At 39.5% G+C, this 144,179-nt stretch overlaps 1 protein-coding gene and 8 pseudogenes across 1 annotated transcript; 7 read left to right on the top strand and 2 right to left on the bottom strand.

Annotated features, from left to right (window-relative positions):
* The first annotated feature begins 15,305 nt into the window (after positions 1–15,305).
* On the top strand, positions 15,306–16,266 carry LOC123786831 (olfactory receptor 4E1-like; annotated as a pseudogene).
* Positions 16,267–19,402: 3,136 nt separating this feature from the next.
* On the bottom strand, positions 19,403–20,448 carry LOC123786784 (olfactory receptor 4E2-like; annotated as a pseudogene).
* Positions 20,449–28,919: 8,471 nt separating this feature from the next.
* On the top strand, positions 28,920–30,930 carry LOC123786785 (forkhead box protein K2 pseudogene; annotated as a pseudogene).
* An 8,143-nt stretch (positions 30,931–39,073) lies between these two features.
* LOC123786832 (olfactory receptor 4F21-like) lies at positions 39,074–40,023 on the top strand (annotated as a pseudogene).
* An 11,162-nt stretch (positions 40,024–51,185) lies between these two features.
* LOC123786786 (olfactory receptor 4F6-like) lies at positions 51,186–51,902 on the top strand (annotated as a pseudogene).
* A 1,410-nt stretch (positions 51,903–53,312) lies between these two features.
* LOC123786787 (uncharacterized) lies at positions 53,313–61,619 on the top strand. The gene is made up of 2 exons (XM_045789147.2): positions 53,313–53,382; positions 60,686–61,619. Exons 1-2 carry the CDS (start codon positions 53,313–53,315, stop codon positions 61,567–61,569), a joined length of 954 nt encoding a protein of 317 aa, XP_045645103.1. The 3' UTR covers positions 61,570–61,619.
* Positions 61,620–84,292: 22,673 nt separating this feature from the next.
* LOC123786833 (olfactory receptor 4F3/4F16/4F29-like) lies at positions 84,293–85,229 on the top strand (annotated as a pseudogene).
* A 10,754-nt stretch (positions 85,230–95,983) lies between these two features.
* On the top strand, positions 95,984–97,111 carry LOC123786835 (glyceraldehyde-3-phosphate dehydrogenase-like; annotated as a pseudogene).
* Positions 97,112–140,312: 43,201 nt separating this feature from the next.
* LOC123786789 (olfactory receptor 4F6-like) lies at positions 140,313–141,323 on the bottom strand (annotated as a pseudogene).
* Positions 141,324–144,179: the final 2,856 nt, after the last annotated feature.

Genomic DNA, 144,179 nt, shown 5'->3' on the forward strand with positions numbered 1-144,179 from the left:
TATAAAAATATTCTTTATTGCATTATGTTAGTCACCATAGAGTACATCCCTGGTTTTTCATGTAAAGTTCCATGATTCATTAGTTGCGTATAACACCCAGTGCACCATGCAATATGTGCCCTCCTTACTACCCATCACCAGCCTATCTCATTCCCCCACCCCCCTCCGCTCTGAAGCCCTCAGTTTGCTTCTCAGAGTCCATAGTCTCTCATGCTTCATTCCCCCTTCTGATTACCCCCCCTTCTTTATCCCTTTCTTCTCCGACCAATCTTCCTACTTCTTATGTTCCATAAATGAGTGAAACCATATGATAATCGTCTTTCTCTGCTTGACTTATTTCACTTAGCATTATCTCCTCCAGTGCCGTCCATATTGCAGCAAATGTTGAGAAATCATTCTTTTTGATAGTTGAGTAAAATTCCATTGTATATATGGACCACATCTTCTTAATGCAGTCATCTGTTGAAAGGCATCTTGGCTCCTTCCACAATTTAGCTATTGTGGACAATGCAGCTATGAACATTGGAGTGCAATGTATCTTTGGGGTACATACTCAGTAGTGCAATGGCTGGATCATAGGGTAGCTCAATTTTTAACTTTTTAAGGGACCACCACACTGTTTTTCAAAGTGGCTGTACCTACTTGCATTCCCAGCAACAATGTAGGAGGGATCCCCTTTCTCCACATCCTCTCCAAAAAGAGGATGCCTTGTCAATTTTTGCCATTCTAACTGGCGTAAGGTGGTATCTCAGCATGGTTTTGATTTGAATTTCCCTGATGGCTAATGATTTTGAACATTTTTTCATGTGTCTGTTAGCCATTTGTATGTCTTCATTGGAAAAGTGTCTATTCATATCTTCTGCCCATTTTATGATTTGTTTATTTGTTTTTTGTGTATTGAGTCTGAGAAGTTCTTTGTAGATCTTGGATACCAGTCTTTTATCTGTAGTGTCATTTGCAAATATATTCTCCCATTCCGTGGGCTGCCTCTTAGTTTTTTTGACTGTTTCCTTGGCTATGCAGAAGCTTTTTATCTTGATGAAGTCCACCAAGTTCATTTTTTCTTTTTGTTTTTCTTGACTTTGGAGACGTGTCAAGAAAAAGGTTGCTGCGGCCGATGTCATAGATGTTGCTGCCTATGCTCTCCTCTAGGATTTTGATGGATTCCTATCTCACATCGAGGTCTTTCAACCATTTGGAGTATATCTTTGTGTATGGTGTGAGAGAGTGGTCAAGTTTCATTCTTTTGCATGTAGCTGTCCAATTTTCCGAGCACCTTTTATTGAAGAGACTGTCTTTTTTCCACTGGATGTTTTTTTCCTGCTTTGTCAAAGATTAGTTGCCCAAAGAGCCGAGGGTCCATTTCTGTGTTCTCTATTATGTTCCATTGGTCTATGTGTCTGTTTTTGTGCCAGTACCATGCTGTCTTTGTGATCACAGCTTTGTAGTACAGCTCGAAATCCGGCATTGTGATGCCCCCAGCTTTGTTTTTCCTTTTCAACAGTTCCTTGGGGATTCGGGGCCTTTTCTGGTTCCACACAAATTTAAGGGCTGTTTGTTCCAGTTCTTTGAAAAATGTCATTGGTATTTAGGTCGGGATAGCATTGAAAGTGGAGATTGCTCTGGGTAGCATGGACATTTTAACTATGTTAATTCTTCCGATCCATGAGCATGGAATATTTTGCCATCTTTTTGTGTCTTCTTCAATGTCTTTCAAGAGTGATTTGTAGTTTCTAGAATATAGATCCTTTACATCTCTGGTTAAGTTAATTCTGAGATAACGTATGATTTTTGGTGCTATTGTAAATGGGATGGATTCCCTAATTTCTCTTTCTTCAGTCTCATTGTTCATGTATAGAAATGCAACTGATTTCTGAGCATTGATTTTGTATCCTGCCACATTACTGAATTGTTCTATAACTTCTAGTAGTTTGAGCGTGGATTCCTTTGGGTTTTCCATATAGAGTATCATGTCATCTGCAAAGAGAGACAGTTTGACTTCTTCTTTGCCGATTTGGAAATCTTTTATCCCTTTTTGTTGTCTGATTGCTGTTGCAAGGACTTCTAGTACTATGTTGAATAATAATGGCAAGAGTGGGCATCCTTGTCGTGTTCCTGATCTTAAGGGAAAGGCTTCCAGCTTTTCCCCATTGAGAATGATATTTGCTGTAGGCTTTTCACAGAGGTTTTTATGAGATTGAGGAATGTACCCTCTATCCCTACACTCCAAAGGGTTTTAATTGGGAAAGGATGCTGTATTTTGTCAAATGCTTTTTCTGCATCTATTGAGAGGATCATATGATTCTTGGCTTTTTTCTTGTTGATATGATCTATCACACTGATACATTTGCGAATGTTGAACCACCCTTGCATCCCAGGGATGAATCCCACTTGGTCATGATGGATAATCCTTTTAATGTACTGTTGGATCCTATTAGCTAGGATCTTGTTGAGAATTTTGGCATCTATATTCATCAGGGATATCGGTCTGTAATTCTCCTTTTTGATGGGGTCTTTGTCTGGTTTGGGGATCAAGGTAATATTGGCCTCATAGCATGAGTTTGGTGATTTTCCTTCTGTTTCTATTTTTTGAAAGAGCTTTAGGAGAATAGGTATTATTTCTTCTTTGTTTTTTTGTTTTGTTTTGTTTTGTTTTGTTTTGTTTTGTTTTGTTTTGTTTTGTTAGAATTCCCTGGGGAATCCATCAGGCCCTGGAGTTTTGTTTTTTGGGAGGTTTTTGATCACTGCTTCAATCTCTTCATAATTAATTGGTTTGTTTAAAAAATCAATTTCTTCTTGTTTCAGTCTTGGTATTTTATAGGTTTCCAGGAAGGCCTCCATTTCTTCCAGGTTGCTTAATTTACTGGCACAAAGCTGTTGATAAAAGTTTCTAATGATCTTTCCTATTTCATTGGTGTTGGTTAGGACCTCTCCCTTTTCAATCATAATTTTATTAATTTTGGTCCTTTCTCTATTCTTTTGGATAAGTCTTGCCAGTGGCCAGGGTAAATGATGCAGAAGAACAAATCAGCGAATTGGAGGATGGGTTGGTAGAAGAGAAAGCTAAAACAGAAACTTGGCTCAAAAAAATCCAATCTTAAGAATGTAGATTATGGGAAATTACTGACTCAATGAAATGTTCCAATGTCAGCATCCCCGAGGGGATGGAGAAAGAGAGAGGTCTAGAAGAGCTATTGAATAAATTGTAGCTGAAAACTTCCCTAATCTATAAAGGAAGCAAGAATTTGTGTCCAAGAGGCAGAGAGGACCCCTCCCAAATTCAACCACGACAAACCTATGCCACACCACATCATAGTGCAATTCACAAATATTATATCCAAGGATACAGTATTGAAAGTGGCCAGGGCAAAAAAATTTCTCACGTACAGAGGCAAAGGTGTCAGTACTATCTGTACACATCAGCAGATCCGAGAACCAAGGCACATGATATTGAAAGCAAAACTGAATGCTTTAATATAAGTCAAAAGCAGGATTGAACACTGCAATAAATCAGAAGTCCCTCATGTACATACTGAACTATTTACAGCTAAAAACAGGCATTACAAGACCAATCTAACTATACTCATTGATATATAAAAAACACAAATTTCATACATCACATAAAGCTTCCATTAGAACGAAGTGATATTACCAGACAAGCATCAGTGAAGTATAATGCCTCTTCTAGTTGTCATTGCACAATGCTGTAGATAATGCAGCCCACACAATACACCCAACAACACCAGAGTCCTATACCCAAGTACAATTAATATGTTCAAGAAGCCCTTTGCAAGTGGTACTGGATACCACTAAGAAATCTACTGCAGCCATGCTGGTTAGGATTTTCAAGGCAGAAGGGTAGAGTTACATTAAGAATCGAAGTATTTTAAAAAGCTTTAAATATTCTTTCTTGAACCAAAACATTCAACAATAAGTACACACGAAAAATTAACTTTTCAGATATCTTTGCAATTTAAAAGTCAGATGCATTTTATTCAGCAGAGCTGCTGTATGTAAAAACCAAATGTAGTTTTAGTCTCTTCTTATAAACAAACTAATCTGAGTGCAGTCCTATGCTACACAACATTTTCAGCAATAAGAGTAATGTAGACACAGTCTGGTACAGGCCAGCAAAATAAGCTTCAAAGATATCTCAAGACCCTGTTGGCTTCATGGTTTTACTTACGATAACCAGTTGTGATGTTTACCTGTCACAGAATGTCTTATTTTACAGCTTGTAGAAGACCAATTAACCACACTTCCATATGGCACCAAATACCAGTTTCATGGAAACATATGATTCCATTATAGCTTTCCTCCAAATTCCAAATAACATGCTGCAGAAATTAACAGGGTGATATTTAACTATGGTACAACTAGAATCCCAGTCCTTTTCCAGTATACCATTTAAAAAAAAGTACAGGCATATAACACTAGCCAAAGATTATACCTTGATTACATTCCCAAAAGGCAGACAGCGACACTAGACATGATGAGAAGGAGGGTTCACAGGGCATTTCATGCGATTCCCCCAACGACCCCCCCCCCCGTCGCCTCTAGCTACAGATGCGTCCTCTCTTCCTGGGATGAGATCGGCGGAGCCCAGGAGCAGCAGGGCATATGAGTGAGCTTTGGCTAATGCAGAGGGCCCTTCCTTCTTCGAGAGGGCAGAGAGGGGACTGTGATGTGGGGGCTGCTGCACCCTCATGCCACACATCTGCAATTCCTGAGAGGGTCCAGGTCTGAGGGCTTCTTCTGCAGAAGGGGGTCCTGGAGAGCCCTGGGTGGGGTGTGAGCACTGTGGGAGAGCAGAGGGGACTGGAGGGCAGCCTCAGCCCCTAACAGAGTCATTCCCCATCCCTGCCACCTCCCAGCCCTGTCTCTACCCCAATCCTGGGACCCAGAACAAAGGGCATGGCTTCCACACATCTGGTGGAACGTTGACACTGGGTGCTCAGCAGGTACTCAGAAGACCCAGGGAGGGCTTGGGGACTGGACGTCCCCCACCCAGTGGGAGATTAATGTCCACGGAAGGACACCCTCTCCTGGCACCTACTGAACAAGGCAGCACGTAGGCACGGGAGGGGAAGTGGGAGGTATCGGGAGGGTCCTGGGAAGGCCAGGGATGGGACAGAGTCCCTTTGTTCCCTCCTTGGTTGGATAGTCACAGAGCACTAGTGTGCACTGAGGGCAATGACCATGCGAGACATGCCACCCCTCCCTGCCCACATGCAGTGGAAGTTACGCAGCAAGTGGGCAGGGAGACTGAGCAGGGTGTCCAGCTTCCGCTTGGAGGACAGAAATGGTCACACCAGGGGTCAGGGGCTCCCACTCACAGAGGCTTTGGGCCAGCCCCTCCTCAGTGACCAGGCCCGCCTCAGGCAGGACTGCCACATCACAGGTGGACATGGAGTAGGAATGGGCTCTGACAGCCAGGAGCTGGGGACCCAGGGGCCCAGGTTCCCACAGGGGTTCCCTGGGGCATCCGTGTGGGAGGTGCCCTGTCCTCTGACTCCTCTGCCCACCTGTCTGTCCCCAGGGCCATCTCCTCCATCCTGGGCACCTGGCTGGGCCACTACCCTGAAGATTTCTTCCAGCCCCCAGAATTTCCCTGCCTGAAGACACTACTGGCATACGTAGGTCTCAACATGCCGGGCTCAGACCTGGAGCACCGTGCCTGGCTCCTCCTCTCTTGGCTGCGACACCTCGAGCCCGCTGAGCCACAGGCTGGGGGTGAGGAGGACTGGGGGTGACTGATGGAGGCCTGTGGAGGGGAGAGAGTGGGCCACACAGAGCAAGCCTCTGCAGACTGCAGTGTGGCTGGGAGCAAGGAGTGGTCTCAGATCACTGTCCCCATGGGCTACAGTCTGGGGAGACCACCCAGGGACGGGTTCTTAGACTCAGACAATATTGAGTGGTGAGCAAAGTTGCCTTCATTTGGAAAGGACATGGAAAGACAATCATGATGACCATACTTTCTCTTCTTGGAGCGACAGCAGCAGCCAGAGCGAGATCCAGAACCACCCCGAAAGCTAGTCCCAGCTCCCACTGTGGTGCCTGCTGCAGCTTCAGAGCCTGAACTGGAAAATCCCATCACTGCTGCTGGAGCTCAGCAACTCAAAAGATCAGGGACATTACCTGCTGTGTCAGGCCCAATGCAGCTGGTGGTCAGAGCTCTGATCCACTAGCTGAGGACACCTGCGCCCTTGGCAGCCCCGGAGCCCATGTAGGCCCCAGTCCCAGCTATGGAGGTCTGTGAAGAGGCCCTTAGGCCACGTGCCATGTCAGAGCCAGCGGAGGAAACACTCACAGCTCTGACTCAGTGTCAGGAGCTCCAAGAGCCACCTGCACCTTTGGCATCCCCGGAGTCTGAACAGCCTAAAACACCGGCTATGGAGGTCTCTGAAGAGCTCCTTAGGCCACGTCCCATGTCAGAGCCAGCTGAGGATATACTCATGGCTCTGACCCTCTGTCAGATGCGAGAAGAGTCACCTGCACCTTTTACAGCGCGGGAGCCTGAGCAGACTCCGGCACCAGCCATGGAGGTCCCTGAAGAGCCTGTTTCAGAGCCATGGCAGGATATACTCACAGCTCTGACTCTCTGTCAGGAGCTTGAAGACCCACCTGCACCTTTGGCAGCCCCGGAGCCCGACCAGGCTCTAGCACCAGCTATGGAGGTCCCTGAAGGGCCCCTGATGCCACTTGCCCTGTCAGAGCCAGCACAGGATATACACAGAGCTCTGATCCCCTGTCAGCAGCTACAAGAGCCACCTGCACCTTTGGCAGCCCCAGAGCCCAAGCAGGCTGCAGCACCAGTTATCAGGGTTGCCGAAGGGCGCCGGCAACCACCTCTCTCAGTGGAGCAACCGGCCTCAGCCCCAGAGCAACAGTTCCTGCTCGCTGAATCCCCAAAGGATGGCTTCCCCTCCCCGGTCATTCCAGTGTTTCTAATTTTTGCGTTGTTCATGCACCTATTTCATAGCTTAATATATTCTGGTCTATAAATAAAGGATAAATTGAGTTTTCATGGAATTTTACTCTGATTCTTTTAAATTGTACATCCAGGTGTCATTGGATACAGAGTGTTTCACAACCTTGTCCTTCTACAATATTTCCCTCCCAGAGACTCCCGTGCCACTCATCAGATACTGCTCATTCCCTCAGCCCAGTCCCTGCAGCTACGGCTCCCCTCTCCGCCTCTGTGAGTTACTTCTTCTGGGTTTTCATGTGTATGGGATCAGACAGTGTGGCCTTTTTGTATCTAGCTACATAACCTATGAGTGATTCATTTTTTTCAGGTTTTTTTCTCTTAAAAAACAAACAAAAACAAAAACAGAAACAAAAAAAAAAACATTTTACTACAAAGGAATATTCCTGATACATTACTGCACATGTGAAGCCCCAAAATGAAATATTTTCATGAACTGGGATAGGCTTCCCTTTTGTAAGTGTGACCCAAGAGCCAGAAATATCTGGGTCCATGAGACACCTTCAAAATCTTTCATTTTCCTGGATAGGCCAGGTTTCAATGATTCTAATGTGCATATTAGAAAAATATTAAGACTGCATATTAAATCTTCCTCTTTATTACAAATATATCAGGTAATTAAAAAGTTCTCTAAGGTTTTAGCCAGATTGCTTTTTTTAGTAAAATAGTGATGTAAATATGAAGAAAGGAAGACACATTCCTTCTACCTTCTACCATGATAGCCCATAACACATGGTGTCCCTCTTCCAGTCCTTTCCCTTGGAGTGTATGGGTGAGAGTGTGCGGGGGAGGGGGTTTGCCTGTGTGTGGGACAGGGTGGGGCAGGGAGGGTTCCACATCTGGGCTCTTGTTCTGCCTGAGGTCCCCACAGTGGACAGGCACTGCTATTCCTGTCCCCTTCTGCATTTTCAGGGGCCACACATCATTTACTCAGCAGCACCACCTGCCGAACAACTAAGACATCTCCAATTCTTTGAGTCTCATCCTTAAAGTGAAGAGTACAATGTGCTGTAAATCTCTTTTGCTTTAGGACTGTTTCCTAAAAGCACAATTTCTGGAACACACTTTAGTCCCATTGTTGGAGTATTGGCTGCAGGGTCCTCTATCTGTACTCTCTTTCTTTCCATGGAGCCTTGCTCAGGAAAGGAGGGTCCCCGGAGACTAGAGACAAACCCTGAAATCATGAGGAAGACAAGCCAGCAGTGAGGCCATCAGGCTACTTGGGCGGGACCCTTGGAGCAGGGAAGAGCTGCCCATACCACCCTCATGGATCCTCCCTCCACAAGCATCACTGCCCCCTTTCCTGGAACACCCCTCATCCAGACCCTGTCCCGAGACACACCCCAGCCACTTCAGCCCCTCCTGCTCTAGAACTCAGCTTCTAAGTAGAGCAACTGGGTCCTGATTCCAGGCCAGCAGAGGGGCGTCGGCCGGGCCACACTTGTCTGCTTGCTCCATGTCCATCCTTGTTGGGCCCTCTCCTTGCAGGAAGGAACCTCTCATGGCAGCTCAGGTCAGTGAGTCACAGACATGACCTGAATGTGTTCATCCCTATGTCCACTAGGTGGCAACAGCAAGAACTGCTTGAACCTCTGTGAACAGGAGGGACCTTTACTGAGGAGGGAAGAGAAGGCTAGCTGAGGACAAAGCCGGAATTGACACCCCCCCCACACACACACCATGGGGTGTATGTGACATTCCTCAGGAACTCCTGGCTGCCCTAAAGGGCAAAGAAATAGTTAACTTATAGACACCACAATCCTGCAAGACTTAAGTCTCCCTCAGTTTCCCAATGTCTTAGCAGTTTACAAGAACCAAGCATTTCTATCAATAACTTAGCTTCCTGAAGGGAAAGTAGATACAATGAAATGTCCTTATAATCTGCAGCCTCCAGGAAGTTCCCAACCATCTTAATGTTCATGCCTTGCTAGAGGGCAAAACCACCTTCCCTTGACAATGGCAAGGCCTCTGTACCTTGTGAGTCTTCTTTAACATATGCAAGTATTATCTCAACCTCCCTTTTTCCTTACCTTCCCCCAACCCCATAGTCTATCATCAGCCACCCCTCACAAGCCGGGGCAGCAGCTCTTTCTGCCACGGGTCCTGCCATAAACCACCAATTTTGCACCAAAGACGTCTCAAGAATTCTTTCCTGGTCGTCGGCTCCGGATTCCACCCCACTGAACCTCACCTATATTCCACAACCTCCTCATTTCCAAAGCACACTGGGTGCTCATGGAAGCTGCAGGATGGACAGAGCCTCAACAGGCAGCTTTGGCACTGGGCATAACCCCTCCACACCCCTCAGGCTCCTCCAGCAGTGACCCCCTGCCCCTGCCAGCCCCAATTCTTGATAACCCTCAAGTTCAATTGTTGTGAGAGCGGTGCCTACGCTTCCTGCTCGAGACACAAGTGAGGAGAAGGGAGAGATCCCTCTCCTCTCACAGAAGTCAGTTGATGGGGAGTCCACTTGATCAGAAGCTCTCCAGCTGGGAGCCCTGCAAAGGACAGAAACGCTGTGACCCTCCGCCTTCCCCAAGGAGCTTTGCTGTGGGGAGCACCACAGAAGTCTACAGAACTTGGCGCACAACAGCATCACACCTCCGCGCCTACAGATGCGGGCGGCCATTTTTATTCTCACCCTCTCAAGAGGCTGGGAAAGCCCTCTGGGAACACAAGGCACACAGAGCAACCAGCTGACCCTGAGCCCCACCGGGCTCCCTGGCAGGGGGCAGTGCATCCCCGTCCAGGCAAAAACACCTGAGAATCTGCGCACTAAGCCCCTGCCCCCCGAAAACGAGGTGAAAGAACAAGTGAACAGCAAGTTTACAGACCAAAGAGGATGGCCAAACTTCAGCGCTAGGGGAAAATAGCACCTAGAGCTCGAGGCTTTTTCTCATGATTCATTTCTCTTTCCATTCAAAATTTTCCATTTCTTTTTTTTTTTCTTTTTTCCCTTTCCAACTACTTTTATTTTATTTTAGCAACTCTTCATTTTTCAATCTTAACTTTCATTTTTTACATTGACATTTTATAATATATTCTTCATTTTTTGTTTCCTTTCGCTATATTCAATTTGATTTCTGTATATATGTTTGGCTTTCTTTACAATTTTGGGATTTAGTGACTTCCAACACACAGACCAAAAGACACTCGGGACCAAGTGGATCACCCTGTTTTGTCCACCCTGTGAGATCCTAATCTCTCTGTCCCCCATCCATTCTTCTCTGGGAAAAGAGACTAGAGGGTGGGATTCACAACAAAAGAAAGAGCCAGAGGTAACACTCCCTGCCACCGATCTAATGCATACGGTTTTAAGTAAGATGTCAGATCTGGAACTCAGGATGACAATTACAAAGTTGCTAGCTGGGCTTGAAAAAAGTATAAATGACACGAGAGACTCTCATAGCACAGAAATGAAATCGAATCAGGCCCAAATTCAAAAGGCTCTAACTGAGATGCAGTCTACATTGGATGTGGATGCTCTAACGGCTAGGGTCAATGAGGCAGAAGACAGAGTCAGTGACACCAAAGACAAGCTGATGGAAAGGAAGGAAGGTGAGAAAAAGAGAGAAAGCCAATGAATGGACCATGGGTGGAGGAATCGAAAAATCAGTGATGCCACAACAGGAAACAATATTGGAATACTTCTGGCCCCGAGGGAGAAGACACAGAGGGACAGAAGATCTATCTGTGTAGATTGTAGCTGAGAACTTCCCTAATCTGGGAGGGAAACAGGCATTCAAGTCCAAGAGGTAGAGAGGACTCTTCCCCAAATCCATAAGAATAGAGGAACACCCTAACATATACTAGTGATGTTTGCAATTTCAGACAGAAAGAGAAAATCCTGAAAGCAGCTTGAGACAAGAGGGTCTTCACCGACAGGGGTAAGCACATTAGACTAGCCACATACCTATCCACAGAGACCTGGCACAACAGAAAGGGCTGGCGTGATCGAGTCAGGGTACTAATTGAGAAAAACATGCAGCCAAGAATACTTTACCCAGCAAGGAATCATTCCGAATAGGAGCAGAGGTAAAGAGCTTCCAGGACAGAAAGAAACTCAAAGGATTTGGCCGCTAAACCACCCTGCAAGAATAGGAAGGGGGATCCTGTAAGTGAAGAGAGACTCCAAGAGTAACACAGACCAGAAAGAAACAGAGACCATCTACAGAATTAGGGACGTGACAGGTAATGCAATGGACTCATCTCCATCTGCTTTTTAGATTTTTTCTTTATCATTGGTCTTAAGCAATTTTATTGGGATATAGGTTGATAAGGAGGGTTTTTTTTTTCATGATCCTTATATTTGGGGGTTTTGTTGACTGGATTCCTGAATTCTTGAATCTATGGGTGTAGAGGGTACATACAATTCAGATAACAATCAGACAGTACTTCTTCAAACGGTTTTTTTCTGTACCTCAGCCAATTTCTTATCTACCAGGCCACTTGAAATTGCTACAAAGCTCACACATACTCTAGTGTTTGTGTGCAGGGTGTGGTTTGCACCCTTCCTTTTCTCTGCTTTATTCTGGACAACTGCTATGATCATACATTCAAGTTCTCTCCCTCTCTCTCTCTCTCTCTCTCTCTCTCTCTCTCTCTGCTATTTAGTGTCTAACATGAAAGAAAGCCCATCTACTACATTTTTCATCTTAGACGTGCTACTGTTCAGCTCCAGAAGTTGGGTTTTCCTTGTTTTCATATTTTCTATATCTCTGTTTCACTTCATCCTTTGTGTACATTCTTATGTATATAAAACCTCTTTCTGGGGCGCCTGGGTGGCACAGCGGTTAAGCGTCTGCCTTCGGCTCAGGGCATGATCCCGGCGTTGTGGGATCGAGCCCCACATCGGGCTCCTCTGCTATGAGCCTGCTTCTTCCTCTCCCACTCCCCCTACTTGTGTTCCCTCTCTCGCTGGCTGTCTCTATCTCTGTCAAATAAATAAATAAAATCTTAAAAAAAATAAAATAAAATAAAACCTCTTTCTAACAGTTGTTTGTCCATGTGCAATACTTCCATCGTCTTTTTCATTTCTGGGTAGGTTTCTATTGTTTAATCTTTCTCCTCAGTACGAGGTGAACTTTTCTCCTTCTTTGCATCCTGGTAATCTTTTGTTGGAAGGCAGGTATTGTGAATTTTAATTGTTAGATATTAATTATGGCTTATATTTCTACACATACTCTTGAGGATTGTTCTGATGGTGAGGTAGGTTCCTGGAAAACTATTTTATCCTTCCAGACTAGCTTTCCAAAGGTTTGTTAGGTGGTATCACAGTAGTCTTCAATGTATTTTGCTATTGTTCTGTTGGTATTCTGAGCTCTCTTTGCAATGTCCCACGGATTACGAGGTTTTCCACTCTGCCTGCTGCTGGTAGCACAGACTTTTCCTGATTGTGTGTGAAGGCTAGTGACATTTTCCTCTCTGCTTCCCCTGGGCTATTATTTTCCCCACACCACATACGTTCCTCACACACGTGCCCTATTGAGGAATTCTATGAAAACTCAAAAGTGATCCTAGATGGTTTTCTGAGGTCCTCTTTCTCTGTGCAGCTCTCCTCAGTATTCTGTACTTACTGTAAACCACAGCCATATTGACTTTGCCAAACTTCCATCTTTCTGTCTCAAAGTCATGAAAATGGCTGAGCTTCGCCTGTAGTCTTCATCCCTGACCCGTAGACTGGAAACTAAATCTCTTTAGGCAGTAAGTTAGGGAAATGCAATGTCCCCCATGTTTGTTTTCCCTCGTGCACTAGTCACTTCCCTGCATTGCCTGGAAATATATCGAAAGTGTTCTTTTGCCAGGGCGCCTGGGTGCCTCAGTTGCTTAAGCCTCCGACTCGTATTCTGGACTCAGGTCATGAACTCAGGTTTTTTGGATCAAGACCAGCATTGGGCATCACACTCGGCAAAGAGTAGGCTTGAGATTCTCTTTCCCCTCTCCTTCTGCCCCCCTTTCTCTCAAACCAACACAGAAAATCTTTCAAATAAAATAAAATAAAATACTTAAGAGGCAGGTTATGTAAGAAGGACATTCGTACCCTTCTCTTTTCCTGTGAAAGCAGGAAATAAACCTCCCATGTGAAAGACATCCTTCCTGTTCCAGGAGGCAAAGAAATATCCTTATCACAAGAGATAGGAAATTAAGAGCCAAGAAAGCTGCGTAAAAAACCTTATTCCTTTTTACTAATTTACTACACTAGCCCAAATTCTGTTCGAATTCCTTACGAATTGAAGCTCCTAATGTTAAGTTTCCTATATCCTGCCAATTCCTCTCTGATTTACTGTCTTTTTGTCTAAAAAGTATAAAAACTGCCTGCTTTGGTTATTTCTTTTGGTCTCAATTAGCCATGCACCTGTAATAAAACTTTGATTTTTTTTTTCTTAATCTGACTCACGTAAATTTAATTCTTGGTCCAGCCAGAAGACCATGGGGTAGAGGGAGAATTTTTCCTTCCCTTCTACACATAATCTCTTCTAAGTTTCTGACAATTTCCATAATGTGTTAGTTTCTGATTGCTCCTATAACAAATTACCTCAAATTCAGTGGCTTAAAGCAACACAAATGTATTATCTTACCATTCTGCAGATCAGAAGTCTAAATCAGTTTCATGAGGCTAAAACCAATATGTCAATAGGGCTACAGTCCTTCTGAAGACTCTAGGAGAAAATCTGTTTGTTTGAATTTCCCAGCTTCTAGAATGAATGTAGCCTACATTCCTTGGCTTCTCCCCCCCCCCCCCCAACCGGCAATCTCATCATTCCTACCTCTGCTTCTGTGGTCACATCTAATTCTTGAACTCTGCTTCTCCTGCCTCCCTCTTTCACTCAGGAAGACCCTTCTGATTATTTTGGATCCATCCAGATATTCCAGGAGAAGCTCCCCACCTCAAGGTCCATAACCTAATCACATTTGCAAAGTCCCATTTCACAGATTCCCCAGATTCCAACAGCAACATCTTTGGGGGTATTATTCTGCCCACCACACGACATTAACAAATTCTTTCTTATCAATCAGAATGAAGCCCACAGTAACAGTATTCTTCACTGTCTCCAATGCATTCTTTGCAATAACATTGTCCAGTGAGTCAAAATTGATCAAATGTTTTCTCAGTCAGGATGGTTTCAGTTATGGGGAACAGAAATCTCAACTCAAATTCCTAAAATACAAGTCACCTTAATTCACTGTATTGTAAATTCCATATAGCATATTTTTATCTCATTTTACAATAAGTGTGATATTGCACACACCCTAGATTATAAACCCCTTATTGTCTGCTTTTAGCAGAGAGTCAGTGACCTTTCAGAAGGGAGGAGTATGGCACTTTGATCTTTTGGAGTGGACAGAATGGAATGGGAAGAAGGAAAGAGTCAGTCAGGAGGATTAAAAATACCAAAATGTGGGGCACCTGGGTGTTTCAGTCAATTAAGCATCGGATTTCATTCAGGCCATGATCTCAGGGTTCCAGGATCCAGCCCCCTGACAAGACCAGAGTGGGGGCTCCCTGCTCTGTGAGGAGTCTCCTTGTCCCTCTCCATCTCCCTCCCCCCACCATGCTATCTCCAAAAAATAAATAAATAATCTTTAAAAAAAAAATACCAAGAAGTTACCTATCCCGAAACCAATGAAACATTTCTATGCGATTCAACAAGCAACTCTTTTAAGTGTGGCTCCTCTCAGAAATACAGCATCCAAGTGATGTAATGGAGTAAATATCAGAAGCAGCAGCAGAAGACCTGGTTCAGCTGCTTCCCTGATATATAAACTCTGAAAATCACTTAATGCCAAGTCTAATTTTTCTATAATGCTCCCCACAATATCACAGGGATATTGTGAAGATCAAGTAAATTAATGAGTTTGAAAGAGCTTTACAAGCTCTCAAGTACTATGCCAGTGTCCACAATTCTTCTCATTTATTCTGCAGAGGAAATGGGAACACACAATTTTTGGAGCATGAGGGACTTCTTAGGAGAAAAAGCCTGAGTGGGACATTCAGTATACAGTCAGAGAGGGAAGTAGTGGGCCAGGGGAGAGGGCTACCCAGAAGAAATGGGAAATACAGACACTGTAGGTTAGGCCAAAAATTAATTTCTCAACCTTGTATGTTATCAGTGACAGTGGTGATAGTAATTGCCCTATAATCAACTGAACATCATTTTCTATATTATCCTTGGTGTACTATGCCTATGATAAAGGATCTCAATTCCAAAACTACTTGAGAATGAGTACGGGCAGTATACCCCTCTTCCTTAGGCATACCCTAATTGCCAACATCACAATATAATACAAGCCCCACATGGATCAAGTAGCAGACTGTCCAACAAAGAGAATGGAAGAGGCAGACCTACTCAATCAAACCACTTCCGTGACATACATTCAGCTTAGAGGCTTATCTGTCAATCAGAAGGTGCAGATGACTGTGTTTGCCCCGTTCCTCACTTCCTATGTCCTGACACTGATTGGGAACATCCTCATTGTCGTAACTATTATCTATGACCACTGGCTCCATACCCCTATGTATTTCTTCCTCAGTAACCTATCTTTTATTGATGTCTGCCACTCCACGGTCACTGTCCCCAAGATGCTCAGAGATATGTGGTCAGAAGAGAAGCTCATCTCCTTTGAGGCCTGTGTCACCCAGATGTTCTTCCTGCACCTCTTTGCCTGCACTGAGATCTTTCTCCTCACAGTCATGGCCTACGATTGGTACGTGGCCATTTGCAAACCCCTGCAGTACAGGACAGTGATGAACTGGAAAGTATGTGTGCTGCTGGCTGTGGCCCTCTGGACGGGGGGACACCATCCACTCCATATCGCTGACCTCCCTCACCATCAAGCTGCCCCACTGTGGTCCTGATGAGATTGACAGCTTCTTCTCGGATGTGCCTCAGGTGATCAAACTGGCCTGCATGGACACCCACATCATTGAAATCCTCATTGTCTCCAACAGCGGGCTGATCTCTGTGGTCTGTTTCGTGGTCCTCGTGGTGTCCTATGCGGTCATCCTGGTGAGCCTGAGGCAACAGATCTCTGAAGGCAGGTGGAAGGCCTTATCCACCTGTGCAGCACACCTCACTGTCGTCACACTCTTCCTGGGGCACTGCATCTTCATCTATTCCCGTCCATCCACCAGCCTCCTGGAGGACAAGGTGGTGTCTGTGTTCTTCACCACAGTGACCCCTCTGCAGAACCCCATCACCTATACTCTCAGGAATGAAGACACGAAGAATGCCTTGAACAAGTTCATGGGAAGGTTGGAGGGGAGAGGGAAAAAATGACAATGTCTAGGCTCTTAAGAGGCCTGGTGCTCCACATCCAAGAAATGCCTTGCAAAGAATAAGTCACCTAACATTTATCGGGCTTTACGACTTATGAATTCTCTTCGGTCCAATATTTGACAATCATACCAGCAGCTGTGATTTTCAGGATCTTCCATATGCTGGAAATTGTTCTAGGCACTCTATATTTACTCCATGCCCACAGCCACTTGAGAGGTAGGTTTTATGTTTGTTTACAATGATGGAACGAAAGCTCAGAGAGAGCCAACGGTATGCCCAAGGTCACCCATCTAGGAAATGCTGGAAGCAGACTATTAAGCCAAGTGCATCAACACAAACTCATGCTATTTTCACTACACCATGTCGCCTCTCCGGGCTGTTGTCTTAGGGTGGTAACTAATGTTGAAATGAACCTTTAGATTGCTGGGCAGCACTTGACTACATCATTCACTCAGATGCTTGCCTAAACGGCTCAGCAAACACCGGTGACTCAGACCAAGTGAGTTTGCTTACGACTTCAGTGATGTAGAAAGAAGACTTTGAGTCACTGAAGGTACTGATATCCTCAAGTGGCCAGGAAAAATCTGCCATCAGAGCAATGAAATGGGGATATCTTACTATTCATTCATTTGACAAATTTTTACCAAGCACCTGTTATGTGCTAAGGACCAGGCTTACAATAACACACACACACACACACACACACACACACACACACACACACACTAGTCCCTCCTTTATGTAGTTTAGAGTCTAGTGAAAATAGGAAACAAAAATATAAACAAATACATTTAATTACAGATCATAACAAATCCTGTAAAAAAAAACACACTGAATGTTGATAGAGAGTTTCAGAAAAGACTGTCTTCAGAGTGGTGAGGCAAAGAAGGTCTCTTTGACAAATGACATAGAAGCTAAGATCGGAAAGATAAAGAGGAGGCCTGCATGAAAAAAGACAGGTGATGAACATTCTAGGCAGAGGAAATGGCAGGTGTTGGGAAAGACCCTGGCTTGGTCCAAGCAAAGAAAGGGTAGTGTGGTTACAGCTTAGACCCTAAGGCAGAGAATGGTGAGAGATGATGGTGAAGAGGTCAAAAGAATACTTTCATGTCTTCTCAAGGGTCAACCAACTTTCAAAATGGTGCCAAGACAAGGCAAGGGGGAAGAAAGTATTTTTAAATGGTACTGGATCATCTAGGTAGATGGGAAAAATTAATCTCAACCCTCATCTCACGCCATGTATCAAAGGAAACTTAAAATGGATCACAAACCTAAAATTTAAAGCTGAACTGTAAAATTTCTAAAAGAAACTAGGAGAAAATCTTCGAGACTTTGGGGGAGGTGAAGATTTCTTAGGACACAAAAGGCATCAATCTTAAAAGTAAAAGAATGATAAATAAGACAATCCAAATATAAACTTCTGCTCTTCAAAATATATCATTCAGAAAATAAAACTGCAAGCCACAGCATGAGAAAAAATATTACCAAGACATATATCCAACAAAGATCTTGCATCCAGAATATACAAAGAATACTTTGTTTACTCTTATAACATAGTGACAAGAAGAAAAAACTAATCATAATAAATTAGCAAAATATTTGAACAGACACATCACAACACAAGATATAGGAAAGGATAATAAGCAGATTAAAAGATTCTCAGCATCATCAGTAATTAGGAAAATGCAGAGTAAACCACAGGAATTTCAGGCCTAAAATTAAATATTGACAATAACAGTTATTGGATGTTAAACTCTTCGACTTCTGATGAGAACATAAAATCATACAACCACTTTGGGGGCACCTGGCTGGCTCAGTCAGTGGAGCGTGAGACTCTTCATCTCAGGGTCATGAGTTCGAGCCCCACAGCAGGGGTAGAGTTTATTTAAAGATAAACAACTTCAAAAAATCATACAACCACTTGGAAAAACAGCCTTCTAGTTTCTTACGAGCTGAACATACACTTACTATATGATCCAAGAATTCTACTCCTAGGTATTTACCCAGGAGAAATGAAGACCTGTGGCCAAAATAACCTGTAAGTAAACATTTATATCTACTTTATTCACAACTGCCAAAAACTGAAAACACCCAAATGTCCATCAGTAAATGACTGAATAAACAACTGTGGCATACCCATACCATGAGATATTATTCAACAATAAGAAGAAACAAACTGCTAATACCCACAAAAGATGTAGGTTAATCTCAGAAACAGCATGCAGAGCTAAAGAAGTCAGGAACAGGGAAGTTCGTACTGTATGATTCAATGTATATGAAGCTCTAGGAAAGACACATCTAATTCATAGCGACAAAAATCAGATGCTTGCATGCTTGGGTGGAGATAGAGGGATTGGCTGGGAAGGGACTGAAGAAACTCTCTGGGTGATGGAAATGCCCTATATCTTGACTGGAGACATGGTTACGTGGGTGTATATATACCTTTGTCAAAATTTCTCAAACTGCCCAATTAAAATGCATGCATTTTATGGAACTAAATTCTACACCAATAAACTTTATTTTACAGTAAGTTCTTTATACATTTCCACCTTGATTTTATCAAAGTATTATGAAAAATACAAAATAGTTGCAGGAATGAGGAATCACGTTCAAAGTAAGTTTAATTCACTACAAATCATTGATGGCTTAAATAAACACCTTGAATCTACATTGAAAGGTAAAATTAAAACCACTTCAATTTATAGAACCTAAGTGTGATATCACTTCCCAGAGGCAATAACCCACAGAATCCACAAATCAAGAAAATAAGTTATCTCACAAGTGTACCTGTTCCTGAAACTCAGTCCATGCCCCAAATTGTGATCTTTTACTAGTGAAACCAGAAGCCTTCTTTCAAGTTTTCCAGATTCTTTTTTTTTTTCAGATTTTATTTATTTATTTGAGAGGGAGAGAGAGTGAGAGAGCACGAGTGGGGTGAGAGGCAGAGGGAGAAGCAGAGTCCCGTCTGAGCAGGGAGCTGCACTCCAGGCTCCATCCTAGGACTCCGGGATCATGACCTGAACCGAAGGCAGACACTTAACCGAGTGAGCCACTGAGGAAGCCCCAGATTCTTTTTCCTTTAGGTTCCACCATGATCGTTTCCTTTATGTAAGTAAAAGTTAATAAATCCTTCCCTTTAAAAAAGAAGTTCTGCTCTGTGCCATTTGATCTGATTCTGTTTTTTTACTTCCACTGTCTTGTTAAAGATATGGCCATAATTATACTTGTGACTCCAAATCCATTGTGTGCCTGACTTCATGAAAAAAACCTGTTCCTGTCTGAGATGTTTGATGGCACTTTTTACCTCCTCATTCCTCAAGGTGTAAATGAGGGGATTTAGCTGAGGGGTGACCACCGTGTAGAAGACGGACACCACCTTGTCCATGGAGAAGCTGGTGTCTGCCCAAGGGTAGAGGAAGATACATGGTCCGAAGAAGAAGCCAACCACCATGAAGTGGGCTGAGCAGGTAGGCAGGGCTTTCCGGCGCCCCTCAGCTGACTGTTTTCGAAGAGAAACCAGGATGACCGTGTAAGAGGTGACCAAAGCCGGGAAACAGGTGAGGGAGACGGTTCCACTGTTAGACACAATGAGCATTCCCGTGAGGTACGCATCTGTGCATGCCAGCTTGATGACAGGGGGCACGTCGCAGAAGTAGCTATCAATAATGTTGTGGCTGCAGTAAGGTAGACGAATGGTCAGGAAGGTCTGCACCAGAGAGTGAACAGAACCCCCCAACCAGAGAGCAAACACAAGCTGTACACAGACCTGATGTTCATCACATTGGGATAGTGCAGCAGAGCACAGATGGCTCCATAACGATCATAAGCCATGATGGTCAGCAGAAAGATCTCAGCACAAGCAAACAGATGTAGAAAGAACAGCTGTGCGATGCAATTATCAAAGGAAATCATCTTTCTCTCCAAAAGCAAGCCCTCTAGCATCTTGGGCACAGTGACAGATGAGTGGCAGATGTCAATAAAGGACAGATTGCTCAGGAAGAAGTACATGGGGGTATGGATATGCAGACTAAAAACTATAGTAACTATGATGAGAGTGTTCCCCAAAAGGGTCAGTACATATGTGATGGAAAATGCTACAGAAAATAGTGCCTCCAGCACCCAGCTCTCAGTGAGTCCCAAGGAGACAAATTCAATCACTCTTGTTTGATTTAGAGCATCCATCCAATGAATTGTCAAAGGACCTTGTGGCGGGGGGGACCATGAAAGCTAATTTAGCTTTAATATTACAGGACTAGAACTCACTGAAGTGATTCTACATTCCATTATGAATTGCTTATTTATTATCAGGGCATATAAAATAGAAGAGCAACCTAATAGCGACTGTTACAATACACCCATTGTGTACCAGGAGCTGTTCCCAACATTTTATATACACATTTCTAGTAACCACAACTGCACCATGGCATAGGCATTACTATTCCTGGCTTGCAGATGAGATACATGAATCTGACAAGAATAAGTCAAGTTGCCAAAACTCTTAGCCACTAGTTGGCTGCCTTTTTTCATTTCGGTCTAACCCACAGATAACACCAAATTAATCTTCCAAAATATGACTCCCAACTAAAGTCTTTCACCATTTCACTCTTCCTATCAAATTAAATGTACATCCAAAGCCTGCAACAGACTAATACCTGTTTATTTTTCCAGTCTGGAATCCTCCTTTTTCCCCTATGTACTCCTCTCTCCAAGCAGGTTGGTTACTGCTTCTGCCATGTTACCCCCACCTTCAAGAAAACTTTGCTGGGGGCGCCTGGGTGGCACAGTCCTTAAGCCTCTGCCTTTGGCTCAGGGCGTGATCCCGGCATTCTGGGATCGAGCCCCACATCAGGCTCCTCCGCTAGGAGCCTGCTTCTTCCTCTCCCACTCCCCCTGCTTGTGTGACCTCTCTCGCTGGCTGGCTCCATCAAATAAATAAATAAACTCTTTTAAAAAAAAAAAGAAAAAGAAAAGAAAACTTTGCTGATACAATCAAATCCTATGTCTACTCTTTCATGCCTATTTTATGGTACTGAAATATTAAAAACAAAAAAAACACTTCTTTCTGTCCATTACATTGAAATTTTCCTAAAAAGCAATAACTACTGGGGCACCTGGGTAGCTCAGTTGGTCATGTGTGTGAGTCTTGGTTTTGGCTCAGGTCATGATGTCAGGGTTGTGATATCAAACACAATCCCATGTCTCTCTCTCTCTCTCTCTCACATGAGTAACTAAATCTTTTCTTTAAAAAAGATCTTATTCTTCATAGTATATTATGATATTATTTACCTAGCTGCCAACCAGAACAAGTGGAGAAAGAAAACTTCTCTGAGGCTCTTAAGTTGTTGTTGTTGTTGTTGTTGTTGTTGTTGCTTTCTAAGGGTGGTGGGACAGAGGGGCAGAGGGGGAGCGAGAGTGAGAATCTTAAGCAGACTCCACACCAGGGCAGAGCCTGATGTGGGGCTCAATCTCACAACCCTGAGCTCAAGACCTGAGCTGAGATCAAGAGTCAGATGCTTAACCCACTGAATCACCCAGGTGCCCCTTCTCTGAGGATTTTAAAGGTGAGGATGCTTTAAGGTAAGAACCAAATAGTGTCCTCTTCTCTCTGTCCAGAGAAAGACTCAAAAGCACCTCCCTCAGATATTCCAAGGATGCGGTCCTGGTGAGTTATGTCTCAGAGAGTGACACTGGATCAGGAAGCCCAGGGGAGCAGAACTCTCATGCTTCAGCTGTACTCTGCCATTTCTTCTCCAGAACAGCCCAAATCGAATCTGTATGCTGACTTTCAGAGCTCAGGAAAGACAGGCTTTCTCTGGTGGTAGTAAAGACTCCCTTGCTTCCACAAACAAGCAAAGACTGAATGACCATCTGCCAGTAGAAGAGACTCCTTCTCTCTTTGAAAGAGTGTATCTCATTCGACATTCATTCCACAAACATTTGTGAATGCCTAGCAGGCACTGTGCTAGTGATGGTATTGATCCCTTCCAACCTCAAAACTCCATAATTCTATGACTTTTTTGATGACTAGAGAGAAGGAACAGGTGCTGTGGCAAAATCTAAAAGGTGGCAAGGCATAATCCTAGACATTTTGAGGAATCATAGAGGGTGTGTGTATTTGTGGTATCTTAGGGGTGCAGGGGTGCCTGTGCAGAAAGCAACACATTGAAAAAGTATACTGAGTCCTGAGACAGCAAAGAGGTTAAAATAATTCTCGTAAGTTAAAAGGCCTTCTACTAAATGTATAAATACTACACACTTGCGCAACATAACAGACAAGTGTTTGAGAATGGGTCTTGCTCAGTACCATGAACACACATGCATACGGGTACATACCCCACAGAAGGCATGTCAGGCAATGCAAGTGAAGAGGTGGTAAAACTCACCAATGTTCTTCAGTGACACAGGGGTGATGTAGCTAACTGTTATCATGTTCTTTCTTCCACTACTTCCATAATCCCTTCTGAAATGAAACAGAGAGAAAGCAAAATGTTTTAAAACACTATGACATTAGTACCTGGTTTTCTGTTAAAATAATTTCACTCTTAGGGCAGACGCCTGGGTGGCTCAATCAGCTGAGCATCTGCCTTCAGCTCAGGTCGTGGTCCCTGGGTCCTGGGATGGGGCCCCAAGTCAGGCTCCCTGCTCAGCGGGGTGCCTGCTTCTCCCTCTGCAGTTCCCTCTTTTTGTGTTCTCTCTCTTTCTCTCTCTCTCTGTCAAATGAACAAATAAAGTCTTTAGAAAAAAGTAGTTTCACCCTTTTAATTTGGTCTCTGGATTTTTTTCAAACTCCTTCCTTCTCTGTTAATTTTTCGTTTGTCCTTTTCAATATTTCTGCCTTCTTCTAGCCAGGTAAGGTAGAGTACTAAGCCTACTTGCCCTTTCCGCTTTGATCAGTAATTATTATGCGCACTATTAGAACTATCTTTGAACAGGTTCCAAAATCTGTTCATCAAAAGCCATTCATTTACTCAACAAATATTTTGTATATAAGGAAAATACTCATTTTTAATTAATACAAATAAATAGCATACATTAAGAGATATAAGCAAATACTAACTTGAAGCTTAAAATTTTGCATCAAGAAAAGTAGAAAAGTGTGTTGATCATGGTAATCATGTCACAATGTACATCTTTATCAAATCACATGGCCACCTTAAATACATTCAATCTTTATTTGTCTGTTGATTACACCTCAAGAAAGATGGAGGAAAAAAGAAAATATAAAATTTTTTGAGAAGCTGTGCCAAGTAAAGCCAGTCTTCGGTTCTATTGTTGTTCTGTTGAACTAATGAACATTACTGAGTGAGGACCTATTTTGTCAGGCAATGTATCTGAAAATTTGGATTCTGGGGCACCTGGCTGGCTCAGTCAGTAGAGCATGCCACTCTTGATCTCAGAGTCCCGACTTCAAGCCCCACCTTGGGCGTGAAGCCAAATAAGTAAGTATGTAAGTAAGTAAGTAAGCACATAAGGAAAGAAAGAAAGAAAGAAAGAAAGAAAGAAAGAAAGAAAGAAAGAAAGAAAGAGAGAAAGAAAGAAAAGAAAGAAAGAAAGAAAGAAAGAAAGAAAGAAAGAAAGAGAAAGAAAAGAAAGAAAGAAAGAAAGAAAGAAAGAAAGAAAGAAAGAAAGAAAGAAAGAGGTCTAGTACTAATCTTAAAAACATTTGGATCCTGCTCTTTTTTATCCCTTTAACCAACTGATCTATCATAACTGTGGGTACATTTTGTGCAGATCACTTGACTTTATTTTCACAATCTGGAAAGCAGGTAAGAATTTGATCTGGTGATAGGTATTAAGGAGGGCACGTATTGCATGGTGCACTGGGTGTTATACGCAAGTAATGAATCATGGAACTTTACATCAAAAGCTAGGGATGTACTGTATAGTGACCAACATAATATAATAAAAAAATTATTTTAAAAACTTTGATCCCAGGTTTTTAAGGAAATCAGCAGAAATCTTATCTACTAAGGAGTAATTGAATTAAAAGGACCAGAATCCCCACTAGATACCCATATCGGGTATATTAGTGTGTGTTTTGTATACTGAAATCCTTCATAAAGCACTGAAAGACCCTGAAACCCATCCCTTTCTGCCCTTTGCCTTTTCCTTTCACCTTTCACCTTTCACCCAAGCTCTCTGCAATCCCCACAATAGCTTCACAGAGGAGACAGTAACAATTGTCTGGAATCCTGTTTCCAGACTCAAGACTGCAAGACTGACTCTGGCCAACATCCAGCCTGCTGGCCTGCTCTGCAGACATCAGATTGGCCAGGCCCCAAATCTCATGAGCCAATTCCTTCAAGTACTCTCTCTCCCTCCCTCAATATCTACCTTAAATAAGCAACAGTAGTCATTATTACTTTATAAAGGGGAGGCAGGAAGAGGATAGGAAAACTCAGTGTCATCAAACCAAATCGATCAACCCGCTAACTCTATTAAACTCTGATTCTCTTTTAAAGGCCAAAGCAATATTCTCCAATGTAAAATCAGTCACATTACCTCACAGACTTATCTTGCTTGTTTAAAAGAGACTTCCCACTGACATCAAACACTTACTCTTGTACCTCCTCCTGATTCAACTGTCCTCTTATACCCTGTTACAGAAGCCCAGGATGGAAAATCCTAGAGCACACAATTTACACAGGGTAAATTGCAGTCTTGAAAGCTTTGGGATTTTTATCTGCCTCTGCCTGACACAGGATTTTGAAGTGATCACTGGATGACTAGAATGGAATTTGTCATCAATGAATACTCAGGGGTACTATTATGAGTTTTCCATTTAAATGAATTTCCTGTTATTAATCTCTGTCATTTAGCAATTTAATAAGTAGACAATAAAACCAGCAGCCTCCAAATATAGATAGATTTCCAAACCTTTGGCAATTAGCAGGACATCAGTTTGTTCTGCCACTGTACTAACCACTGCAACATCCACCAGAGAGCCGAAGTCCACTTACAAATGAAACCTCACCCATGAATCCTAAATGAATTGCTATCAATCCACAGGCTCCCAAAATGCCCAACAGGCAGCCTGAAACTCAATAAGTTTCCAGAAATATCTGACTCAACACCTCCTCATTTGTCTTTTCTACTGTTTCAGGAAAATTCAAAGCCAGAAATTACAATCCGTTCTTAACAGATTGTCCACATAAGATAACCTCTTTACATAAGGCAAAAATATCAAGATGTTTGTACCAGTGGGTTTTCAATCTCCCAAAAGCAGCTGTGACTACCTAAATCAAAAACAATAGTAATGTATTGTGGAACTAACAACATGCAGGAATAAAACATATGAAAATAACAACCAAAAGACTGGAAAGAAGAAGACGGAAGTTGGAAAGATTCCTATATTATGCAGGCAGTGGTATCAACATTATTTGACGATGTACTGCATTAAAGATGTATTCTCTAAATGCTTGACAAACAGTTAAAATAAAGTGACATGGCTAATAAGGTAATACTGGAGATGAAATAAAACATTTTCTTTAAAAGCTCAGTGACAGGCCAGTCAGTGATGGGTATTAAGGATGGCACGTATTGCATGGTGCGCTGGGTGTTATACGCAAGTAATGAATCATAGAACAGTACATCAAAAACTAGGGAGGTACTGTATGGTGACTAACATAACATAATAAAAAATATTATAAAAAATAATTTAAAAAAAGCCCAGTGAATCCAAATGATAAATAGAAACATAAAAGAAAATGAGAATAGAAAACAAATAGCAAAATGGTAGTTTTAAACCAAACCCCATCGATAATCACATTAAATGTATATGGTCTACCTTGTTCCCAAAATAGATAAAGAACACTTACAACTCAATAAAAAGACAACCCAACTTAAGAATAGGCAAAGGACTCTAATAGACATTGTTCTGAAGAAGATAGACAAATGGCCAGTAAACCCATGAAAAACTTTTCAACATTAGTAGCCTTCAGGGAAATGCAAAGCAAAGCCACAAGATACCACTTCACATGCTCTAGGATAACTGTAATAAAAAAGACAGAAAATGACAAGTGTCAGAAAAGATGTGGAGAAATTAGAACCCTCAATAATTATTGGTAGGAAGATAAAATGATGCAGGCATTTTGGCAAAAAAAAAAAAAGGCAGCTCTTCAAAATGTTAAAGACACAAGTTATCGTAATCCAGCAGAGCCACTCCTATACTGAAGAGAGCTGAAAACATATGTTCAGACCGCCTGGGTGGCTCAGTCTGTTCAGCATCAAACTCTTGATTTTGGCTCAGGTCCTGACCTCAGGGTTTTGAGATCCAGCCCCACATCAGGCTCTGCACTGAGAATGGAGCATGCTTAAGATTCTTTCCCATACAGCCGCTCTGGAAAACAATATGGAGGTTCCTCAAAAAGTTAAAAATAGACCTACCCTACAACCCAGCAATTGCACTACTAGATATTTACCCAGAGGATACAAATATACTGATCCGAAGGAGCACCTGCACCCCAATGTTTATAGCAGCAATGTCCACAACAGCCAAACTATGGAGAGAGCCCAGATGTCCATTAACAAATGAATGCATAAAGATGTGGTACTGGGTGCTTGGGTGGCTCAGTCGGTTAGGTGTCTGCCTTGGGTTCAGGTCATGATCCCAGGGTCCAGGGTGGGGATGAAGCCCCACATCAGGCTCCCTGCTCAGCAGTGAGTCTGCTTCTCCTTCTCCTTCTGCCCCTCCCTCCACTCGTTCTCTCTCTCTTTTAAATAAATGAAATCTTCAGAAAATAAAATTTAAAAAAATATGTGGTGTAGATATGCAATGGAATGTTATTCAGTCGTGAAAGAAAACAAAATTGCACCATTTGCAATGACATGGATGGAACTAGAGGGTATTAGGCTAAGTGAAATAAGTCAATCACAGAAAGACAATTCTATGATTTCACTCATATGTGGAATTCAAGAAACAAAACAGAAGATCATAGAGGAAGGAAAGGAAAAATAAAATAACATGAAATCAGAGAGGGAGACAAACCAAAGAAACTTTTAACTATAGGAAGCAAACCGAGGGTCAGTGGGGGGATGGGGTAACTGGTGATGGGCATTAAGGAGGGTACTTGATGGAATGAGCACTGGGTGTTGTATGCAACTGATGAATCACTAAACTCTACCTCTGAAACTAATATTACACTATATGTTCATTAATTGATAAACTATAAATATAATAGAAATTTATTTATAAAATAAAATAAAATTTAAAAATAAAAATAATTAAAAAAAGATTCTTCCTTACCCTCTCTGCCTCTCCCCCCCCCACTCATACTCTCTCTCTCAAAGAAAAAGGAAAGTATATGTCCACACAAAAATTTGTACATATTCATGGCAGCATAATTCATACGATCCAAAAAGTGGAAAAAACCAACATGTCTATCCATTGACAAATGGTTAAACCAAAGTGGTATGTCCATAAAGTGGAATATTGTTCAGTAACAAAAAGGAATGACATAGCGATACATGATACAACATGTATCCACCTCTGCAGTGAAGATGAAGAGACCGTGAGGTTTGATGATATTGAGGAGAAAAAGATATGGAGGCAGCAAATGTCCCAGGCCCTGGCGGAGTTCCATCCTTGCAGGAGAGTAAACATATGGCAGACTATAGCCATGATAGATGCTACAGGCTCCAAATCATGAAAAACAGTCTCGCATTTATGAATGGAGAAAAAGGAATTCAGATATGGAGGGGAAGGAAAAAGAAAGGAGGAAGAGGGAGATGTTGTTGATTTCATGGGTAGTAGCCAGCCAGAATGCCTTGGAATACACTCAACAGACTCTATGAAATGGTCTATGTACATCTCATCAAATTTCTCTCTGTAAACAAACACCATAGTGTTTATAGTTACCGATGTGTTTATATAGTTACAGATGTATTAAAAAAAATCTCCAGTCAAGAACCTAACTTTCCAGTATAAGAAGAGTAAAGTAAAAAGAGCAAACTAGGGGTGCCTGGGTAGCGCAGTCATTAAGCATCTGTCTTCGGCTCAGGGCGTGATCCCAGCGTTCCGGGATCCAGACCCACATCAGGCTCCTTCACGGGGAGCCTGCTTCTTCCTCTCCCACTCCCCCTGCTTGTGTTCCCTCTCTCGCTGGCTGTCTATCTCTGTCAAACAAATAAATAAAAAATCTAAAAAAAAAAAAGAGCAAACTAATGTTAAAACAAGCATAAGGGGGAGAAAACAAGCATAAGGAAGGAAATAACAGAGTAAACATAAATGAAATAGTATAAAACAAGAGAGATGAGCAAACAAAACCAAAAGTTGGTTCTTTGTAAAAATCAACAAAAATGACAAACCTTTCACTAGACTGACCAAGAAGGAAGAGAGAGAACATTAAAATGATTAAATTTTGGAATGGGAGCATTACTACCCACCTTACAAAAATAAAAAGGATTATAAGGGAATGTTATGAACAGCCAGCAAAGTAGGTCACCTATATGAAATGGACATATTTCTAAGAAGACACAAACTACCAAACCTGACTCAAGTGGAAACAGATAATATGAACAGACCTGTAACAAGGGAAAAGATCAAGTGAGCAATAAAAAGAGTATATCCCAGGCTTGGAGCTCCCTGGCCAGTGGCCTCACCTGACCCTCAGCACCATGGCTGCGGTGGGGGCGTCAGGGATGGCCTGGCTCTCATGGGCCTAGGGCACCAGGCCCCGCGCTCCAGGGCACTAGCTTGGCCTCCCGCAGGCGGTGGCACCAGGAGGCGGCCCAGGCGCAGGTGGCGGGTCCCCACGGGGCGGCTGGGCCACGGCGCGCCTGGAGGGCCGGGAGGTCTTGGAGTACCTGAGGAAGACGCGCTGGGTGACCAGCCGCTGCAACTCCTGCAGGCCTTGGTTGACGTGAGCACCTGCCCTTGAGCTTCATCTCACGGGGCACCTCGAGATCTTCACGCCCTCCCTCCCCCCACCCCTGCTGGGCAGCGGCAGCAGCGGCCATGGCTGGGTGCCCCAGAGCATTCCAGGCCAACCCAGGCCCGACGCCAGCAGCGACTTCTACCTGCGCTGCCCCGGCGAGAACGGATGTTTGCCCTGTCGGTGGACGCCGTGTTCCCAAGGCGCAGGGCACCACCGGATAACGGCCGCGCGTGTGCACCTCCAGGTTCCCGAGCACAAATCTCAGGATCCCGTTCACTACCCTGTCCAGTGAGAAGACGGAGAAGTAGGAGGCTCCCGGTCCCGGGTAAAGCCTGTGCAGGCCCACATCTCAGCCCTGACCATCCACATTCCAAATGCCATGGCCCCCTTCCCTCATAACCCCCCTCCCTCTCCCACTGGAACCCAGTGCTGCGAACTCCTGCCTATCCAGCCCCCGGGGAGCAGGGCGATACCAGCTGACCTCAAGTGAATGGCTGACAACTGGTAGCCAGAAAATGAAAAGGAAGCTTCTGGTGCAGACAGCCCCAAGAATGATTTAAAGCCACCTTATTCCTATGCAGAATTCATAGGACAGAAAACTATGATGGCTCCTGAGAAGCAACTTACCCTAAATGGAATTTATACTCACATCACTAAAAATTACCACTACAAGACAGTGGACAAGAGCTGGCCGAATCCAATTCGCCACAATCTCTCTCTGAATCCTTATTTCATCATAGTACCACGTTCCCTGGAAGAACCAGGCAAAAGGGCTTATTCTGGAGGATAGATCCTGCCTCTGAAAGCAAATTCATAGGGCAGGCTTTTAGGAAAAGATGGTCCATGGGCATGCCTTGCTTTAGAAACCCTCTGGGACCCCTCTTCTCCAGAAGTGGCCCAGCCTCTCCCAATCACGCTGGAATGCTGTCTGCACTCGTCAGTGGTGCCCAGACCCCCAAGAGCCTGTCAAGGGAAGTTTCACTGGCCCCCCTGGAGCCTGAGCCCAGTGCCTCACAGCCCAAACTGGCCATCATCCAGAAGGCACAGTTTGCCCAGTGTGCACCAGGCTCCCCTCTGTCTTGTCAGCCCATTTTAATGGCCGGGCAGTGGCAGCTGCCACCGACGATCGATCGATCCCATCACCTACACGGTCGCTGCTCCTGTGACCACCTCAACCTCCCAGCAGCCTGTAGTGCAGACGGCGCACGTCGCCCACCAGATCCCCGCAGTGTCTGTCACCAGCATGGCAGGCCTGGCCCCGGGAAGCACGTACACTGTTGCCATCCAGGCTCGGGTCACTCAGGCGGCCGTGCTGGCCCCTCCTAAGGCAGAGCTGCAAGACAATGGCGATCACAAAGAAGTAAAAGTGAAAGGGGAAACTATTCCTGCCATTACCCATGCCACAGCGGGCGCTGCCGGCTGGATCATTCAGGAGCCACAGACCACCCCTGTCCACATGGTCACCACAGTGCAGCAGGCACCTCTAAGTCAGCACCAGCAACCAACAAAAACTGTCCCACGAAACGGGACTTGCCTGATGCCAATCCCTGCCACTGGCCGTAACCAGGTGAACAATGTGGAGAGTCCTCTGGACACAATGGCAAGACGTGCATCGGTGTTGACCTCCCTGCCCACAAAGCGCCAGAATGGTGACAAGACGGAACAGCAGGAGTTGAAGCAGGTCCAGAGGGAAGACGGCGGTGACAACATCATCATCACCCTGCGTGTGGCAGCCGGCAGGGAGAAAGGTGTCCAAAACCAGCCACTGGGACAGCTTTTCTTACTTTAATATTCAACTCCGTGGTGCCAAAAGGAGACAGCACCTCCCACTGACACTCGGAGCACGTTGTCTCGGTGGGTAGAGGGTCCTTCCATTGAACTTCACCTCAGCACTGAAAACACACAACTGAGGTGGCCTCAAAACTCCTAAAAGACAGAAGTCACACCTGAACAAAACCTCAGACAACAAAACCTGGTTTGGCAGTGTCTTCCCATCCCCAGCTCAGCTTGTCACTCCACAGCAAGATGCTGGGACAGGCAGGGACAGTCCCTACCACCCTCCCAGGACCCTTGGGATGAGACACTAGTTCATGGTTCACACGTGCAATTAGAATATTTTGAGGTGTACTTTCTTTACAAAATAACGGGGTCTTTGACATTTCAGATCGCTCCATTTCTACCCTGGAGATTTTGGAATTACACAGGACTTTCCCTATTTATTTCATTTGGGGAAAAGAAACTATGTAGTTCTGTTTTTGTTGTTTGTTCTCAGCCATGGAATGATTTCCTTTTGTCTTCCCTGTTACCGTTCAGATGGAGCTACTTGATGACATCTGTAGGTTTTCTGTGTTAGAGCAGATACCAGATGCATCTAGGATGGACAGACAGGCTGGACAGATGGACCCCCACGCTGGGCCCCATGTTAACCATGACTGAAAGAACTGCTGGACTCAGGAAGCTGCTCTTAACTGGTTCTCTTTCCTGCTACATTTTGCTGGTTGTTCCTCTGTGTTGACTTTGTTCCTTTGTGTTGACTTCATAAAATAAAACAAGCCTCCTAAATAATACTACTAATAATATATTTTTAAAGTATATCCCAGAAAGAAAAACACAGACCCAGATGCCTTCACAGTACATTATACTAAACACTTAAAGAATCAATTCCAATCCCACACAAACTCTTCTAAAAAGCAAAACAGAAGGTAATGCTTTCCATCTTAATGATTATGAATCCCGAGGACACTCATGATACTGCCCAAAACTAATTCTCCTAAAACTTCACAGGCTCTTCCTCTTTATTCTCCTTCCCCGACTTTCTCTCTTTGCATGGGCATCTCATAAGGTCCCATTTCCAGACCTTTCCCTCTTGCCTTGATCTCTTAGCAGTACCTGTATCTCTGGTAGTCATTTCAAAGATAAAACTCTGGGGAAGTAGGTAAGCCATTTCTTTTTAAATCACTATCTCCTCTGACAGGGCTCTGTACATGATCATACAGGTGTGCACTGCCCAACCCCAGGAGAACTATTCACATCACACACCTACAGATGTGGATCCCCGTTCCGATTTTTCACCTTATGGTAGTAAAGCAACATTATTTCCCAAAAATCAGTAATTGCAACCACATCATAACTAATTGTAATTCATATAAAAGTGCCACAATGACCCTGATTTTGATATTCCTTGTGAGTTAGGGCTAAAAAGGAAACTAATGATCTCTTAACGGAAAAAAAAATTGATGCTCTATACTCAAGACATATGATTATTATGAAACAAGCCAAATCTAACTTATCCTTTTCACATGAAATCTCTTTCTGACTTTCCCCTCTATAATTGTTTCCAACAATCACGTAGATTTTAAATCTCAGGCTAACTCACTCACCCCTCCGATCTATTATTCTACATCACAGAGTAAAATTCATCTGCCCCTGGGACATAACAACTGGCACAAGAAAGGGGTTGCTGACATTTGCTGACTGCAGATAGGATGGGTACCAGGTACACAGTGGAAGCTTGAGGACAGCCTCTTGAGCTGACCAGCTTCCCATAAACGCAAGGATTTTTTACTTTTGCTCCAGGAATCTATGCAAAAGCAACATGTACAAATTCTAGAACCATCTTTCAACTGTCTGTCATTTCATGTTGAGCCTTTTTCAATCAAAGGCATTCTTAGGGTTCTTTTTTTCATTTTTCTTCTGGAATTCACCTTTAAATACTACACATTGCTCTCCTGAGTGTGGCTAAGCTTTGGGATTCTCCGCCTCCTGGACATGTTCTGTGTGCATAGCTTGGTTCATTGGCCACATTGATTCATTTACATAAGTTAATAACTTTGTAACCACAACAGTTTTCAGAAGGTTCACTGGAATATCCAACATGCCTTTATTAACTACTTATCCTTACCACAGAGAAACATTTAGCAATAGAGTAATCAGTGAGACAAGAGTTATCATGGCTCTCTCGAGGCAACCTCTGGTCTTTATGTGATATTGGCATAAGCAAGAGGGCCATTAAAAAGTTGAATTCTCCTCTGGGTCATCTTAAGAAGTGGTCCCTATGGACCCGTAATTTGTCCAAAGTAACCAAACTCTAGGCTTCTTCCTTTCCTGAACTTTGTGCATGTTTGGATTACAAACACCTAACCTCTTGAGTGCCATTTGACCCAGCAGAGCAGAAGCAAATTAATACCCTACAACCCTATTCCTTTGTGCACAGCTCCCTTCATTATGAAGAGAAAACACAGTGTGCACAGAGAATTTTTAATCTACATTACAGCTGAATACTTCACCAGGGCCCTGGAAGGGTAGTTTGTCCATACAATTCACTTACTCTCTTCATTTCCAGCTGAAATGGTCTGTCATCTGAGGTCTAATTAGGGAGGAGATTCAAGATAATAAATTCTTATCATCTCAGAAAGTTGGAGCTAGAAGAACCCATAGTACCTGCTTTGTCCATTCATTTTGCAGGAGAGAAAGCAGATGCTGCAGAAAGATATACAACTTGTTTATGGTCACACAGAAAGTGTGTGACTGATCCAGGTCTAGACTCTGGTCTCCTGGAACAGTGTTCTCCCAACGAAAATTGGAAGAGCATCTGCTACCTGAAGACACGTCGGGAAAAGAATTGAGATTGCTTTCATTTAGCATAATCTCCTCCAGTCCTGTCCATGTTGCTGCAAATGTTGGGTAATCATTCTTTCTGATGGCTGAGTAATATTCCACTGTATATATGGACCACATCTTCTTAAGTGAAATAAGTCAAGCAGAGAAGGACAATTATCATACGGTTTCACTCATTTATGGAACATAAGAAGTAGGAAGATTGGTAGAAGAAGAAAGGGAAGAAGAAAGGCGGGTAAACAGAAGGGGGAATGAACCATGAGAGACTATGGACTCTGGGAAACAAACTGAGGGTTTCAGAGGGGAGAGGAGTGGGGGAATGGGATAGGCTGGTGATGGGTATTAAGGAGGGCACGTACTGCATGGTGCACTGGGTATTATTTGCAAGTAATGAATCATGGAACTCTACATAAAAAACCAGGGATGTACTGTACGGTGACTGACATAATATAATAAAAAATATTATTATTTAAAAATGGATGACACTGGAGGAGATAATGCTAAGTGAAATAAGTCAAGCAGAGAAAGACAATTATCATATGGTTTCTCTCATCTATGGAACATAAGAACTAGGAAGAGCGGTAGGAGAAGAAAGGGATAAAGAAAGGGGGGGTAATCAGAAGGGGGAATGAAGCATGAGAGACTATGGACTCTGAGAAACAAACTGAGGGCTTCAGAGGGGAGGGGGTAGGGAATGGGATAGGCTGGTGATGGGTAATAAGGAGGGCCCGTATTGCATGGTGCACTGGGTGTTATAAGAAACTAATGAATCATCTAACTTTACATAAAAAACCAGGGATTTACTGCATGGTGACTAACATAATATAATAAAAAATATTATTATAAAAAAAGTATAGCATGTGTTTACTTTGAGTTATGTATTATACTCTTCCAGAAAGAAGAGAAATGGGTGGAAAGGGTGGAAGGGGAGTTGAAGAAGAAGTACCAGTATATTTAAAGGCATGGAGGCATGTGTATTATGTGGCATTATCAGATAATAAATAGATATTGCTGGATCACGGGGTGCAAGAAATGATGTAATAAAATGAGATAGGAAATGAGGTTGGAAAGGCCCGGACTCCAGATGGGTCTGAATGCTTTATTATGAGGTTGTATTCATCTGGAGGCAAAAGAGGAATCATGAAACCATTAATACTATGACTGGGTTTATTCTGAGAGCAGATAGATTTTTGTTGGAGCAGCAGAAACACTTGAAGGAGAGAATCTTGATGAGGCTTTGTGGTAGATTTAGTGATAACTGTTGAAAGGAGGGGAGTTAGAAGAGAAAGAAGCAAATACATGGAAGATGTGTTAAATTAGAAAGAAATTGTGAAACATACTTCAATCCTTTGAAAAGTACTCAAAACCATATGATTGGCACTGTGTATTTAACTTCAAGATTTAACAATAAACAACTGCCATTTTATCAGACTTTCTTGAGTAGTAAATCATTACAAAAAAATCGAAATCACTCATGTTGTCAGATTCCTCCATTTTCCTCCACAGGGAAAAACACTATTCTGAAGTTGTGGGATAGATATCCTTCTTATTCAAACTTTCATACTCCTACTACCTATATATTTATTTATATTTAATAATATGTAATACTTATTGAGTGTTCCAGAATTTACAAAAATTATTTCAGTTTACATGTATGATTTTACAATTTGATTTTTTTCATTCAACATTATATTTTTTGAGATTTTTCCATGGTGATAAATATATATCTTGTTCATTCATTTACTTCTCAAATAATTCAACCCATTGTATTAATTTACAAAAATTTACTTATATATGACCTCACTATGGACACACAGGTTATTTCTGTTACCAACTAGCATTAAAGAGAATTAACTAGATTTGGTGACATGCATTTTCTCAATTTTCAGTTCTGTAAGACACTATTTTCTCCATTTTGCAGATGGGAAAAGGACCCAGAGATGAAATGTATGTTACTCAAGGTCACCAAGTTACTAGCTGACAGAATATGAAATACGGTTTTTCAGGTATTGAAGACTATAGTCATTTCATTATTCCATTGTAGCTTCTTTAAAAAATATAGAAATGATTGTTATAAGATGTAAGAGTTAAAAGAGATGAACTCAAAGAACAATGCAATCATAAATAGAGCCTATATTTAATATGAAGTCCTAGATAAAGTCTGGAGTCCCTGCATCCACGCTGAGATTGATGATCAACCTCAGTACACTTGTACTCAAATGGGAAACTCAGGCTTTTTACTGAAGACCTGTTATGTTCTCCAGCATTATTCTAGGCACTGCGGAGGTTATGGAGACATATTATAGATAGAGTAGTCCTATAATTCATTTGGGGGGTTAAAATGAAACTCTAGAGGGGCGCCTGGGTGGCACAGTGGTTAAGCGTCTGCCTTCGGCTCAGGGCGTGATCCCGGCAATCCGGGATCAAGCCCCACATCAGGCTCTTCCGCTAGGAGCCTGCTTCTTCCTCTCCCACTCCCCGTGCTTGTGTTCCCTCTCTCGCTGGCTGTCTCTATCTCTGTCGAATAAATAAATAAAATCTTAAAAAAAAAATGAAACTCTAGAAACTGAAAACTACTCAGGCTGATGGAGTCAAGAATGATTTCACGAAGGAGGTAGAACTTGAGTGCAGGCAACATAATGGCAGCTTCTAGGTGGTTAGCTCATGCTGGACCCTCTTCAGGGGTCTCAGTCCCTCCAGGGAGGAAAAGATTGAGCAGAACAGATTAAACTAGCGTTTTATATTGAGTTCATCCAAAAAACCATCTGTTCTAAATGAGAGCATTTGCCTGAACAAGTAGAATAAGAACAAATGCTTTTGAGAACACCCATGTTTTCCAGGACACTGAAGTACATTAATTTGTTGATGGACAGTTGTCAGGGATGATTAATCATGGAGGCCAAGACATCAGCTACCAGCATGTCGATAAAGAGCTGTCATCAGCTACAAGGGGCTCATCTTTCCTCCAACAATTTTCTACCATCACCCTGCCACATGTTTTTGTTCAGGCTGTATCCTCAGTAAGTCACAGATAAATGAAAGAAAGTAGGGAATTGGAAAGAGGACTGATCTTGGAGTCTGTAGACCTGGGTTCTAATACAAGCTCTAACACTAAGTAAATTTATGGTTTTGGTCAAGTTATTTAACATATTTGCATATTTATTTTCTGATCTATAATGACTAGAGATTTTCCTGAATTTCCTAAAGTTCATCAGTAGGTCCCGAAGTTGACCTCATTAATTTCAGTCTCTTTGACTAGATTGAAGACTTCCTTTTAGTTCTATTCCTACTTTTGGCTTTCCTTCAGGCAAAATTTTCACTTTCCTGGATTTCTGTCTTTCCTCACATGGTCATTCTCTAAACCAAGCAAATATATTTTATTCACCCTTTCAGCTAATATTTATTTGTCCTTGTTATGTTTCTGAAGTGATTACAAATTTCTTTTCTTTTCCTTTCCTTTCTTTTCTTTTCTTTTCTTTTCTTTTCTTTTCTTTTCTTTTCTTTTCTTTCTTTCTTTCTTTCTTTCTTTCTTTCTTTCTTTCTTTCTTTCTTTCTTTCTTCCTTTCTTTCTTTTTCTTTTTGAGAGGGACAGGGCAGCGGGGTTGGGAGAGAGAGAACCTTAAGCAGGCTCCATGCGCAGTGTGGAGCCTGATGCTGAGCTCTATCTCATAATCCTGAGATCATGACCTGAGCCAAAATCAGGAGTCAGTTGCTTAACTGACTGAGCAACTAAGGTGCCCCATGGAGTGATTCTAAATTTTTGATACCCTGGGTTGAACAAGACAGATGTGGTCCACAACTTAATGGGGCTTAAGCCAAGTTGGGAACGATATATGGAACAAATAATAATAAATTACCTTTGTGGTAAGTACTAATAAGAAATAGTGTTTTTTGAGAGCAAATCAATCGAACTTATGGAAGATAGTTTAATTTCTTCTACTAAGAGAATGTGACCACTATATTAATAATTATTTATTGAAATATATTTTATGATATGGAAGTTTGATGATCCCTATTGGTTAACCTATTTTGTTTTCTTATTCATTCATTAATTATGTCTTGTGTAGAGTGCTATTATGGGCAAGTGAAATAAAAAGAAGTAAACTTAACATTTACTGAATACTTAATATAGCCATATGACTAAGATACATTAATTATTAATTACAGTTTCATAAATAAATTAACTGAGGCTCGAGACTTTAAGTAACTTTTCCAAGATCAACCTATCAGTGGTTGAACATTTGCATAAATTGTGGAAATCAAAATCCAAAACCCATATTCTTCCTACTAAGCTATGCTGTTTCTGTGATTCTTTTTTAGAGATTTTCATAATATCATTTCCACTACATTATGATACCTTTCATAGTTTTAAGCTTTTCACATCAGGTGTTAAGTATCTTAAGGCAATGTTGCTCAATTTACTTGTGTTGAAGTTTAAGGTTTTACTTTTTTTCTTTTAAAAAATAATTATTTATATAAGTAATCTCTATACCCAATTTAGAGCTTGAACTCACAACCTTGAGATCAAGAGTTGTATGCTTTTCTGACTGAGCCAGCCAGGCACCCCTAAGCCTTTTACTTCAATAGACTAATACTTTTGTAAATGCAAAATCAGAAACTTGGACATCACTGTAATGTTAAATTTCTAGAGAGATTTCTAAACACTCACAAATTTTATACCTAATATGATATGAACTGATAATGTGCATGGACCTGCACCACTCTGCAGACCACAGTTTCCACTGCTTCAGGGAGTCCAACTATGAGTAAGTCATAATTCCTTCTTCCAAAAAGCTCATAGTTGAGTTGGTGAGTTAGGACTATACTCCATTATAAACAAGGGACAGTAAAAAAAGTGGTAGTAATAATAAAGCAAGACTTTGTAGACATTGTAAATATTTAAGTAATATTAAAGATGAATATACTCCCAGAGGTGGGGACTGGGATGGAAGAGAAGAAGGGTCTGTCTTCCAGATAAAGGCTTACGGACTTGGAAAGGGTTGCAATAGTGATTAGTTCTACGGGACTGGGGCTTATGTTGACTATTGTTACACCTCAAGAGTAATCACGGCATCAAACCTGAGAGGAAGCAGAGGGTATCAAATGCAGAGACAACCTGGTGGTAGAGAGCAGCTCCACCTGACAGCCACCAATTTTTCTGGGTAATCACGTTTGAGAGGCCATGAGCATATCAGGTCGGTTCTAATTCTACAGTAGAAGCAGGCTTTCATAATTTTGACCTCTCTCCCAGTTTATTAACATAATTATCATAATTTACATTTTCTCCTATTGTCCTTCCTCAGGTAGCAGTGCCAATGAAGCCAATGGATGGAATGAATCACTCCATGGTGTCAGAGTTTGTGTTCCTGGGACTCACCAACTCCTAGGAGATCCAACTTCTCCTCTTTGTGTTCTCCTCCACGTTTTATGTGGCAAACATGATGGGAAACTCCTTCATCATGCTCAGTGTGACTTCTGACCCTCACTTGCACTCTCCCATGTACTTCCTGTTGGCCAACCTTTCCTTCATTGACCTGGGAGTTTTTTCAGTCACTTCTCCCAAGATGATTTATGACCTTTTCAGAAAGCATAAAGTCATCTCCTCTGGTGGCTGCATCACTGAAATCTTCTTTATCCACGTCATTGGTGGTGTGGAGATGGTGCTGCTCATTGCCATGGCCTTTGACAGATATGTTGCCATATGTAAGCCTCTGCACTATCTGACCATCATGAGCCCAAGAACATGCATCTTCTTTTTAGTGGCTGCCTGGATGACTGGCCTTATCCACTCTGTGGTTCAACTGGCTTTTGTGGTAGGCTTACCCTTCTGTGGTCCTAATGTATTGGACAGCTTTTACTGTGACCTTCCTCGGTTCATCAAACTTGCCTGCACAGACACCTACCGACTAGAGTTTATGGTCACAGCCAATTGTGGACTCATCTCTGTTGGCTCCTTCTTCATACTGATCATTTCCTACATCACCATCATTCTCACTGTTCAGAAACACTCTTCAGCTGGTTCATCCAAGGCTCTGTCCACACTGTCAGCTCACATCACTGTGGTATTCTTGCTCTTTGGTCCTTTGATTTTTTTTTTTATACATGGCCAAGTCCCACTATACACCTGGATAAGTTTCTGGCCATCTTTGATGCTGTTCTCACTCCTTTCCTGAATCCGGTCATCTCTACATTCAGGAATCAAGAAATGAAGGTGGCAATGAGGAGGCTATGCAGACAGCTAGTAAATTACAGGACGATCTCTTAAGTGATGCCTGTACTGTGAAGAGCCCTTGTTAATTACTGATGTTCATTACTGATGGTCAAACTTAGAAAAATGCTCTTATTTGTCTTTTCTTGATTTGAATATACAACTGATACTGGGTCTATTTTGTTTTTCACTCAGGGGGGAGGGACATTCACTTTTGAAAAGAGAGAGTTACACAGGAAGTATTTTTAAACCAATGATTATAGTAATCTCAAGACTAAATTCCTAAGGAGCAGTATTTATATGAACTAATTTTAGAAATATAAGATGGCATACTTCTTTGAGGCCTTCAGAACATGAAGTATCTCCCAGTCTACGTTAATACAGTATGACTTCATCTTTACTTGACTATGTCTGCAAAGACTATTTCCAAACATGGTCACATTCACAGGTATTGGGGATTAGGATTTCGGCTCATATATTTGGTAGACACAAAACACCCCGCAACAGTGGTGCAGGTAGTACAGGTTCTTAGAAAGGGAATGGTTATAGTATATCTATCTATTAATCAGAGTGAAATATATTCAAAATAAACTGAAGGAACTTCAGCTCTTTCATAGGCAATTAACCACATTTTAAAAATAATAGAGCACACAAAGTCAGCATAAGACAAAAAAAAGTTATTCTGGGGAGCTAAAGAATCTCTGCTAACTTGGATGATTACACAGAAGGTAAAGAATAACATTTACTGTCTTTAGTCAACAGGAGAATGAATATACCAAGGTAATATTTCAGGTTATTGTAAATGAGAGGAAACCAAATTCTGGTCTTGCTTCAATATAGTATTTGGTCATAAAGCATTTCTGTTTTTAAAAATAAAGTAATTAAAACTGGGCTTTGCAAACTGCCAAAATATTAACATATATCATTGTTTATTTTCACTCTCATTATTTAAAAAAAAACATATACACATATATGAAACCAAGGCAAGTAGAATTTACTTCCTGAATCTTCTACAGTTTTCTATCTACATTGGAGTTTGTCTTCCTCTTTCAGATTCTGGAATAACCAGACATTTTATGTCAGAATAAATCTGTCCATTATCCCACTGAATAAACAAAACCAGATCCTATTACCTTGCAATTACCTCTCTTACCAGTCTTAATCATCCATTTTATGACTTTAACCAAAGAAACTTAACTTTTGTTTCACAGACAGCACTCTATTAAAAAAAGAAAAAAAAAAAACCCAGAATCTGACAGCAGTAGTTTAAGTGAGAAAAACTGGCTTTAATTGAGAATTATTACAATAGGGGAAAAGGAACCTCTGTATAGAATCGAGCTTCATATCCAATACAGCAGAACAAGTGTGGATTTACAGCCAAAAAGCAGATGGGAGGTGGTTGGTGGATAGAAATTACTAAGGGGAGACTTCTGGCTAAACCGACCTAATAGGATTCTTGCTAAAGGCAGGCCAGAATGATCAGATATTGAGAGTAGGTGTTTAAGAACCAGATATCAAACGCGAGGGGTTTTCTTTAAACTGACTTAATAGGATTCTAGTTATAATTGGTCTATGCAAGCCCAGCAAGGATGGGGCTTAGTGGAGTTGAGGGCTAGTGGAAAAGAGAGCTCAGAGGAGCCTGACTAAAGTCTGGTCAAGAAGATGGATCTGTTCAGGCTGCACAGGCAGCCTCTGCCAGCTGGCCTTCTCTTTAGATCTCAGATTGATTTATGGATGCCTGGGGCAGGCTTGGTGACCCTTTCTGGTTTTCTGTCTGGACAAAATAGATTCCCTGCTGTGAGGAGCTTGATGAAATCAAGACTCAGCTAACACTAGCTGTTCCTTTGGCTTTCCCATCCCTGTAGGATGCAGGTTCTGTCTGGTCAAGAAAAATCTCGAGTAAACTAGCTAAGCTGTTGCAAAATGAAGGAATGGATTTATTGAAACAAAATTGTAGCTTTTTTTTGTCCTTTTGAAGGGTCATAATATGTAATTATTTTAACAGAGGAAGTCAAGTCAGATGGCTAATAACTCCAATGTGATTATTCATTGGTACTTGGCCTGGTGGCACTTTCAGGGAGCAATGTTAATTTAATAACTATTACATTTTGCTTCTTAAAAGTTTATTTCCTTTACTGGTTGGGACACAGCTGTGGGGCATTCTGAGGTGATGCTCATTTGGCACACACTGGTTTATGCTGTTGTTGGCTATCCTGGCTTTTCAAACCCTGGTGTTGGGTTTGACTCTATCCATTTGGAGTGGTTTTGGGGCCCCAAAGCCTTAGCTCCTGGTGGTTTGTCCCTGACAGCAGACAAAGCCTCACATTGCCTTCAGTTTTGTCCCTTTATTTCTTTTGAAGGACCTATTTTTCATGGTACTTGTCCTGCCTGTTTTCATAGTGTTCAAATCTGTATTTTTGTATGTAGAGGGAAATAATTTTCTCAACACTAATCGCTAATAAATACTGTTTAAATTGTCACGACGGAGTTCTTGTTTAATAAATGGACATGTAAAAGTGAAAAAAAAAGATGGATCTGTTAACTTAAAGGTGGGTAATTAAGAATTGCCTCTCATATATTATTGTGTTAATAGACTAAGGCAGCTCAGGAATGTTTAAAATATATTCCTCTGTTGTCACAAACATCCTAATTACACCTTCCTAATGGCATTAAACATTATTATTATTATTATTTAACAATTTTTTTATTTAAATTCAATTTAGTTAACATATAGTGCATTATTAGTTTCAGGAGTGGAATTTAGTGATTCATCAGTTGCATATAACACCCAGTGCTCATTACATCAAGAGCCCTCCTTAATGCCCACCATCCAGTCATCCCATTGCCTCATCCACCTCCCCTCCAGCAACCCTCAGTTTGTTTCCTATAATTAAGAGTCTCTTATTCTTGGAGCAGTAAAAACAAACAAATTTATTAACATGATCCAAAGATACACCCTATAAAGGTATGAGTAAAGTGATATACACACACACACACAATGTTTTAATACTCGATCTCATTTAAAAATTATCCAGTGAATATCTACTAATTCCTTTATTAACACTAAATCAAAATCTTAAAACAAGTCAGGATCTTAGAAATTATATTTCAGTAGACTCACTATAAAACTGAATTGTATTTCCAAATGACTGAACACCTGATTTTACATTTTCCATAATTTTAAATTTCCTTTATACTCCATTCTGATAAAATCACAAACAGACCTATAGCTATTTTATAAAACATGCTACCAAACCAGTCTGTGTTCAAACTTTTATTTCAATTATTTGTATTTGGATTCTCACATAAAAGTGTTCTGAGCCATAGAAAAACATCCTGAGCCATAATTTCTATGAGATTTTTTTTTTGTGAAAAACATCACATATGTAAAACAGTAGAAATCTGGCTTTATTTTTTCGAAACTTGGGGAATAGTAGATTTAAGTCAGCACTTATAAATCTCCACAAGGCAAGACTAAAAGAACTCCTTTAGGAGGGTTTATATTTATTAATATATCCTAGAAGTAGGAAAATATTTCACATTCGTAGAATGAGAGGAAAAGGTTCCTCAATTACAGAAACACAGTCACACATAAAACTACTAGGTCAGTTCTAGAATTTCAGCTACTGATCAAGACTTGGGTTTACCAAAAAATTAAAAGTATAGATTGATTGGTACACAAAATCTCACACTAGATCTCTAAAGAAATTTTATTCTGTTTCCAATGGAAACAAGACAAATTCTACATCCAATGGAAATAAGACAAACTGAAAAAATGGAGACAGATTTTAAAAAAAAAGTCACCCAACAAACCAAATTTTATCTTTCATCTCTCATCTGGTAGAGAATAGGTCCTTACCATCCCAGTAGAGATTACCAAATAATCAGATCATGAAACCAAATTCATATTCTCTGTTGCAACCAATGAGAAATAATCTATCAGTCCTGTGCAAACCAGAATTGGAACCAAACTTGGCCAAGAACCAAAAATAAACAAAAAACTATCAAAGCAGAAAAACAACACAAAGATCAGATTGTCAGTGAAAGTAATGTTTTACTGCTGGTTGTGATTCATTATGTGAACCAAGAAGAGACATGCTTGGCTTAAATATCCTATGAGGAGCATTCCTTAGGAAACAGTTGATTGGCTCCAGAAAGTGAGTCCACTTGGATATATTGATGGGACCTTCAGAGCAGTCAAAGAACAATTTTCAAAAAGTTAATAATATAACTCATATAAAGTGAACACTGTCAGTTCTTATATAACATACCAATGAGGGAACCAACAGGGTGGTAAACTGGTTCCAATCAGGTTTTGATAGAATCTATTTCTAAGACAGACTGGATCTCACTGTAAATGATCCTTAAGATCTTGATTTTATCAATTCCATGATTCTAATGCCCGTGTTTTATAAATGAGCTGAGGCACAGTGACCACTTCAGATCTTTTAAGAGACAAACCCGAGGGAAAAAGCTAGAGTCAGATTACCTCTTATTTACAAAACATTTTTAAATTAGATTTTCCTCATTTATTCCATTTTAATATGGCATTTTCTCCTGGTGGGACCCTGATACAAGCATTCAATATATAAGACATATAAACAGTTCATATTTTAAGATATTTAAAAAATTTAAAATAAAAAAGTATGAATAATGCTGAACTTCACTATTAATTAGGGAAATTCAAATTAAATAAATTCTCTGGGCTGAAAGCCCATACATAGTGTGGGACAAATGTAGAAATTTCCTCAGCTTTGTGGCATAAAGATACCAGTCTCAAAATCTGGAAACAAGGTCCAAGTTAGAATGTAGGTTTATTGGCTAAGATGTTGACACATTTTTTCTGGGTTTATAAGGGATCCAAGCCCTATCATGATAACACCCAGGGCTCCTCTGATCCGGTAGTTCCACTCTTTATGGGTCATGAGTCCACCAACACAGTAGAAAGGAAGTCATCAATAAGCTCTGTCCATTGCTAATGTAATTATCCTTTGTCCTAACTGATGTGTCTCTCATATGACTACAAATCTGAATGTATTCTTTCTGTTCATTAATTGAACAGTTGTGGTCATGGGGCTTCCATGTGGTCAAGGGACTATTTAACAATATATATTAAAAATGAAACTGCATAAAATATTTCCTAGAAATTCCACTTCTCATTATATATCCTTTGGAAGCACTCAGACATATGTATAACAACACATATAACAATTTTTAAAGCAACATTGGGAAAACCCAGATGTTCACTTATGGGAGAACGTTAAACTGTTCTGATGGCTATTCTCTAATTGTCTTTCCATATCTATTTTTCACTGTGCCTACTCTCCTCTGTGCCCTGTAAACTGAACTTTATAGACTAAATCAACCAGTTGCTATGCCCTTTGACTTCTGCTTGGGTGGAGTTAATGGAGGCTATTGTAGAGATTTGGAGGACATGAAGAGTGAAACCTGGGTATTAAGACCCTCAGCATCCTCCCTTCCGAACTTTGTGTTGACAATACTGCATTCCTCCACTAAAGCCCTCAGATCTTGTTGGTGGCCTTATACTATTACTATAGCTCTTTCTCTGGTTTATGGTAGTGTTCCCTCCCATTGTTTATCAGCTTTAGGGATAGTAATAGCACCCTGTGGTTACAAATCCCGGATACTTTTAACATTCCTTGCTGATTTCCTTTATTACTGCCTATCCCTTGTTGATTATAGTTTCCCCATTTACTCTACTTGAATGAGACATTTTTTTTTCCTGGTGGAACCCTAAAATAACTATTTGCATAAAGAGAAGTCCCAGGAAACAGCCTCTCACCATGGGATTCTGGGAATGGAAAGTTTACATAGAGGAGTAACTGTCTATCTTCCTTGTCTGGGGCACATTGGACTTTGATCCTATGTGGCACATATCCCCCAGACAAGAAGATATATACTTTTACTTAAATTATCACTTGTGCTTGTATGGAGTAAAGTTCAAGTGAAAGGCAAGGCTATAAACCATATACAAGCAAATGTCACAGTCACTTGATCTCCCAACTCCTTACCCTTTTTTTCTGGCAGAGCAATACCTTCATTGAAGTCTGAATGAACCAGTCTTTCCTTGAATAAAAATATATTTTTGGTTTTATCTGGAACTGTTGTGTTTAGAACCATTACAAGAGATAGGTCCCAACATATTCTGAAGAGAGAAGTACAAGGACTGTTCTGATAATACATAGTGTTGTAGTAGAATAATGTAGGATCTTGCCAATATTGGCTAAAGTCTGATGAACATATATGTGAGTGAATTCTAAGATTATTAGGCTGCAAAAGACAAAATATGAGACTAAGTCAGGTAGGGTTTATTTATGCACGTACTCACCTGATATTCAGAAATTAATGTATTGACATGAGTACTTGGAGTGCTAAAAATGGCCTGCTAGATTTGGTTAATTAAATCCTGTGCTCAATGAAGATAATTTCATGTAAATGCAAAGTAGAGGGCATCCATTTTAGAGAAGGCTCTTAATTATGTGGATTAGATACCCATTCACTAAATTTCAGTCAGCCTCTGCCCCTAACCACTCCAGTGCTTGCTCACTGGACTCATGTGCAAAGTGGTTATGGTAACAGGGATGGAAACCATGCGTGGGCTCACTACCAAGGACTTTCCTTCAATAAAGTGAATCTGTTCACTACCATTGCTGAGTCCCAAACTGTCAATGGCTGAAACCAATTTGGCACCATTCCCTGGGGGAATTAGCTAGCTCACTGATTACACTGGATGTCTTTTTATCAGGCAGTGATTTATCCTAGCAGGAGTATATATATATGTGTATGTATATATATATATATATATATATATATATATATATATATATATACACACACAGACACACACACACACAGACACACACATATGGATACACACATGTATACGTATGCACCCATATGTATATATATTTTTTTTTTCCAGAGAGGAAGGAGAGTGGGGGAGGGGCAGATGGAGAGGGAGAAAGACAAGCTTAAGCAGGCTCCACGCCCAACGCAGAGTCAGATGCGGGGCTCAATCTCACAACCCTGAGATCATGACCTGAGCTGAAATCGAGGGTTGGATGCTTATCCAACTGAGTCACCCAGGCGCCCCAAGAAATAGATATGTATTTCACAATGGATTTGCCTTGCTAGTCTGTTCTCATGGCTTCATCCTCTGTCAATTTAGCTAAACCAGAGCTACGTTTCCAGAATTCCCTTCCATGCATGTTTCCATGTTAGAGTTTGCCACAAGAAATGTTTATGTGAGATTTGAAAGATGGAAGTGAAGCAGTAGACATCTTTGGTCTGAAGGACAGTATAGGGCAAGTACCATTATAGCTCATACCTGTGGCTGGCTCACCTTGCTGATATGGGACAACGGCTTGGGCTTCTAGCTCCTTTAGCTCCTACTGGATCTCCATCTTCAGTTCCTCTAAGTCCTGGGCCAGATGCAAGTGCAGCTTTATAATGAAGGGTATCAGTCTATTCAGTAGGCCACCTGCATCATCAAAATTAGAAACAGTGGGAGACACAGTTCAAGTCTGTCATTGGTCATCTTCACTTCCTGTCCATTTTCCCTTGTAGACTGCTGGGCTTCAGGCCCAGCATGACATTCAGTGGTAACATACTTACCTAGACTGCTTAATGAATTCCACATTGCATAAAGTCTAATCCCTATGAGAAATTCCTTCTTTTAAATCACTCATAGTAGTTCTACTTCTCTGATCAAACTCTTGAGTGATATATCCTCAATGTATCTGCCAGCCCAGTCATTTGCAGATTTATAGAATGTCTTGGCATTACTCTGATATCTATACAACATTGCATCTTACCAGGGGATATGTTTTATAGCAAATGAAGTACACTCACACACATATGGAGCTCATTAGTCTTGCATGCTCCATCAGTGACAGATTAGTGGAATGACCTGCTGAGTGCAGTGACAGTGCTAGTTGGGGCACTACTCCTTGGAACGATAAGATCCTACACTACAATATGTATTATAGGCCTGTGATAAGTTACGGAAGCAATTGTGTTATTTTCACAGCTCCTATTGGGTCACCTTCTTCTCCACCTACAGATTTTACTTGTGGTCTTAGAAACCATTCCTTCCTCACCTTCTGTACCCCCAGAAATGATAAAAGGTCACTTTTCTTGCCAGCCCTAGGTGACTTTACAGTCTTTTGTTGGCTCCTATAACCAACAAAAGTTGGCTTTGTTGGCTGCCTAAACTCCTATATACGATTTCTGTAGTCAACTCTCTTCAATCACCCATTTGAATGTGACATCTCTTCCTGTCTGGACTTTGATCAATACCCTGAAATATCTATAAAAATATCTAAAAAAGAAATTAACTCAAGTCATATGTATTTACACAGGTGAATAGATATAAATGTAAAAAGTCTGGAAGAATACATACCACATGTCATTTACCCCTAGAGAAGAGGGCAGGGGTCCTGGATTAAGGGTTATGAACAAAAGGCTTGTCTGTGGTGTTCTAACTTTTAAAATGAGAATAGACTCATGTGCTTTCTATACAATTAAAACTTATTTAAAATTAAAAATATTAGTTGATAATTTTTCTTCTATCGAGTCATTCTGTAAGATTTTGAGTTTTCAAATATCATTTGTTTATTTTAAAAATTAAGATTTTATTAACTAATATACATTTTTTTCCCACCTAAAATCAAATAGATGATTACATGGTTTGCAATTGTTCTGCTTCAGACAACGGCTTAAGGATAATGTATCAGGCAGCTGACTGATTATAGGCGTATTTCATAAAGCATATGCTATCTGTCATCACAGGTGAAGGAAAGGGAGTTTGTGGGTCATGGATATGAATGGGCTTTGGGGAGACGCTGAGAGAGGTTAATATTTGAGCTTTGGTCTAATTTTATCCTTTATATTTTAGTTTTGCTCAGTTTAACAATACTTACGAGTATTTACTAAGTGCCAGAAAGTGTTCAAGGCACTGGAGATAAAGAGAAAAATAAGAAAGCATCCCTGCCATTGAGGAACCTCTTTTCTGTGAGATACAGAGGAATAGTTTCCATGTTATGAGGTAAGTATAGTGATAAAGGGATGCACAAAGGGGGCACTTGGGTGGCTCAGTGGGTTGAGCGTCCGACTCTTGATTTTGGCTCAGGTCACGATCTCAGGGTTGTCAGCTTGAGCTCCACATGGACTCTGTGCTGGAACCTGCTTGGGATTCCCTCTCTCCCTTTCTCCCACTACCCCTGTGCCCCCTTCCTCTCTAAAAGGAAGAAAGAAAGAAAGAAAGAAAGAAAGAAAGAAAGAAAGAAAGAAAGAAAGAAAGAAAGAGAGAGAGAGAAAGAGAGAGAGAGAGAAAGAAAAAGAAAGAAAGAAAGAAAGAAAGAAAGAAAGAAAGAAAGAAAGAAAAGAAAGAGAAAGAAAGAAAGAAAGAAAGAAAAGAAAGAAAGAAAGAAAGAAAAGAAAGAGAAAGAAAGAAAGAAAGAAAGAAAAAGAAAGAAGGAAAGAAAGAAAGAAAGAAGGAAAGAAAGAAAGAAAGAAAGAAAGAAAGAAAGAAAGAAAGAAAGAAAGAAAGAAAGAAAAAAGAAAAAGATGCACAAGATTCTATGGGAGTACAAAGAGAAGCATAGGGTAGAGTGGTGGTTTTCCACAGCAGCCGTGGCTTAGAATGACCTGATGTACCTTCAAAAAATACTTAGACTCTTGGACCATCTCTCAAAGATTCTGAATTAATTGGTCTGGGGTGGGCACAATATTTTTTAAAAGCTCTCTGTCTCTTCTCCTACCACTCTCCACCCTGTATGTAATGTTCCATTAGTACTAAATGCCTATAGTTTCTCAAACACACCAAACATGCCACGACACATGCTGCATTCCTCCTGGAATTCTTCCTGGAATGTCTTCCCAGGCACCCTAAACTCTCACCTCCCATTCATTCCTCTCTCAAACTCTTTAAGTCTCTACTCAAATGCTACTTTCCCTGGGAAATCTGCCCAGATTTCTCCAGGTAGATTTAGGGCTTCTTTCTTCTATGTTACTACCCACTGCATAGAACATGAATTATAGTATTGCTGTTATCCAGATTGGATTAAATTGCTTTGTTTGCATGTGTGTGTCTCTTCTTTGGGCTCCAAACTCCTTGTCTAGGAATTAGCACATGGGTAATAGACAAAAAATAGGTTGAATGAATAAATTCCATGTTTAGATCCTGGCTTTTAAGAGATTTACAATCTAATGGACTCCCCCTCACCCCAAATGGCTTTAGGAGATTTTGCAGATTGTACTTTGCATGCCATTTTTTGGTAGAACATCATCATTTTATTAGATATGTTCCTCCCTTCCTTCTGCAATATTTTATTTTGAAAGTATTTCAAACATACTGCAAAGATGAAACAATTTTACGGTGAATACCTGCCTACCCACCACTTAGGTTCTACCACTAACATTTTACTCACTGGAGATGATATTCTTTTCAATAAATAGTGCTGGATAGTTGGATATTCACATGCAAAAGAATGAAACTAGGCCTCTGTCTTACACCATTCACAGAAATTAACTTGAAATGGATTTAGATAAATCACTGATTTTATTTTTATGCACATTTTCTTTCTGGGTTGCTTGGATCAGTACCTGAAAATGCCAAAAATATATGGAATCATCAATATATGCTGGGGATCAATACTGAGAGGCTTCTGGAAAAGGAAATCTTTGAGCAGGTTTTGAAGGGTAAAAGACATGGCTCTCTCCTGCTTCCAGGTCTTTTCTCTATTGAGCAATTTCCTTGTCCAATTCTTCTTTCTGATGTACCTCATTGAGGCTCATTATATTTGGACAGGATGGGATGTTCCAAATTTATTTGGCTTTTTATACTACCAAAACTCCCATTTGCTTAAATACCTAAATTTGAGTTATCTGCTACTCCCAAAAAGTGATCAGAAAAAATAATTTACATGGGATGTGAAAGACTTGTCACTTAAATAAATTTTCCTAGGCACCATTCTTTGTGTTAGCAAGGCACTTGGCAACTCAGTTACCATCATATGTAACTACAGTAATAGTGGCCAAAAGGATGTTATTTGATTTTTGTGAAATGCTCAGGTAATATTTGACTTCCAAATTTTATATACTTTTTCCATAGAGGGTATTAATGTAATAGTATTAATTTGAATTCTATCACTTTTTTTTCTTTAGGTATCAGGAACATGAACCTACCAAATGAGCCAATGGATGGGGCCAATCACCCCGGGGTATCTGAGTTTGTGTTCCTGGGACCCTCCAATTCCTGGGAGATCCAGCTCCTTCTTTTTTGCTTTTCTTATCTTTTATATATGTCTAGGATGATGGGAAACCTTTTAGTATGGGTCACTGTGACTTCTGACCCTTATACCACCCCCCCGCCCCCGCATATTTTCTGTTAGCCAATTTCTCCATCATTGACCTGATATTTTGCTCCACTGCAGCACCCAAGATGCTTTGTGATCTTTTCAGGAAGCAGAAAGTCCTCTCCTTTGGGGGCTATCTAGCTCAGATCTTCTTTTGCTATGCTGTTGGAAACAATGAGATGTACTATCATTGCCATGGCCTTTGACAGATATATGGCCATATGGAAGCCTCTCTACTACCTGACCATCATGAGCCCATGAATATGCATTTTGATTTTAGTGGTTGTCTGGACCATTGTTCTCATTCACATATTGGCCCAATTGGCTTTTGTGGTAAGCTTGCCCCTCTGTAGCTGTAATGTATTATTAGATAGCTTTTACTGTGACATACCTTGGCTAATCAAATTTGCCGGTGCAGATACTTATAAACTGGTGTTCACAGTCACTGCTAATAGTGGGCTCATTTCCTTGGCTGCTTTCTCCTTGCTCATCCTCTCCTATACCTTCATCCTAGCCACTCCCCACTGCAATCAGTCTTTGGATGAGGACATGCTCTGACAACAATCCTGCAGGAGCTGACAGCTGGGGCAACAAGTATTTCTTCTTCTTTCTTCTTTCTCCTTCTCCTTCTCCTTCTCCTTCTTCTTCCTTCTTCAAGAGTTATTTATTTATTTGAGAGAGAGAGAGAGAGAGAGACCATGAGCAGATGCTGTGTGCCAGCAGGGGGGAGGGACAGAGGGGGAGAAATCCTCAAGCCAACTCCCTGCCCAGCCTGGGCCCCAACACAGGGCTGGATCCCAGGACCCTGAGATCATGAGCTGAGCTGAAATCAAGAGTCAGTCACTGAACCAACTGAGCCACCCAGGAGCCACCCCCTAATCTTTTTTTAAGTGGGCTCCATGCCCATGATGGAACACAATTCAGGGTTTGAACTCACAACCCTGAGATCAACACCTGAGCTGAGATTTGAAGTGGGTGCTTAACCAGGGAGCCATGCAGCCTCGCAGCCACCCCAACAAGTTTTTCTTTTAAGGGGCATCTGAGCAGCTCACATCTGTGTTCACTGCTATGGCATGAAGGTGAAAGACATCTTATCCTCATTAACAGGAGAGAAAATGGAGCCTATCATATATATTTAAATATTTTATCTATTCATTTGAGAGAGAGAGAATCAGCAGGGAGAAAGACAGAAGGAGAGGGAGAAGCAGGGCCCCTACAGAACCGGGAGTCAGACTTGGGGCTCCATCCCAGGACCCAGGGATCACAGCCCCAGCCGAAGGCAGCCAATTAACCTACTGAGCCACCCAGGCACTCTGAATTTAATACAACCATGTCAGTAATAGTGTCACACATAATAGATAATGATGTAAATAAATTTGTTTCTCAGGATAAGCATATTACTGTTTTCAGGCTATCCTGCCCTATAATTGATACATTTGTTAACATCATGCTTTATTATCTGTATCTCATGTCTCATATCTCCCTTTCACTTGTTCTGCTTTGTTATTTTAGCTTTTTGGATATGGGTGAGAAGCAGTAATCTTTAAGATCTGAGGTTACTCACACATTCTAATGTACAATTCTTGCTTTCATGCTGTGTTCCATATATTAATGTTCTCGACTCTATATTCAGTCAAATAGATCAGGTGCTGGCAAACTTTCTATAAACGGTGATGAAAGAAAGAACGCTCTAAAGGCCTGAGATTTTAGATTTCTTTCTAAGTCAGTATGACTGTACATTAATTTTTTTTGTGGGAATTCATAATGCCTGGCTAGATAAGATTTAATAAACATATGCCTCTCTGGATGAGACTAATTGAAAAGCAAAGGAGTGTCCAGAAACCTGGGCCTCCTTTGAAGTTTCTGGGCTGAAAACAGCCAGATCCTTGTTGCAGCTTAATGCACTCAACACTCATCCAGGGAGTAAATGCTTAGGAGAAACATTTATTGTTGGTGGTCACGTACTCCATGTACTCCCTACCAGCACGCAGGTCACTCCTCAAGCCGGAGAAGGGGGAAGGGACGTCTGCTCATGCAGGTAGGAATTACAGGCACTCGATGCCTGCGGTGGAGTGACCATTGAGCTCACTTTTTTCTTTCTTTTGGGCGTGCGGTATTTACTTTCAATTTCTCTCTGATCTATTTTTCTGTCTGTTATAAACTTGTTAGTTATGGGAATATCTTTAAGTAAGCAGTAGGTTATCCATAAAGACCAGCTTCGTGTGCTGCTACTCTCCTTGCAGAGGCAGCCCTGCACAACCGCTCAGATTGGTGTCTGAGAGCTTTATTTCAGTGCCTGATGACACTTTTTTTAAACCAAAAGCCTAACTTATGGCCCACCAAGCATACTTTGTACACCTGCTTTGTACATGAGTAGCCTAAAGGAAAACCATCTTGTCCTTAAAGATATTGGTCAGTGCTCCTACTCCCTGCATTCCTTGATATTAAAACTTGTGATTCCAGCCTATATGGTAATCTGTAACCTTTTGAGCTTTTATAAGATGTAAAAAAGTATAGAACTCTGTGAAAACTGTTTAGTTTGTAGACACTTTCTTCCCTGTGAAGAGCATGTTTCCTGGGCAGCTGTCCTAACTTGGACTTGAATAAAAGTCTTTTTCTTACTTTGTCTTAAAACAAGTCTAAAATGAAAGGCATAAAAGGATAAAGAAAGGGGGGTAATCAGAAGGGGGAATGAAGCATGAGAGACTATGGACTCTGAGAAACAAACTGAGGGCTTCAGAGGGGAGGGGGGTAGGGGAATGGGATAGACTGGTGATGGGTAGTAAGGAGGGCACATATTGCATGGTGCACTGGGTGTTATATGCAACTAATGAATCACCGAACTTTACATCAAAAACAAGGGATGTACTGTATGGTGACTAACATAATATAATTAAAAATATTATAAATAAATAAATAAATAAATAAATAAATAAATAAATAAATAAATAAAATGAAAGGCAGTATAGCATCACACAAAATTTGCGGTTACAATTCAGAGCTTTTGGTACCAACAGCACCAACTCACTTGCTGCATTACCTTACCTAAGTCACTTAACCTCTCTGAATTTCAGTTTCTTCCAACACTGCACTAGAACTCACAGGTTTATGGTTATGACTAATTGAGATGATATTTGAAAAGGCTTTATCAATTTAAAAATTAACCTGCGTTCCTTTCCTGAACTGTAGCCATTTGCTTGGAGTCTGTCATCTTAAAAATAAAATCTTCTAATTTCTCTTCTAATTCACATTAAACTTACCTTCTAATTCTCTCTCTCTCTTCTTTCTCTAACACACACACACACACACACACACACATCTTTGATGCATTTTCATTAACCTAGTTTTTTCATAGTGTTGTATGTACTTTCACTGCTTTGTGTTAACTGTGAAATGGAAGATGTAATAGTTTAATTCCTCCTTCAGTTCAATGGTAAAAATAATAACGGTGAATATTTACAAAGTATATACTATGTGTCAGGCACTGCATTAACTCATTTAATCCTCACAGCAGTCCTTGAGGTAGATACTATTGTCATCCCTGTTTGGCTAAATGACTTATCTAATGTTAGTAAATGATAGATTTGAGTTTAAATCCAAGCAGTGTGGTTCTGAGTCTGGATTTTTAATCATTATACGTTTTTTGCTTTTTCTAAAGTTGGTTTAACATTGATCCCTGGGAAGCCCTAGTTTACCTTTCTTCATTTTGGACCAATTTGCCTATTTTTTTCTCCCTAAATTTATGTCAGTTCCTTGTTGATGATACAAAAATGAATTAAATAATGTTATGAACACAGAAGTATGTTATATGCATATGGCTCAGCTACACTATATTTAATATTTATATAACATGGAAATATATTAATATATTTAATAACATGGAAAATTGCCCAGGATAGATTGATAAATGAAAAAGGAGGTGACAAAACAAGGTTTAAAATTCAATCTATTTTTAAAATTAATGTGTGTGTGTGTGTGTGTGTGTGTATATATATATATATATATATATATATATATATATATCACCCAAAATGTTAATAGTGATCATTTCTTTGGGGGGGTAGATAGAGATGGTTTTTAAATTATCTTCTTGTAATTATCTGTAATTTTTATATTTTTATAACAAATGTTGCAATAATGAAAAAACTAAAATAGTCAAATACACACAAAAATCCCTTAAGCTCTCGTATTTTTCACAGATTTTTGTTGTTGAACCTTGACAAAGACATTTTGCTGGCCTATGTGTAAATCATAATCACTGGTGGTAATTTGTCTTCATACTTGACCTCTAAAAGAATACTAACAGCCATGATTTTTAGTCTCAAAACTTGCATTGCCCTTCTCCTAGTATGTCTTTGGTGAACTTATAGGTCATTATACATTTTATTATTCTCCCTGAAAGGAAATTATATCTTAGTGGTCTGCAGATTCTTTATTCATTGAGTGAGTTTGAGTCAATCTCTGAGTTGGTATCACTGTGGATACCAGCATACTTTCACATGCAGTTGCTATTCCCTTTAGAAATGGAGGTTACACTGGCAAGTCCTAATGCGCTGCAGAGTCCAAGAGGAAATACTTTGGTGTTTCAATTTTAACCCTGGGTAGTCATTGTTGAAAATAAAAGTGAGACTAACTGGAGTTGTCACCAGTAATGAATGTCTCATACGTTGACTTAGAGGCAAGTACTGAAAGCCAGTCATACAAAAGACAGTTAAAATCCTCTTAGCATTTCCATAGAGTTGCCAAAAATGATGTTATTTATTGGAAAAACATGGCAGATATAGCATAGATTTGGTCTATGTGCCTCCTAATGATAACTGATTGTCTACTCTCTATATAGTAGTGTTGTAGGAGTTATGGATAGATGGTGTATAAATATTGCAAACTGCCCTTTTCCAAGGGAATTGGGTTGCTGGGGAAAGAAAGGTCGTCTATTTTCATTGCAAATTACTGAAAGACAAAGAATGAAGTGAGAAAAAGACTTCATGTGGATTTAGCCACAGTTGGGGTTAAGGGCAAAGTGACCTTATGCTCTTTGATGAATCTATATGGTGCCAATTGATTAGGTTAATATGCTTTCAAGCAGAGATATAGGTCAGGGGAGGTGCTCATTAATGAGAATTGTGGAATAATGTGAAAAATCCCTAGATTTGGAGTCCTAGGTACCTATATTTTTATCCCTTAGTAGTAATTTAGTTAAAATGACTGCTTGCAACCAGGAAATATGAGTCTCTGATGTATAGTATTTAGTAGTGCTATTCTTAGGCTGGTATGTGCTAACATTTTTTAGGAGCCCTAAATCATCTATTCTGATCAAGGATTTGCAAATGCCCTTCTTACTTGTCTCCACAGCAGATAAAATTTAAAGGAGCATGTAAATTAAGAAGCATTGCAATTAGTTATCTTATAAGGCAAGTTTGACTAATTTTAATTTGAGAATTACATTTGTGTTTCCTACTGAGCGAGAAGATTGGAGATAACAGGGACAATGGAATTGTTGTGTGAGAATGCCCCATTGCTGGGAGTCAGTATAAAGCCCTTACAAAGGTGCTTGCTCCTTTGATACTTCCCCTAAATAGGAGTTTGGAGTAGTTCAAAGAGGTCACAAAATGCCAAAATTGATTTCCAACAGTAAAGAAAGAATATTGGAAATGATATGGATATAAATTATATGAATATAATCTCTGGCATTTCCAGGATACTTGTCTTGTAGTTGCAGATGATTTCAGGTAGAAAACTGGCAAAAGTTTCCCAGTTTCCCATGTGGGGAGTTATGAGGCTCTAATTAAAGAGCTCTGCAAGGCATTCTCACTTACACAAAAACTCCACTATCCATACCATCTTCCATCTTCTGGTCTAGTAGAAAACATTCGGAAATATTTGAGATTCCCTAGCTCATAGTCTCTCTCCTTATGGCTTAGTAACAGGAATCTGTGCATTTTAGAGTATCATCTGATCTTAGACACCATTCTGTTGCAAGCAGATATGGCCCAATACTACAGGGAACTCATGTAACACACTCGGCTTTATCATTAGCAGATACTACCATCTTCTCTTCATCCTCTCAAGGAAACCTTTCATGACTTAACAGCTGGAGAATTTCCTAGAGGAATCACTGATTCACTTTTTCTGATTCCATCCAAATGGAGATTTTTATAAGTGATCATTAATTGGAAAACATGGCCAGAAATGGTGTAATTAACCTTAGTGAAAGGTATAATTGACTCTGACAGCTTTTGAGGCTCAATAGGCAACTCTAAGCATTTTAGCCGGTGCGATAGTGGACAACCAAATAGCCTCAGACTTTTTATTAGCGAGCCAAGTGAGTTATGTCTGTGCTATTGCCAACACTTTTTGTTGCACTTGGATGTGAGCCAGAAGAAACAATTAATCTCTAAACTGAAGAAGATGGTTTATCTGGCTTGCCAAGTAGGTAAAAAATTCAGGGGCACATTGTTTTAGCTTGAGTCTGGTAATTTTAAGTTACGTCTCTGAAACATTCTGCAGTGTTTAATCATTGTTTTGCTCTTGAATTTCTGTGCATTGTGATTGCAGTGATTTCCAAAGTTTTAAAGGCAGCTCCGCAACCACTGTCATACCACATGATCCAACAACTCATCATTTGACAAAAGAAGCATGGAGATCAGTTCCTAATTGGACTCCAGACTGTTGTTTCCGTGACATCAATGCCATCTAGAAATCCTGACAATGATGTATGCAAGAGTGAGGCTACTTTTTTCTGACCCTCTGGATGGGACAAAACACAGTCATCAGTTATCCTTGATTAAGAACTAGAACAACTATCTCCATCAATTGTGTAATTATAATCAGGGAATAACTTGTGATTCACACTGCACTTTTTTTTTTTTTGCCTAAAACCTCACCTTGCCTGCATCAGCTCTTGCCTTAAGACATCAACCAATCCAAATATTTGCCCAGTTTTTGATAGCCTGATTTAATAACTGTGAGATCAACCCATATGCCATAGAAACCATGTTCTCACTTACCCTAATTAAGTGCTGTTTTGGAATTGTGTTATTCCTTGATGCAGTAAGTCAGTAAAAAAAGTTTAGTAATATCATAGCAGATTTTTTTTTATTTGAGAAGGAGATTTCCATATAAAAATCCTTAAATTCACTAACACTTTAAGATATTTAGGAAATTCCTAAACTGAGACTATAAAAAAATTATACCATATTTTTTCTGGTCTTATAAACAAAAACACTTCATGTAAAAAGGGCCCAAATGTGGAAATCTTTAATGCTTGTAATGTGAATTTTAAAATTCACTTGACTTTAGAAAATAGTTGAAGGATGTGTTGTGATTTCTTTGACTTTCTCAGATCAGAAACCATAGTATCAGTAGCTTCAAATCAAGATTCAAAGGACACCAAATACTTTTTCAGACCTGTGTCTGCATTTTAGTTACTTTGTCTCTTATCTTTATTTGATCTTTAATCCTAAAGAATCAACTTGAGTCTGTCTTTTAGATAAAAGAGTTCTTTCATTGAAATTAGTTGCCACTCAATAATTTTTTTTAATACAGTAAACCTGAACTCTTTGACTTAATGCTCTTATGAATAACTCAGTTTGTGATAACACAATTCAATTACTTGTAAGACCTTTACAATCTAGGGTACTCAGAATCCATCAACTATCTTAGAATGACAAAAGGCATCCAGTGTTTTTGAAAAAACCAAAAAAACTTCTCACAAATTCACGGAAACTTTCTGTCTACCTGCATTGTTTTCATACAATTATCTTTCAAACAGAAGTTAAGATGCAGTCCTCATCCAAAAAAAGGAAAAATATAATCAAAACGGAGCATTTTTTAATGTTTTTTATTATATTATGTTAGTCACCATACAGTACATCCCTGGTTTTTGATGTAAAGTTCGATGATTCATTAGTTGTGTATAACACCCAGTGCACCATATAATACGTGCCCTCCTTACTACCCATCACCAGCCTATCCCATTCCCCCACCCCCTCCTCTCTGAAGCCCTCAGTTTGTTTCTCAGAGTCCATAGTCTCTCATGCTTCATTCCCCCTTCTGATTACCCCCCTTTCTTTATCCCTTTCTTCCCCTACTGATCTTCCTAGTTCTTATGTTCCAAAAATGAGAGAAATCTTATAATTATCTTTCTCTGCTTGACTTATTTCACTTAGCATTATCTCCTCCAGTGCCGTCCATGGTGCAGCAAATGTTGAGAACTCGTTCTTTCTGATAGCTGAGTAATATTCCATTGTATATATGGACCACAACTTCTTAATCCAGTCATCTGTTGAAGGGCATCTCGCTTCCTTCCACGATTTAGCTATTGTGGACAATGCTGCTATGAACATTGGGGTGCATATGGCCCTTCTCTTCACTACATCAAAACAGAGCATTTTTAAGTTACATCCTTACCACTTCCCATCAATAGTCTTGGCATTTAACCAACTTCCTTTGCCAGAAGAGGATTTTTGTTGATTTTTAAAGCTAAAATGAGAAAGATCTTATCAATTAGTTTATGTTGTAAGTCAGTCTTTTCTGGTTAGAGGCTAAATGATGACTTACTGGTTAGTTTTACTCTCTTTGTTCTCCCTCATGTCAGTTATTACTTTCTATATTTTCAATATATTGAAATACAGACTTGTCTTTAGTATCTGGCTTTTTAGCTTATTTCTGTGTTTTGTCTGTATGAGCAATACATACTGGCAACACCCCAACTCGTTTTAAATTTTCTATAGGTCATTAGTTACAAATGGGAAGAAGAAGTAATCCTCAAATAAGATAGTCATGACCTGTAAATTGCTAGGCTAGTGGGAAAGAAAAAGTGATTATAAGCAATTATTCCCATAGCTGCACCAAGCTCCAAAGGCAGGGAGTTCAATTATTTCTTCCAGCAAGAAAAAGAGCCACAGAGGAAAATATAAAGATACTTTTCCCACATTTTTATAATTTGTGCTGCAGTTTTTCTGATAGGATTCTTGTATTCTCTGTATATGCAGTTTCTTTATGACTTTTAATTTGATTGTTTTCTCTTGATAATCTGGCAATTTATTTAAGTGTATTGTTTTATGAATAATGATATACATGTCTGGAGCAAAATAATTCCACCTCAAGAATTTGTGACTTGGCAAATTCTTCATAGAGATATCTCTTCCTAGACCACCTCCTCCCCTTATTTCAGAATCAACTTCTGTTTGTGCAGAAAGAGTATTTGAGATGAAGGCATTGTAAATACATGACGACATTTCTATTTATCTCTATTATGTCAGGGTCAAACAGAGAAACCTGATTCATATCAGGTCAGCTTCAGAACTCAAACTGAGTATTCATGACTTAATTTCATGAAGAACACACTCAAACTCTTATTGAGAAGAAACCCCATGCATATAGCAAATATGGGAAGTTCCTCTGCAGAAAGTCTATTTTTATTGTGCATCAGAGATCTCAAACAGGAGAGAAACCCTTTCAGTGTCCTTACTGTGGGAATAGCTTTAGAAGGAAGTCACATCTCATTGAACATCAACGAATTCACACAGGTGAGAAACCTTATGTTTGCAATCAATGTGGAAAAGCTTTCCATCAAAAGACAGCCCTCACTCTTCATGAGAAAACACATATAGAGGGGAAGCCCTACATCTGTATAGATTGTGGAAAGTCCTTCCGCCAGAAGGCAACTCTCACTAGACATCACAAAACACATACAGGGGAGAAAGCCTATGAATGTACTCAGTGTGGAAGTGCTTTTAGAAAGAAGTCATACTTCATTGATCATCAGAGAACTCACACAGGAGAGAAACCATATCAATGTAATGAATGTGGGAAGGCATTTATCCAGAAGATAACCCTCACTGTACATCAGAGAACTCACACAGGAGAGAAACCCTGTATTTGTGGTGAATGTGGAAAGTCCTTCTGCCAAAAGACAACCCTCACTCTCCATCAAAGAATTCATACTGGGGAAAAACCATATATTTGTAATGAATGTGGAAAGTCCTTCCGCCAGAAGGCAATCCTCAGTGTTCATCAGAGAATACATACAGGAGAGAAATCCAATGGATGTCCTCAGTGTGGGAAAGCCTTTAGTAGGAAATCAAACCTCATTCACCACCAGAAAACTCACACAGGAGAGAAACCATATGAATGTAGAGAATGTAGGAAGTTCTTCAGTTGTAAGTCAAACCTCATAGTACATCAAAAAACTCACAAGGTAGAAACCATGGGAATTCAGTAAAGGATATGACTTTTTTGGTAAAAGCTTTTGAAGTCATAGTAAACCCTGTACATGATATAGCTTGTAAATATAATAATATTCAACCGTTTAAGGTACTATCCCACAAATTTACCTACTGTTTGTGAGCCTATATAACACACAAAGAATAACTGGACAAATGACAATAGTCATTGAAAATACAACCCTAAATTCTTTATTATTAGATTCAGTAGGCATAAACTTCCTCTGTCAAGTTTCTACGAACATTTAAAATTGCTTATTTTTAATTTCAATACATACCTTGTTGTGACCCAGTAATAAGCAGTTGACCAACTGGTAGTTGTCCATGGACCACATTGTGAGCAGAAGCATTTTAAAAGAAAGGAAGTGTGAACTGTATTTCTCATTGCACATATGAAACAAAAATTAGTTGTTACCTCCTCAAAATTTACCACAGTTCTGACTTCTAACATTATAAATTAGGTTTTGCATATTATGAACCTTTATATAAATTGGATTATACATCATGTATTCTTTTATATATGGCTTGTTTCATTCATCATTATGTCTGTAAAACTCATCATCAGTGCATGCGGCAGAAATTCATTTATTTCTATTCTATATAGAATTCCATCATATGATTAAATTGCAATTTATAAAAAAAAAAGAAGTAAATAAGTTGAATAGTCTTATATTAAGGAAATGGAATTTCTAGTTAAAAATCTTCCAATAAAGAGAACTCTAGATCCAGATGATTTCACTGGCGAATTCCATCAGATATTTAGGAAAGATATAATATCCATTTTATACAATCTTTTTTTCAGAAAATAGTAAAGGAGGGAACACTTTGCAACTCAATATATGGGATCAACATTATTCCTATATCAAAACTTTACAAATACATTACAAGAAAAGAAACTATAGACCAATATCCACCATGTGCACAGACACAAAAATGCTCAAAAACTATTAGAAAGTTAAAATCACACATGTATAAAAAGGATAAATACATCATAACTAATTAGGGTTTATCCAAGGCATGAAAGGCTAGCTCAACACTTAATTATCAATTGAGAGACTAAAGAAGTAAGACCACATGATTGTCTTAATGGATGCAGAGAAAACATTTGACAAAATTAAATATCCATGCATGATAAAAACTTTCAGCAAACAAAAATAGAAGGGAATTTCCTTAGCCTGATTAAAGGCACCAATAAGGGTAACATTAAACTGGTAAAAGACTGAATGCTTTCATCCTAAGATTGAGAGCAAGGCAAAGATGGACATTCTCATGACTATCATTACATTAGAAGTCCCAGACAGTGAAAAAGGCAAGAGAAAGAAGAGACCTGTATTTTTAAAAGGAAGAAATAAAAAACTGCCTCCACGTGCTAAATACATGGCTTTCTATAAAGTAAATTCTAAAGAATCTATAAAACAAGCTCCAAAAACTGATAAGTGAAGGCCACAGGCTTCAAGTCAATATATAAATTCAGTTGTATTTCTATGTACTAGAAATGTATGGTTAGAAATAAAACATTTAAATATGCTCTTCATGATAACACTTACAAACATGAAACACGTAGGTATGAATATAACAGAATATATATACTTCTATAATTATAAAACTGATGAAATAAAAGGTATAAATAAATCATAAATTGGAACACTTAATATTGTTAATATGTCAGTTCTTTCCATACTGATACACAGAGTCAACAAAACCATGGTGAAAATACCATCAAATTTTTGAAAATATCAACAGACTGATTCTAAAATTTGCATGGAAATGCAAAGGAACTAGAACAGCCAAAAACAATTTTTAAAAAGTCAAGTTGAATTTTACAAAATACACGTAGATCAGTATAACAGAAAAATGACTCAGGGAATAGACCCACATATGAACAAACACAACTAAGTGGAGAACAAGTAGTCTTTTCAATATATTGTGCTGAAACAAACATTTACATGCAAACATTGAACCTCAACCCATTTTGTACATCTTACACAAAATTAACTCACAGTGGATTGTAGATCTAAATGTAAAATCTAAAACTATGAAACTTCTAGAAGAAAATATTGGAAAAATTTATGTACTGTATGGTGACTAACATAATATAATAAAAAATATTATTATAATAAAAAATTTTGTGACCTTAGCTTAGTAAAGATTTCTAAGATATGACATCAAAAACATAAAACAAAAAACTGATATATCGTACTTAATCAAAATTAAAAATTTCTACTCTGCTAATGAAGTGACAAGCCACATAATGGGGGAAGAATGTTTGCAATTATATATCTGAGAAATGACTTGTATTTTAAATTTATGAAGAGTTCTCAATACTAAGAAAAAAATGACCCCATTTAAATTAGCAAAAGATTTGAACAGATACTTTCCCAAAGAAAATATGTGGATACCAAACACATGAAAAGATGCTCAACACTGTTAGTTATTAATGGAAATAAATGAATACATAAATGAATGAATGAAAGAAAGAAAGAAAGAAAGAAAGAAAGAAAGAAAGAAAGAAAGAAAAAGAAAGAAAGAAAGAAAAGAATAGGAAAAAAACCTGACAATTTCAAGGGCTCTTGAGGTTGTGGAACATTGGAACTGTCATGCATTACTGATGGTAATGTAAAATGTACAGCTACTTTGCAAGACCATTTGGCAGTTTCTTTTATAAAAGTTAAACTCACACTTATCTTATGAGCCGGAAATCCCAGGTCTAGAATCACTTATGCTTCAGTCTGTTAGTCAATCAAATAACTGAGGTCAGCTCAGGATCAAAAGGAGGGAGGGAATAGATCTTGTCTCTTGATGGGGGAGTGGTCTGTGTATTCAGGGTGATTGGGAAGGAATCAATGGTGTTCATGTCATAGAACAGCTACCACCATCTGCTCTCTGGCTTGAACTGTAAGTCCCTCCCATGTACAAAATACCCACCTCTTCCCAAAAGCCCCCAAATCTCATCTCTTTATGGCCTTAGCTGAAAGTCCAAGATCTTGCCTTTTAAATCAAGTTCCAATGATAATCCCCAGGTATGGTTCTTTAGATACAGCTGTTGGAGTATGATTCTTCTTGATCCGAAAATAAGTTATTAGTTCTCTGTCCCCATGTAATACATACAATGGCAAGACTTCCACAGGGTAGCTACAATAGACCCTTTCATTCAATAGGTAGAAGTAGGAGAAACAGCAGTCAGTGCTGTTTTAGCAGGTTTGGCTAAGTGAATACAACAAAATAAAAGGGAGCAAGAAAATTGACCATGGAATTTAAGCTGGGAAAGGAGAGAGGTAAGACATCAAGGGAGTAAGGGACATTAAAAATATTGGTAGGATCATTGGATTGGAGATCCTATTGGAGTTGAGTAATTCTTAAACTTGAAGCATTAGTTAAAGTGAGTGCATCTCCAGCTAAACCTGTCATCAAGCCCTGTTGATTGTCTCTCCTAAATATAGGGCAAATCTACCTACTTCCCAAATTCTTATCCTAGTCTAAATAACATTTTTGCCTTGACAAGAATATTGCTTTCTAAGTGGCTCACCTGCATCCAGTCTGAACTCCTTCAAATCCAATCTGTACACTGTAGCGAGAGTAATATTCATAAATGTCAAGTCTGGTCAAATCACCCTTCTGCTTTAAAATCTTCCTTTTCATTCTCTTAGGAGTGGTCTCTCATTACTTAATTCAGTCATATCCTGTATAGTTTTCACCTCATTTTCTTGGCATTGTGGCTCCAGACACAACTCCCAATGCCACCTCTGGCCTCAAGGGAGAGCACAAATGTTCCGTCTGCAGGGAATCCTTTTTCCTCCACTCCTAGTTAACTTCTGTTTACCTTCGGATCTTCGTTCCCAGTGTCACTTCCTCAGGGAAACCTCCCCTGATTTTCCTGTTTACATCAAATTCTCCTATTAATGTGGTAGTCACTCTTTTGCAGAGTAATTTTTATGGTTGCAATTTTGACGTTTGTGTGATTGTTTGATTAATATATACCTCCCCCACTATTCTGTAAAACTCCAAGATTCAGGAGCTCTACATCACTGGCACTCAGCACAATACTGGCATATGAGTGCTCAATAAATATTAGTAGAATAAATGAATGAATACATTTTATGCATCCATTTAATCCTTTCATTAAGATTTCTGTATATGTTGTTTTCTTTTGTGTGTGAATGGGTTAATAATATTGAAGGTTTATAGATCATTTTAATTATTCACTGTTTATAATTCTTTAATTTTGTGTTACCTCCAAAGACACTATCCATTGACTATGAGACAGAAAGAAATTATTATACTTTAACCCTTTACCCCACTTCCCTTTCTCCCTTCACTCAATTTTATTTGATTCTAGTATTCTTAGCTCTTCTAATCATTACCTTTATACTTTAATATAATGCTTAATTACCCTTAAAATGACTTGTTGATTCTCTCCCACTGTGAAAGTGAAGAAACCAGAGTTTTTCAGTAGAAATTTTTTTTTTTACTAAGATAACTATTCTTTAATACTATCATGGTTTGTAACATTTGTATTCTGTTCTTCAATCATAATCCCCAGAATTATTTAATATCAGGCTTCATAATTCAGTATGTTATCTCTACTCACTTTTGATTAGTGAAGTTTATTCTTTAATGGTTTTCTTTAATAAGACCTCATGGGAACTCTATTTCCTAAGGTTTTTGTTTGTTGTTTGTTTTTGTTATTTTGTAGGCTGTCTATTTTGTGGACGTGGAATCTGGGAATTTCAACTGGATTGGCCTTGATGTGGCCCATGCAATAACATTTTATCCCCCCTGGGTCATGACAGTCTCTTTAGACTGTAGTTTCAGTGCTGCTTTCATTTCAGAAAAGTTTTCTTTTGAATTTTTTTCGTTACCAAGTATAATGAATTCTTAAGGAACACTATTTTTTTTGTTTCTTAGATTTTATTTTAATCTATATTTTTTCTAACTCTTTCAAGCTTTTTGATTTTTTATATCTCCTCCAAGATATTGTGGGTTTAGACTGCCTTAGTAAAGCAAATTTTGCAATTAAGTGGGTCAAATGAATTTTTTTGGTTTCCTGGTGCATATAAAAGTTATGTTTAAGCTATACATAGCCTATTAAGTGTACAATACATTACATCTAAAAACCCATCAAAAAATATACTTTGATTAAAAAATACTTTTTTGCTAAATCATACTAACCATTATCTGAGCTTTTAATGAGTCATAATCTTTTTGCCAGTGGAGGGTCTTACCTCAATATTGATGGCTGCTGACTGATCAGGGTGGTGGTCAATGAAGGTTGGGGTTGCTGTGGCAATTTCTTACAGTAAGATGAAATGAAGTTTGCTACAACCATTGACTCTTCATTTCATGAATGATGTCTCTAGCATGTGATGCTGTTTGATAGCATTTTATCTACAGTACAACTTCTTTCAAAATTAGAGTCAGACCTGTCAAACTCTCACTGCTTTATCAACTAAGTTTGTAGAATATTCTAAATCTTTTGTTGTCATTTTAACAGTCCTCATAGTATCTTCACCAGGAGTAGTTTCCATCTCAAGAAATGATTTTCTTTGGTCATCTCTAGGGAGCAACTCCTCATCTATTAAAGTTTTATCACAAGATTGTGGCAATTCAGTCACATCTTCAGACTCCATATATAATTATGGTTTTGTTGCTCTTTCTACCACATCTGCTTTCTCCATGGAAGCCTCCTCAAAGTCATCCATGAGAGTTGGAGTCAGCTTCTTCCAAAGTCTTGTTCATGTTGATGTTTTTGACCTCTACCCATGAATCATGAATATTCTTAATGGCACCTAGAATGGTGGATCTTTTCCAGGAGGTTTTCAGTTGTCTTTGCCCAGATTCATCAGAGAAATCACTATTTATGGCAGCTATAGCCTTATGAAATGTATTTATTGAGTAATATGACTTGAAAGTCAGAAGGACTTGCCGATCCATTAGCTGCAGAATGGATGAAAATATTTCATCGTACATCTCCATCAGAGTTCTTGGTGAACAGGTGCATTGTCAGCGAGTGGTTATATTTTGAAAGGAATCTTTTTCTGGGCAGTCGGTCTCAACCATGGGGTTAAAATATTTAGTAAATCATGTTGTCAACAAATGTGCTGTCCTCCAAGGTTTGTCGATCCATTATAGAGTACAGGCAGAGTAGATTTAGCATAATTCTTGAGGGCCCTAGGATTTTTAGAATGGTAAATGAACAGTGGCTTCAACTTCAAGTCACCAGCTGCGTTAGGCCCTAACAAGAGAGTCTCTCCTTTGAAGCTTTGAAGCCAGACACAGACTTCTCCTCTCTAGCTTTGAAAATCCTGGATGGTATCTTCTTTCAGAGAAGACTGTTTTTTGTTGTTTAGTGTAGCCATCCTCATTATTTTAGCTAGCTCTTCTGGATAACTTGCTGCAGGTTCTACGTCAGGACTTGCTGCTTGTGAGTCACATGTGAGAGACATGTGACTCTTCCCTTTATTTGAACACTTAGAGGATATTGTAAGGTTATCATTGGCCTAATTCAATATTGTGTCTCAAGGAATAGGGAGGTCCAAGGAGAGGATGAGAGATGGGGAATAGCCAGTTGGTGGAGCAGTGAGAACATACACATTTATTGATTAAATTTGCTGTCTTTTGTAGGTGTAGTTTGTGATACCCAAAACAATTACAGTTGTAAGAGCAAAGATAACTGATCAGAGATCTCCTTAACAAACATAATAATAATGAAAGTTTCAAGTATTGTGAGCATACCAAAATGTGACATAGAGGCATGAAGTAAGCAAATACTGTTAGAAAAATGGCACTAAGAGACTTGATCAAGGCAGGGTTACCACAAAACTTCAATTTGTGAAAAATACAGTTTCTGAAAAGTACAATAAAACAAAGTGCAATAAAATGAGTTCTCCTTGTATTTCTTGAATTTCTCCAATTTATTTTTCACCGCTTCATATTTTCTGTCATTTATTTCTTTGCATAACATATATATTTTCTGTCATTTTACAAAGAAGTTATATCTTTAAAAATTCATAGAAAATTTTGCTCACACTTTCACTACTTGATGGTATATAACCTATTATGTATATGATATATACCTTGTGTCATTTCCCTTTTCTTTCTTTTTGAAGTATTTTCATATAGGTCATCTCCTGCTTTATTTTAAAACAAAATTATTATATATTATTACTATTATAAGATTTTATTTTTAAGTAATCTGTACACCTAATGTGGAGCTTGAATTTACAACCCCGAGATCAAGAGTCACATTCTCTATCGACTGAGCCAGCCAAGCACCCCAATTATTAATCTAATATACTAATTGAATATGCTAGAAATTTGAAAGGATACTGTGGAGGAGGAACTAAGGGTTTTAGTGAGGTATGATAGAAGCTGAGTTTGAAATGTTGTCTCCGAATCACCTCTCACCTGTTGGGATGACTCTCCTGGATTCCTGGGCTAACTACTGGCTCAGAGCAGCCATATTTATTAATTTTGGTCATTTGTCTTATGATTTATCCTTTTCTTTTCATTACATAATGGGAATAGTCAAGTGTTTCGCTGCTTCCCACCTCCTCTTGCCTTGATTTTTCTTTCACTCCACCAAACATGGCCTACTTATTCCAGAGGTGCTATATCTGTGTATTTCCCTTTAAGTTCCTTTCCTTGATCATTCTGTGGAGTGAGTGTTCACACACTCCCATGTTTCTGTTCAAAGTAAAGATCACTAGTTTTGTTCTAAGTGTATCTACGTCTTTTTGACACTGCTGAGCTTAGTGACTAGCTTAAGATCTTAGGAGGCATGATTTTTATTTTGGTGTTCACTCTTGTCCTGTTTCCATTTTTATTGTACATGAGGGTTTTTTTTTTTTATGTGTCATGGTTTGGAATTGTAGATATATTTCTGAGCCTTTCTGAGGATGGCGTTTACATTTTTGTTTCTTCTGCTGTAAAGGAAGGAAAGAAGCAGCATCTCAAGTTTGGACTCTTAGTCTGGAAGTCTGAATTTATTTACATAATTGAAGTTAACATAATTTTATTTTTGCTGTCATGCTTGTCTGAAATTTGGATTCAAGATTATACATGCTTCATGAATATGTTGCGTAATAGTGACTTCAATAATTTCAGGAAGTTAGCTGTAGGAGAAAGAAGAAAATTTTGGGACTGTCTTAAATTCATATGTAGACCAAACTTTTAATATCTGTATAATCTTAGAGGAAAAATAATTTGAGATTAGGTGGCAACATGTGCTTCACAGTGTGGTTGTGAGGATTCAGTAGAGTATGAATAAAAGCATTGTATTTGAAGTCAATTTAAATCTCATTTTCTTATATATTCTACTTTTTTCATGCAATATAATTTGGTTTTATCTCCATGTATTATTCTTCATACTTTTTAATATATTCTTGTTTAAGTTGAATATTACTGAGGTAATCGACATAGAAATGATAAAAAGATTAAAAATTGTCAAGGATAGTTTTTTAATGTTGCTCTGGAATTCAACTTTAGTCATCATAAAATAAAGATTTAGGAACATCCACGGAATCAGCCTGAGACGCAGATAGATACATCTGGATCTCTACAAATAAACATCTCCAGCACTGAGTATTGAGGCATGAAGCGGGGAGCCGTGAAACTGCGCACAGATATCGGAAGATAAACGGAAGGGGTAGGGAGCCGCCATGTCCGGGCCCCGGGAAGCGGTAGCCACCTGCATGGGGGAGCGGGCGGACTCGCTGACCGGCACCCTCGAGACAGCTGACTGAGACCCTGAGCCAGGAGCGCGTGCCACCAGGCCTCTCACGGAACTCCAGAATCCCGGTGTGCTCACTGGAAATAGACTGAGACCGGGAGCTCCAGGAGCGCGGGCGGGGTGGCTGGCGGCATTAGAAACAAAAAGGACAGAGACGCGCTGGCCTTGGAAGTGAGGGCTGGGATGTCGGGTGTGAGGCGCACATCCCGGGACGCTGCAGGGTTGAGCAGCACCAACAGTAGCAGAGTTAAAGTGGCCAGAACATCAGTGGAGAACGGTCCTCAATCCCTCTGTTCTGAGACAGAGGCTGAGATTTGACCGCTGCTTCTCTGAGTCTCAGAAGAGGCACAGCAGACCGCCAGGGAAAGCCACCGGAGAACAAAAGCCTGGAAATACGGACTCACAGCCTGCCCATCCCCATCCCCCTCACAGGGGATACGGAGACTCTACCCAAACAGGGTTGCCTGAGTGTCGGCGCAGCAGGTCCCTCCACCAGAAGGCAGGCTGAAAAATCAAGAAGCCCATAACCCAGGGCGCCTGGGTGGTGCAGTCATTAAGCACCTGTCTTTGGCTTAGGGCGTGATCCCAGCGTTCCGGAAAGGAGTCCCTCATCAGGCTCCTCTGCTGGGAGCCTGCTTCTTCCTCTCCCACTCACCTGCTTGTGTTCCCTTTCTTGCTGACTGTCTGTCTCTCTCTCTCAAATAAATAAATAAATAAAATCTTTAAAGAAGAAGCCCACATCCCGAAGATCCCTATAAAACAAGGGCGCACAGCCTGGGTCCCAGTCGATAATTTGGGCTCTGGACAACCCCACAACCTCTCCTCATCAGAATGACGAGGAGGAGAAGTCCCCCCCAGCAAAGAAAAGACAATGAGTCTGTGACCTCTGCCACAAAAATAATGGATATGGATGTAACCAAATTATCAGAAATGGAATTCAGAGCAACAATGGTCAAGATGATGAGTAGACTTGAAAAAAGTATTAACGAAAATGTTACTGAGAATATAGAGTCCCTAAGGGCGGAAATGAGAGCGAATCTGACAGATTAAAAATTCTATGAGCCAAATGCAATCAAAACTAGAGGCTCTGACGGCCAGGGTCACGGAGGGAGAGGAACGTATTAGCGAATTGGAGGATGAGTTACTAGAAGAAAAAACGAAAATAGAAGCTGGACTTAAAAAAATCCACGCCCATGAATGTAGGTCACGGTAGATTACTGACTCAATGAAACGATCCAATGTCAGAATCATCGGCATCCCCGAGGGGGTGGAGAAAAACAGAGGTCTAGAAGAGATATTTGAAGAAATTGTAGCTGAAAACTTCCCTAATCTAGCAAGGGAAACAAACATTCGTGTCCAAGAGGCAGAGAGGACCCCACCCAAGCTCAACCATGACAAACCTACACCACGTCACGTCATAGTGCATTTCGCAAATATTAGATCCAAGGATACAGTATTGAAAGTGCCAGGGCAAAGAAATTTCTCACATCCCAAGGCAAAGGTATCAGAATTACATCAGACCTGTCTACACAGACCTGGAATGAGAGAAAGGGTTGGGGGGGCATTTTTAAAGCTCTTTCAGAGAAAAACATGCAGCCAAGTGTCCTTTATCCAGCAAGGCTGTCATTCAGAATTGATGGAGAAATAAAGACATTCCAGAATCGCCAGTCATTAACCAATTTCGTAACCACAAAACCAGCCCTACAGGAGATATTAAGGGGGGTTCTATAAAGGTAAAAAGGCCCCAAGAGTGATACAGAGCAGAAAGTCACAACCGATACAAACAAAAACTTTACTGGCAACATGGCATCATTAAAATCATATCTCTCAATAATCACTATCAATGTAAATGGCTTGAATGCTCCCATAATGCTACAGGGTTGCAGATTGGATAAAAAGAAATGACCCATCCATTTGATGCCTACAAGAGACTCATTTTGAACCCAAAGATACACTCAGACTGTCAGTAAAGGGATGGAGTACCATCTTTCACACAAATGGACCTCAAAAGAAAGCTGGGGTAACAATTCTCATATCAGATAGATTGGATTTGAAAATAAGGACTACAGTTAGAGACACAGAAGGTCACTATATTATTCTTAAAGAATGTATCCAACAAGTAGATATAACAATTATAAATATATATGCCCCCAACAGGGGAGCAGCAAGATTCACAAGCCAACTCTTAACCAGAATAAAGAAACATATAGATAAAAATACATTAGTAGTAGGGGACCTCAACACCCCACTATCAGAAATAGACAGAACACCCTGGCAAAAACTAAGGAAAGAATCAAAAGCTTTGAATGCCATATTCGACGAGTTGGACCTCATGGATAGATATAGAACACTACGTCCCAGAACCAAAGAATACTCATTCTATTCTAATGCCCATGGAACATTCTCAAGAATAGACCATGTTCTGGGACACAAAACAGGTCTCAACTGATACCAAAACATTGAAATTATCCCCTGCATATTCTCAGACCACAACGCTCTGAAATTGGAACTCAACCACAAGGAAAAATTTGGAAGAAACTCAATCACTTGGAGACTAAGAATCATCCTGCTCAGGAATGATTCGATAAACCAGGATATCAAAAATCAAATTAAAAAATTTATGGAGACCAACGAGAATGAAAATAAGACAGTCAAAAACCTATGGGATACTGCAAAGGCATTCCTAAGGGGGAAATACATAGCCATCCAAGCCTCACGCAAAAGAATAGAAAAATCTAAAATGAAATTTTTATATTCTCACCTCAAGAAGCTGGAACAATAACAGAGGAACAGGCCTAATCCACACATGATGAAGCAGTTGACCAAGATTAGAGCAGAAATCAATGAATTAGAAACGAGAAGTACAGTAGAGTGGATCAACAGGACTAGAAGCTGGTTCTTTGAAAGAGTAAATAAAATTGACAGACCACTGGCAAGACTTATCCAAAAGAAAAGAGAAAGGACACAAATTATTAAAATCATGAATGAAAAAGGCGAGGTCACTACCAACACAAATGAAATTGGAAGGATTATTAGAAACTTTTATCAACAGCTATATGCCAAAAAACTAAGCAATCTGGAAGAGATGGAGGCCTTCCTGGAAACCTATAAGCTACCAAGACTGAAACAGGAAAAAATTGATTTCTTAAACAGGCCAATTAATTATGAAGAGATTGAGTCAGTGATAAACAACCTTCCAAATAACAAAAATCCAGGCCTGGATGGTTTTCCTGGGGAATTCTACCAAACATTCAAGGAAGAAATAATACCTACTCTGCTAAAGCTATTTCAAAAAATAGAAACAGAAGGAAAGCTACCAAACTCATTCTATGAGGCCAATATTACCTTGATCCCCAAACCAGGCAAAGACCCCATCAAAAAGGAGAATTACAGACCGATTTCCCTAATGAATATGGACGCCAAAATCCTCAACAAGATCCTTGCTAATAGAATGCAACGGTACATTAAAAGGATTATCCATCATGAAGAAGTGGAATTGTTACCTGGGATGCAAGTGTGGTTCAACATTCGCAAATCGATCAGTGTGATACATCATATCAACAAGAAAAGACTCAGGAACCATATGATCCTCTCAATTGATGCAGAAAAAGCATTTGACAAAATACAGCATCCTTTCCTGATTAAAACCCTTCAGAGCGTAGGAATAGAGGGTACATTTCTCAATCTCATAAAAGCCATCTATGAAAAGCCTACAGTAAATATTATTCTCAATGGGGAAAAGCTGGAAGCCTTTCCCTTAAGATCAGGAACACGACAAGGATGCCCACTTTCGCCACTATTATTCAACATAGTACTAGAAGTCCTTGCAACAGCAGTCAGACAACAAAAAGGGATCAAAGGTATCCAAATTGGCAGAGAAGAAGTCAAAATGTCTCTCTTCACAGATGACATGATACTCTATATGGAAAACCCAAAAGAATCCACTCCCAAACTATTAGAAGTTATAAAGCAATTCAGCAAGGTGGCGGGATACAAAATAAATGCTCAGAAATCAGTTGCACTTCTATACATGAATAACAAGACTGAAGAAAGAGAAATTAGGGAATCCATCCCATTTACAATAACACCAAAAACCATACGTTACCTTGGAATTAACTTAACCTGAGACATAAAGGACATATATTCTAGAAATTATAAATCACTCTTGAAAGACATTGAGGAAGACACAAAAAGATGGAAAAATATTCCATGCTCATGGATCGGAAGAATTAACATAGTTAAAATGTCCATGCTACCCAGAGCAATCTACACTTTCAATGCTATCCCGATCTAAATACCAATGACATTTTTCAAAGAACTGGAACAAATAGTCCTTAAATTTGTAGGGAAACATAAAAGGGCCCGAATCTCCAAGGAACTGTTGAAAAGGAAAAACAAAGCTGGGGGCATCACAATGCCGGATTTCGAGCTGTACTACAAAGTGGTGATCACAAAGACAGCATCGTACTGGCACAAAAACAGACACATAGACCAATGGAACAGAATAGAGAGCCCAGAAATGGACCCTCAGCTCTTTGGGCAACTAATATTTGATAAAGCAGGAAAAAAACATCCGGTGGGAAAAAGACAGTCTCTTCAATAAATGGTGCTGGGAAAATTGGACAGCTACATGCAAAAGAATGAAACTTGACCACTATCTCACACCGTACACAAAAATAAACTCCAAATGGATGAAAGACCTCGATGTGAGACAAGAATCCATCAAAATTCTAGAGGAGAACATAGGCAGCAACCTCTACGACATCGGCCAAAGCAACCTTTTTCATGACACATCCCCAAAGACAAGAGAAACAAAAGATAAAATGAATTTATAAGACTTCATCAAGATTAAAAGTTTCTGCACAGCCAAGGAAACAGTCAAAAACATTAAGAGGCAGCCCACGGAATGGGAGAAGATATTTGCAAATGACACTACAGATAAAGGACTGGTATCCAAGATCTACAAAGAACTTCTCAAACTCAATACACGAGAAACAAATAAACAAATCAAAAAATGGGCAGAAGATATGAACAGACACTTTTCCAATGAAGACATACAAATGGCTAACAGACACATGAAAAAATGTTCAAAATCATTAGCCATCAAGGAACTTCAAATCAAAACCACACTGAGATACCACCTTACACCAGTTAGAATGGCAAAAATGGACAAGGCAAGAAACAACAATTGTTGGAGAGGATGTGGAGAAAGGGGATCCCTCCTACATTGTTGGTGGGAATGCAAGTTGGTACAGCCACTCTGGAAAACAGTGTGGAGGTCCCTTAAAAAGTTAAAAATTGAGCTACCCTATGATCCAGCCATTGCACTACTGGGTGTTTACCCCAAAGATACAGACGTAGTGAAGGGAAGGGCCATATGCACCCCAATGTTCATAGCAGCAATGTCCACAATAGCTAAATCGTGGAAGGAGCCGAGATGCCCTTCAACAGATGACTGGATTAAGAAGTTGTGGTCCATATATACAATGGAGTAATATTACTCAGCTACCAGAAAGAACGAGTTCTCAACATTTGCTACAACATGGACGGCATTGGAGGAGATAATGCTAAGTGAAATAAGTCAAGCAGAGAAAGACAACTATCATATGATTTCTCTCATCTATGGAACATAAGAACTAGGATGATCAGTAGGGGAAGAAAGGGATAAAGAAAGGGGGCGGTAATCAGAAGGGGGAATGAAACATGAGAGACTATGGACTATGAGAATCAAACTGGGGGCCTCAGAGGGGAGGAGGGTGGGGGAATGGGATAGACCGGTGATGGGTAGTAAGGAGGGCACATATTGTATGGTGCACTGGGTGTTATGAGCAACTAATGAATCATCAGACTTTACATCCGAAACCGGGGATGTACTGTATGGTGACTAACATAATATAATAAAAAATCATTAAATAAAATAAAAAATTAAAGCTGCTCTAAACAATGGCAAAGTCCTCTCTGTTGTTAGACAACTAAATGCCTCTCAGTTTTTCTTATTAACAGTTTCTGTGCTTGGCTACACCGGGAGAACCAAAACAACCACAGGCAGTGATTCCCCAAGCCAAATGATCTCAGTTTGGCAATCCTAGATCTCTGCAGTATCACTTGGTCACTACCTCCTGGGGATATAATTACCGGTTGCTCTGACTGTTTATACAGCCTTTTGTGAGTGTCTGTAATGATCCTGTATGGGATCCCTTTGATTTGGGGAGAACTGTAATCTACCTGAACCTTTAAGAATACTGTTCTCTTAATTTTCTTGGTAAAGCAGGTAAGTGGGAGGGACAGAAATAAAATCTATAGTAAGTAAATCAGCAAGCCACGGTTTCTATGTTCCAGGAATTCAGTTTTCATCAACTCACCATGATGTCAGCTTTCTATGTGGCATGTTGCTGTTGATATCTAGAGAAGGAGGGTGGAACAGGAATCAGGCCCGTGAAGGAGAGTCACTGTGTATGGGAGCTGACTTTATGAGTAGGGGAAACTGTACATGTAGCCCTCAAGGAGTAAGAGCAAAGCTGTAGAAGAATATCATGGAGGACTCAGAGTTTATCATACGACTACCTTCCTTTCCAAGTTTCCCAACAGTTCTACCTTGTGTTTTTTTTTTTTTTAAGATAAATTTATTTATTTATTAGAGAGGGTGGTGGAGGGACAGAGGGAGAGGGACAGAGAGAATCTCTAGCAGATTCCTCCCCCCCTAAGCACGGAGCCCTGATATGGGCCTCAGTTTCATGACCCTGAGATCATGACCTGAGCCAAAACCAAGAGCCAGATGCTTAACCAACTGAGCCACTCAGGCACCCCTGATCTTGTGTTTTTTTCGTTTCCTTTTAGTTATTTTTTCAGTCTCTGTGACTTTCTTTCTGGCCTATGATTTATGGTTGGCTTGGCCACCTGATCTATCCTGATCTACTATTATGTTAAGATTTTATTTTTAAGTAATCTGTACACCTAATGTGGAGCTTGAATTTACAACCCCGAGATCAAGAGTCACATGCTCTACCATCTGAGCCAGCCAAGCACTTTTCATCCTTTCATAAACTTCTGCTTCACCTGCCCTTCCACTGCTCTGCCCTCATCCTAAAAGTCACAGTTGTTTAATTGATGTCAAGCTGCTGAGTATTGAGGGTGTGAGTCACAACAGAATGACAGGTACGTTCTCTGAAAACTTTGTCATCTAGCCCCTAATGGGGGAGACATTTCATTCATCCATTCTTTGACAGTTCTTTCTCATTCATTATGTTATTTATTCATTAATGAACCCATTTGATATTTACAAAGTGTGCCCATGATACACAAGGCCTAAACTGCCCATTTACAAAGCAGAAAAATTTATGTAAATTGGTATCTCAATTTTTTTTTTTTTTTTACTGTTTTCATCCTTCATTTTGACTTGCAGTTCAGTTTTGGCTTCTCTGGCTCACCACTGATTGTCCTCCTACCTCTGAGACTGTTTTGCCTAATTTGTTGGCTCCTTATCTCCTTTCACATTATTATCATGACTTTCTATATAGTTGGGTTTTGCTTTTTTTTCTTTTTCTCTCTCTCTTTCCCTCAGGGAATTCATTCACTCTTGTACATTCAGTTATTACTCATGTGGATTACTATACAATTATATCTTTTTTTTTTTTTTTGAAGATTTTATTTGACAGAGAGAGAGGCAGTGAGAGAGGGAACACAAGCAGGGGGAGTGGGAGAGGGAGAAGCAGGCCTCCCCCTGGCAGGGAGCCTGATGTGGGGCTTGATCACAGAACGCTGGGATCATGACCTGAGCCGAAGGCAGAAACTTAGTGATGAGCCACCCAAGCACCACTTATACAATTATATCTTGAACCTATTATTTCTTGCCATGTATCCTGATTTATGTTTCCATCTGTACATCTCACTAGTATCTGAAACTCCAATTGTTTAATATAAATGTGATCATTTATTTTCTCCATCCCCACAAATTCTGTGTCCAATTTCCTTATTTTTAAAAATGAATCTACCATTGTCCTATCTATCCATGCTTGAATCTTTGTGTCATCTTTGACATCATTCCTCATGTTCACTCCAACTTTAATCAGCCACCAGGTTTTTTGGCGTATTTCTTAATATTTTTATTTTCTGATATGACAGTCTTAAAGCTAAAACCTTATAGTTTTAATACCTCTGTATAGCCCCCAAGATCTACTTTATTTCCGCATTCTCTTCAGAAAACTCCCTACCTCCTTTCCTCCAAAAGACTCATCACACTTACAGATGGAGCATCTTCCCTAATTACTGGCCTTATCACCAATTCCTTGCACCCTCTTCATTGATTCCCTGCATTTATCTTGTAATTCTTAAATATCTGTGTTAGTTCCCAATGTCAGGTGCAAACTAATCTTTATCATCTTTCTCTTTTATTTTTTTATTCTCCAAAATCAATATCTGTTCTGTAGATAACCTGCAAGCTTTACCATTAACCCACTGAGCAACAAATGTATCTGGTTTTCATATTTTACATCTGCTTGAAATGACTTTTTTGGACTCTGTGTATTATAATATTTACCAACTCTTGACACTATACACAAATGCTACGTCTGCTGTACTGCCTTTTGTCATCACTATGGTTATCTTTTTCCACTCTCCTCATATATTAGGGGGGCAATTACACTTCTATGACATGTATCATGCAATGCCTGAAGTACATTTATATACATGTTGGATAGGGATTGACTTTGTACAACATTGGTATGGCTTGAGATCTGGCACACAGTAAGCAAATGCACTTTAACAAAATGTGTACGTGAGAAGAATGGGGAGTAGAACATAACCAAGACTTTGGTTTTGAATAACCACCTAACTATAATATGCCTAAACTACCTCTGCTTTCTCCACTTACACAATTAAAGTGGAGGTAAAAACTACAGAATTTTATATGCTTTATGATAAAGGCAATTAGAAAGAAAAGTCTATTTTCTTGGCGGATCAACACAAATGTGAGCTTGGATGGGCACAGACTTCCGAAATTCCTGTAAGAACCTGCCTTGGTTCTTTCTCCATTCTCTCTTTCCTCTTACCACTAATAACAAGGGAAGTATCCAGTGTTATCTGTGGTGGTCAGAAAATATTTTTTAATTGATATTTGTGACTTTGCATTGTGGGGACAGCAGTGGTGGAAGGGACACAGCCTGGTCAGAACACAAAGCTCCTTCCTGCATCCCTCAGGTGATCTTTGATTAGTCTTTGATTTCTGTTAAGGAGAAAAACTGTTATTTGAGAAATTTGCTTAAGTGATTGAATGCAAGTGTGGATATGGAAGCTTTGCTTAAAACCAGTCTTAGTAGAACAATGGAAATTTCAGAATTTGAGGAATAATTTTCTGTACTTGAAAGTCACTCACGTAGGTACTCTTCAGTATGTAATAGATAGCATTTATTGTGCCACACTGTGTGGTAGGTACTGAGTCAGGTAAGTTTACATATATCACTTATTTCTCACAACACCCTGCAAGGAAGTATTATTATCTCCACATTAGCAATGATAATACTGAAGCTCAGAGAGGTCAGGTAACTTTGACACACTCACGTAGCAAGTGAGTGGTGATGCCATCAAAACCCAAGCTGCTAATCGTTCTACTATAATGTGTGAAAGGCAATCTGTGAATTTTTGTATTTTTAGGATTGAAGAATATAGAGATGAATTGCTTCTCGGCCTTTTGGCTAAGATCAAGTGAAGAATATAGAGATGAAAATTTGGAAATGATCTCTGGACTTTTGAATGTGAACCTCTAGCTGTATGATAAGTCCACCATGTGGAAGAACATCAGCTTTGGAAATAACTGTACTGTGACCCTCAGTGGCAGGAGTTGACTGGACAGAGAACCCTCCCGGGATAGCAGAACACACAGAACACATTCAGTGGGGAGAATTTCACTTGCCTGTTGTCTGTTGTTCTGTATGCCTCCTTCTCCTGTTTAGTATATGATTAGACTCCTCAACTCATAAAAACAGTAAAAATTTTACAGTGAATGACTTTTCTATATCATTGTACAGTAAAAAGACAGTCTTTCCATTCATTATCATGTGTGATTTTCACGGAAACTCTGTGAGCCTGACAGGCAGGTAATGGAAGCAATCTGCCTTCCTTAAATGCAGCCCAGTGTCAAAGTTAGGAGCAGCCCTGAATCAGTGAATTTAAGGTGAGAGATCGATGTTCTCTTTAATTTACCTGGGTTCTCAGAAACCTTGGTTACTTACCATGTTTCATACTCTCTGAACCTTGTTCAGCTCTTTTTCTTTTTTTCCTGATGGTTTCTTTCTTTTTGTTCTTTATCATATGTATCTTTCCTAGTTTCCCCCTTTGCTCATATTACCCACATTGAAAATCTTCATTCTTTCTCCTTTCTCTCTGCTTTATTTTTTTCTGCACCTCAGATTGTTCCATAGACTTGAGGAAAATAAATTGAGTGGTGGCTATCAGCTTGAAGATTAAGTGCAATTTAATCCTCACCAAGAAATATTCTGTAAAGCCTTGGGTGACTTCTCACTGGGACACTATTAGTTATGGTTACAATAAGTTTTTAAATGAGAAATTTCCCCTTATATCTGTTAAAATGATTGGAAAAGATGACCAAGAAAGAAGAGAATAAAAAGTAGTGAAGATCACTCTCTGCTGACTTTCTGTTATGTACCTGGGTACATAATATGGGCTATACACACATGCATAATGATAGTTAATATCAAATAAAAGTTACTTTCATATTACATAATTCAAGGTATTTCCCACATACTGTATATCTCTTTTTATTCAGTTCTACTTCTTAAAGGGAAAAATCAATATCTGTGTTCTTGGGGTAGACATCTGCTACCCATCTGCTCTTTCTGATACAAGTTATTTTCTACCTTTGAATGTTTTTTTTTAAAGATTTTATTTATTTATTTGACAGAGAGAGACAGCCAGTGAGAGAGGGAACACAAGCAGGGGGAGTGGGAGAGGAAGATGCAGGCTCCTAGCAGAGGAGCCTGATGTGGGGCTCGATCCCAGAACACCAGGATCACGCCCTGAGCTGAAGGCAGATGCTTAAGGACTGCGCCACCCAGGTGCCCCTACCTTTGAATGTTTTTAACACATTTCCCTTCCCCTGACCCAAATGACCACGTATTTAGCTTAGTGTTCACTTGGCATGTATTGTATGTCAGATTGTATTTGTTATGTGTACAATTTATGTTTTTTCAACTATTTTCTTGATTCTTTGACTTGTAGGAGTTAGCAAAAGAATAAATCAGTATGAAGAAAAATTGTCAATAAGAGCTACAAGAAGTATTTGGGATTTGAATTGACCTTTGAAGATAATAAAATTTAGAGAGACTGGGGTGCCTGGCTGGACCAGTTGGTAGAGCATGCAGCTCTTGATTTCTGTGTTATGAATTCGAGCCCCATATTGGGTGTGGAGACTACTTAAAAAAAGAAAAAGAAAAAAAAATTTAGAAAGACCAAAGGATGGGCTTTTAAGACACATTATGTTAAGTTCTTTGCTATTGTAGTGACTGGTTACATAACCACCAAAATACAAAGAATCGGTACACAAATCATGATTGCAATGAATAATCACTTTCCTAGATAGAATTTACTGTTGTACTAGTCAAGTAATCTTTAATTGGGCACACATGTTATGTAATATTTAATTAATGTCAGTTTGCTATATTATAATGAACATTTTGTATGAGTGTCTGTGGTTAATTTGGTTTTAACCAGGAAAAAAAATTTTCACTGTTTTGAGTTTTGCTTTCTCTTACTTAATTATTTTCTCTAGAACTTTTCTTTTTGGAATAGAAATCAAGAGACATAGTTTTGGTCCCCAGACTGCCATTTGTGTGAATCTTGGAAACTCAGTTTACTTTGCTGGTCTCATGTTTTTCATCCGAATGATGACCAGTTGGACAAAATAGACTTTATATAATTCTGTGAGAATTTTCATCTTATTACACTGGGGATATGTGCTCTTCCTCATCAAGGCCTTGGGTCTTTGTCAATAATTACTGAGTTTCCTGACTCCCTCCCCAGTGCCTCCATCCCTTCCCCTTGCGTGTTCATCCTCTCAGTCCTTTCACGTGCTCTCCCTGCCTTGATGAGCAGCATTAGTGCCCCCTCTCCAGACCCCAGGTTTCTGGTAATAGAAGGTGTGCACCTAAGACTGTGGACTGTTAGCTCAGGAGGTAGCGGTGTAATCATTGCGTGTAGGTGAGAATAGGGAGAGATTAACGCCAGTGGTTGTGACCCAGAATTAGGGGCAGGACACAGTGATAGTGTCTGTGAGTTTTGCAGTCTGGGATGACTGAGGGCATTAGTCAGTTGCTCCTTTGTGTGAGAAAGTCTGGAATTGTAGCTACAAAAATGAAGGGTGTCGTTATACCTTTCAACTGTACTTCTTCAATTCCTAAGATAATTAACCTCATTAGTACTGTTCTCAGAAACTACTCCCTGTTATAGGGTATGATTGAGGTAGGTATCTGGACACAGAGAAACATATAACGCTGTTCCCTGCTCACCTTCCACTTCACATATAAATACTATACATATTAAAAGACTGCATCTCCCGTGTCACATTTTGTATTTTATGGTTCAAGATCAGGAAGAAAACTTATCTGTCCTAAAATGTGACTTATTAATATTTGACGTCCTTATTTTATAATCATCAATCAAAAGTATAAAATACAAATTGCCTTGAAGATAAAGTATCTGAATGGATTCAGTCAAAGTAAGCAGGGTAATGCCACATGTCATAATACATTAACCTGCAGGTGGTACTGAGCACTTTAAAGGGCAGGCAGATATCCATGGATGTAAAAGTTCATACCAAAGGGAGGCCGAGACACTGGTGAATTAAAACATAGTATCCCAGCAATTCCAAGTGCTGATCTTTAACACCGTGTGTGTGGACAGGAGAAAAGCTGTTTGCAAAGATGTGTTACACCCTTGGTGGCCACGTTAGGCACGCATCTTAGCAGAAACTGGTGAAGGCTTTCAAATACACATTTATTAGGTGTGGAGAAAGCCTCACATCCCGGGGTGGCAAAGACTCCATATGAAATTCTTATTGAATGTTGAGGCCACTTTAGGACTTTGTAGTTATGAAAAATTGCATGGAAACTAGAGATGCCCAGGATAGTGAACATAATAAAGTGTGATGGGAAAATAATTGTTCTATTTTGTAGTAGAGGCCACATAGCAAGTGCTCTACTACATTTGTGGGTTGTCCAATTTCACATACCTATTTCTCTATTCAATCTCAATCTGTCTTAATTCAGTCTCAACTCTTACATCAAGCATCTCTCACTCCAGGTGACATTTTACTTGTTAATCATACTTTCCTCTCATTCCTACTTTTTTATTTATTTGTTTTTTTGAAAGAGAGTGCCAGCAGGGGGTGGAGAGGGGCAGAGAGAGAGAAGAAGAGAGAGAGAATCTTAAGCAGGCTCTACACCCAGCATGGAGTCCGACCTGGGGCTTGATCTCATGACCGTGAGATCATGACCTGAGCCAAAATCAAGAGTTGGACGCTTAACCAACTGAGCCACCTAGGCACCCCTCTTATTCCTACTTTTTATTAGCAAACTGTGAGAGCAAACTGGGGAGAGAAGTGGATTATGAGATTATACATAAAAGCAAGATGGAATATGTTAGAAATGAGGAATAGTCAATATCAGAAGTGATTTAAACAGCTAATGAACATCATGGATACTCATATATCCATGTTCATGCCTAATCTGTTAATTTAAGAACAGAACATTGCAGTCAGAGTTTTGGTGATAGGTTTGAATTGTGTCATAGCTCACATGTGTGATGATAGTGTCTTGATTTTTATTTTTTGTTTTTATATGTGTGAGAAAGCAGATAACTATATACTTTTCATTCATAATAAGGATATTGAAACATTGGTAATTCTATGATCTATTAACATCTCCATAATCTTCCTCATTTTCTTAATTTTCATCATTTCAGTGGCATCCCAGTTGGCTGCATCCATGGATGGAAGGAATCACTCAGTTGTGTCTGAATTTGTGTTTTGGACTCATTCATTCATGGGAGATCCAGCTTCTCTTCCTGGTGTTCTCCTGTGTGCTCTATGTGGCAAGCATGACTGGAAACATCCTCATTGTGTTTTCTGTGACCATCGATCCTCACTTACATTCCCCCATCTACTTCCTACTGGCCAGTCTCTCTTTCACTGACTTGGGGGCCTTCTCTGCCACCTCACCCAAGATGATTTATGATCTTTTCAGAAAGCGCAAAGTTATTTCCTTTGGAGGCTGCATTGCCCAGGTCTTCTTCATCCATGTCATCAGTGGCGTGGAGATGGTGCTACTCATTGCCATGGCCTTTGACAGATATGTTGCCATTTGTAAGCCTCTCCACTACTTGACCATTATGAGCCCACGAATGTGCATTTTGTTTCTGGCTGCTGCTTGGGCTCTTGGCATTATTAACTCACTGTTTCAACTAGCATTTATTGTTAATTTATCCTTCTGTGGTCCTAATGTATTGGGCAGCTTTTACTGTGACCTTCCTCGTCTCCTCAGACTGGCCTGTACAGATACTTACAGATTGCAGTTCATGGGCACTGTCAACAGTGGGTTCCTTTGTGTTGGCTCTTTCTTCATACTCCTCATCTCCTACATCTTCATCCTGTTTACTGTTTGGAAACATTCCTCAGGTGGTTCATCCAAGGCCCTCTCCACTTTGTCAGCTCACATCACTGTGGTATTTTTTTTCTTTGGTCCAACCATGTTTGTCTATACATGGCCACATCCCAGTTCACGGATGGACAAATTTCTTGCTCTCTCTGATGCAGTTCTCACTCCTTTTCTGAATCCAGTCATCTACGCATTCAGGAATAAAGACATGAAGGCAGCAATGAAGAGAGTGTGGAGACAGCTAGTGATTTACAGGAGGATCTCATAGGTAATATAAGGCCTTCTCACTAATCATGGTATAGCCTTTTGTTTCTATCTTCAATATTTTGGATTCAGAAAACTTGAGGCATCAAATATGGATTTGAGTGTTGTCATAGCTGTAACCTAATTCATATTTGATGAATGTATTTCTTCCTTATGAAAATGAGCCATGAGAACAGTATATCTTTCTATTTATATAAATCCCATTTAATTTCTTTCAGCAATGTTATATAGTTTCTGGTGAACAGGTCTTACATATCTTCTTGAGATTTACTCCTAAGTATTTTAATTTTTCGTGCTTTTCTAAATGGTATTTTTGTTTAATTTATAATTGTTTATTGCTAATATGTGGAAATATAATAGATATTTTGTTTATTGGCATTGTATTTTGAAAACTTGTAAAATCTTTTGCTTCTACTTGTTTTTTATAAAGTAGGATTTTCGTCATAGGTGATCATGTTTTCAGTGTATAAAGACATTTACTTCTCATGTTCTAGTATGGATCATTTTATTCATTTCTGTTGCCTTATTGTACCTGCTAAGATCAAACAGTGTAGTGCTGAATACAAGTGGTTAGGGCAGACATCCTTGACTTGTTTTTATTCTTATGAGAAAAGCATTTATTTTCACCATTAAGTATGATACTAGCTGTAGGTTTTTAGTAGAAGCTTTTTATCAGGCTAAGGAAATTCCTTTCTATTTAGTTTGCTGAAAGTTTTTAAAATCAGTTTTGAAACAATGCTTTTTCTGGTTTAGTATCAGGGTAATGCTGACCTTATAGAATATATCTCTTTGCATTAAATTTATTGCAGGAGTTTTGTAGAATTGTTATTGTTTCTTTCTTAAATGTTTGGTAAAATTCACCATAGGAAGTCATTGTGGCTGGCAGTTTTCCCTGTGGAAAGGCTTTCAACTGTAAATTAAATTTTTGGTAGCCTGTGTCTTCTAAGAAATTTATGTATTAATTGGTGTTATCAAATTTATTGGAAGAAGTTGTTCCTAATATTCTCTTATTATGAAATATCTATAAGACTTGTAATGTTTTCCTCTCTTTCATTGTCTAGTGGTAGTTTATGTTTTTTAAAACAAGTTTATCAGCATTTTAGAGGTTTTTCAGCTTCCTTTTTTATTGCGGTAAATGTATATAACATTATATATGTTTCAGGTGTACAACGTTATAATTTGACATTTGTGTACACGGCAAAGTGATTACCACCAAAAGTCTAGTTACTATTCATCACTGTACAATTGACCCACTTCACCCACCCCCAACATACTTCGCCTTTGGTGACTACCAATCTGTTCTCTGTATCTGGGAGTTTTGTTTCATGTTGTTTTGTTTGTTTTAGGCTTTTTTTTTATTCCACATATCAGTAAAATCATGGACTATTTGTCTCTGTCTGACTTACTTCACTTAGCATAATAGCCTTGAAGTCCACATACATTGTTGCAAATGACAAGATTTCATTTTTCTTTGTGGCTGAGTCATTTTCTGTTGTTTGTATATACCACATCCTCTTTATCCATTCACCTATTGATGGATAGGTGGATTAGGATGATGGATTAGGTTGCTTCCATGTGTTGTCTGTTGTAAATAGTGCTGCAATAACCATAGTGGTACATATATCTTTTCAAATTAATGTTTTTTGTATTCTTTGCATAAATACCCAGAAGTGGTATTGTTGGAATAATGTGGTTGATCTTCTCTTAATTTTCTGAGGAATCTCTACTGTTTTCCAGAGTGGCTGTACCAATTTACATTCTCACCAACGGGGCAGAAGGGTTCCTTTTTCTCCACGTTCTCTACAACACTTGCATCTTGTCCTTTTGATAATAGCCATTCTAACAGTGTGACATGGTAACTCATTGTGGTTTTGATTTGCATTTCCCTAATATTTAGTGATCTTAAACATCTTTTCATTGACTGTTGGCCATCTGTATGTCTTCTTTGGAAAAATGTCTGTTCATGTCTTCTGCCCACTTTAACTGGATTATTTGTCTTTTGGGTGTTGTTTGGTAAATTCTTTATAGATTTTGGATACTAACCCTTTATCAGACATATCATTTGCAAATATCTTCTCATTCTGTTGGTTGCCTTTTAGTTTTCTTGATTGTTTCCTTCACTGTGCAGAAGCTTTTTTATCTTGATGATGTCCCAAATAGTTTATTTTTGCATTTGTTTCTTTTGTCTCAGGAGACGTATCTAGAAAGAAGTTGCTATGGCAGATGTCAAAGAGGTTATGCCTGTGTTCTCTTCTAGGATTTCTATGGTTTCCTGTCTCACATTTAGGTATTTCATCCACTTTGAATGCATTTTGTGTATGGTGTAAGAAAGTGGTCCAGTTTCATTCATTAGCATGTAGCTGTCAATTTTTTTCCCAACCCATTTGTTGAAGAGACTTCTTCATAGGATATTCTTTCCGACTTTGCTGAAAATTAATTGACCATAAAGTTGTGCATTCATTTCTGGGTTTTCTGTTCTGTTCTATTGATCCATGTATCTATTTTTGTGCCAGTACCATACTGTTTTGATGACTACAGCTTTGTAATATAACTTGAATCCAGAATTGTGATGCCTCGTTAAATGTGTAGGTTGATTTGGGTAGTATAGACATTTTAACGATATTTGTTCTTCTAATCTATGAACATGGAATGTCTTTCCATTTCTTTGTGTTGTCTTAAATTTCCTTATCAGTATTTTATAATTTTCAGAATAAGGTCTTTCCCCCCTGGTTAGGTTTATTCCTAGATATCTTATTTTTGGTCCAGTGGGATTGTTCTCTTAATTTCTCTTTCTGCTGCATCATTATTGGCATAGGAAAATGCAACAGATTTCTGTATGTTGATTTTATATCCTGTGACATTAGTGAATTCATTTATCAGTTCTAGAAGTTATTTTTGTTAGAATCTTTCAGGTTTTCTATATATAGTACCATGTCATCTGTAGATAATGAAATTTTACTTCTTCCTTCCTGATCTGATGCCTTTTATTTCTTCTTTTTTTTTTTAATGATTTTTTATTATATTATGTTAGTCACCATACAGTACATCCCCGGTTTCCGATGTAAGGCTCAATGATTCATTAGTTCTGTATAACACCCAGTGCACCATGCAATACATGCCCTCTTTACTACCCATCACCGGTCTATCCCATTCCCCCACCCCCCTCCCCTCTGAAGTCCTCAGTTTGTTTCTCATAGTCCATAGTCTCTCATGTTTCATTCCCCCTTCTGATTACCGCCCCCTTTCTTTATCCCTTTCTTCCCCTACTGATCATCCTAGTTCTTATGTTCCATAGATGAGAGAAATCATATGATAGTTGTCTTTCTCTGCTTGACTTATTTCACTTAGTATTATCTCCTCCAGTGCTGTCCATGTTGTAGCAAATGTTGAGAACTCATTCTTTCTGATAGCTGAGTAATATTCCATCGTATATATGGACCACAACTTCTTAATCCAGTCATCTGTTGAAGGGCATCTCGGCTCCTTCCACGATTTAGCTATTGTGGACATTGCTGCTATGAACATTGGGGCGCATATGGCCCTTCTCTTCACTACGTCTGTATCTTTGGGGTAAATACCCAGTAGTGCAATGGCTGGATCATAGGGTAGCTCAATTTTTAACTTTTTAAGGGACCTCCACACTGTTTTCCAGAGTGGCTGTACCAACTTGCATTCCCACCAACAATGTAGGAGGGATCCCCTTTCTCCACATCCTCTCCAACAATTGTTGTTTCTTGCCTTGTCTATTTTTGCCATTCTAACTGGCATAAGGTGGTATCTCAGTGTGCTTTTGATTTGAATTTCCTTGATGGCTGATGATTTTGAACATTTTTTCATGTGTCTGTTAGCCATTTGTATGTCTTCATTGGAAAAGTGTCTGTTCATATCTTCTGCCCATTTTTTGATTTGTTTATTTGTTTTTCGTGTATTGAGTTTGAGAAGTTCTTTGTAGATCTTGGATACCAGTCCTTTATCTGTAGTGTCATTTGCAAATATCTTCTCCCATTCCGTGGGCTGCCTCTTAGTTTTTCTGACTGTTTCCTTGGCTGTGCAGAAACTTTTAATCTTGATGAAGTCCCATAAATTCATTTTATCTTTTGTTTCTCTTGCCTTTGGGGATGTGTCATGAAAAAGGTTGCTTTTGCCAATGTCGTAGAGGTTGTTGCCTATGTTCTCCTCTAGAATTTTGATGGATTCCTGTCTCACATCGAGGTCTTTCATCCATTTGGAGTTTATTTTTGTGTATGGTGTGAGATAGTGGTCAAGTTTCATTCTCTTGCATGTAGCTGTCCAATTTTCCCAGCACCATTTATTGAAGAGACTGTCTTTTTCCCACCGGATGTTTTTTCCTGCTTTATCAAATATTAGTTGCCCAAAGAGCTGAGGGTCCATTTCTGGGCTCTCTATTCTGTTCCATTGGCCTATGTGTCTGTTTTTGTGCCAGTACCATGCTGTCTTTGTGATCACAGCTTTGTAGTACAGCTCGAAATCCGGCATTGTGATGCCCCCAGCTTTGTTTTTCCTTTTCAACAGTTCCTTGGAGATTCGGGGCCTTTTCTGTTTCCATACAAATTTAAGGACTGTTTGTTCCAGTTCTTTGAAAAATATCCTTGGTATTTTGATCGGGATAGCATTGAAAGTGTAGATTGCTCTGGGTAGCATGGACATTTTAACTATGTTAATTCTTCCGATCCATGAGCATGGAATATCTTTCCATCTTTTTATGTCTTCCTCAATGTCTTTCAAGAGTGATTTATAGATTCTAGAATATAGGTCCTTTACGTCTCTGGTTAAGTTAATTCCAAGGTAACGTATGGTTTTTGGTGCTATTGTAAATGGGATGGATTCCCTAATTTCTCTTTCTTCGGTCTCATTATTCGTGTATAGAAATGCAACTGATTTCTGAGCATTTATTTTGTATCCTGCCACGTTACTGAATTGCTCTATAACTTCTGATAGTTTGGGAGTGGCTTCTTTTGGGTTTTCCATATAGAGTATCATGTCATCTGCGAAGACAGACATTTTGACTTCTTCTTTGCCAATTTGAATACCTTTGATCCCTTTTTGTCGTCTGATTGCTGTTGCATGGACTTCTAGTACTATGTTGAATAATAGTGGCGAGAGTGGGCATCCTTGTCGTGTTCCTGATCTTAAGGGAAAGGCTTCCAGCTTTTCCCCATTGAGAATAATATTTGCAGTAGGCTTTTCGTAGATGGCTTTTATGAGACTGAGAAATGTACCTTCTATTCCTACACTCTGAAGGGTTTTAATCAGGAAAGGATGCTGTATTTTGTCAAATGCTTTTTCGGCATCGATTGAGAGGATCATATGGTTCCTGAGTCTTTTCTTGTTGATATGATGTATCACGCTGATTGATTTGCGAATATTGAACCACGCTTGCATCCCAGGTATGAATCCCACTTGATCGTGATGGATAATCCTTTTAATGTATTGTTGGATTCTATTAGCAAGTATCTTGTTGAGGATTTTGGCGTCCATATTCATTAGGGAAATCGGTCTGTAATTCTCCTTTTTGATGGGGTCTTTGCCTGGTTTGGGGATCAAGGTAATATTGGCCTCATAGAATGAGTTTGGTAGCTTTCCTTCTGTTTCTATTTTTTGAAATAGCTTTAGGAGAATAGGTATTATTTCTTCTTTGAATGTTTGGTAGAATTCCCCAGGAAAACCGTCCGGGCCTGGAGCTTTGTTATTTGGAATGTTGTTTATCACTGACTCAATTTCTTCATAATTATTTGGCCTGTTTAAGGAATCAATTTCTTCCGGTTTCAATCTTGGTAGTTTATAAGTTTCCAGGAAGGATTCCATCTCTTCCAGATTGCTTAGTTTTTTGGCATATAGCTGTTGATAAAAATTTCTAATAATCCTTCCAATTTCAATGGTGCTCGTCATGACCTCTCCTTTTTCATTCATAATTTTAATAATCTGGGTCCTTTCTCTTTTCTTTTGGATAAGTCTTGCCAGTGGTCTGTCAATTTTATTGATTCTCTCCAAGAATCAGCTTCTAGTCCTGTTGATCTGCTCTACTGTACTTCTGGTTTCTGCTTGATTGATTTCAGCTCTAATTTTGGTCAACTGCTTCCTCGTGCGTGGATTAGGCCTGTCCCTCTGTTGCTGTTCCAGCTTCTTGAGGTGAGAATATAAAAACTGCATTTTAGATTTTTCTATTCTTTTGAGTGAGGCTTGGATGGCTATGTATTTCCCCCTTAGGACTGCCTTTGCAGTATCCCATAGGTTTTGGACTGTTGTATTTTCATTCTCATTGGTCTCCATAAATTGTTTAATTTGATTTTTGATTTCCTGGTTTATCGAGTCATTCCTGAGCAGTATGGCTCTTAGTCTCCAAGTGTTTGAGTTTCTTCCAAATTTTTCCTTGTGGTTGAGTTCCAATTTCAGAGCGTTGTGGTCTGAGAATATGCAGGGGATAATTTCAATCTTTTGGTATCGGTTGAGACCTGTTTTGTGTCCCAGAACATGGTCTATTCTTGAGAATGTACCATGGGCATTAGAATAGAATGAGTATTCTTTGGTTCTGGGGTGTAATGTTCTATATATATCTATGAGGTCCAACTCGTCGAGTATGGCATTCAAAGCCTTTGATTCTTTGCTTAGTTTTTGCCAGGGTGTTCTGTCTATTTCTGAGAGTGGAGTGTTGAGGTCCCCTACTATTAATGTATTTTTATCTATGTGTCTCTTTATTCTGGTTGAGTTGGCTTGTGTATCTTGCTGCTCCCCTGTTGGGGGCATATATATTTATAATTGTCATATCCACTTGTTGAATACTTCCCTTAAGAATAATATAGTGCCCTTCTACATCTCTAACTATAGTCTGTAGTTTAAAATGCAATTTATCTGATATGAGAATTGCTACCCCAGCTTTCTTTTGAGGTCCATTTGCGTGAAAGATGGTACTCCATCCCCTTACTCTCAGTCTGAATGCATCTTTGGGTTCGAAATGAGTCTCTTGTAGACAGCAAATGGATGGGTCATTTCTTTTTATCCAATCTGCAACCCTGTGGCGTATATGGGATGGTTCAAACCATTTACATTAAGACTGATTACTGAGAGATATGCTTTTAATGTTGCCATGTTGCCAGTAAAGTCTTTGTTTGTATTGGCTGTGACTTTCTGTTCTGTATCACTCTTGGGGCGTTTTACTTTTATAGAACCCCCCGTAATATCTCCTGTAGGGCTGGTTTCATGGTTACAAAATTGGTTAGTGACTGGCGATTCTGAAATGTCTTTATTTCTCCATCAATTCTGAATGACAGCCTTGCTGGATAAAGGATCCTTGGCTGCATGTTTTTCTCTGAAAGAGCTTTAAATATGCTCCCCCAACCCTTTCTCTCATTCCGGGTCTGTGTAGACAGGTCTGACGTAATTCTGATGCTTTTGCCTTGGTACGTGAGAAATTTCTTTGCCCTGGACGCTTTCAATACTGTATCCTTGCATCTAATATTTGCGAATTTCACTATGACGTGACGTGGTGTAGGTTTGTCATGGTTGAGCTTGGGAGGGGTCCTCTCTGCCTCTTGGACATGAATGTTTGTTTCCCTTGCTAGATTAGGGAAGTTTTCAGCTACAATTTGTTCAAATATCTCTTCTAGACCTCTGTTTTTCTCCACCCCCTCGGGGATGCCGATGATTCTAACATTGGATCGTTTCATTGAGTCAGTAATCTCCCGTAACCTACATTCGTGGGCGTGGATTTTTTTAAGACCATCTTCTCTTTTCATTTTTTCCTCTATTAACCCATCCTCCAATTCACTAACCCGTTCCTCTGCTTCTGCGACCCTGGCCGTCAGAGCCTCTAGTTTTGCCTGCATTTGGCTCATAGAATTTTTAATTTCTGTCAGATTCGCTCTCATTTCTGTCCTTAAGGATTCTATATTCTCAGTAACCTTTTCGTTAATAGTTTTTTCAATTCCACTCATCATTTTGACCATCGTTATTCTGAATTCCATTTCTGATAATTTGGTTACATCCATATCCATTATTTCTGTGGCAGAGGCCACAGACTCACTGTCTTTTCTTTGCTGGGGGGGGGGGGGCTTCTCCTTCTTGTCATTCTGATGAAGAGAGGTTGCGGGGTTTCCAGAGCCCAAATTATTGACTGGGTCCCAGGCCGTGCCCCTTGTTTTATAGGGATCTTAGGGATGTGGGCTTCTTCTTTAAAGATTTTATTTATTTATTTATGTGGCAGCCAACCAGCGAGAGAGGGAACAGAAGCAGGGGAGTGGGATAGGAAGAAGCAGGCTCCCAGCGGAGGAGCCCGATGAGGGACTCCTTTCTGGAACGCCGGGATCACGCCCTAAGCCGAAGGCAGGAGCTCAATGACTGCGCCACCCAGGCGCCTCGGGTTGTGGGCTTCTTGATTTTTCAGCCTGCCTTCTGCGGGAGGGGCCTGCTGCGCCGATACTCAGGCAGCCCTGTTTGGGTAGTGTCTCCGTGTCCCCTGCGAAGGGGGATGGGGTTGGGCACTCCCTGAGCCGGTATTTCCAGGCTTTTGTTCTCTGGCGGCTTTCCCTGGCGGTTTGCTGTGCCTCTTCTGAGAGTCAGAGCAGCAGCGGCCAAATTTCAGCCTCTGTCACAGAACAGAGGGATTGCGGTCCGTTCTCTACTAATGTTCTGGCCACTTTAACTCTGTTACTGTTGGTGCTGCTCAACCCTGCAGCGTCCCGGGATGTGCGCCCCACACCCGGCGTCCCAGCCCTCACTTCCAGGGCCGGCTCGTCTCTGTCCTTTGTGTTTCTAACGCCGCCAGCCGCCAGCCGCCCCGTGCCCGCTCCCGGATCTCCCGGTCTCAGTCTGGATCCAGTGAGCGCACCAGGATTCCGGGGTTCCGCGAGATGCCTGGTGGCGCGCGCACCCGGCTCACAGTCTCAGTCTGCTGTTTTGTGGGTGCCGACCTCGAGCCCGCCCGCTCCCCCCTGCAAGTGGCTACCGCTTCCCGGCACCCGAACGCGGCGGCTCCCTCCCCCTTCCATTTATCTTCCGATATCTGTGCACGGTTTCATGGCTCCCCGCTTCGTACCTCAATACTCAGCGCTGGAGATGTTCATTTGTAGAGATCCAGATGCGTCTTCCTGCATCTCAGGCTGGTTCCGTGGTTGTTTAGGCTGGTCTGGTACCTATCCAGCTCGACTCGGAGGACCGGCTGAAAACGGTGTCTCCTACTGCTCCGCCATCTTAACTCCTCCTCCTGATGCCTTTTATTTCTTCTTAATGTCTGATAGCTATGGTTAGGACTTCAGTATTATGTTGAATAGAAGTGGTGAGAGTGGACATCCTGGTCTTGTTCTCGACCTTAGGGGAAAAGCTGTCAGTTTTTCCCATTAAGGATGATGTTAGCTGTGGGTTTTTCATATATGGCCTTATTATGTTGAGATATGTTCCCTCTAAACCTACTTTATTGAGGGTTTTTTATCATGAATGGATGGGGTACTTTGTTAAATACTTTTTCTGCATCCATTGAAATGATTGTATGGTTCTTGTCCTTTCTCTTATTGATGCGATGTATCATGTTGATTGATTTGTGGATATTGAACCACCCCTGCAACACAGGAATAAATCCCACTTTATTATGGTGAATGATTTTTAAAAATGTATTATTGGATTTAATTTGCTAATATCTTGTTGAGGATTTTTTTTTTTTTAGTTTCAATATCATTTAATTCTGCTCTAATCTTTATTATTTCCTTCCTTCTGCTGGTTTTAGGTTTTGTTGTTCTGTTTCTAGGTCTTGTAAGTGTAAAACTAGCTTGTTTATTTGACATTTTTCTTGTTTCTTGAGATAGGCACGTATTGCTGTAAACTTCCCTCTTAGAACTGCTGTTGCTGCATCCCAGACATTTTGCATTGTTGTGTTTTGATTTTCATTTGTTTCCATGTGCCTTTTTAAATTTCTTTTTTGATTTCCTGGTTGACCCATTTGTTATTTCACCTCCATGTATTTGTGGTCTTTCCACATTTTTTGTTGTGGTTGACTTTGAGTTTTGTAGCATTGTGGTCAGAAAAACTGCCTATGGTAAGACTTTGATCTTCTTGACTATTTTTGAGGTTTATTTTGTGACCTGATATATGATCTATTCTAGGGAATGTGTCATGTACTCTTGAAAAGAATGTGTATTCTGCTGTTTTAGGATGGAATGTTCTGTATGTATTTGTTAAGTCCGTCAGGTCCAATGTGTGATTAAAAGCCACTGTTTCTTTGTTGATTACCTGTTTATTTTAATTTATTTTTTAAACTTTTTATTTATTTGAGATAGAAAGAGAGTGCATGAGAGAGCAGGAGTGGGGGGAGCAAAAGGAGAGGGAGAAGCAGGCTCCCCACTGAGCAGGGAGCCTGATGTGAAACTCGATTCCAGGACTTTTGGATTATGACCTGAGCCAAAGGCAGACGCTCAACCAACTGAGCCACCCAAGCACCCAGTTAACCAGTTTTGATGATCTGTCCTTTGATGTAAGTGGGTTGTTAAAGTCACTACTATTATTGTGTTATTATTGATTAGTTCCTTTATGTTTGTTATTCTTTTATATACATGGGTGCTCCTCAGTTGGGTGTGTAGATATTTATAATTGTTATATCTTCCCATTGGAATGTCCCCTTTATTATTATATAGTGTTCTTCTTTGTCTCTTGTTATAGTCTTTACTTTAAAGTCTATTTTATCTTGGGTCTCTGCTCCTCCCTACACAGCAGACAGCCACAGCTTCTGGTGCAGTGCCAGCCTGTGACGAGATGGTGAAGGTCAGAGTAAACGGATTTGGCCATGTTGGGTGGCTGGTTACTGTGGCTGCTTTTAACTCTGGCAAAGTGGATATTGTCACAATCAATGACCTCTTCATTGACCTCAGCTACATGGTCTATGTGTTTCAGTATGATTCCACACATGGCAAATCCCATCACACAGTCAAGGCTCAGAATGCGAAATTTGTCATCATTGAAAGCCCATTTCCAGCTTCCATAAGTGAGATCTCACCATCAAATGGGGTGATGCTGGTGCTGGTATGTTGTGGAGTCCACTGGAGTCTTCATCACCATGAAGCCTGTGGAATCAGTATGATTCCACACATGGCAAATCCCATCACACAGTCAAGGCTCAGGATGGGAAATTTGTCATCATTGAAAGCCCATTTCCAGCTTCCATAAGTGAGATCTCACCATCAAATGGGGTGATGCTGGTGCTGGTATGTTGTGGAGTCCACTGGAGTCTTCATCACCATGAAGCCTGGGGCTCATTTGAAGGGTGAGGCCAAGAGGATTATCATCTCTGCCCCTTCTGTGGATGCCCCCATATTTGTGATGGACAATGCTTCATGCACCACCAATTGCTTGGACCCTCTGGCCAAGGTTATCCATGACAATGTTGGCATTGTGGAAGGACTCATGATCACATCCCATGCCATCACTGCCACCAAGAAGACTGTGGATAGTCCCTCTGGGAGGCTGTGGCATGATGCCCAAGAGGCTGCCCAGAATACCATCTGCTTCTACAGTGCCACTATTCTGTAGGCAAGGTCGTCCCTGAACTGAATGGTAAGCTCACTGGCATGGCCTTCCGCGTCGCTACCCTCAGTGTGTCAATTGTGGATCTGTCATGCCTCTTAGAGAAAGTTGCCAAACACAATCACATCAAGAAGGTGGTAAAACAGGCATCAGATGACCTCCTCAAGGACATCCTGGTCTATGCTGAGGACCAGATTGTCTCCTGTGACTTTAAGAATGACGCCCACTCTTGTACATTGGATGCTGGGGCTGGCATTGCTCTCAATGACCACTTTGTCAAGCTCATTTCCTGGTATGAGTGAATTTGGCTATAGCAACTGGGTGGTGGATGTTATGGTACACGTGGCCTCCAAGGAATAAGAGCCCTCTGAACCCCCAGCCCCAGTGAGAACAAGAGGAAGATAGAGGCCCTCGGCTGCTGGGAATTATTTGCCATAACTCATTCCCAGTACACTGAGAATCTCCCAACCTCCATAGTTTCCACTCCTTGAAGAAAGGGAGAGGCTTGGAGAGCCCTACATTGTTATGTACACCAATAAAGCATACTCTACCCAGCCCCCCCCAAAAAAGTCTATTTTGTCTGAAATAAGTGTTGCTACTCTGGCATTTTTCTTTCTTTTCTTTTCTTTTCTGTTCTTTCTTTTTTTTTTAAGATTTTATTTATTAGAGAGAGAGAGCAAGAAAGAGAGCATGAGTTGGGGGAGGGACAGAGGGAAAAGGACAAGCAGACAAGCCCCACGCAGGGCTCAATCCTAGGACCCCAGGATCATGACCTGAGCCAAAGGTACATACTAAACTGACTGAGACACCCAGATGCCCCTACTTTGGCTTTCTTTGGATATCCATTTGCATGATAGACATTTCTACATCCTCTCACTTTCAATCTGTGGTGTTTTTGGGTCTAAAATGAGTCTGAGGGGCACCTGAGTGGCTCAGTTGGTTAAGCAGCTGCCTTTGGCTCAGGTCATGATCCCAGGGTTCTGGGATAGAGCCCCACATTGGGCTCCTTGCTCAGTGGGGAGTCTGCTTCTCTCACTGCCTGCCACTCCCCTTGCTTCTGCTCTCTCTATCTGATAAATAAATAAATAAATAAATAAATAAATAAATAAATAAATCTTTTTAAAAAATAAAATAAAATGAGTCTGTTGTAGGAGTCATATAGGTGGTCTTGTTTTTTATCCATTCCATCACCCTGTGTCTTCTGATTGGGGCCTTTAGTCCATTTACATGAAAAATAATTATTGGTAAATATGTATTTATTGCTATTTTGTTACTTGTTTTGTGGTTCAGAAGATTGTCTCTGATCCTTTTTTATCCTTCTTGTTTTGTTGATTCTCTTTAGGGATATATTTAGATTTTTTTGTCTTTATTCTTTGCATGTCTATTAGTGGTTTTTGATATATGGTTACCATCAGTTTTGTATATAACCTCTTCTGCATATAGCAGTTTATATTAAGTTGATGTCATTTAAGTTTGAACTCATTCTTTGCTCCTCTCCCTCCCGTGGTTTAGGTATATGTTAGTATATATGATATGTTTTTTTTTTATTTCTTTGACTGTTTTTTTACAGTCAAATGTAATATTCATTTTCACTGCTTTTATGTTTCCCACCTTTATATTGTCCCTTTTGTTCTGTCCTTTCCATTCAAAGTCCCCTTTAATATTTCTTGCAGGGCTTGTTTGTAGTCACAAACTCCTTTAGTCTTGTTTTTCTGTGAAACTCTTTATATCTCCTTCTATTCTGAATGATAGCCTTGCTAGAAAGAGTATTTTGGATTACAGATTTTTTCCAGTTCAGCACTTTCAATATATCATGCTGCTCCCTCTGGCTTGAAAAGCTTCTGCTGAAAAATCTCCTGCCAGTCTTATGGATTTTCCCTTGTAGATTAATGATTTATTTTGTCTTGTGGCTTTTAAGATTTTTTTTATCATTTACTTTGCAATTTTAATTATAATATGTCTTGGTATGGGTCTGATTTTGTTGATTTTGATGACAGTTTTCTGTGCCTTCTGGATCTGGATAGCTGTTTCGTTCTTTACATTAGGGAAGTTTTCAGCTATTATTTCTTCAAATAAATTTTCTGCTCCCTTTTGTCTCTCTTCTTCTGGGACTCCTATAATATTAATGTTATTACGTTTGATGGAGTCAAGGAGTTCCCTAAGTCAATTATTGTTTTGCACAATCCTTTTTTCTCTCTTTTGTTCAGCTTGATTACTTTCCGTTACTGTCTTGTAGGTCACCAGCTCATTCCTTTGCTTTTTCCAGCCAGCTGTTCATTCGATCAGGTATGTTTCTCATTTCATTTTTAAGACTTTTATCTCTTCTATGTTATTCCTTATCTCCGTGTTAAGGGTCTCACACATGTCTTCCACTCTTTTCTCAAGTCCATTGAGTATCCTTATGGTCATTAAATTATCTCTCAGTCATGTTACATATATCTGTTTCACTTAGATCTCTGGCATGGCTTTGTCCTGTTCTTTCATTTGGGATAAATTTTTCTGTCTTCTCATTTTGTCTAAGTCTTTGTGGCTGTGGTCAGGAAGGTCAGCTATGTCTCCTGTTCTTGAGAATGATGGCATTATGAAGAAGAGATCCTGTGGTGCCCTGTTGTGTATTACCCCTGTTCTCCAGTGCCTGGTGCTTCTGGGAATGTCTCCAATGTATGTTGTGTTTACTATTTTGTCCTGGCTGCTGTATTGTTTGGGCCAGTTGTCTACAGAGGCTCTCTTTACTTTTGGGCAGTGTGTAGTCCCTGGCCTGAATGTGCTCTTTTAACTAGGTGTGTTCTGGTCTGCTTCTGAAATGAGATCTGTCACCAACACCACTAGAGCTGAGGCTCTGCAAAACTCCTGAGTTGGGAGTTGCAACGTGAGTAGGGGGTTAGATGGAGACTGGGGCAAGTATGACCGGGAGAGACGGATGGTTCCACTGGAGTGTGTAGGTGGGGGGTAGGGGAGTAGGGTGCAGTGGGGGATTTTATAGGGCAGGGCTTGGTGTAAGCAAGTTAGGTAGCAAGTTTCAGCACTGTGCTGGTTCCTGAAGGTGGCCATGTACTTATGCTGAGGGGCAGGGGAGGAAAATGGCACCTGCCAGTTCCTTTATTCCCAGAGGGGTCTTTTAGTGAATGCTGCCTCTTTGGGATGTACTCTTGGATGAGTGAATAACCTCATCACTGTGTGCCCCAGGCACTCTTCAGATTTCTATTTTCCTGTTGTAGGCCAGTGGGTTATTTGCCTGCCTTCTCTCCTGGAGCAGTGCAGTGATCCCTGCGCTCTATCCTAGCCACACCCACTGACCTTTAAAACTCAAAGCCTTAAGCCTTGATGGTTGCAGGAACTCGTGAAATTCAGGCCCTTCCGCTTTCCAAGCCAATTGCTTTGGGGATTTATTTTCCCCAAGCGCTCCCTCGTGTGCTACTCTGTTTCTTCCCCTTCTCTGTGATTGTGGCTCCCTCCTCCTGCAGCAGCAATGATATGTTTATCTCCCAAACTGTATCTATGCAATTCCTACCTTCTTTGATGTGGCCTCTTCTTTACCTTTAGTTGTGGAGTTTGTTCTGCCAGTCTTCAGGTCAATTGCCAGGCTATCTGGGATGATTTGATAGTTATCTAGTTGTATTCATGATATTCATTCAGTGCTCTCTTTGGCAACCCATGCACTAAGAAGATGTGGTATAGATAGATAGATAGATAGATAGATACATATAGATAGATAGATATCTTTATAATATATATATATATATATATATATATATATATATATATATATATATATCTTTATAATGGAACATTACTCAGTGATCAAAAAGAATGAAATCTTGCCATTTGCAAAGACGTGGATGGAACTAGAGGGTATTATGCTAAGTGAAATAACTCAGAGAGGGACAAATGCCATATGATTTCATTCGTATGTGGAAATTAAGGAAACAGATTAATATAGGGGGAGGGAAGGAAAAATAAAATAAGAAAAAAGCAGAGAGGGAGGCAAACCATAAGAGACTACAGTTAAGAGAACAAACAGAATTGCTGAAGGGGTGGTGTGTGGGAGAATGGGGCAAGTGGGTGATGGGCATTAAGGAGGGTGCTTGTTGTAAACAGCACTGGTTATTTATATGCAAATGATGTAACCCTAAATTTTACCCCTGAAACTAATACTACACTATGTGTTAACTAACCTGAATTTAAATCTTGAAAGAAAAAAAAGCTGGTTTTTTTTGAGAAGATAAACAAAATGGACAAAATTTTGCTAGGGAAAAAAGAAAAAGACACAAATAAGGGGTGCCTGGGTGGCTCAGTCATTAAGCGTTAGCCTTTGGCTCAGGGTGTGATCCCGGTGTTCTGGGATCGAGCCCCACATCAGGCTCCTCTGCTGGGAGCCTGCTTCTTCCTCTCCCACTCCCCCTGCTTGTATTCCCTCTCTTGCTGGCTGTCTCTCTCTGTCAAATAAATAAATAAAATCTTAAAAAAAAGAAGATACAAATAAAATTACAAATGAAAGAGGACACTGTAAATGATAATACAGAAATACAAAGGATGACAATGATTACTTATGAAAAATGATATTGTAACAAATTGGATAACCTAGAAAAATAGACAAATTTCTAGAAATATATGACTTATGAAGACTGAATCATAAAGAAATAACAAAATTTGAGTAGACCAATAATGAGAAAGATTAAATCAGTAATCTCTCAAACTCAATACACAAGAAACAAATAAACAAGTCATAAAATGGGCAGCAGATATGAACAGACACTTTTCTAATGAAGACATACAAAGGGCTAACAGACACATGAAAAAATGTTCAAAATCATTAGCCATCAGGGAAATTCAAATCAAAACCACCTTGAGATACCACCTTACACCAGTTAGAATGGCAAAAATTGACAAGGCAGGAAGCAACAATTGTTGGAGAGGATGTGGAGAAAGGGGATCCCTCTTACATTGTTGGTGGGAATGCAAGTTGGTACAGCCACTCTGGAAAACAGTGTGGAAAAGAGTTAAAAATTGATCTACCCTAGGAGCCAGCCATTGCACTACTGGGTATTTACCCCAAAGATACAGACGTAGTGAAGAGAAGGGCCATTTGCACCCCAATGTTCATAGCAGCATTTTCCACAATAGCTAAATCATGGAAGGAGCTGAGATGCCCTTCAACAGATGACTGGATTAAGAAGTTGTGGTCCATATATACAATGGAATATTACTCAGCCATCAAAAAGAACGATTTCTCAACATTTGCTGCAACATGGACAGGACTGTAGGAGATAATGCTAAGCGAAATAAGTCAACCAGAGAAGGACAATTATCATATGGTTTCACTCATTTATGGAAAATAAGAAGTAGGAAATTTGGTAGAAGAAAGGGAAGAAGAAAGGGGGGGTAAACAGAAGGGGGAATGAACCATAACAGACTATGGACTCTGGGAAACAAACTGAGGGCTTCAGAGGGGAGGGGCATGGGGGAATGGGATAGGCTGGTGATGGGTATTAAGGAGGGCACATATTGCATGGTGCACTGGGTGTTATATGCAAGTAACGAATCATGGAACTTTACATCAAAAACTAGGGATGTACTGTATGGTGACTAATATAATATAATAAAAAATAAATCAGTAACCAAAAACCTTCCATAAAAAAAAAGCCCAGGATGAGATAGCTTCACTGGTTAATTCTACCAAATATTTAAAGAAAACTTAATAGCAATCCTTTTCAAACTCTTCTAAAAAACTGAAGAGGAGTGAATATTCTCAAACTCATTCCACTGGAACAGCATTACTCTAATACCAAAGCTGAAAGCTTTTCTTCTAAGATCAGGAATAAGACAGTGATGCTTTCTTGCCACTTTTATTATACATAGTTAAGCCAGAGCAGTTAAAAAAGAAAAAGAAATAAAGTTCATCCAAATCAGAAAAGAAGAAATAAAAGCGTCTCTATTTGCAGATGTTGTGATGTTATATGAGAATAGCCTAAAGACACCACAAAAAAAAACTGTTAGAAGTAATATATGAATTCAATAAAGTTGCAAGATACAAAATTGACATACAAAATCACTTCCATTTCTATATACTAACAAAACTATTTATTTAAAAATTTTATTAGTTTTAGAGAGAGAGTTGAACATGCAAGTGAGGGGAGTGACAGAGGGAGAGGGAGAATCTCAAGCAGACTCCACATTGAGTGCAGAGTTGGATGTGGGGCTTGATCTCACAACCTTAAGATCATGACCTGAGCCAAGATCAAGAGTCGGACACTTAACTGAGTCACCAGGTGCCCCACAAAAACTATTTAAAATGCCATCAAACAATCTGAAATACTTAGGAATAAATTTAACCAAGTAAGTGAAAGATCTGTTCACTGAAAATTTTAAGTCAGTGATGAAAGAAATTGAAAAAGACACTAATAAATGTAAAGACACCTCATGTTCATGGATTGGAAAAATTAATATTGTTAAAATGTCCATACTCCCCAAAGTTATCTGTAGATTCAGTGCAATCCTATCAAAATTCCAATGGCATTTTTCACAGAAATGGAAAAACAATAATCCTAAAATTTGTGTGGAACCACAAAAGATCCTAAATAACCAAAGCAATATTGTGCAAGAAGAACAAAACGAGAGGCATCACATTGTCTGATTTCAAATTGTATTACAGAGCTGTAGTAATCAAAACGGTAAGGTATTGGCATAAAAACAGACAAATGGACCATTTGAATAGAGAGCCCAGAAATACAACCAAAGATATATGGCCAAGTAATCTTTGACAAAGCCACCAATGATACACAATAGGGAAAGGATTGTCTCTTCAATAAATGGTGTTGGGAAAATTGGATATCACATGCAGAATAATGAAATTTGATCTTTATTTCATACCTGATTAAAAAAAACCTCAAAATGGATTAAAGACTTAGCACAAACTATAAAATCAGGGCAAGTACTAAAAGAAAAGATAAGGAAAAGCTTCTTGACATTGGTCTATGCATGATTTATAAATATATGACACCAAAAGTTTAAGCAATAAAGACAAAAAATAGACAAATGGGATTGTATCAAACTAAAAAGCTTTTGCACAGTGATGAAAACAATCAACAGTTTGTAGAGACGACTCATGGAATGGGAAGAAAATACTTGCAAACTGTGAGTCTGGTAAGGGGTTAATAGCCATCTAAGTATATAAGGAACACCTACAACTCAACAGATGGAAAATAAATAACTTGATTAAAAAATGGGCAAATGTCTTGAAGAGATATTTCTCAAAAGGAGACTTACTAATGGTTAGCAGGTATATAAAAAGGTGGCCAATATCACTAATCATCAGTGAAATACAAATGAAAACCACAGTGATATATCACTTCACAGTTATTAGAATGGCTATTATCAAAAAGGCAAAAGACAAGTGTTTGCAAGAATGTAGACAAGGGACTCTTGCACATTGTTGGTGGGAATGTAGATTGGTATAGCTGTCATGGAAAACAGTATGGAAGTTCCTTAAAAATTAAAAGTAGAACTACCATATCAGTATCTTGAAGAGATGACAGCATTCTCATGTTTTTTGCAGCATTATTCACAGTAGCCAAGATATGGAAACAACCTAAGTGTCTTTTGATGGGTGAATAGGTAACAAAAATGTGGCACATACATGTGCACACGCACACGTGCACACACACACACACACACACACACACACACACACACACAGAATGGAATATTATTCAGCTTCAAAAAAGAAGGAAATCCTATTATTTGTGACAACATGGATGAACCCAGAGGATACTATGCTAAGTGAAATATTATTTGATGTCACTTATATGTGGAATCTAAAAATTTTGAACCAATAGAAGAACCAACAGTTGCCAGGGTCCAGGGATTAGAGGAAATAGGCAGATGTTGGTCAAAAGGAGCAAAGTTCAAGTTACTTAGGATGAATAAGTTCTGAAGATCTGATATACAGCAGGGTGACTAGTAATGATACTGTATTGTATAAATGAAATTTGCTAACAGACTGAGTATGACTTAAGTGTTCTCCTCCCCCACACATATACATGCAAAGGTAACTGAGGTGATATATTAATAGCCTGATATGATAATCATTTCACAGTGTATATGTATATCAAAATGTCGTGTTGTACAGCTTAAATATATACAATTTTAAGTTTCATTTATACCTCAATTAAGCTGGAAAAAGTAAACATAAATTATGAGATAGGAAGAGTTAAGAAAATGAGTATAAAAAGATGCTCAACGTCATTCATCATCAGGGAATTGTAAAATAAAACAATGTGATACCACTATACACCTATTAGAATGGCCAAAATTCAAAACATTGGTGATACCAAATGCTTATGAGGATGTAGAACAGCAGGGCTCTCTTTCTTTGCTGGTAAGTATGAGTAATGGTACGACCACTTTGGAAAACAGTTTGGCAGTTTCTTACAAAAGTACATATACTCTCAACATGCCATCCAGTAATTATGCACCTTGGTATTTTCCCAGATGAGTTGAAAACTTATGTCTACACAAAAACCTGCAATGAATGTTTATAGAGCTTTATTAATAATTGCACAAACTGAAAGCAACCAATCTACCCTTCCACAGGTAGCTGCATAAACAAACTGTGAAATATCTATACAATAGAATATTCTACAGTGCTAAAAATAAATGAACTATCAATCCACAAAAAGACATGGAAGAATCTTAAAATTTTATTACTATGTGGATTAAGCCAATCTGAAAAAGCTATATGTTGTATGATTCCAACCGTATGACATCCTGGAAAAGGTAAAACTCTGTAGGAAGGAAAAAGATCAGTGTTGGAGGAAGAAAGGAAGGGACAATAGGTGGAACAGAGGGCATTTTTAAGGCAGTGAAACTGTTCTGAATGATGCTATCAGAGTGGATATATGTAATTATATATTTGTCAAAACCCATAAAATATACAACATCAAGAGTAAACCCTAATGTAAAGTATGCACTTTGGTCGATAATGTGTCAATGTTTTTCATTGGTCATTATGAAACATAGCATTTGATGTTGATGGTGGGGAAGTTTGGTGTGTGCAGGTGTTAAGAAGTTATGTAGGAACTATGTACTTTCTGCCCACTTTTACTGTGAATCTGTACAGCTACTCTGGAAAACAGTGTGGAGGTCCCTTAAAAAGTTAAAAATTGAGCTACCCTATGATCCAGCCATTGCACTACTGGGTATTTACCCCAAAGATACAGATGTAGTGAAGAGAAGGGCCATATGCACCCCAATGTTCATAGCAGCATTGTCCACAATAGCTAAATCGTGGAAGGAACCGAGATGCCCTTCAACAGATGACTGGATTAAGAAGATGTGGTCCATATATACAATGGAATATTACTCAGATATCAAAAAGAACAATTTCTCAACATTTGCTGCATCATGGACGGCACTGTAGGAGATAATGCTAAGTGAAATAAGTCAAGCAGAGAAAGACAATTATCATATGGTTTCTCTCATCTATGGAACATAAGAACTAGGAAGATCGGTAGAAGAAAGGGATAAAGAAAGGGGGGTAATCAGAAGGGGGAATGAAGCATGAGAGACTATGGACTCTGAGAAACAAACTGAGGGCTTCAGAGGGGAGGGAGGTGGGGAAATGGGATAGGCTGGTGATGGGTAGTAAGGAGGGCACGTACTGCATGGTGCACTGGGTGTTATACACAACTAATGAATCATCAAACTTTACATAAAAAATTAAAATTAAAATTAAAATTAAAAAATAAAACTATTATAAAAAATAAGGTCTATTAATTAAACACAAAGAATTCCATTGGTAAACACTGATCAAGTTTATGGTAAGGAAGTCTCCTTAGAAGTTTGAATGGATACAGAAGCAGTTCAAGCATGAACTAACCTAGGCCTTGCATTGTTCTTATTCTATAAATAACCAAGAATAAGAGATTTCTGATGTAATTTTGATGGTCCAAAATTTAGCTGTACGTCTCCAGGAATATTTATTTTGAGGAGTTACCCTTAAATAAACCTAAATAATTATGGCTGCAAATTTTGAGTAGTGTCGGGTGCCCCCTTGTGGCAATTTATAGGTGTTTGATTATTTTAACTCGAGAGAGAAAATCTGGTACGATAATGCCAATGCCATGATTAACTGGTGCATAAAGAATGCTCTGTGAACGAGAGAACATAACCTCTATGGGGCTCTGTCTGGTGGAAAGAAAAGTTGGTAGATAAGTAACAGTAACAATTAGTGAAAGAACTATTAGCAATTGCCTACCATAAAATTTTCTTAAATTTGGTGGGAGATGTTTTTAGTAGTGAGGATGACAACCAAAGCTACTGGTATTTGTATTTGAGGTCCAGAAATGTTAGACATTTTGATATAAAATGTTAGATGTAAGGAGCATTTCAATAAAACAAAGAATTTATCCTGTAGTAAATGCCAATACTACTAGCAAATCATGAAAAACCATGTATTAAAGAAAGCCCTATTTTTTTCTTTTTCAATCAACTTCTTCAGAGGTAACTCCTTATGAGGTTCTAGGTGTGGGTGGAGAGAGAAGGTAATGTGGCCCAAAGTCTAAAGGTCTGCAGTTGTGATTCACCCATAGGGAACTTCCCAAGGCATCATTCCGTGTTCCTGTATGTTATAGGGTCTTTATGTATTTGCCGAATCAGAGGGACAAACTGTCAGAGAAGCTTTCAAGACCGTCTGAAACTTCTGTTGAGCCTTCTCTGGTTCTATACCTTATTCAAAACTGGAAATATTTAAGTTACTTGATTATTAAATTGCAATATTAAGCCAAAATGAGGCATATGTTACCTCCAAAATATTAAGTGGCACAGAGAATTACACCTTTTTATTGGTGGTAGATACAGTAGTACAAGATAAGACAACTTGCCCGCTTTGTATAAGATATCTTGGCCATCCTCAGACCACTATACTTCTAGAAATTTCACTGAGGTGACAGCCCCATGAATATTTTTGAGATGTATTTTCCATTCTATGATATACATGTATATCCTACCAAGGTATCTAGAGTAGTTGCTACTTCTCGCTCAGCAGGTCCAATTGACACACTAACAATATAATGATGTTCTTTGGAATGGAGAAGCAATAAAGTTCCTTGGAGATTAGATTATAACATATGACTTGGAATGCTGGTGTACTCTAGGATAGGACAGTGAATGTTTATTTTTGGCTCTGGCTGTTGAAAGCAAACTGCTTATGATGATCCTTGCTAATAGGTATAGAGAAAAAACTATTTGCTAGATTAATAGCTGCCTACCAGGTATCAGAGCAATTAAATGCATCTAGAACAGAAGTTGCAATTAAATTACCACTTCAACTGTCTTTCCCCAAGATCCATTTGACTTCTGCATAGGCTAATAGGTGATTTTAATGAGGATATGGTAGGAATCACCAGTCTTACACCTTTGAAGTCCACAGTGGTGTCACTGATCTCTGAAATTGCTCCAGGAATTTGGTATTGTTTCTAATTTTCTCTTTTTGTATGAAGAGAGAGTTCTAGTGGCTTTTACTAGGCCACTAATACTATAATAGCTCATACAATACTCATAATACCCCATGTATTAGAGATCCAATGCAAAGATTTTTCCATTTGCTGTGCATGTCTCTTCCAGCCATGAATTTAAGAACTCTTGAAATAACCTGAATGGGTTGGGACCTGCTGGGCCTACTGTGAGACAGAACCAAGCAAAATTCCCTTCACTTAATCTCTCCACTAGACCTTCCTCCAACTGGTGGACGACAGTAGTATTTTGAGTCTCTAGGAATTAGTGTAAATTCACAGCTAGCATCCAGAAATTGCCCAAAAGTCTGATTAATTCTCTTTCTGTGATTTACAGTCACTCTGGTAAATGATGCTAGCTTTAGGAAAATCTATGAGAAATATTTGCAGTGTATATTGTTTTGCCCTGTACTAAGGTCCTTCTTCAAGGAGACCCAGTCTTATTTTTATACAAAGACCTCTATTTGTTTACTCGCTCAAGTCTGGAAATTCTTTTTTTTTTAATGTTTTTTTTTATTATATTAGTCACCATACAGTACATCCCTGGTTTCCGATGTGAAGTTCAATGATTCATTAGATGCGTATAACACCCAGTACACCATGCAATACGTGCCCTCCTTACTACCTATCACCGGTCTATCCCATTCCCCTACCGCCCCCCCCCCTGAGGCCCTCAGATTGTTTTTCATAGTCCATAGTCTCTCATGTTTCCTTCCCCTTCTGATTACCCCTCCTTTCTTTATCCCTTTCTTCCCCTACCGATCTTCCTAGTTCTTATGTCCCATAGATGAGAGAAATCATATGATAATTCTCTTTCTCTGCTTGACTTATTTCACTTAGCATTATGTCCATGTTGCAGCAAATGTTGAGAACTCGTTCTTTCTGATAGCTGAGTAATATTCCATTGTATATATGGACCACATCTTCTTAAACCAGTCATCTGTTGAAGGGCATCTTGGTTCCGTCCACGCTTTGGCTATTGTGGACAATGCTGCTATGAACATTGTGGTGCATATGGCCCTTCTCTTCACTACGTCTGTATCTTTGGGGTAAATACCCAGTAGTGCAATGGATGGGTCATAGGGTAGCTCAATTTTTAACTTTTTAAGGGACCTCCACACTGTTTTCCAGAGGGGCTGCACCAACCTGCATTCCCACCAATAATGTAGGAGGGATCCCCTTTCTCCACATCCTCTCCAACAATTGTTGTTTTTTGCCTTCTCTATTTTTGCCATTCTAACTGGCGTAAGGTGGTATCTCAGTGTGGTTTTGATTGGAATTTCCCTGATGGCTAATGATTTTGAACATTTTTTCAAGTGTCTGTTAGCCATTTGTATGTCTTCATTGGAAAAGTGTCTGTTCATATCTTCTGCCCATTTTATGATTTGTTTATTTGTTTCTCGTGTATTCAGTTTGAGAAGTTCTTTGTAGATCTTGGATACCAGTCTTTTATCTGTAGTGTCATTTGCAAATATATTCTCCCATTCCGTGGGCTGCCTCTTAGTGTTTTTGACTGTTTCCTTGGCTGTGCAGAAACTTTTTATCTTGATGAATTCCCACAAGTTCATTTTATCTTTTGTTTCTCTTGCCTTTGGAGATGTGTCATGAAAAAAGTTGCTTTGGCCGATGTCGTAGAGGTTGCTGCCTATGTTCTCCTCTAGGATTTTGATGTATTCCTGTCTCACATCGAGGTCTTTCATCCATTTGGAGTTTATCTTTGTGTATGGTGTGAGATAGTGGTCAAGTTTCATTCTTTTGCATGTAGCTGTCCAATTTTCCGAGCACCATTTGTTGAAGAGACTGTCTTTTTTCCACCAGATGTTTTTTCCTGCTTTATCAAAGATTAGTTGCCCAAAGAGCCAAGGGTCCATTTCTGGGTACTCTATTCTGTTCCATTGTCTATGTGTCTTTTTGTGCCAGTATCATGCTGTCTTTGTGATCACAGCTTTGTAGTACAGCTTGAAATCCGGCATTGTGATGCCCCCAGCTTTGTTTTTCCTTTTCAACAGTTCCTTGGGGATTTGGGGTCTTTTCTGGTTCCATACAAATTTAAGGACTATTTGTTCCAGTTCTTTGAAAAATGTCATTGGTATTTTGATCGGGATAGCATTGAAAGTGTAGATTGCTCTGGGTAGCATGGACATTTTAACTATGTTAATTCTTCCGATCCATGAGCATGTAATATTTTTCCATCTTTTTGTGTCTTCCTCAATGTCTTTCAAGAGTGATTTGTAGTTTCTAGAATATAGATCCTTTACGTCTCTGGTTAAGTTAATTTCAAGGCAATGTATGGTTTTTGTTGCTATTATAAATGGGATGGATTCCCTAATTTCTCTTTCTTCAGTCTCATTATTCGTGTATAGAAGTGCAACTGATTTCTGAGCATTGATTTTGTATTCCGCCACCTTACTGAACTGCTCTATAACTTCTAATAGTTTGGGAGTGGATTCTTTTGGGTTTTCCATAATAGAGTATCATGTCATCTGCGAAGAGAGACATTTTGACTTCTTCTGGAAATTCTTAAGACAATGTGAATCTCTATTGCTCTTATTTGTCAGATTTTTTTTTCACCAGACATAGAGATTTTCTGTTCATACAAATCAAGTAAGACTGTTAATGGCTACCCACTTTTTTCAGTTCTAGAAACACCATGATTAGTTATCTAATGCCAGAGTTGTTGTCAGGTCAAAGTATTTTATTTGCTTATTATGGTATGACACCCATTTTATGTCTGGCCATTAAGTGCTGCCACTTGACCACTGATACCCCAGTTATCCCATCATCCTTATTGAATTCAGGGAGCCAAGTTTGAGACCAGTGCTGTCATTCTTGGCCTACAGCAAATAACAGTTATAGAGCTTTTCCAGAATGCTAGAACTTCCTTCATGATTTTATTTTTTATAGCCTTCGTGAAGGGATCGTCCTCTGGATTTTCATGGGGAACATGGTTGGAAACAAGTGAGCAGCATTGCAGTCTCCCTCAGCCTTTGAATATCTTCTACACTAAATTAAGGAAGTTCTGGCAGATCAACTTCATTCTGTGTTTGCTAACTTTAGGTCTAAGTTTGATGTAAACCAAACAAAGGAAACTGGTAAAGTCTCTTCAACACATCATGCTGGGAAAATTGAAGAACCTCATGCAGAAAGATAATATTGGACTCCTATCTTATAACATACAAAAATTAACTCAAGATGGATTAAAGATTCAAATTTAAGACTGCAACTATAAAAGTAGAAGTAAAAACAGGGAAGAAGTTCCTTGATATTAGTCTTCACAGCAATTTTCTGGGCATGATAGCAAAAGCCCAAGCAACAAAGCAAAATTAAGTAAGTGGGACTGTGTCAAACTAAAAAGCCTCTTATATATATATATATATATATATATATATAAAGATTTTATTTATATATCTGAGAGACAGAGAATGAGCAGTGGCAAGCGGCAGAGAGAGAGGGAAGCAGACTCCCTACTGAGCAGGAAGCCCGATGAGGGGCTCAATCCCAGGACCCAGAGATCATGACATGAGCCAAAGGCAGACACTTAACTGACTGAGCCACCCAGATGCTCAAACCAAAAAAGCCTCTTAAAAGCAAAAGAAAATAACAAAATGGAAAGGTAACCTACAGAATGGGAGAGAATATTTTCAAATTATATATCTAATAAAGAGTTAATATCCAAAATATATGAAGAACTCAGAACTCAATAGCAAAAAAAAAATGATTAAAAATGGTCAGAGGCATTATTATTCAACATAGTACTAGAAGTCCTTGCAATAGCAATCAGACAACAAAAAGGGATAAAAGGTATCCAAATCAGCAACGAAGAAGTCAAACTGTCTCTCTTCGCAGATGACATGATACTGTATATGGAAAACCCAAAAGAATCCACCCCCAAACTACTAGAATTTATAGAGCAATTCAGTAATGTGGCGGGATACAAAATCAATGCTCAGAAATCAGTTGCATTTCTTTTTTTTTTTAAAGATTTTATTTATTCATTTGACAGAGATAGAGACAGCCAGTGAGAGAGGGAACACAAGCAGGGGGAGTGGGAGAGGAAGAAGCAGGCTCCCAGCGGAGGAGCCTGATGTGGGCCTCGATCCCAGAACGCCGGGATCACGCCCTGAACCGAAGGCAGATGCTTAATGACTGAGCCACCCAGGCGCCCCATCAGTTGCATTTCTATACATGAACAATGAGACTGAAGAAAGAGAAATTAAGAATCCATTCCATTTACAATAGCACAAAAAATCATACGTTATCTTGGAATTAACTTAACCACAGATGTAAAGGATTTACATTCTAGAAACTACAAATCACTCTTGAAAGACATTGAAGACACAAAAAGATGGAAAAATATTCCGTGCTCATGGATCAGAAGACTTAACATAGTTAAAATGTCTATGCTACCCAGAGCAATCTACACTTTCAATGCTATCCTGATCAAAATACCAATGACATTTTTCAAAGAACTGGAACAAACAGCCCTTAAATTTGTGTGGAAACAGAAAAGGCCCCGAATCCCCAAGGAATTGTTGAAGAGGAAAAATAAAGCTGGGGACATCACATTGCCAGATTTCAAGTTATAGTACAAAGCTGGGATCACAAAGACAGCATGATACTGGCACAAAAACAGACACATAGACCAGTGCAACAGAATAGAGTACCCAGAAATGAACCCTTGGCTCTTTGGGCAGCTAATCTTTGACAAAGAAGGAAAAAACATCCAGTGGAAACAAGACAGTCTCTTCAATAAATGGTGCTGGGAAAATTGGACAGCTACATGCAAAAGAATGAAATTTGACCACTCTCTCACACCATACACAAAGATAAACTCCAAATGGATGAAAGACCTCGATGTGAGACAGGAATCCATCAAAATCCTAGAGGAGAACATAGGCTGCTATCTCTATGACATCGGCCACAGCAACTTTTTTCATGACACATCTCCAAAGGTAAGAGAAACAAAAGATAAAATGAACTTGTGGGAATTCATCAAGATAAAAAGTTTCTGCACAGCCAAGGAAACAGTCAAAAACGCTAAGAGGCAGCCCACGGAATGGGAGAAGATATTTGCAAATGACACTACAGATAAAAGACTGGTATCCAAGATCTACAAAGAACTTCTCAAACTGAATACACAAGAAACAAATAAACAAATCATAAAATGGGCAGAAGATATGAATAGACACTTTTCCAATGAAGACATACAAATGGCTAACAGACACTTGAAAAAATGTTCAAAATCATTAGCCATCAGGGAAATTCAAATCAAAACCACCTTGAGATACCGCCTTACGCCAGTTAGAATGGCAAAAATTGACAAGGCAGGAAACAACAATTGCTGGAGAGGATGTGGAGAAAGGGGATCCCTCCTACATTGTTGGTGGGAATGCAAGTTGGTACAGCCCCTCTGGAAAACAGTGTGGAGGTCCCTTAAAAAGTTAAAAATAGAGCTACCCTAGGAGCCAGCAATTGCACTACTGGGTGTTTACCCCAAAGATACAGACGAAGTGAAGAGAAGGGCCATTTGCACCCCAATGTTCATAGCAGCATTGTCCACAATAGCTAAATTGTGGAAGGAGCCGAGATGCCCTTCAACAGATGACTGGATTAAGAAGATGTGGTCTATATATACCATGGAACGTTACTTGGCCATCAGAAAGAACGATTTCTTAACATTTGCTGCAACATGGATGTGACTGGAGGAGATAATGCCAAGTGAAATAAGTCAAGTGGAGAAAAACAATTATCATATGGTTTCATTCATTTATGGAACATAAGAAGTAGGAAGATCAGTAGGAGAAGAAAGGGAAGAAGAAAGGGGGGAGTAAACAGAAGGGGGAATGAACCATGACGGACTATCGACTCTGGGAAACAAACTGAGGGCTTCAGAGGGGAGGGGGTGGGGTAATGGGATAGGCTGGTGATGGGTATTAAGGAGGGCACGTATTGCATGGTGCATTGGGTATTATACACACGTAACGAATCATGGAACTTTACATCAAAAACTAGGGATGTACTGTATGGTGACTAAGATAATATAATAAAAATATTAATAAAAAAACAAATATACATAACACACACACAAAGGGCAGAGGATTTGAATAGACATTTTTCTAAAAAGACGCACAGATGGGGGCGCCTGGGTGGCACAGCAGTTGGGCGTCTGCCTTCGGCTCAGGGCATGATCCTGGCATTGTGGGATCAAGCCCCACATCAGGCTCTTCCGCTATGAGCCTGCTTCTTCCTCTCCCACTCCCCCTGCTTGTGTTCCCTCTCTTGCTGGCTGTCTCTGTCGAATAAATAAATAAATAATCCATAAAGAAAAATAAAATAAAATAAAATCTAGTTTGTCTAATACAAGTATGGCTACCCCAGCTTTCTTTTGATGTCCATTGGCATGACAAATGGTTTTCCATGCTCTCACTTTCAATCTGGAGCTGTCTTTTGATCAAAAATGAGTCTTTTGTAATCAGCATATTGATGGATCTTGGTTTTTTGTCCATTCTGATACACTATGTCTTTTGATTAGAGCATTTAGTCCATTTATATTTTTTTAATTTTTTAAAAATTTTTTAAAAAGATTTTATTTATTTATTTGACAGAGATAGAGACAGCCAGCGAGAGAGGGAACATAAGCAGGGGGAATGGGAGAGGAAGAAGCAGGCTTCCAGCGGAGGAGCGTGACGTGGGGCTCGATCCCAGAACACCGGGATCACGCCCTGAGCCAAAGGCAGACGCTTAATGACTGAGCCACCTAGGTGCCCCTTAGTCCATTTATATTAGAGTAATTATTGATAGATATGAATTTAGTGCCATTATATTACCTATAAGTTACCATTCCTATGGATTGCTTTTTTTTTTTCCTTTGTAGTCTTTGTTGCTTTTGATCTCGCTTTCATGCTCAAAGGGTCCCCTTTAGTATTTCTTGCAGAGCTGATTTAGTGTTCACAAATTCCTTTAGGTTTTGCTTGTGTTGGAAACTCCTTATCTCTCTTCTCTTCTAAAATATAGCTTTTCTGGATATAGTATTCTTGGCTGCATATATTTCCCATTTAGCATGTTGAATATATCATGCCACTTTCTTCTGGCCTGTTAGGTTTCTGTGGATAGGTCTGCTGCTAACCTTATATGTCTACTCTCATAGGTTAAGGAACTTTTATCCCTGGCTACTTTTGATAATGTCTTGGTGTTGACCTGCTTTTTTATTTTGAGGGGGGTTCTCTGTGCCTCTTGGCCTTGAATGAGTTTTCCTTCCCCACGTTAGGGAAGTTCTCAGCTATAATTTGGTCAAAGAGACCTTCTGCCCCTTTTTTCCTGCTCTTCTAGTTTTGGGACTCCTATGATATGGATATTATTATTATTATTATTTTAAAGATTTTATTTATTTATTTATTTATTTGACAGAGAGAGACAGCCAGCAAGAGAGGGAACACAGGGGCGTCTGGGTGGCACAGCGGTTAAGCGTCTGCCTTCGGCTCAGGGTGTGATCCCGGCGCTATGGGATCGAGCCCCACATCAGGCTCCTCCACTATGAGCCTGCTTCTTCCTCTCCCACTCCACCTGCTTGTGTTCCCTCTCTCGCTGGCTGTCTCTATCCTGTCGAATAAATAAAATCTTTAAAAAAAAAAAAAAGAGAGGAACACAGCAGGGGGAGTGGGAGAGGAAGAAGCATCCTTCCCAGTGGAGGAGCCCAATGCGAGCCCCTATGGTATGAATATTATTGCACTTTGTGGAATCACTGAGTTCCCTAAGTCTCTATTTGTATCTAAGAGTTTTCTTTCCCTAGATGAGAGAAATCATATGATAGGGAAAGAAAACTCTTAGATACAAATAGAGACTAGGATGATCGGTAGGGGAAGAAAGGGATAAAGAAAGGGGGGGTAATCAGAAGGGGGAATGAAACATGAGAGACTATGGACTATGAGAAAGAAACTGAGGACTTCAGAGGGGAGGGGGTTGGGGGAATGGGATAGGCTGGTGATGGGTACTAAGGAGGGCACGTACTGCATGGTGCACTGGGTGTTATACACAACTAATGAATCATCGAGCCTTACATCGGAAACCGGGGATGTACTGTATGGTGACTAACATAATATAATAAAAAATCATTAAAATAAAATTAAAAAAAAAGAGTTTTCTTTCCCTCTTCTTTTCAGCTTCGTTCTTTTCTGTAACTTTATCTTCTGTATCACGTATTCATTCCTCTGATTCTTCCATTCTTGTTGTGATTACATCCAGTTGATTTTGCATCTCAGTTACAGCACTCTTTATTTCAGCCTAACTAATTTTTACATCTTTTATCTCTGTAGCTAGGGTTTCTGTGGTATTGTCTGTGCTTCTTTCAAGCCCAGCTAGTATTCTTATGACTGTTGTTTTAAATTCCTTTTCAGGGGCGCCTGGGTGGCACAGCGGTTAAGCGTCTGCCTTCGGCTCAGGGCGTGATCCCAGCGTTATGGGATCGAGCCCCACATCAGGCTCCTCCACTAGGAGCCTGCTTCTTCTTCTCCCACTCCCCCTACTTGTGTTCCCTCTCTCACTGGCTGTCTCTATCTCTGTCGAATAAATAAATAAAATCTTTAAAAAAATTCCTTTTCAGATATATTGCTTGTATATGTTTTGAATAAATCCCTAGCTATAATTTCTTCTTGATCTTTCTTTTGGAGAGTATTCCTCCATTTTGTCATTATGTCTAGGTTTCTGTCTTTTGTGTACTATGAAAGTTTGTTATGTTTCCTACTCCTGAAAGCAATACTGTATTAAGAAGGGGTCCAGGGCCTGGTGCTTCAGGAAGTGTTTCTGGTATATGCTGTGTGCACTCTACTGTTGTGTTTTGGCGGCTCTTTCCCACAGGTCTGCAGAGTTCCTCCTTGCTTGCAGTGGAGCGTATTTGGACCTTTAACTAGGTGTGCTTTGATTTGTTTGTTAAGATAAGCCTGATTTAAAAAAAAAAATGGGCACCTGGGTAGCACAGTCATTAAGTGTCTCCCTTCGGCTCAGGGCATGATCCCGGCATTCCGGGATCGAGACCCACATCGGGCTCCTCCGCTGGGAGCCTGCTTCTTCCTCTCCCACTCCCCTTCTGTGTTCCCTCTCTCGCTGGCTGTCTCTCTGTCACATAAATAAACAAATTTTTAAAAAATAAATAAATAAATAAAAATTAAAAAACAAAACAAAAACAAAGCCTGATCCAAGAAAAAAGAAAAGGAAGAGGAACAAGAAAGCAAGCAAACAAAAAAGTGTAAGTCAGATTCCAAAGAAAAAGATGGAAAAAAGAAAGACAAAATAAAAGCATGATCCAAAAAAAGGAGAAAAGGAAACAAGCCAACAAATAAACAAAAAACTATAAGCCTGATGCCAGAGAAAAAATAAAAAAGTAGAAAAGTAAAAAATAATAATAAAATAAAAATGAAAAAAAGAAAAAAAAAACAAACCCCAAAACCTTGTCTTATTTCCACCAGAACTGAAGCTGATGCTTTTGACCACTCTGTGATTAGTAGCCTTGATGCATGCGGAGGGCCAGTGCTGTTCTTCTGAGGGAGAGGCCCATTGCACTGGCTCACAGACCTCTCCTAATAAAGATGGCCCGGGGCACTCAGTCAGTTGAGCATCCAGCTCTTGATTTTGACTCAGCTCATGATCTCAGGGTCATGGGACTGAGCCCTGTGTCAGACTCTACACAGCATGGAGTTTTCTTGTCTCTCTCCCTCTGCAACTCCCCCTACTCTCCTTCCCTATCTCTGGTTCTAAATAAATAAATAACATCTTAAAAAAAAATGCCCCTGCCAGGCATGGGGTGTAAGCTACTCCAGCCACTCCTGGAGGCGCTGTTTCTCTCTGAAGTCCTAGGTGCTGGTTTGAGGGGGTGGGGGTGGGGAGGTTGTGAGGGGTGAGGTGGAAGATTAAGTTACTCTGCCCCCTCTTCCCGAGGAGGGGAATCCTGGCCAACACTATTCAAGAGGCCCTCGGTGAACAATGTCTTTGTCTGTGTCCCGGACTTTTGTCAGATTTCTGCCCTCAATCTGTCTGCCTGGCCATCAGCATGCCTGGTACTGTGGCTGGGATTCAAAACAACAAATCTAGAGTACCTGGCAGGGTATGGACCTGCTTCCTTCCCCTGGAGAAGATCCTTACCGTACTGCGCCTGGCACCTTTCTGTCCCAGAAAGATAGTGGCACACCTGTGTGAGTGCCTGGTATCTTTGTTGAAACACAGTGAAAAGTTGGGACCAGGTTATCTGCCTTCTGCGTGCCTCTCTGTCCCCTGCTGTTGAAGAGCCACTCAGTGCCACCTGGTGGTTCTGTTGTCCTTGGCAAGGCAATATACCCTCTTCCAAACATACTCCAGGAAGGGGAACATGCTCTTCTCATGTGACCCAGGGGATCCCCACACAACAGCGCCTTAAGAGAACCCTACGTGCTGCTCTCTCCCACTCTCTCCTTCTTTCCCTGACTTCTTTCTGTGGAAAAGCCTCCCACCCCTCCATGGCACAGTGGCTTTTCTGTCTCCCAAGTCACATCTCAGAACCTTGCATCTGTCACATTCTGTCCCTCCAATTGTACAGATTGTTTTCTTAATCCTCAGGTTGATTTCCTAGTTGTTCAAAATGATTTGATGTTGATCTAGCTGTGTTCAAGGGACAAGGCAAGACCAAGGTCCCCCTACTACTCTGCCATCTTAACTCCTCCCCCACTGATCAGATTAGATTTAAAAGTATAAATGACCCTGTTGTTAGCCATAAAGGGGATACTGGTAGTCCTTCCTGTGCAGTAGCAAAACAATTACATCAATTATCACCTGTAGACACTTGCAATTGAGTGTTCATAGATGCAAGGCTTTGGATGATCACAAAATCGTTGTTATAGAATAATTTAGTAAAAATAGGGAGTGTGATGAGTTTGGTTGGTTGTTTATTGGTGCACTGGAGATCTTTGGGAAAGAAATGGGTGAGTTGGAGACTTTAAATTCTTATCTCAAGTCCAAGGAAGGGACCAGAAAGCCTCTATGATTTCCCTAAAAGAAACTTTTATCTATTGTAGCTGCAGGGTCATGGCTTTTGGGGGGGGGTAAAAAAATCCTAATATATGAATTGCTGAGTTAGAAGGTATATTGAATTTACAATCTCATATTACCTCTTAATGTTATGGGATTGGATGGGAAGGGGTAAAACTTTGAAAATCAAGATGGGGAATATTGGTAGATTCCAATAAAACTAGGAACCTTGAATTCCTACGTTTTCTCGATTATCTTTCCTGGTGGAAGTGTCTTTTTTCCTCTACCTGAAGAGATTTGTGTGTGTTCTCTGAAAACTATAATGACCTCTCCTGAGTTGGTTGCCATAGAGGGGGCTGCTGATAATCCTCGGTGCCTGCCCCCACCTCTTCACATTACTCCTAGTCCCATAAACAGGCTTAAGTCTCAGAAAGCTCCAGTGAGTCAGGGACAAAGTGGAATTCATGACAAGATACAATACACACCAAAAGAACTAACATTTTACATATTTATATCAACAAAAATCTGAATATATATATTGGAAGTGGATATATATAATGTTGAATTGGGCCACATTTAATATTATTATACTAAATGATTCTGTATTCAGTATTTTAGCTCAGATGGCTTAGAGTGACTGTAACAGACTTAGACTCAAAACTAGAATACATAGAATGAGATTGATCTGCCAGAACCTCTTTAATTTATACTGTTAGAAGAAGTTATTCAAAGGCTGGGGCACATTGCAATGCTGCAATTGTTGATGCAATTTTTCCCTTCCTGTTACTTTTATTATTTGCTTCCCCTGTCATTCAAGAGTGTTCTTTTGACTTCATGGCCAAAAAAAAATTTTTTTTAAGTAGGGGAAGGAAATGGTAATTTACAGAAAGAGATGTGACCCCCCAGGTGACTCATTAACCACTTCTCCCTGTAGTTACTCTGGGAAAACCAACATGTTTCTAGGAGACAACTCCCATAACAGTCTAATTTCTGGCTGGCAATACCAAGTCTCAGAGTTGAACTTGGTCACACTACCCAAGCACAATTAGTGCTGTTAATTAACTGCTTTTATGATGGCAGTATTTTGCATAACAGTACACAGGGGACAATTATGCAGCAGACAAAAACTCTTGAGTTTTTCTGACTCCCTGAAGGTATATTTGCTTTATGCCCTCAGGCAGAGGAGCACAGTTTCTCCTGTTCATTGTGTTTCAGTATTAAAAATACATATACACTGATATGAGTAGCTTCTATGAATGGTAATTGAATGGGGTCTCTAGGCAAGGGTGGTTATAAATTGGAGGTTTTATGCTGCCACTGTCACCATGCTTTGACTTAGATTTTATTTTAATTGCAAAATAAAACATGATACAAAAAGTGGCATAAAACAAATTTATATTTAATCAAATTTTAAAAAGTAATCATTATCCAAGACAAGCTATAAAACCATGTCAGGTATCCCATCCCAGAAATCTTCTCTGTGATTCGTCCAAATTACAACCGTCTTTCCCCTCAAAAGTAACCATGACTCTGCTTAGTAAAGACTTCCTTGCATTTTATTTTTATAGCTTTGTCTTCCAGATGTGCATCCCAAGACATCATAGTTTGTGTTGCCCATTTTTTTTATTTGACATGTCTTTCAAATCCCTTCAATATAGATTTCCTTTCAACCTTTTTCTTTCCCTTAAAGTTATTTGTTGGATGCATGAGCCTTTGACACTTGATTTCCCACACTCTGAGTTTTACTGAGTGCAGGCACTCACTGCAGCTCATCATTGTCCCTGACCTTTGTACTGTCTAAGTGGCAGCTGGATCCAGAGATCTGACCAAACACAGGTTTGGGAAACTAAGAAAAAAACAGGATAAAAAACAGAAAGACTCTTTCGATGTTTGCTGGTTGGTTATCTGCTGGGACAGCCCTAAACTCTTAGGCCACATAAAAATCTGCATTAACGGGGGTGCCTGAGTGGCTCAGTCAGTTAAGCGTGCCTTTGGCTCAGGTCATGAGAGGGGGGGTCCTCTGATGGAGCCCTGCATTGTGCTCCTTGCTCAGTGGGGAGCCTGCTTCTCCTGCTCCTTCTGCCCCTCCCCCGCTTGTGTTTTCTCTCTCTCTCTCTCTGTCTCTCTCTCTCTCTCACTCACTCAAATAAGTAAATAGAATCTTAAAACAAACAAACACAAAACTAGCACTTTCTGCTTGCACCATCCTGGAAATCAGGCGTGAAAATTTCAGGCCTTTTCAAGCATTTTGTGAGCATGTGTCTTGTCCTGCACATGCATATGGCTTTTCAATTCCCCAGTATAAAAGGATGGTTTTGAATACCTTCGTTTTCCAGAGGAAATCTCCCTTTATTTTTCCTCTCAGGTTTTCAGAGATGTATAGTTTGCCTCAATTGTAATCTTTATGTTATGGGTCATTTATTTCTCTTATGATGTTTTTTGAAATGTTTTTTAAAAATTGAAGTATGGTTGACACAAAATTAATTTCAGGTGTACAACTTAGTGATATACATTAGGCTATGTTCACCCCAAGTGTAGCTACTGTTCATCACGATGCAAAGCTATTACAGTATCATTGACTATATTCTCTATGCCTTACCTTTTATTCCTGTGAATGAATCATTGGGAAACCTGAATCTCTTGTTCCTCGTTATCGATTTTGCCCATTCCCTCCTCCACAACTATCAGTTTGTTCTGTTTATTTGTAGTCAGTTTCTGCTTTTTGTTTATTTTTTAAAAATTCTACATATAAGTGAAATCATACGGTATTTGCCTTTCTCTGACTTACTTCACTTAGCATAATACTCTCTAGGTTTATCCATGATGTCGCAAATGGCAGGATCTCATTCGTTTATATGGCTGGGTAGTATTTCATTATATATATATATATATATATATATATATATATATATATATATATATATATACATATATACACACACACACACACACACACACACACACACACACACATATATGCCCTCAGGCAGAGGAGCACAGTTTCTCCTGTTCATTGTGTTTCAGTATTAAAAATACATATACACTGATGTGAGTAGCCTCTATGAATGGTAATTGAATATATATTTATATATATATAATTGAATATATATATAATTGAATTATATATATACACACACCACATTTTTTTTCATCCATTCATCTATAGTTGGACACTTGGGTTGCTTCCATATGTTGGCTTGTGTAAATAAAGCTGCAGTAAACAGAGAGGTACATATATTTTTTCAAGTTAGTGTTTTTTTTTCCCCTTTGGGTAAATACCCAGTAGTGGAAATACTGGATCGTGTGGTATTTCTATTTTTAATTTTTTGAGGTATGGAGATACCGATTTCCACAGTACCTGTACCAATTTACATACCCCCCAATAGTGCATGAGGGTTCTTTGTTCTCTACATCCTCACCAACACTTGTTATTTCTTGTCTTTTTGATTCTAGCCATTCTGACAGGTGTGAGGTGATATCTCATTTTGGTTGTTATTTGCATTTCCCTGATGATGAGTGATGTTGAGCATCTCTTCATGTGTTTGTTGGCCTTTTGTAATCTTCTTTGGAAAAATATCCAGATATTCTGCCCCTTTTAAAATCATATTACTTGTTTGTTTATTTGGTTGTGTGTGTGTGTGTGTGTGTGTGTGTGTGTGTGTGTGTGCTGAGTTGCAGAAATTCTTTATATATTTTGGATATTAACCCTTTATCTGATATATCATTTGGAAATATATTCTTTTGAGTATGTTGCCTTTTTGTTTTGTTGATGGTTTCCTTCACTGTGCAAAACTTTTTATTGTAACATGGTCCCCATAGTTTATTTTTGCTCTTATTTCCCTTGCCTGAAAAGACATCTAGAAAAATGTTGTTATGGCTGATGTGAAATAAATTACTGCCTGTGTTTTCATTGAGGAGTTTTATGGGGTCTTACATTTAGGTCTTTAACCCATTTTGAATTTATTTTGTGCATGGTGTAAGAAAGTGGGCCAGTTTCATTCTTTTGCATGTAGTTGTCCAGTTTCCTCAGACTGTCTTTCCACCATTATATATTCTTGCTCCTTCATCATAGATTAATTGACCACATAAGTATGGGTTTATTTCTGGGCTCTCTATTCTGTTCCACTGATCTATGTGTCTGATTTTGTGCCGGTACCATACTGTTTTGATTACTACAGTTTTGTTGTATAACTTGAGATGTAGAATGGTGATATGTCCAGCTTTTTTTTTTAAAGATTTTCTTTATTTGAGAGAGAGGAAGTGAAAGCATGAACAGGGGGAGGGGCAGAGGGACAGGGAGAGGGAGAAGCAGGCTCTCCACGTAGCAGGGAGCCTGATGTGGGGCCAGATCCCAGGACCCTGAGATCATGACCTGAACCAAAGGCAGATGCTTAACCAACTAAGCCACCCAGGCATCTCTCCAGCTTTGTTTTTCTTTCTCAAGATTGCTTTGGCTATTCAGGGTCTTTTGTGGTTCCATATAAATTTTAGGATAATTCATTCCACTTCTGTGAAAAATGTTGGCATTTTGATAGGGATTACACTGAATCTATAGATTTCTTTGTGTAGTATGGACATTTTAACAACATTAATTCTTGTAATCCCTGAGCATGGAATATTTTTCCATTTGTTTGTATTGTCTTCCATTTCTTTCATCAGTGTTTTATAGTTTTCATTGTATAGGTCCTTGGTTAAGTTTATTTCTAGGTATTCTTTTTAGTGAGATCATAAATTGTTATTTTCTCCTGTTACTTTGTTATTAGTGTATAGAAATGAAACAGACTTCTGCATATTAATTTTGTATCCTGCAACTTTACTGAATTCATTTATCAGTTCTAGAACTTTTTTTGGTGGACTATATGGTGGGTGTTTTATGTATAGTATCATGTCTTCTGCAAATAGTGACAGTTTAACTTCTTCCTTACCAATATGAATGCCTTTTATTTCTTTTTCTTGCCTGATTGTGGTAGGTAGGACTTAGAGTGCTATGTTGAATGAAAGTGGCGAGAGTGGATATCAGTGTCTTTTTTCATAACTTTGAGGGAAGCTTTCAGTTTTTCACCATTGACTATGCTGTTAGCTGTGGGTTTTCATATAAGGCCTTTATTATGTTGAAGTGTTTTCTCTAAACCCATATCATTGAGAGGTTTTATTATGAACAAATATATTTTGTCAAATAATTTTTCTGCACCTTTGGAGATGATCATTTGATTTGTAGCCTTTGTTTTGTTAATGTGGTACATCTTGATTATTGATTTGTGAATATTGAACCATCCTTGCATCCCTGGAATAAATCCCACTTGATCATGGTGAATGATCCTTTTGATATATTGTTGTGTGCAGTTTGCTAATATTTAAAAAAATGTTTTATTTAAATTAAAAATAGTTAACATACACTGTATTATTAGTTTCAGGGTAGAATTTAGTGATTCATCAGTTGCATAGAACACCCAATCTCATTACATCAAATGCCCTCTTTAATGCCCGTCACCCAATTACCCCATCACCCCTGCCCACCTCCCCTCGAGGATCTTTGCATCTATATTTATCAGGGTCATTGGCCTATGGTTTTCTTTTTTTGTAATATCTTTGGTTTTGTTATCATGGTAATGCTGGCCTTGTAGAATGTATTTGGAAGCTTTCCTTCCTTTTCTATTTTGGAATAGATTGAAGAGAATAGGTATTAACTCTTCTTTAAATATTTGGTAGAATTCACCTGTGACTCCATCTAGTTGTGGGATTTTTTGTAGGGAGTTTTTTTATTGCCGATTCAATTTCATTGCTAGTAATTGGCCTGTGTAGATTTTCTATTTCTTCCTCATTCAGATTGATTGATTGATTGATTCTTTGTCATTCAGCTTTAGATGATTGTATGTCCCTAGGAACTTATCCATTTCTTCTAGGTCATCCAATTTGTTGGCATATAACTTTCTGTAATATTCTCTTGTAATTCTTTGTATACCTATGATGTTGGTTGTTACTTCTTTTCTTTTGTTTCTGATTTTATTTATTTGAGTCTTTTCTCTTCGTCTTGATGAGTCTGGCTAAAGGATTATAAAATTTGTTTGTCTTTTCAAAGAAGCAGTTCTTGGTTTCATTGATCTTTTCTATTTTTGAAGTCTGTATGTCATTTATTTTTGCTCTGATTTTTATTATTTTCTTTCTATTCACCTTGGGATTTGTTCTTTGTCTAGTACCTTTAGGTGTAAGTTTAGATTGTTTTTTGAAGCTTTCTCTTGTTTGTTGAAGTAAGCCTGCATTGCTATAAATTTCCCTCTTAGAACTGCTTTCTCTATATCTCAGAGATTTTGGACATGCTTTCATTTTCTTTTGTCTCCATGTGTTTTTAGATTTCTTTTTAAAGTCACTCATTGACCCATCTGTTGTTTTAGCATGTCGTTTAGGCTCTCTGTGTTTGTGGATTTTTTTTCCTTGTGATTGCTTTCTAAACTTATATAATTGTGGTTGAGGGGAGGAGTTAAGATGGCGGAGGAGTAGGAGACACCGTTTTCAGCCGGTCCTCCGAGTCGAGCTGGATAGATACCAGACCAGCCTAAACAACCACGGAACCAGCCTGAGACGCAGGAAGACGCATCTGGATCTCTACAAATGAACATCTCCAGCGCTGAGTATTGAGGTACGAAGCGGGGAGCCATGAAACTGTGCACAGATATCGGAAGATAAACGGAAGGGGGAGGGAGCCGCCGCGTTCGGGTGCTGGGAAGCGGTAGCCACTTGCACGGGAGAGCGGGCGGGGCTCACGGTCGGCACCCGCAAAACAGCAGACTGAGACCGTGAGCCGGGTGCGCGCCACCAGGCATCTCGCGGAACCCCGGAATCCTGGTGCGCTCACTGGATCCAGACTGAGACCGGGAGATCCGGGAGCGGGCGCGGGGCGGCTGGCGGCTGACGGCATTAGAAACACAAAGGACAGAGATGCGCTGGCCCTGGAAGTGAGGGCTGGGACGCCGGGTGTGGGGCGCACATCCCGGGACACTGCAGGGTTGAGCAGCACCAACAGAAACAGAGTTAAAGTGGCCAGAACATTAGTAGAGAACGGGCCGCAATCCTTCTGTTCCGTGACAGAGGCTGAAATTTGGCCGCTGCTGCTCTGACTCTCAGAAGAGGCACAGCAAACCGCCAGGGAAAGCCGCCAGAGAACAAAAGCCTGGAAATACCGGCTCAGAGAGTGCCCATCCCCATCCCCCCTCGCAGGGGACACGGAGACTCTACCCAAACAGGGCTGCCTGAGTATCGGCGCGGCAGGCCCCTCACCCAGAAGGCAGGCTGAAATTTCAAGAAGCCCACAACCCGAGGCGCCGGGGTGGCGCAGTCATTGAGCGCCTGCCTTTGGCTTAGGGCGTGATCCCAGAGTTCCAGAAAGGAGTCCCTCATCGGGCTCCTCCGCTGGGAGCCTGCTTCTTCCTCTCCCACTCCCCTGCTTCTGTTCCCTCTCTCGCTGGTTGGCTGCCACATAAATAAATAAATAAAATCTTTAAAGAAGAAGCCCACATCCCTAAGATCCCTATAAAACAAGGGGCACGGCCTGGGACCCAGTCAATAATTTGGGCTCTGGAAACCCCGCAACCTCTCTTCATCAGAATGACAAGAAGGAGAAGCCCCCCCCAGCAAAGAAAAGACAGTGAGACTGTGGCCTCTGCCACAGAAATAATGGATATGGATGTAACCAAATTATCAGAAATGGAATTCAGAGTAACGATGGTCAAAATGATGAGTAGAATTGAAAAAAGTATAAACGAAAAGGTTACTGAGAATATAGAATCCCTAAGGACAGAAACGAGAGCGAATCTGACAGAAATTAAAAATTCTATGAGCCAAATGCAGGCAAAACTAGAGGCTCTGACAGCCAGGGTCGCAGAAGCAGAGGAAAGGGGTAGTGAATTGGAGGATGGGTTAATAGAGGAAAAAATGAAAATAGAAGATGGTCTTAAAAAAATCCATGCCCACGAATGTAGGTTACGGGAGATTACTGACTCAATGAAACGATCCAATGTTAGAGTCATCGGCATCCCCGAGGGGGTGGAGAAAAACAGAGGTCTAGAAGAGATATTTGAACAAATTGTAGCTGAAAACTTCCCTAATCTAGCAAGGGAAACAAACATTCGTGTCCAAGAGGCAGAGAGGACCCCTCCCAAGCTCAACCATGACAAACCTACGCCACGTCACGTCATAGTGCAATTCGCAAATATTAGATGCAAGGATACAGTATTGAAAGCGGCCAGGGCAAAGAAATTTCTCACGTACCAAAGCAAAAGCATCAGAATTATGTCAGACCTGTCTACACAGACCCGGAATGAAAGAAAGGGTTGGGGGAGCATATTTAAAGCTCTTTCAGAGAAAAACATGCAGCCAAGGATCCTTTATCCAGCAAGGCTGTCATTCAGAATTGATGGAGAAATAAAGACATTTCAGAATCGCCAGTCACTAACCAATTTTGTAACCATGAAACCAGCCCTACAGGAGATATTACGGGGGGTTCTATAAAAGTAAAAAGGCCCCAAGAGTGATACAGAACAGAAAGTCACAGCCAATACAAACAAAGACTTTACTGACAACATGGCAGCATTAAAAGCATATCTCTCAGTAATCAGTCTTAATGTAAATGGTTTGAACCATCCCATATACGCCACAGGGTTGCAGATTGGATAAAAAGAAATGACCCATCCATTTGCTGTCTAAAAGAGACTCATTTCGAACCCAAAGATGCATTCAGACTGAGAGTAAGGGGATGGAGTACCATCTTTCACGCAAATGGTCCTCAAAAGAAAGCTGGGGTAGCAATTCTCATATCAGATAAATTAGATTTTAAACTACAGACTATAGTTAGAGACGCAGAAGGGCACTATATTATTCTTAAGGGAAGTATTCAACAAGTGGATATGACAATTATAAATATATATGCCCCCAACAGGGGAGCAGCAAAATACACAAGCCAACTCTTATCCAGAATAAAGAGACATATAAATGAAAATACATTAATAGTAGGGGACCTCAACACTCCACTCTCAGAAATAGACAGAACACCCTGGCAAAAACTAAGCAAAGAATCAAAGGCTTTGAATGCCATACTCGACGAGTTGGACCTCTTAGATATATATAGAACATTACACCCCAGAACCAAAGAATACTCATTCTATTCTAATGCCCATGGAACATTCTCAAGAATAGACCAGGTTCTGGGACACAAAACAGGTCTCAACCGATACCAAAAGATTGAAATTATCCCCTGCGTATTCTCAGACCACAACGCTCTGAAATTGGAACTCAACCACAAGGAAAAATTTGGAAGAAACTCAAACACTTGGAGACTAAGAGCCATACTGCTCAGGAATGACTCGATAAACCAGGAAATCAAAAATCAAATTAAACAATTTATGGAGACCAATGAGAATGAAAATACAACAGTCCAAAACCTATGGGATACTGCAAAGGCAGTCCTAAGGGGGAAATACATAGCCATCCAAGCCTCACTCAAAAGAATAGAAAAATCTAAAATGCAGTTTTTATATTCTCACCTCAAGAAGCTGGAACAGCAACAGAGGGACAGGCCTAATCCATGCACGAGGAAGCAGTTGACCAAAATTAGAGCTGAAATCAATCAAGCAGAAACCAGAAGTACAGTAGAGCAGATCAACAGGACTAGAAGCTGGTTCTTGGAGAGAATCAATAAAATTGACAGACCACTGGCAAGACTTATCCAAAAGAAAAGAGAAAGGACTCAGATTATTAAAATTATGAATGAAAAAGGAGAGGTCACGACGAACACCATTGAAATTGGAAGGATTATTAGAAATTTTTATCAACAGCTATATGCCAATAAACTAAGCAATCTGGAAGAGATGGAATCCTTCCTGGAAACTTATAAACTACCAAGATTGAAACCGGAAGAAAATGATTTCTTAAACAGGCCCATTAATTATGAGGAAATTGAGTCAGTGATAAACAACCTTCCAAATAACAAAACTCCAGGCCCGGACGGTTTTCCTGGGGAATTCTACCAAACATTCAAAGAAGAAATAATACCTATTCTCCTAAAGCTATTTCAAAAAATAGAAACAGAAGGAAAGCTACCAAACTCATTCTATGAGGCCAATATTACCTAGATCCCCGAACCAGGCAAAGACCCCCTCAAAAAGGAGAATTACAGACCGATTTCCCTAATGAATATGGACGCCAAAATCCTCAACAAGATACTTGCTCATAGAATCGAACAGTACATTAACAGGATTATCTATCACAATCAAGTGGGATTCATACCTGGGATGCAAGTGTGGTTCAATATTCGCAAATCAATCAGCGTGATACATCATATCAACAAGAAAAGACTCAGGAAGCATACGATCCTCTCAATCGATGCCGAAAAAGCATTTGACAAAATACAGCATCCTTTCCTGATTAAAACCCTTCAGAGTGTAGGAATAGAAGGTACATTTCTCAATCTCATAAAAGCCATCTATGAAAAGCCTACTGCAAATATTATTCTCAATGGAGAAAAGCTGGAAGCCTTTCCCTTAAGATCAGGAACTCGACAAGGATGCCCACTCTCGCCACTATTATTCAACATAGTACTAGAAGTCCTTGCAACAGCAATCAGACGACAAAAAGGGATCAAAGGTATTCAAATTGGCAAAGAAGAAGTCTAAATGTCTCTCTTTGCAGATGACATGATACTCTATATGGAAAACCCAAAAGAAGCCACTCCCAAATTATTAGAAGTTATAGAGCAATTCAGTAACGTGGCAGGATACAAAATAAATGCTCAGAAATCAGTTGCATTTCTGTACATGAATAACGGGAACGAAGAAAGAGAAATTAGGGAATCCATCCCATTTACAATAGCACCAATAACCATACGTTACCTTGGAATTAACTTAACCAGAGACGTAAAGGACCTATATTCTAGAAACTATAAATCACTCTTGAAAGACATTGAGGAAGACATAAAAAGATGGAAAGATATTCCATGCTCATGGATCGGAAGAATTAACATAGTTAAAATGTCCATGCTACCCAGAGCAATCTACACTTTCAATGCTATCCCGATCAAAATACCAAGGACATTTTTCAAAGAACTGGAACAAACAGTCCTTAAATTTGTATGGAAACAGAAAAGGCCCCGAATCTCCAAGGAACTGTTGAAAAGGAAAAACAAAGCTGGGGGCATCACAATGCCGGATTTCGAGCTGTACTACAAAGCTGTGATCACAAAGACAGCATGGTACTGGCACAAAAACAGACACATAGACCAATGGAACAGAATAGAGAGCCCAGAAATGGACCCTCAGCTCTTTGGGCAACTAATATTTGATAAAGCAGGAAAAAACATCCGGTGGGAAAAAGACAGTCTCTTCAATAAATGGTGCTGGGAAAATTGGACAGCTACATGCAAAAGAATGAAACTTGACCACTATCTCACACCATACACAAAAATAAACTCCAAATGGATGAAAGACCTCAATGTGAGACAGGAATCTATCAAAATTCTAGAGGAGAACATAGGCAACAACCTCTACGACATCAGCCAAAGCAACCTTTTTCATGACACATCCCCAAAGGCAAGAGAAACAAAAGATAAAATGAATTTATGGGACTTCATCAAGATTAAAAGTTTCTGCACAGCCAAGGAAACAGTCAGAAAAACTAAGAGGCAGCCCACGGAATGGGAGAAGATATTTGCAAATGACACTACAGATAAAGGACTGGTATCCAAGATCTACAAAGAACTTCTCAAACTCAATACATGAGAAACAAATAAACAAATCAAAAAATGGGCAGAAGATATGAACAGACACTTTTCCAATGAAGACATACAAATGGCTAACAGACACATGAAAAAATGTTCAAAATCATTAGCCATCAAGGAAATTCAAATCAAAACCACACTGAGATACCACCTACGCCAGTTAGAATGGCAAAAATAGACAAGGCAAGAAACAACAATTGTTGGAGAGGATGTGGAGAAAGGGGATCCCTCCTACATTGTTGGTGGGAATGCAAGTTGGTACAGCCACTCTGGAAAACAGTGTGGAGGTCCCTTAAAACGTTAAAAATTGAGCTACCCTATGACCCATCCATTGCACTACTGGTAATTTACCCCAAAGATACAGACGTAGTGAAGAGAAGGGCCATATGCACCCCAATGTTCACAGCTGCAATGTCCACAATAGCTAAATCGTGGAAGGAGCCGAGATGCCCTTCAACAGGTGACTGGATTAAGAAGTTGTGGTCCATATATACAATGGAATATTACTCAGCTATCAGAAAGAACGAGTTCTCAACATTTGCTACAACATGGACAGCACTGGAGGAGATAATGCTAAGTGAAATAAGTCAAGCAGAGAAAGACAACTATCATATGATTTCTCTCATCTATGGAACATAAGAACTAGGATGATCAGTAGGGGAAGAAAGGGATAAAGAAAGGGGGCGGTAATCAGAAGGGGGAATGAAACATGAGAGACTATGGACTATGAGAAACAAACTGAGGACTTCAGAGGGGAGGGGGGTGGGGGAATGGGATAGACCGGTGATGGGTAGTAAGGAGGGCACGTATTGCATGGTGCACTGGGTGTTATACACAACTAATGAATCATCGAGCCTTACATTGGAAACCAGGGATGTACTGTATGGTGACTAACATAATATAATAAAAAATCATTAAAAAAATAAACTTATATAATTGTGGTTGGAAAAGATGCATGATATGATTTAAATCTTTTTTGAATTTATTGAGATTTGTTTTGTGGCCCAACATGTGATCTATCTTGGAGAACGTTTCATGTGCCCTTGAAATAAATGTATATTGTTTTGAATAGATTTTTTTAAAAGATTTTATTATTTTAGAGAGAGAGAGAAAGAGAGAGTGCATGTGAGTGGGGGAAGTGACAGAAGGAGAGGGACAGTGAGAGAATCTCAAACAGACTCTGCACTAAGCACAGAGCCCAACGCTGGGCTTGATCTCATGACCCTGACGTGATGTGAATGTTTAACTGACTGAGCCATCCAAACGCCCCTTGGATGGAATGTTTTGAATGTATCTGTTAAGTCTGTTTGTCCTAATGTGTCATTTCAAGCACTGTTTCATTATTGACTTTCTGCCTGTGTGATCTATCCACTGATGTAAGTGGAATGTTAATGTCTCCTACTATTATTGTATTATTGTCAATTTCTTCTTGTATGTCTGTTAATATTTGCTTTATAGACTTAGGTACTCCCATGTTGAGAGCATAGATATTCACACTTTTTGTTATTTGAGTATAATTGACATACAATGTTACATTAGTTTTAAGTGTAAACCATATTGATTCATTCTTTATAGGTTGTGCTATGCTTACCACAAGTGCACTTACCATCTGTCACCATACAATGCAATTACAATATCATTGACTACATTCCCTCTGCTGTGCATTATATTCTCTTGAGTTATTCATTTTATAACTGTAAGCCTGTGTCTCCGTCTCCCCTTCACCTCTTTTGCCTATCCTCTACTCCCTTCTTCACTCTCTAGTGGCAACTGACTGTTCTCTGTGTTTATAGATCTGATTTGGGAGAATAGATACTTAAAATTGTTACATTTGCTTGTTGGGTTTGTTCCTTTATTGTTGTGTCATGCTCTACTTTGTCTCTTGTTCCAGTGCTTGTTTTAAATTTGGTTTTGTCTGATATAATTATTGCTACCTGGCTTTTTCCTCCTTGAATTTGCATGGAATATTTTTTTCTATCTGCTCTCTTTTAGTATGTGTCTGTGTCTAATGTGAGTCTTTTGTAGGCAGTATATAGGCGGGTCTTATTTTTCTTAATCCATTCTGCCTATGTCTTTTGGAGCATTAAACAATTTATGTTTAAAGTAATTATTATTTTTTTCTTAAGTTATTATTGATAGTTACGGTCTGCACTGTCAAGGTGGAGGGGGAGTGTAAACTGTGGCACTTGCTAGCTCCTCCAATTCAGAGATAGTTCCAGCAGCTCCCCTGCCATTTGATGAAGTTCTAAGATAGGCTATATTATATACTAGTTGCTCTTTTAAACCGTGGCTTTTTTTCTATGCCCCAGGGTAGACAAATTCACTTCCAGTACCTCAGTACGATCTCTCTCCACTGCAGTTTGCGCACAGTGGTGGAAGTTTCCTTCCTTACTGTGTCTTTGTCTCCCCTCTCTGGCTATTCTCTCTTACCCTTCAATCCAATCTTTTTGTGCAGAAGATGTTCAGTCAGCCCTCAGTTCTTTAGGAGGAATTGCTCTATAAATAGGTATAGATGTGGTGGTCTGTGGAGGAGGGGAGTTCAGGATCTTCTTACATCACCATCGTGGACAGGAATCCCCCTCTATGTTTTACCATTTTCAATTCATTCATACTACTATCACTGCAATTTTTACCCATATTTAAATTATCCAAGTTACAGGGACTTAGGGACAAAGAATTTGGGGAGGAGAATTGAATCTGGGAAGTATTATAGAATTAATGACATCATCCCTGGAAAATTTCATGGCAAATACCCTCTATGCTGCTGAGCAGAAGGTGTTTGGTGACTTCCTAAACTCACCACCCAATTCAGTGCCTTTAATAAAGTTGCAGATGAAGAATTATGTTAACTTCTTAGGACCATGTGTTCTATCCTCAGATGAAACTGAGATGAATATATAAAGCTAATACTTGAGGACTCTCACCATGAAAATGGGTGTTTCATCTTACAGAATCAATTGAAGTCACTGAATTAATTTGTGAGACTTGGTCATTTTTTATACTCTTAGGTTAGTACTGCTGAAATGTGTATCTTGGAGTTTGAGTGATAATTAACTTTTTTTAAACAGGAAAATCCTACAATATGTGAACCTGTTGGCTTAAAGACTCTAAACTTCTATTTAAAACATATAATTCAATCTGTTAATGATCTTAATCATTCTAAAATGAGACAGTCACAATACAAAACGTGGAACTGTTAGTGCAATCAATGTGATAGAGTCAGGGTCAGTAGCATCTGTAAGGAACATGCAGAAAAGAAAGAGGAAGAATGAAGATGGATTGGAAAGAGACTAGAAGAGTAAGAGAAGAGACAGGAAAAGGGATAAGAAAATCCTAAAGGACAAATAAGGAGGATTTTATAACTTTTCTTAAATATAAAATTAAAATTTATGACATAAGACCCTCTCTGCTTTGTCTAACACTGTTATCTATCACCTGCCTAAAACAGTGGCTCACACATAGAAAAAAACCAGGAAATATGTGATGAATGAATTTCCTAGAAATAGGTATTAAATTATTCATGTAAGAAATAAAATAGTAGCCCTTCCAAATATATAGAGAAATTGAGTTTAATAATACCTTCTCCACAAGCTTGTACTTCCTGAGGATGACCTAGTTATATATACATAAAAAGTGAGTATTTAACTGAGTGAAGAAATTTCTACCCTTTCTGTTACAAACATTTGGAATTAATACCTGAGAGAGCTTGTTTGGAGAAAAATACTGTGCTCTACCCTTTTAGAAAACCCTGGTGACTTTTTGAAGCTCTCAGGACTTCAGAAGCTAAATATCCATAGGGTTTGTTATCATTCTTGTTAGAGACAAAACATTTTTTCAGTCATTCAGGGCTTGTGGAGACCCATCTTTAAACAGGAAACATAGATACATATTAAATAAGATGGTCAGAATTATAGATTTGTATAGAAGTGGGTAAGAACATTGAGAGATCGTGTTCAGTTATTTCATTTTACAGGTAGAGTGCCAACCCCGTGAGCCAGTGTGTTCTCAGCAATACATTCGCAGAGCCAGAGCTAGAAGTCAGCCTAACTTCCAGTCCAATGGTCTTCCTCAATAATGCTCTGCACCTGCTTAATAGAGTCATGAAAAAGCTAAAATGACTTATATTTGATAGGATCACTCTAACCTAATTGGAAGTGCCCAATTCAACCCTGAGTTTTTTGAATTTCATTTAAAATAAAATTGGCTTCCCTTCCTGAAAGACATTTTTTTTTTGCCATTCAGAGTTTCTTTTGCTAACCCCCTTTCCTGTTTCTTCACACAACCTAGTCAGTTTTCTGACTCTGAGCATAGCCTCTCAGACGAGGCATTGGCTGGTTCCTTCAAATGTGGAGTAAAGTAATACTGAAGGAGAGGGAACTACACCAGAATCCTGGAGGTGGGGGATTGAGACTTCCTTCCTCTTATTTAAAACAGAATTTGGTTCTCAAATAGGGCAGGAATAGCTGAGGACAGATGTCTGCTTTACAAAGTGGGGAAAAAATAAAATAAGTTGGAGAGCACAAAAGTCAGAAACACATGAATCTTGGAAAATCTTCACTTTAAGGAGACAAACATCAAAAGATTGTGTGTGTGTGTGTGTGTAGAATTGATTTGATAAGACAATGCAATGCAGTGATTGAAATTTGAGAATAAGAGAGTGATGGTGTAGAATAAAAGGATGAAAATATTTTCAATAAGAAAAAACTTCTGACACAGTATTTTACAGAAGAGCAGAAACCAAAGGGAAGTTAAAGGGGAATAGAGAGAGGGATGCAACTCTGACAAGTGCAGTTTTATAATTAAAAAGCATCTTTCCTATCTGCCTGTTCAGCCATAGGATGTACATTTTTAGGAGAAGAGAAATTCAGAGAGCTTAGTCTTAATTTCTGTACGTTATCTTCCCTGAAAGGCAAAGCTATATATAAGATTCTTCAAAATGGGAAATAAGTTATTTTGCTATGCAGGAGAGTGATCTGTTGTCTCAGAGAAGGTCAGTACTGAGCCTGGTATTAGTTACTCTTGGTGGACTGAATGCTTGAGTCACACTGGTTTCCCTATTAAAGAAATAGTGATAGAGACATTGCCTGGTAATGAAAGAGAGGGGAAGAGGGAAGGTTTTCAGGCAGTATGTTGGTTTGTGTAAAAATATCCCTACGTAAAAACTATGAAGTGTTTGGAAGCATTGATAATAGCAGATAAGGATGTGAAAACATATCCTGAGACATACCTTCACTCATGTACCAAACTTGAAGAAATAGTTGCAAAACCCCTGATATGTAAAGATAATTCTTACAACTGACAGTGGGGGAATGTATTGATCATTTTCCTCTTATGAATCATAGCCAGTGTTTCCCTGTGTATGTTTACCTGTGGTCCCAAACTTTGGAGTGTTGGGGATGAAGATCTTCTTGAATGCTTTGACCCTTATTTTTTCCTGAGTTGACTGGATACAAGTAAAATTTGTATATAATTGGATCAGTTTCTTAAGAGATCAGGGAAAAAGATACAAAGAAAAGAGGAAATGTAGGGAGTTATTTTGAGTTGTTCCTAAGAGGAGCATGTTTACCTGAGGGAGGGACTCATTCAGAGGACCTATAACAAGTCATTGATACCAGCCTGGTGTATCTTGTAAAAGCAAGGCTTTATCTATTTTTGATGTGGAGATATAAAGAACCTGATCTCCAAGCTATCAGGGAGCCCCAGAGTGTGGAGGACCGATCTTTGTTTAGAGTTGTATTTGTTTAGAGCTTTATTTTATTTTCTCAGTTCAGAAACAGGGAACATCATACTTCTCTTGCTTCAGATGAGAGTCTCAAATTAAATTTCAAAAGGTATTGACATTGCAAAGTGTGTAAACAAGGATAGAAACTGGAGAATAATGTAGGCTGATACATTAAAAATATAAATAGGGATGCATGGTTAATTACATGAATCATAGTATATATAAGATGAGGTAATTTATTTGCCTGGAAGAAGCACAACTACTCTAAGATGAGAGGAAAATTTCTCTTATTGCCTCACAACCCCCCAAAGGCTCTTCTGCAGCCCAGTATCCCATAAAATCATTCTATCATGTCAGTGTGCTCCTGTCCTGATATACCTGTGTTCTAAGTCAGTCACTGGATAGCAGGGCAGAACAGCATATTAAGATGAATGAGGAGTATCTAGGTAGAAATAAAGTCCTAAGGAGTTGGCCAGGCAGACACAAGGCAAGCTGTGACGTGAGAGCCATCCTCTGAGGAATGGATCTTGGCTTTGCTTCGCCACAGAGAAGGCTGCTGGGTCAACAGGAGCTGGGGTTGCTAATGTAGGGTTTATGAGACCTGGAAGTATCAGAGAGGGTGAAGACCACTGATTTATAGGCCGCCCCAGCTGAGATTGGCCCAAGCTTTGACTTGGCTTAAGTTTACAAAAGGTACTCATTAGTAGACTTCACTGTAGAGTATTGAGGACACAGGGGCAGAGAACATTAACTGAGAAAAGGAGAAAGAAAAGGGTGGAAGTACTGTAATCCTGTGACCTTTGATTGAATGTACAAAGAGAGCCCAAACAGTATTCAAGAAATTATTCACGTTACTTGTTTTTACTCTTTGTTGGTTTTATTCATTTATTTAATGATAAATATTTGTTGAGCATTTTCTGTAGAGTTGTTACTCATTAACGTTATAGCAGTAACCATGATGCACCCAGCCCCTTCCTCACGTGGAACTTAAAATGTAATGAAGAAGACATATGTTGAATAAGAAGTTATGAGTGTGGCTGATGTTATAAACATGCCACTAGGGAGTGCTATGATATATACAATGCAAGGAGCTCTCCTGGACCCAGGTTCTTGGAAGTGTGTCTTGATATAATGATGTTGAAACTGAGATTTGTAGAATAAATAGATGTTAATAGGAAAGCATGAAGGGCAGATGTTTCAGACAGAATGATTACCCAGTGCAAAGCCTCAAGATGAGAGAGAATGAAGTTTATTTTTTTAAAGGTTTTATGTATTCATTTTAGAGAGAGAGAGCGTGAAGAGGGTGTGGGACAGAGGGAGAGAATCTCAAGCAGAATCTGTCCTGAGTGCAGAGCCTGAACACGGTACTCTGTGCAGAGTCAGTCTCATGACCCTGAGATTATGACTTGACCTGAAACCAAGACTCCGACACTTAAGGGACTGAGCCAACCAGGTGCCAGGAGAGAATGAAGATTTTAGGCAAGCAAAAGGAAACCAAATTTCCTCTGGCATTGTAGGGCAAGAACATGTTGTTCTCTGAGCCTGGAGAGGAGGATGAGAGCCAGGTCTTGGATGGCCTGATAAATCTTGAAATGGAGTATTTTAGTTTAAGAGCATTGGCAAGTATGTGAAAGGTCTTAGGGAGAATAATCATGTGCTTAAATTTATACTTAAAAATCTCTCATTTTGTATGTAGATAATGGGAATAAAGGCAAATGAGCTTTGAAGGGGGAAGACACATAGTGACTTAATACTCAATTTGAAAAATGACATGTGAAGACTTAGACAAGAATGGTGATATTTGGAAGAAAACAAAGGACATATTTAAGAGGTGTTTAGAGGTTGGAATTAATAGAATTTGCTGATTTATTGAATATTGGGGATTGCGGATGGAGGAGTCCATTTTTACTTCTATATTTTGAGGAACTGGGTTAAAATTGGTGCCACTTATTGTGACTAAGGACCTGAGAGAAGAGCAGTTTCGAGGATGAGCCAGTTAGTTTAGTTTCAGATCTGCTGAGTGGGAGATGCTCTTGAAGCATCAAGTCAGTAGGCAGTTAGATTTATGAAGTGAGAACTCAAGAAATAATACCCCAGCCTTGAAGCCCCTAGCTGAGATGGTAATTAAAGCCAGGGGATTGGATGCCACCTAGGGATAGACTATGGAGTGAGAAAAGGCCAAAGATGCAGTTCTGAGGAACACTGAGTTTGGTGGTGGAGCAGGTGAGAGAACCCGAGGAAACTGCTACTGGGAAGGAATTCCCAAAGAGTAGGAGGAGAAGCAGGAACCTGTAGTGTCTCAGAAGCCCAGTGGATTATTTGTAAGAGGGAGTGTTTAGCAATGATCAAGTAAAGAACTTCCCATCCAGATGAACACCAAAGCATTAAATTAAGTATAAAGGATTAATTTACATGGAGGAAGCAGAGATGTTTTTGGAAAGGTTCCTGGAGAAACACGGGACAAAAATTTTGGCATTAGTTTCCTTAAGTGAGTAGATATTATTTACAGAGCAGTAGAAATAAATATGTGAAAAAGTTATGTGTAACTTTAATAAAGCATTTATTCCATATTAGAAATGTTCAATTGAATTGAACATACCTTACTACTTTTGGTTTTATATTTATCAAAGACTTACAAGTTCTTGGGGTATATTTTGTCTGACCAGCAAACCATATTCAAAGAAACCAGAATCTCTAAACACACACCTGATTAATTTTTCTCTTGTGAAACAGCTATTAGTTTTAAAATTTAATTAATAAGTAAATTAATTAATTTTTAAAAAGATTTTATTTATTTAAGAGTGAGAGTATGAGCTGGGGGGAGTGGCAGAGATAGAGGGAAAAGCAGACTCCCTGTTGAGTAGGGAGTCCCACATGGAGGGCTCAATCCCAGGACCCCAAGATCATGACTTGGGCCAAAGGCAGGTGCTTAACTGACTGAGCCACCCAGGTGCCATGAAACTGCTATTATTTTTATGGTGTTTTTTTTTTTGAGAATAAACTAGGATAATTAAATATTTGAAAATCTTCATTTTTAGAATAGTAGAAAATGAGACAAAAGTTCAGAAATCTCTGGTTTGTGTTTATTTGAAATACTCATAGTGTTAAAGAATATCCCTCTCTATTTACAGCCAATAAAATCTAAACAAAAAAATAAAATAGCATGCTTAACCTAAGTAACACATAGTTGATTTTGTTCTTATTCTAAATTAAATTAGAATTAAAATTGGAATTGAAAAATAGAATTTATTGATTTTGATTTACTCAAAGTCACATTTTATCTGTTAAATTCATAAGTTACCATGAGATATATTTATCACTTTTTGAGGTATGTCTTCATAGTTGAGAGTAAAACAATGATCAAGTCACAGAAAATGGTATTTGAATGTTAAGTTTACTCTTATGAATCAGCTCACTTTTCTGTTTTCACCTTCTTCTCAATGTCAGTAAGTGATACCAATTTATTCCCTGTCATTAGCAAAATAAAGTCACCTCTGACTCAATCAATTTCTACAGGGGGACCTTTGTTGACTATCATGACAGTAGTAGTTCTTACCATTGTAATGATGACAGTCACATGACTAGCAGTGTTCTTGGTGAGCCTGAAGCATGTTGTATCTAGATCTGCTCCATTCATTATGAGATCCCACTAGGACCCACAATCCATTTGCCCAGTCTTCTCATGGCCACTCTCATGTCTTTGTTTCTTAATGTATAGATTGCAGGATTCAAGAGGGGGGTGATAGCAAAGTCAACGATGAACAAACACTTATCCAGTGATGTTGTGGGGAAAGGCCACATGTAGAGAAACATGCACGGTGTAAAAAATAAAATCACTACAGTGATGTGAGCTGACAATGTGACAAATGCTTTGGACAAGTCCCCTGAAGATCGTTTCCAGACAGTGACCAAAATGAAGATATAGGATATAATTAAAGAGAAGAAGGTAGCCATGGATATAAACCCACTGTTAGCAATGATTACAAACTCTAGCTTATAAGTGTCTACACAAGCAAGTTTCATGACCCGAGGAAAATCACAGTAAAAACTATCTACTTCATTAGGGCCACAAAAGGGCAAATTTATGACAAAAACAAACTGAGAGACAGCATGGATTATCCCCACTATCCAGGCAGCCACTACAAAGGAAACACACATTTTGGGGCTCATGATGGTCAGGTAGTGGAGAGGCTTACAGATTGCAGTGTACCGGTCATATGCCATGGCTGTGAGCAGCACCATCTCACCTCCACCTGTGACATGAATAAAAAATATCTGTATCATGCATTTTGGATAGGAAATGATGTTGCAGTTAGTGGAAAGATTAAAGATCGTTTTGGGGACTGTGGTAGAGGACAGACCTAGATCAAGAAGAGAGAGGTTGACCAATAGGAAGTACACGGGGGTGTGTAAATGAGAGTCAATAATTACCGTGAACACAATGAAGAGGTTTCCCAGGATAATTCCCATATAGAACACAGAGAAGAACCAAAAGAGAAAAAGATGCATCTTCCATGAATTTGAAAGTCCAATCAATACAAATTCAGATACCACAGAGTCATTTGTTGCATCCATTGGCTCAATCAGTAGGGAAGATGCTGAAGTATTTTCTAAAGTTAGAAAATAAGGAAGAATTGAGAAATATGGAAACTTAATGGTTTTGTGGGAAATATGTTGCAGGTGTCTAATTTAGAAAGTAGAACACATACGGAGGGGGTGGGAGAAATGAAGATAAAAACATAGAAATGAGATAATGAAAAGTTAGGCTAGGGTGACAGGGAATGAAATCGTGTGGGAATAAGGCAGGTAAAGTGGAGGAATTAGGAGCAAAGAGTAGCATCTTACTAGTAGAGAGCTTCTTTACTAGTGTTCATTGTGCAATAATTTGGGCTTCTTCAGTCTTCTCCATGTGTATTCAAGAAAACATCTTCCATGTCATAAATAGTCAGCCATGATTTGAATGTTCAGACTCTTTTTTAAAAATATTTTATATGTTTATTTGAGAGAGAGAGTGTGTGTGCACGTGCAGAAGCAGGGGGAGCAGCAGGCATAGAGAGAGGGAGAAGGAGGCTCTCCGCTGAGCAGGGAGCCCGATGTGACACTCGATCCCAGGACTCTGAGATCATAACCTGAGCCGAAGGGAGATGCTTAACTGACTGAGCCACCCAGGCACTCCAAGAATGTTTCAAGTCTTAATCATATTTGTTTTTTTTCTTTTAAGATTTTTAAAATTTATTTGACAGAGAGAGACACAGCAAGAGAGGGAACACAAGCAGAGGGAGTGGGAGTGGGAGAGAGAGAAGCAGGCCACCTGCTGAGCAGGGAGCCCAATGCGATGTGGGTCTCCATCCCAGGACCCTGGGAGCATGACCTGAGCCGAAGGCAGACACTTAATGACTGAGCCACCCAGGTGCCCCAGTCTCAATCATATTTGCGCACACATACTGTAGCAGAATGTACTCTCTGAGTATTCTTTTACTTTGCACCTATAAAATCTCAGGCATTAATCACTCACGCAGTAGTGAATGGTGACCGGACAATGAGTTTAAGAGTGTTGCATATAAGAGGAATCATAGCTTAAGATGAATAGGCTTAGTCCTCTGATAGTTTCCAATATTGTGACTCCAACCAGTGACTTGGAGAATTAAGATGTACTTTAAATTGGTGAAAATCTAAACCCCAGAGTGTCAGCAGACTCAGAAAAAGGGCTTCTCCATACTTTGCTAGTATTGAGAGAGAAGAGTTCTGTTCTGGGATTAATGAGTGGCAATTCAAACACAAAACTGAGAGATAATGGTGTCTTTACTGAAACAAAATATTTAATCATGATATACTAAGAGCATGTGAAAACTACAGAACCCCGGAGAGTCATGAGAGATAAAGGTCATGAGAGCTTGTCTTTAAGTATTTGAAGCTTAGTTTACTTAAAATGCTATTTGTGGTGATGGGTAGTAAGGAGGGCACGTATTGCATGGTGCACTGGGTGTTATATGCAACTAATGAATCATCGAACTTTACATCGGAAACCGGAGATGTACTGTATGGTGACTAACATAATATAATAAAAAAAACATTAAAAAAATGAAGGTGAGTAAAATGGCTACAAACAACTTTTTAAAGGGAAATATCTGTTATCACTAAGGGTAAGTAGAAAGGTTAAAGATAGGGGAGCATAGGTGGTTCAGTAGGTCAAGCGTCAAACTTTTGGTTTCGGCTCAGGTCATGATGTGAGGATTGTGAGACTGAGCCCCAGGTGGAGCCCCTGGTGGTGTCTGTCCTCAGCAGGAGTCTGCTTGAGATTCTCTCTCCCTTTCTCTCTGCTCCTCCCACTCATGCTCTCTCTTTCTCTCAAATAAATAAATCAATAAATAAATCTTAAAAAAAGGAGGAAGGTTGAAGATGTGTATATATAACATGTATTTGGATCCATTCATTATTTAATCTAAAAGGAAAAATAAAAGGTACATTTCAAAGATATAATTAGAAATGAGAAGATATTTAGAAAGGGGGATTTGATAAGATGAGCTAGGCCATCATAAATGATGCAAATTTGGACTTGTCGAGATGTCCATTAAATTATTAAGTAACCAAAATTGTTCACAAAGGAATATGTATTTGGTGAGCTCTTTATAATCTTACACTACAAAAATATGTAAGTATATGCATCAACATTTTAGATAACTTTGGATAATGACATTTTAGGTACTTTTAATACTAAAAATGTTGACCATCTATGTTTTTTAGTTTTCTATATTAGCCGTGTGTTTGTAATAAAAATTATGGAAAGGAGGAAATGGACCTACAAATACAAGAAGAAACTGGTAGTTACCAAGGGGAAGGTGGTTGGGGTATGGGCAAAATAGTGTAAAGGGGAGTGGGAGATAAAGCTTGCAATTATGGAATGAATAAGTCACTGGGATGGAAGTTACAGCACGGAGAATACAGTCAATGATATTGTAATAGCATTGTATGGTGATGTATGGTAGCTACACTTGTGGTGAGCATGATCAAAACAATAATAATTATGAAAAGGAAATGAAAGCAGTAAGAGAAGTAAGTTCAAGAAAAGGAAAAAATTCTGTGAAATATATGGTTGGAGTATGCGTATACGTGATAGAAGTAGATTATTAATTGTTACTATTATTATTCTTACTATTTTGGTACTAGTTTTATAGTTTAACTAGTCCTCGTTAAACCAATATTTCTCAGTCAATAAGTGATGATTTCTGGGTATACTATGAAGAAAACCTTCATGTTTCATACCTAATTTTAACCAGAAATGTACAGGCTTCCTTACTTGGAGAACATTAATGCACGTGAATGAATTTTGGGTCAAGGAATATAATGATTGGTAACTGGATGGCATTTTACAGAATGCTGGTGTGTTCGTTATTTGGAATAGGCAAGTCCTACACCAAGAACAAGAAAGCACTTACAGAA

Source organism: Ursus americanus, chromosome 9 (genome assembly GCF_024610735.1).
Source record: "Ursus americanus isolate L20-20 chromosome 9, mUrsAme1.1.p, whole genome shotgun sequence".
In the NCBI taxonomy this organism is placed as follows: Eukaryota; Metazoa; Chordata; class Mammalia; order Carnivora; family Ursidae; genus Ursus; species Ursus americanus.

Coding starts and splice junctions, on each gene's coding strand:
- LOC123786787 (XM_045789147.2), top strand. CDS start 53,313: ATGTACTCCCTACCAGCACGCAGGTCACTCCTCAAGCCGGAGAAGGGG. Junction 53,383..60,685: donor AGGGACGTCTGCTCATGCAG/GTAGGAATTACA, acceptor AATTTCATGAAG/AACACACTCAAACTCTTATT.